This window comes from Salmo trutta, chromosome 14 (genome assembly GCF_901001165.1).
Source record: "Salmo trutta chromosome 14, fSalTru1.1, whole genome shotgun sequence".
Taxonomy (NCBI): domain Eukaryota; kingdom Metazoa; phylum Chordata; class Actinopteri; order Salmoniformes; family Salmonidae; genus Salmo; species Salmo trutta.
The window spans coordinates 35727144-35871322 of NC_042970.1; the positions used below are offsets into that span (position 1 = coordinate 35727144).

General features: G+C 42.7%; 2 protein-coding genes, 1 non-coding gene and 1 pseudogene across 5 annotated transcripts; 2 read left to right on the plus strand and 2 right to left on the minus strand.

The window, feature by feature from the left end:
- Nucleotides 1-14964: 14964 nt before the first annotated feature.
- Nucleotides 14965-75031, plus strand: LOC115207922 (RNA-binding motif, single-stranded-interacting protein 2). 3 transcript variants are annotated; one of them, XM_029775517.1, is made up of 14 exons: nucleotides 14965-15318; nucleotides 42316-42473; nucleotides 52853-52911; nucleotides 53429-53520; nucleotides 59260-59417; nucleotides 65860-65939; nucleotides 66352-66482; nucleotides 66700-66743; nucleotides 67009-67102; nucleotides 68888-68938; nucleotides 69243-69353; nucleotides 69645-69722; nucleotides 70135-70222; nucleotides 70691-75031. In XM_029775517.1, exons 1-13 carry the CDS (start codon nucleotides 15247-15249, stop codon nucleotides 70213-70215), a joined length of 1209 nt encoding a protein of 402 aa, XP_029631377.1. In that variant the 5' UTR covers nucleotides 14965-15246; the 3' UTR covers nucleotides 70216-70222; nucleotides 70691-75031. The 3 variants fall into 3 exon arrangements, with proteins under 3 accessions (XP_029631377.1, XP_029631376.1, XP_029631378.1); XM_029775516.1 differs by having other exon boundaries at nucleotides 14967-15318; nucleotides 42313-42473; XM_029775518.1 differs by having other exon boundaries at nucleotides 14970-15318; nucleotides 42313-42473; nucleotides 66352-66461.
- On the plus strand, nucleotides 50123-50205 carry trnal-cag (transfer RNA leucine (anticodon CAG)). The gene has a single exon. It is a non-coding gene; the product is annotated as a tRNA-Leu (tRNA).
- A 1632-nt stretch (nucleotides 75032-76663) lies between the features above and the next one.
- Nucleotides 76664-86122, minus strand: LOC115207923 (protein lifeguard 2-like; annotated as a pseudogene).
- Nucleotides 86123-94926: 8804 nt separating this feature from the next.
- Nucleotides 94927-105617, minus strand: LOC115207924 (nuclear receptor subfamily 1 group D member 1). Its single transcript, XM_029775519.1, has 6 exons — nucleotides 104835-105617; nucleotides 99199-99504; nucleotides 98872-99105; nucleotides 96995-97542; nucleotides 96513-96909; nucleotides 94927-96413 (listed from the first exon to the last, which is right to left on the minus strand). Exons 1-6 carry the CDS (start codon nucleotides 104848-104850, stop codon nucleotides 96217-96219), a joined length of 1698 nt encoding a protein of 565 aa, XP_029631379.1. The 5' UTR covers nucleotides 104851-105617; the 3' UTR covers nucleotides 94927-96216.
- Between the last annotated feature and the right edge of the window lie 38562 nt (nucleotides 105618-144179).

Genomic DNA, 144179 nt, shown 5'->3' on the forward strand with positions numbered 1-144179 from the left:
ATACATGATGCAGAGAGAAATATAGCATTAAGGAAGATGCAATACTGTAAAGGGTAAGTGCCACACCCTCGTCTATACCGGTTCGTGTTATAAATGATGGCGAGACAGCTCTTTGAGATGATGACCCTATTGGCCTTCAGAGTGTTAGGGTTCGTTTCTTTCGTATCATCATTGGTGAAATTAGCATTATGACAATATATTTAATTAAATCATTCAAAACCCTTTATTAATGCAATTGCAGATAGAAGTTGACAATCAGGAACATAGCACGCATGTTTCCGAGTAAGTTCTGCATCAAACAAAAGGTCTCAAGTTGTTTTATTAAACTGAAGTCCCGCCTTAGTGATGTCACTGACTACGTCATTACCTTTTTACTCCTGAGACCAAAACCCTGCATCCATAGCTATACAAACATAGAGTTTCAGTGTTTATCTAAAAGCTAGGCAATAAATGTCCCCTCCCCAAAGTTGATTTATTGTGGAATGTCTAACTAGTCTCTTATCTCCCACACTCCCCTGCAGAGTTCTGTCTTAGTCACACATTATGAGAGAGAGAGCGAGAGAGAGAGAACAACTGTGGAACAATTCTAAAACTATATAATGAATATATATATATTGTTAATCTATAGTTTAGGACCCTATACATGTAAGGAGGGATGGGAATTATAACCCTTCCCCTTCTATTAATATAACATAAGCATAATCAATTATTCTAATACATCAAACATCTGTACAGCCCCAAATCATGACCGCTAGGTGAATCCTGACAACAGCCTAATGATTTATGGGTCACGATGGGTCACGATAAATAGTATCACCAACCTCGATTTGCATACTTTTATCTGACCGTTTGACTTTGACCTTGGCAGGTCAGGGCTTCCCTGTCAGGGGTTGGCAATGATATGGACAGCATAATCAACCTAGAATACCAAGGGAACAGCGTTTACAAGACACTGTGGGATTGCCGTGGATACCGTCACAAACCTTAGATGGATTGTTTTTTTGCCCTTTTTCTCCCCAATTTTGTGATATCCAATTGGTAGTTACAGTCTTGTCCCATCGTTGCGACTCCCGTACGGACTCAGGAGAGGCGAAGGTCGAGAGCCATGCGTCCTCCAAAACACGACACTGCCGCCTTAACCCGGAAGCCAGCCTCACCAATGTGTCGGAGGAAACACCATCCAACTAGCGACCGTGTCAGCGTGCATGCACCTGGCCCGCCACAGGAGTTGCTAGAGCGCGATGGGACATCCCGGCCGGCCAAACCCTCCCCTAACCCGGACGACGCTGGGCCAATTGTGCGCCGAACCATGGGTCTCCTGGTCACGGCCGGCTGCGACAGAGCCCGGGATCGAACCCGGATGCAATGCCTTAGACTGCTGTGCCACTTGGGAGGCGAGATGGATTAATTGACAGGAAGACAGAGTAAAGAGAGGTTTTTACTTTCAATCTGGTCAACATTCACATTTTAATAAGGCAAAGTGACAGTGTTTTTTCACAAATCTGTGCCCATTGTTTGTTGTAATCAACTTAATTCCGAGTTCCAATTTAAAAGTGTTGTTATTATGTGTTAACATGCAATGGAAGGAGCTAGCTAGAGCATTACAATTATTTACTAAAGTTTGTCTTTGTTTTCTCCCTCCTAAACCTAACAAACAACAAAAAGTAACCATTTTATGTAAAATATCTGTGGCTTTTAACCAACAAACTCTCACTCTGCCAAAGTAGAGTTAGTGATAGCATTAGCATGTAGCAGAGTTTGTTTGTATTCCTCTCTTCTTCAGGGACAGATTGAGAGCTGGCTATGCTGATAACACCTAAGGAATGCCAGGAATGCACAAACAGCCCTTCCTCCATCCGCTCTACTGCATATCCATCCATCCCTCCCGCCCTCCTCTATCCTCCCTTCCCTCAGCCCTCATCCCCATGCCCCCCTCTCCCTTTCCCTCACTTTCTCCCTCTCTCTCTCTCCATCTCCTCAGTCTCAGAAATCTGTTCCACAAATTACTTCCATCTGGAGAGTAGAGTAAATACTCAGCTATGGTGATTCTGGGGTCTAGTAAAGAAAAAAGAGAAAGAAAACAGAATGTCGTAAAAGTCTACAACACTGCTTACAGTGAAGCGCACCCAAATGCTGGCAGATTTTATCCCTTGGACCCGTTAGGAAAAACCCTCTGCTGTCTGGAAGTTGTTTGGCGAGTAGGAGTGTAGACAATCTGAGTTAGATACTGGAACCCTAGAATCACTAGGCTCGACTCTTATCGACAACCACACAGTTTCACTGTGAGAAACCGAAACTAACACCAAGTCCTCAAATACGACTGTCCTTCGAATGCAGAGAGTGAATGTTTAACCAGGCACAAACAATTCAATGAATGATTGTGTAGTGCGCCAGGCCAGTCAATACCCTGACTGTCTTAATCAAATGAGTACAGTGTGTCCAGAATTTTCACACAATGACTTATCTAATTACTTAGTTGAAGGATGAACAAACAAATTAACTCTGGAAGAGCTGGAGCACGGAGCACTACTTGGGTAACACTTACTTGACGTGTCTTTTTATGAAGTGTTGTAGTGCCTTAACAACTATGTTTGACACATTACAGATACAGTCATAATGCATCAACAAATTGTATAACAATTCACTAAGGCATTATCAGCTGTAATGTTATACATTCACAACATATAATGGCCCCTCTCACCTCTCTCACTTTATAAGAAGCTTCTTTGTTATGAAGTGAGTCTGTTTGTTAAATAGTAACTGTTATGAAAAAAATATGTTTTCATCAAAAAACAGATGTTTTAGGCTTAGTTATAGTGAAACACATCAATTCCGGTCTTCATTTTGACCGTATGTTGCAAAAGTGATATTTTGGCAGTGGAGTATATTCATGGATGCCAAGGGAAGCCAGGCTTCCCCCAAAAATGTACCAAGAAAGAACAACAACATATAAAGTAATGTATCTTTCGTCTCTCTGTATTTTAATAATGTTCCTTCAATTCGCAAGAGGCTGAATGTCTCAACGGAGAAAGCATTCTAGCAGGCAAAACAGCGCCCCTCTATCTTTGCATGTGTAGGTCATCTATCTGATGCTGTATGGTCATAAAGAGTATGACATTGTTGCCTCCCATAGCATTAAATGCAAGGGAAGCCAGTGAGCATTTGGTCTCCCTTGATTTAAAAAAGTGTAAAATAATAGCCAATCAGTGTTGAGCTAAACTGGGGCTGGTCCTGGCACACCAAAAAAAAAGTGTCAATGGAAGCCAGTTTGGATTTGGCTTCATTCCTATCACAACACATCAAGACAAATAGCCTATGTTATTGACAGAAACAACTTGAAATGTTGCATCTCATTGTGTTATTGTCCTCAGGTGGCTAGTTTGCTAGCTAAAATTGGCCCTTTCCTAAATTAGCAATGGATGGAGATAGGGATTTGGACTTGTGGTTTTACTTAATTCTCCTTAGCCTACTGGCCAATGATTATAACAGCGACTCTGATCCAACCATAAATTCATACATTGTGCCCCTGGACTGAGAGGATGGAAGTAAAAAAAAAATTTAAGAGTGTACTGTATGACCGAATCATAGACCGTTTCGTCAACATGAAAGAGAGGAGGATGGTATTGGCGTTTACACAAGTAGGGTGAGTCAACACGCTTTTTCTACTTGCACGAACGCGCACACACATAAGAACCATGGACTGCCACATCATATTTAGCTTACATTGATTGGACTAAATAGTTTTTGGTATCTTTTAGGTGTCACTGTATTATACTAAGCATAGCTGTTTTTGATCATTTTGAAATTGAAATGCTGCTGGAATAGTGGAGGCAGTTCCTGTTTTCTTTACAACTTGCTGTAACTCTCTGTGGTTCTAAATCAATAGTTGTTTAGTGGTCTGAAAATGTTGGAAACATATTGCATGTAACTGTTACATGCAACATGCTTTGTGGACTTCACCGGACAGATTTGCTCTCCGGTACTGTGATGAAACAAATGTGTGGTTGAATTTATTCTGCCATCGTGTCTTTTTATTGTCTCGGCCTTAGACCTATATATCTTGGATGCAAGGCATATGAACAATCAGGTTTTAATGCAAACAACGCAATTGTCACAACACATAGTTTGTAGCATGGCTTTTTTATGGCTTCCCCAGTGATTTTACCCACGAACCGCTACTGTATTTTGGTCTTTTATGAGTAAATCTAGCTCATCGTTCCTGTAGCGATTGAAGTCTTCCATTGCAATTGTGATGTAGATGCCCCTTGAGAAGGTGCCCTTAAGTCATCTCAAGGAAGGGGTTCGGTATGAAATATACTCCCTTCTACACAGAAAAACATATAAACACAACATGCAACAATTTTAAATATTTTATTGAGTTACAGTTCATACAAGGAAATCTTTCAATTGAAATGAATTCATTTGGTGCTAATCTATGTATTTCACATGACTGGGGTGATGGCGACGGATGACTGCCACGACAGTGGGACTCAGGATCTCTTCACGGTATCTATGTCCATTCAAATTGCCATTGATAAAATGTAATTATGTTCGTTGTCCGTAGCTTATGCCTGCCAATACCATAACCCCACCGCCACCATGGGGCAGTCTCTTCACAATGTTGTCATCAGCAAACCGCTTGCCCACAGGACTCCATACGGCTGGTCTGCTATCTGCCCGGTACAGTCGATATCAGGATTCATTCATGAAGAGCACACTTCTCCAGCGTGCCAGTGACCATTGAAGGTGGGCATTTGCCCACTAAAGTTGGTTACGACACCGAACTGCAGTCAGGTCAAGACCCTGGTGAGGATGACAAGCATGCAGATGTGCTTCCCTGAGGCGGTTTCTGATAGTTTGTGCAGAAATTCTTTGGTTGTGCAAACTCACAGTTTCATCAGCTGTCCGGTGCCTGGTCTCAGATGATCCTGCAGGTGAAGAAGCCGGATGTGGAGGTCCTGGGCTGGCGTGGTCACACGTGGTCTGCGGTTGTGAGGCCGGTGGGACGTACTGCAAAATTCTGTAAAACAACATTGGAGGCGGCTTATAGTAGAGAAATTAACATTAAATTCTCTGGCAATAGCTCTGGTGGACATTCCTGCAGTCAGCATGCCAATTGCATATTCCCTCAAAAGTTGAGACATCTGTGGCATTGTGTTGTGTGACAAAACTGCCCATTTAAGAGTGGCCTTTTGTCCCCAGCACAAGGTGCACCTGTGTAATGATCATGCGGTTTAATCAGATATGCCACACCTGTCAGGTGGATGGATTATCTTGGCAAAGGAGAAATGCTCACTAAAAGGGATGTAAAAAAAATGTGTACAAAATTTGAGAGAAATAAGCTTTTTGTGCATATTGGCAAATTTTGGGAATCTTTCATTTCAGCTCATGAAACATGGGACCAACCCTTTACATGTTGTGTTTATATTTTTACTATAAAAACCGCTGACTGCGCACTTTATTTAGCAATGGTCTTGTTAAGTGGAGTGTGCCAATATATTTAGCATGATGCTTCCTTGACTAGACTACTGGCATTACACATAATTCAAAAGCAAGTAAGGCACATTTCCGCAAATGATCAAATTCGACGTTTTTGCATACCACTTCATACACATGTGTTTTTACAAATAAAAAAAACATGTAGGCTATGAGAATTATACGTTTATATTCATAGCTACATCCATCGTAACAAAAAAATTTATGATAATGGTGGTCAGGTCAACTCATTCATTTTTTCCTAACTGCAAAGATTGATTCGTGGCTCAGTCTGCTAAGAGTGTGGGTTCATAGTTCAATGGTTGTATGTTTTAATCCCACATGGGGCAGATACGTTTTTTTGTTGATTTACAATATTCATCCCGTGTCCACACACTTCTAATTCTGAAAAGTGAAAGCATGCCTATGAGAGGGGTCACCCTGGTAGTAGTTGTAGGTTTTTATGCAGTACCCAAGACCAATCTGAGTTAATTTGACCATTGTAATAAAGCTACTCCTTAAATACTGTAATGCGGGTTGGATTGAATTGAACATCTAATCTTCATTTTCAAGGTGATGATTGGACTTTTCATCCCAACACAATACCGCAAAAAATGCGAGTCCTCATTTCAAATATATTTTTTTGCATCCCAAGAACTCGACACCTTACTGTAAGCTAACTGTCCTGAGCCTTATTTGCTTGTGATGCACATCATTTTATTATCCGAGCGTGCCAGTTGACTTCTGGTAAGTATGCTTTCGTGAGAAAGTGTTGGGATCAGGCACAACTATGTTTCCCCACCGCCAAAATTGATATTTATGTGCAATTCCCCCCACCCAGAACTTCTCACCTGAATGCATTTTTAAAGGGGTTTGGCAAAGGCTGATATTGGGGTTGTGAGTTACCCTTTAACAACAGTTGGTGGGTAATCTCTAATATTAAGGGAGTCTCGAGGATCTGCTCGCCTGAGTTGGAATACCTCATGATGATCTGTAGATTATACTATTTACCAAAAGTTTTTATCTATATTCTTTGAAGCTGTCTATTAACCACCACAAACCGATGCTGGAACTAAGAACATACTCAACGAGCTGTATAGGGCTACAAACAAACAAGAAAATACTCATCCAGAGGCGGTGCTCCTAGTAGCCAGTGATTTTAATGCAAGAAAACTGAAATCCATTTGACCTAATTTCTACCAGCATGTCACCTGTGCAACTAGAGGCAAAAATACTCTAGATCACCTTTACTCCACAAACAAAAAGCATACGAAGCTCTCCCTTGCCCTCCATTTGGCAAATCTAACCATAACTCTATCCGCCTGATTCCTGCTTACAAGCAAAAACTCAAACAGGAAGTACCAGTGATGCGCTCAAATACTGCATTTGTAAATGATGTCGGAGTGCTGGAGGGTGCCCCTGGCTGATCCTACTACACCGGCTCTGACGCTCGTTGTGGCAGGGCTTGCAAACTATCATGTATTACAAGGGGAAACCCAGCTGCGTGCTTCCCAGTGGTGCGAGCCTACCAGAAGAGCTAAATGTCTTCTATGCTCGCTTTGAGGCAAGCAACACTGAACCATGCATGAGAGCACCAGCTGGACGACAGTGTGATCACGCTCTCTGTAGCAAATGTGAGTAAGACGTTAAACAGGTTAACATTCCGACAGATTACCAAATCAAATCAAATCAAATTTATTTGTCACATACACATGGTTAGCAGGTGTTAATGCAAGTGTAGCAAAATGCTTGTGCTTCTAGTTCCGACCGTGCAGTAATATCTAACAAGTAATCTACCAATTCCACAACAACTACCTTGTACACACAAGTGTAAAGGAATTAATACGAATATGTACATAAAAATATATAAATGAGTGATGGCCGAACGGCATAGGCAAGTTGTAATAGATGGTATGGAGTACAGTATATACATATGAGATGAGTATTGTAGGGTATGAAAACATATAAAGCAGCATTGTTTAAGGTGGCTAGTGATACGTTACATCAGGATGGCAAGATGCAGTAGATGGTATGGCGTACAGTATATACATATGAGATGAATAATGTAGGTTATGTAAACATTATCTAATATAAATAATATAAAGTGGCAAGTGATAAATTGATTACATCAATTTTCCCATTATTAAAGTGGCTTGAGTTGAGTCAGTATGTTGGTAGCAGCCACTCAATGTTAGTGATGGCTGTTTAACAGTCTGATGGCCTTGAGATAGAAGCTGTTTTTCAGTCTCTCGGTTCCAGCTTTGATGCACCTGTACTGACCTCGCCTTCTGGATGTTAGCGGGGTGAACAGGCAGTGGCTCAGGTGGTTGCTGTCCTTGATGATCTTTTTGGCCTTCCTGTGACATCGAGTGGTGTAGGTGTCCTGGAGGGCAGGTAGTTTGCACCCGGTGATGCGTTGTGCAGACCTCACTACCCTCTGGAGAGCCTTCCGGTTATGGGCGGAGCAGCTGCCGTACCAGGCGGTGATACAGCCCGACAGGATGCTCTCGATTGTGCATCTGTAAAAGTTTGTGAGTGTTTTTGGTGACAAGCCAAATTTCTTCAGCCTCCTGAGGTTGACGAGGCGCTGCTGCGTCTTCTTCACCACTCTGTCTGTGTGGGTGGACCATTTCAGTTTGTCCGTGATGTGTACGCCGTGGAACTTAAAACTCTCCACCCTCTCCACTACTGTCCTGTCAATGTAGATAGGGGGCTGCTCCCTCTGCTGTTTCCTGAAGTCCACGATCATCTCTTTTGTTTTGTTGACATTGAGTGCGAGGTTATTTTCCTGACACCACACTCCGAGGGCCCTCACCTCCTCCCTGTAGGCCGTCTCGTCGTTGTTGGCAATCAAGCCTACCACTGTAGTGTCATCTGCAAACTTGATGATTGAGTTGGATGCGCGCATGGCCACGCAGTTGTGGGTGAACAGGGAGTACAGAAGAGGGCTGAGAACGCACCCTTGTGGGGACCCAGTGTTGAGGATCAGCGGGGTGGAGATGTTGTTACCTACCCTCACCACCTGGGGGCGGCCTATCAGGAAGTCCAGGACCCAGTTGCACAGGGCGAGGTCGAGACCCAGGGTCTCAAGCTTAATTCCGAGTTTGGAGGGTACTATGGTGTTAAATGCTGAGCTGTAATCGATGAACAGCATTCTTACATAGGTATTCCTCTTGTCCAGATGGGTTAGGGCAGTGTGCAATGTGATGGCGATTGCGTCGTCTGTGGACCTATTGGGTCGGTAAGCAAATTGGAGTGGGTCTAGGGTGTCAGGTAGGGTGGAGGTGATATGGTCCTTGACTAGTCTCTCAAAGCACTTCATGATGACAGAAGTGAGTGCTACAGGGCGGTAGTCATTTAGCTCAGTTACCTTAGCTTTCTTGGGAACAGGAACAATGGTGGCCCTCTTGAAGCATGTGGGGACAGCAGACTGGGATAAGGATTGATTGAATATGTCCGTAAACACACAAGCCAGCTGGTCTGTGCATGCTCTGAGGACGCGGCCGGGGATGCCATCTGGGCCTGCAGCCTTGCGAGGGTTAACACGTTTAAATGTTTTACTCACGTTGGCTGCAGTGAAAGAGAGCCCGCAGGTTTTGGTAGCGGGCTGTGTTAGCGGCACTGTATTGTCCTCAAAGCGAGCAAAAAACTTGTTTAGTCTGTCTGGGAGCAAGGCATCGTGATCTGCGACGGGGCTGCTTTTTCTTTTGTAGTCCGTGATTGACTGTAGACCCTGCCACATACCTCTCGTGTCTGAGCCGTTGAATTGCGACTCCACTTTGTCTCTGTTTGATTGCCTTGCAGAGGGAATAGCTACACTGTTTATATTCGGTCATGTTTCCGGTCACTTTGCCCTGATTAAAAGCAGTGGTTCGCGTGTTCAGTTTTGTGCGAATGCTTCCATCAATCCACGGTTTCTGGTTGGGGAATGTTTTAATAGACGCTGTTGGTACGACATCACCGATGCACTTGTTAATGAACTCGCACACCGAGTCAGCGTATTCGTCAATGTTGTTGTTTGCAGCAATGCGGAACATATCCCAGTCCAAGTGATCGAAGCAATCTTGAAGCGTGGAATCCGATTGGTCGGACCAGCGTTGAACAGACCTGAGGGCGGGAGCTTCCTGTTTTAGTTTCTGTCTATAGGCTGGGCGCAACAAAATGGAGTCGTGGTCAGCTTTTCCAAAGCTGACAAGTGTCTTCACTGATATTTTCAACCTCTCCCTGACCCAGTCTGTAATACCTATATGTTTCAAGCAGACCACCATAGTCCCTGTGCCCAAGAACGCAAAGGTAACCTGTCTAAATGACTATTGCCCCATAGCATTCATATCAGTAGCATTGAAATGCTTCGAAAGGCTGGTCATGGCTCACATTAACACCATCATCCCAAACACCCTTGACCCACTCCAATTCGCATACTGCCCCAAGAGCTCCACAGATGACACAATCTCTACACTTCCTTTTCCAACTTGGACAAAAGGAACACATATGTGAGAATGCTGTTCATTGATTACAGCTCAGCTTTCAACACCATAGTGCCCTTCAAGCTCATCACTAAGCTAAGGACCCTGGGACTGAACACCTCCCTCTGCAACTGGATCCTGGACTTCCTGATGGGACTCCCCCAGGTGGAGAGGGTAGGCAACAACACATCTGCAAGGCTGACCCTCAACACGGGGCCCCTCAGGGGTGCCTGCATAGTCCCTTCCAGTACTCCCTGTTCACTCACAACTGCTTGGCTGCGCATGACTTCAACACCATCATTAAGTTTGCAGACGACACGATGGTGGTAGGCCTGATCACTGACGATGATTAGACAGCCTATAGGGAGGAGGTCAGAGACCTGGCAGTGTGGTGCCAGGACAACAACCTCTCACTCAACCTCAGCAAGAAAAAGGAGCTGATCGTGAACTACAGGACACAGAGGGCCGAGCACACCCCCATTCACATTGATGAGGCCGTGGTGGAGCAGGTTGAGAGCTTCAAGTTTCTTGGTGTCCACATCACTAAGGGTCTATCATGGTCCACACATACCAACATAGTCGTGAAGTGGGCAAGACAACGCCTCTTCCCCCTCAGGAGGCTAAAAAGATTTGGCATGGGCCCTCATATCCTCAAAGTTCTACACCTGCACCATTGAGAGCATATTGACTGGCTGCATTACTGCTTGGTATGGCAACTGCTTGGAATCCAACTGCAAGGTGCTACAGAGGGTAGTGCGTACGGCCCAGTACATCACTGGCATCCAAGACCTCTGTACCAGACAGTGTCAGAGGAAGGCCCTAAAAACGGTCAAAGGCTCCAGCCATCTAAGTCATAGACTGTTCTCTCTGCTACCGTATGGCAAGCGGTACCGATCCACCAAGTCTGAAACCAACAGCAGCCTCTAGGTACTAGTGATGGCTATTTAACAGTCTGACGGCCTTGAGATAGAAGCTGTTATTCAGTCTCTCGGTCTCAACTTTGATGCACCTGTACCGACCTCGCCTTCTGGATGATAGCGGGGTAAACAGGCAGTGGCTCGGGTGGTTGTTGTCCTTGATAATCTTTTTGGCCTTCCTGTGACATCGGCAGGTAGTTTGCCCTCGGTGATACGTTTGGCAGACCGCACCACCCTCTGGAGAGCCCTGTGGTTGCGGTCGGTGCAGTTGCAGTACCAAGTGGTGATACAGCCCGAAAGGATGCTTTCAATTGTGCATATGTAAAGGTTTGTGAGGGTTTTAGCTACCAAGCAAAATTTCTTCAGCCTCCTGAGGTTGAAGAGGCGTTGTTGACTATGAACCCTTTATAAATGATATGTTAATGTAAAGTGGTACTGAAATATATTATCTGAATGCTATTGTGTCTGGCCGTTTCAAAAACAAATACACCTGCTCAGATGAAAACAACAACATTCCCACTGAGCACAAAAGAGGAGGGTTGGTTAGCTGTATTCACAAAATGTCAGAACAGGCTGCTAGGGGGAATCCAGAGAAGAGAAAGTTACCATGGTGCAGACTGCGACTTTTTGCTATCACACCCTCACTCTTTGCTTACACGTTCCCTTCTTTCATTTGCATTAGCATTTGCAAGACATGAAGAGTGCATTTAGAACACATGAATAGTACATTATTAATCCATGAAGATGAACCATATATAACTGAACAGCTACAGGAACAGTTAATGTCCACAAAGCATTTTAAAAGTTGTAAAACACTACTTGTGTAGCGTCCGCTTCCAACTAACCCTCTCAAACACGTAGATCCCCTGAACGCAGCTCACACTCCAGATCCCAATCACCTGAATTCTGATCATCTGTTCACACACCTGTATGTCATTATCACACACTATTTAGTTCAGTTCTTTGCACCCCATCTTTGTGAGGTATTGTTTTGTGACACACTTCTATTCGGAGCTCTGTTTTTCCCGTAATCTAATCCTCCTGCCTCACTTAACGACGCCTTTTGCCTATTCCCTGCCTATACGGATTTCCTGTTATCAACCTATTGCGTGATCTCCCGGACGAAGTTACTAGCCTTTACCCTGCCTGTACTGCTGCCTTTTTGGACCCCCTGTGTATGACCTTCTGCTTGCCCCTGGACCCAGCTACCTGCCTCCTCCTGTGGTCCTTTACCAATAAACACCTGCTGCACCCTTGTAACGGCTGTCTTCATCGTCAGACGAAACAGAGAAGTCATCATCTGAGAAAGTGGACCAATATGCAGCGGAGTTAGTGTTCATCATGATTTTAATTTAATAAAGAACACTACGCAAAACAAAACAAGAAAACCGACAGCCAAACAGTCATGTCAGGTGCAAAACACTAAACAGAAACAATTACCCACAAAACCCAAAGGAAAAACATGCTCCTTATGTGTGACTCCCAATCAGCAACAACGAACTTCAGCTGTGCCTGATTGGGAGCCACACACGGCCCAAAACAAAGAAATACAAAAACATAGAAAAAGGAACATAGAACGCCCACCCACTGTAACACCCTGGCCTAACCAAAATAAAGAACAAAAAACCCCTCTCTATGGCCAGGGCGTTACAACCCTGCGCTTGAAACCAGCTCTCTGTCTCCTATTGTGTTCATTACAACTTCTGGAAGACTATGGTGTAGATATGTCATCTCTGTTTTCATTCGTCATATAAATCACTATCATGTATTCTGAGAACAACCAGTCCTTTATGTTGCTCTACAACATACCATTGGTGCATTAGCCTAAACGAGCAACAAATTACTGTTCTGTTATTCAGACACTACACACAAACTCAAGTCCCACACACATACACACACAAACACATGCAAACATGCATATAATCAACAATGTCCATATGCACCCACACACACAATGGACATGTTGTTTTTCTTCTGTTGACGACAGATGGGGGCTTGTGCACCAACTACACACCTCCCCTTTAAACCTCTACAAAGCCCCAGACCTCCCCTTTCACACACTATGAAACCCATTCCAGCTCTCAGGAACAGCACTGACTCACTGATGCTGTCTGTGTGTGGTCTCTTTTGGAGACGTTCACTTTGATCTGGAGGATGGAGTCACCAATACACACGTTGTCTCAGTCTATGGAATTCTTTCTATGCATCTGCTCGTCTGTTTACAGTATGTGTGTGGTCTAACTTTACTATGCTTTTGGGTTCCAAAAGTCCTCCCAAGGAGAGTAAAACAAGGAAAATTTGACAAGTGGAGACATTTTGCCAGTCCCCAAAAGGAAAAATGCTATTTTGTCTTAGGGTTTACATTTTTAGGTTTAGAATTAAGGTTAGGACTTGGGGTTAGGTTTAAGGTTAGAGTGTCCTCATTTTAAATGAGAATACATTTTTGGGTCATCACTTGCACAGTAAAACCAACGTATGTCTGTTTATCTAGATGCCATTGTTGCTTAATTAAAATGTGCTCTCTCTCTCCCCCTCTCTGACTGCTTCTCTGCTCTTTCTCCTCCTGCTCTGTGCACATTCTGACCTTGAACCCTACACTGACAGTCTTCAATGACTCAACCCCCTCACTAATTTCCTCACCCAGACACGAATGAACCCCCTGAACTATTTACTACTGCCATTCACATCAATGGGACACACACCATCCCTCCCCTTCCTCCCACTTCCACCCCACTTTGATGTTGGTGCACTGTTTATTCCCACAAAAGTGTTGTTTTGAGCTGGGTGTGTAGATGTATGGGGGATAGGGGGTTCTCCCCATGCAAGGAGGTGGAGAATTGATCAAGTGTCTTCAGAATTAATAAATAACTACCTATTGTAAGTAGGCTGTTGTTGGAGCATCAGATATGGTATTGATTGGATATGTTACTGGTTTGACCCTGTTCAAGACTTAGAAACAACTTCAATGTCCCTGTTCTGACTGGTGAGACCCAGAAGAGTGCTGAGGCTAAACAGTGTTTAGGGGGAGTCACAAAAGAGAAAGGATTACTGCTACATACACACACACAAATGACACACGTTTCTCTCTCCTGTGTGCACACACTTTCGTACGCATATACTATACAAACACACACATGCAATACTTGGGCACCATAGAGGTAATCAGTGGGGATTTAAAAGTCAGAACACTCAGGATGGAAGGGGCTTGGGTTGCTTAGCGACGGGCCTGTTGATGTCCAAACAATGTTAGCGTCATCAGAGCGGGGTTCTGCTGAGTGCAACAATGTCACTTGTGTTATCTGTCCCCCGTCTGCAACTAGTCAGTGGAATGCTCCAACTCAACAGCCGTCGGGCAGACAGACATGAGTTAGCCTACATCTCTGAGACACATTAACAGTGACACACTCTCTCTACAACACACACTAGAGGCTAGGTGTGCACTCAAACAAACACATGCAAGCTCATGCACATCCAGTTGCAGCACACAAGCAATCTCACAGATGATTGTAAAGTATTCAACTAGTAGACAATGTTGTATACACACACAGACAGACACACAGACAGACAGATATCCACCACACACACACACACCACTTAATTCTGGAATAGTTTGAGGATGATCTCTCATAACTGTCTCTCACCTAACACATTTGTGCAAAACTTCATGAAGAGAAACAACATTTCCATGAAGGAAAATGAGGAATCGGATCATGTCCACAAAGCACTGTGCTGCTCCATAGGGGCAAGATGCGTTCTCCAGGGGAAGGGGATTGGGATGCAACATGCTGGAGGATTATGAAAACTCTTGAAGGAATAATTGCTTTTCAGATTAATGAAAAACAAGGTGAAATGTATATTTTGTTTTCTAATGGTAGCTTCTTTGAATATCAATTCCATAATAGGTTACATATCAAAGAGAGATTTAGTGAGACTTTAAAAAAATATATATTCTAATTGCAACACATTGATAATTTAAGTGGATTTCTGCCAGTTTTAGGCCTTAATAAACAAGGACATCATTTGGATCAAATCTCACAAGTATCCATATTTCTGTGGTGCACAATTTCAGTCAAGGATCAAATACTTTGCGCCCTGGGATACTGTTGATTCGTTCCAGGTTTAGATAAGATTTTACAAAGCAGAACTTTGACAACCTATTGCCAATACAGTCTTTATGTTTGGCCATCAGAAACCGTTCCATCGGCACGGTTGGTTTTGGCGCGCTAGGACCCAGACGCGTGAAAGCGCAGCGCTTGGCCGCGGGCAGCAGCACTGGCGGCAGCGGGACTCGGATCGCTTCCCCTGATTCCAAGCTTAACTTCCCGAGCTGCTGACGTCACTTGGCAGCCTGGGCTGTACTCGCCGCTCCATACATAGCGCCGAGAAAAATGCTGCTCTCCGTACCGCCAAGGACAGGAATCAATCCATACAACGGCTATAACAGCAGAAACGGCAAAAAGGTAAAACCTTTTCTGTTTTTTTTGTGCGCTCCCGGTCAACCAGTGGGGCAACACGCTCGTGTCAGTGGCGACAGAAATCTGTGTAGTGCGTGACAGCAATCTGCAGTGTCCTTGAAAAGCGAATCGTATAAAACCAACTTCGTTCTCCGTGGAGAAAATTGCTGCTCACTATTCTGCACCCCCACTGTGGTATGTGTAAAAACTGCTATTCGATGGTCCGGGCATCTATGCAGCCTACATATTTAGTTTTTTTTTCTCCCCGATTTGGGAATTCAACCGTAGAGAGCAATACACGAACCATATACTTCTGTTCAGTCATTAGAAAAAGTCAGTAATGGATACAAACTTTTATGGGCAGCTGTACGGTATTGGGTCAGTGTACGTCTGTGCGTAAATGTGAATCCGAATAGGTGGGGGTGGGGTGCAGAAGAGGGAGACAGGGAATGTGTTATTCAATGTAGCCTTAATTGATTTCAGTCTCCTTTTCGGGATGGTGAACAATGAACAGTGATATCAAGTGTCAAATCAAGTATCCATTGTCTACGCAGCCGCGTAAGTTTGGCAAAGTTTTTTTTTTTTAAGGCAAAGATGCCCCACCCCTTGAAAGAGCCCACCATTGTGACGATACCTACTTTCCCCAAATTATGAATAACAAAATAACAGTTACATTCATAATACTGTAGTGTTGTAGCCAGCAACAATCAATCTGCAACTGAAACGTTACATTTAACGTCGGGGATTGGACATTATGAAACATTGTAATATAACACATCTACAATGTAGCCTACCACTTATGTAACAGTGACAATACATGTTTTTGTGGTTTAAATTGTTTTTATGGCCTTACTATTAACGAGGTATTACAATGTTATTACAACATATATTTTGTTATTATATTGATTAAGAGTATTTTCTATTGCATAAATGTTGAGTTCAAAAGAAACACAATACAAGATCAAAGCCAAAGCTATTGGTATCTATTAATGCAACACCTGATATATTTGATCTGTTATGCTGTAGCCATAATAGTTTTGACACAAAGAGAAATGCAATTGTGTTTTAATAGTTGTTCTGATGAAGTGAGGTTACCATAATTAACAGCATTTCAGTCTCTCTCTGGAATATGAACATTGCCTAGAACTTGATATTTTAATTAAGGTGTTTTACTTAACTGTGATCAACTAAATGACTATATACTAAATGAAGATATATCTCATCGGCCTTTCAAATTTGGCACATTTCAGGGTTTGTTAGGTGGCTCTTGGATGCATTTACACAACAGGAAAAACTCACATTGTTGAAATAATGCTTTTATATGAATATATTTGCAATGTGAAATGTGGCCTGTCTTTTATTATTATGTTGCTTGCTTGCCAAAGAGGCCTTTGAATAGTGTTTGGTATCCCTTCAAAGCCTCTGTCCTGTAGTGCAGGCCTGCCTGTGGCTGCTTGTGTTTACCTTTCCTCTACAAGAGCCTGATGCCATTTGTATTGCTTGAAGGAGGAGGAGGGTGTGGTCCTTTTCTCTGTTGCATCAGAGAGGGAGAGATAGACAGAGAGGGAGAGATAGACAGAGGGGGAGAAAGAGAGAGCGAGAAAGAGAGCGAGAGATGCAGGATAAAAGGAATACCACAGACCTACACCAATCTGTGATGATGCTAATTTTAGAAGTGCATTGTCTTGTTGTGACATATTACTATATCTATCACGTCTAGACAATCATGTCTGCTACATCACTGAATTGCAACTGAAACAACTGACATCTTCAGTTATCATACAATTGGCCTAATGTTATTACTGTATTACTGGGGTAAGATTATTGTGATTTAGGGATTGGGGGAAACTAGGGGAATCAGGTTCCAGGAGTAAAATCATTAGCCGGTTAGAGTTGTAGGATTTTTTTCTATAGGTGATTTCCCAAAGTGACTTTTCGTTCTCAAATTCCTCTTCTTCCAATGGGTGATATCAGTGCACTCTATTTCCTCTGTTTTTCCTTGATGAGATATGTTACAAAATGTATAATGTGACTGGTTGAATCAAAGTAAGAGGATGTTCCTGTTTCACAAGCTTTGGCCTGATTTCCCCTGTATTCTTGACTTTACTGCCATCATTCTGGCATGGTGCCACTCCATGAAACTCAACTTAATCCTTAGGGATAAACATTGAGAATGCTCCATAGAAATGTGCACTTATCCTGAAATGCGCCTAAGAAGAGGACCATCAACCTACACTGAGTGTGCAAAAAAATAAGAACACCTTCCTAATACTATCATACCCTGTTCAAAGTCATTTCAATATTTTCTCTTGCCCGTTCACCCTCTGAATGGCACGCGCATTCCATGTCTCAATTGTGTCAACGCTTGAAATTCATTCTTTAAAACGGTCTCCTCCCCTTCATCTGCACTGATTTTGAAGTGGATTTAACAAATGACATCAATAAGGGATCATAGCTTTCACCTTTATCCACCTGATCAGTCTATGTCATGGAAAGACCAGGTCTTCTTAATGTTTTGTACACTCAGTGTATATGCTATAGTGTTCTAAGTAGCCTGTGCTATACTGTAGGGCTTATGAAGGACATAACAGTCACAGTCCATATGAAACAGTGTATATCAAATATATTATGATTCATTTATTGAGAGCTGAAATGCAATGACGACAACAAGCATAATATTTCTTCACTGACAGTTTGAGTTCTGGTTCATAAGGTTAAGGTTTGATGATTGAGTAGCTTAAGCTACCGCTGTGAACTAATGTTTATTGATGTCGAGAGAGAGAGAGGACGAAAAGGTTTCTTTCCTAAGGATAGACTTTTTGAGTTATAATTTTACATATTCTCAGCACAGACAGATTTAAACAAGTTGCTGTTCCCTCTGTATTTCATTAATACCAAAATGTCTACATTAAAGGGAAGGGAGATAGCCAGCATGTTGGTGCATTGCAGGCAACGGTCAAATATCTACGCTAATCCTGTTTTTGATTATGTTTAGAAATTGGTCTGTGTGGTGGACCTGGAGTCCACTAAGATGTCATATGCACTAAGATGTGTGGAGAGATTCCTCGAATATCTCTCTCCCCTCTCTGTTTCTCTGTCTTTCCCCATCAACTTCTCTCTCTCTCTCTCCCACCCTCCCTCTCCCACCCTCCCTCTCCCACCCTCTCTCTCCCACCCTCTCTGACTCTCTTGCTCGCTCTCTCTTTCTCTCTCCCTCTGTCGGTCTCTCTCCCTCCCTCTCTCTCTCTCTCTCTCCCTCTCTCTCCCACCCTCTCTGTCGCTCTCCCTCCCTCTCCCTCCCTCCCTCTCCCTCTCTCTCTCTCCGTCTCCTCCTGTCTAGCGTTCCCGTATACCTGAGCGGCTGGCAGGAGTAAATAAGAGACAGAACACAAAATATACAGCGTGCTGAGCTGAGGGCTGAAAAAAGAGCCCTTTGTGTGTGGGAGGTGACTAGCAACCAGATGGCACCAGGGGTTTGGTTACTGTGGTGCCTCCAGAGTCACCTGCTCCTCCTCTGCCTGCCCCACTATCTCAGTTTCTCTCCTTTCCTGAATTTCCTGCTAGAAAATATAAAACGAGGAGGCAGGTTAATCCAAACCAAAGACTGAATGTCTCTATACAGTATTGTGCTCTTTTGTATGTGCGCATTTGTGTTTTTTGCACTCAAATTTAGTAATCAATGAATGTGAATGAATGATGATTGAATGGCAGATGTAATTTGCAAGGTTTATTATAGTTTTATTGAGTGTTAATATATGCTGGTGTTTAGTGCTAAAACCCATGATAACATAAATGATACAAAAGGCATGGTGCCTTGTCTTTGTAAGAGGATACCGTTCAATTTATAAAGATGGACAAATTCTTAATGTTATTGAATAGCAGCCTTTCGTTACGGTCTCTCTCTTTAATACTTATGACCAAGTATTAAAATGCAACGTGAAAATAAACTTAAGCGACCACAACAAGTACCTGTTTATGAGGGAAAGATCTGTGAATGTTCCACAAAACGGCTATTCACTGTAAGATCCCCTGAGGAGGCCTGGTGGAAGTGAGGCCCTGCATGCCTTTCCTTTGAGTGAAACCATTTCATACTTTCACTTTCAACCCCCAAAAACCTTTGAAATATCACCAACATTATAGGATGCTAGCCATAATGCAAACCAGGGCACTTACTTTCAGCACTCTTTTGGCTTTCATGTTCCTTTCTTTGGTGCTGAGAGATCTGAGTTGGGTAGATGACAGCTATGGAATTTTTGGAATCTAAAAAAATATGCTCCACACAACAATGGGTGTTTGTTTGTATGTCTGAAATGCTCAGAAGATGTTTGAAATGCTCACCGCGTTGTGTATCTTGTCATGACCAGGCTTGTCTTCATTTATTTTATTTTACTGCATGCACATAGGATTTTATCAAATGTGGCCGCCTAACCAACTTAAGAAAATATATTTAAGCTTAATAAATTCAATTTCTCATGATTAGCAGTATGCAGTATGTCGTTTTTAGAAAAGGTATGAAATTCACATCGAGAAATAACATAACATTTAATGTCTTCTCCATGAAATCGGTCGTCACTTGTTAACACAGCGACAAAGTCATAATTATGTTTTAACCTCGACCATTTCTAAAATGTATCTAAAAATCAGATTTTAAACCTAACCCTAACATTTACCCTAACCTTAACCACAATTCTAACCTAATGCCTAACCTTAAATGAATGCCAAAAAAACTATTTAGTTTTGTACATTTTGACTTTGTGGCTGTGTTATCTAGTGGAAACCCACCTAGAGTCGATTGACGCGCCGGTGCGTCAATCTAAGTAACATAATAACATAATCTACATCAAAATCTGTCACTCTAAACTAGAGATACCTGTGTTTTTGCTTTGGATGCATCTCAATCCACCATATCTGCCTATGTCGCACTTCCGCATCTGCGGTGAAAGGTGACAGAGCTAGAGTGGTATTTGTCAGACCATGAGACATCCCGAAAATTGGTCTTCTAACGAAATGTCTGTAGTGTCCGAATGGTTTAACCTATTATGACCACTCTATGAAATGGGGAGATTCTCACGAACACGATGCTGTTCTCTGTTTTGCTCTACGACGCCCAGAAGTGTCACGGGACTCGTCTGAAGATAATCAGTACCGGTTAAAAAAATAAAATAATTATGAAGGTAGTTTTATGCCCCCCAAAATGGGTTGAATATGTGTAAAAAAAAAGTTTCCTGAGCTTTCATATCCTAGATATAGGACAGACACTTCAAAACCTTGTTTCTTATTATGTACTTTTTAAAATGTTTTTGCCATTTATGAATGTGTTATTCAATGCGTTTCTCTGGGCTATAGTAGTAAAGGCCAAATTCAATATTTTATAAATATATATAGATTTTTTTTTATACCTAAAGGGGTCCTAAAATTCAAAATCAAATAGCTAAAAGATCCATAGTATCCATAGTATGACCATCTTAAAACAATTCCATATTTCAGCGTAGACCCCCCCCCCCCCCCCCCCCCCCCCCCCCTCAACGGCTTAGACTGACAGGGGTTTAATCAAATACTTTTTATTTAAAGATTTAACTTAGGCGGTATTATACTTTTCTGACACATTATCCTTAAGAAAGAAACATTTTCATTCTGTTTTAGCATCTCTCTTTCTCTCTCTCATCTACAGTTGAAGTCAGAAGTTCACATACACCTTAGCCAAATACATTTAATCGCAGTTTTTCACAATTCCTGACCTTTAATCCTAGTAAAAATGACCTGTTTTAGGTCAGTTAGGACCCCCCTTTATTTTAAGAAAGTGAAATGTCAGAATAATAGTAGAGAGAATGATTTATTTCAGCTTTTATTTCTTTCATCACATTCCCAGTGGGTCAGAAGTTTACATACACTCAATTAGTATTTGGTAGCATTGCCTTTAAATTGTTTAACTTGGGTCAAACGTTTCGGGTAGCCTTTCACAAGCTTCCCACAGTAAGTTGGGTGAATTTTGGCCCATTCCTCCTGATAGAGCTGGTGTAAGCGAGTCAGGTTTGAAGGCCTCCTTGATCACACACGCTTTTTAAGTTCTGCCCACAAATTGTCTATAGGATTGACGTCAGGGCTTTGTGATGGCCACTCCCATACCTTGACTTTGCTGTCATTAGGCCATTTTGCCATAACTTTGGAAGTATGCGTGGGGTCATTGTCCATTTGGAAGACCCATTTGCTACCAAGCTTTAACTTCCTGACTGATGTCTTGAGATGTTGCTTCAATATATCCACATAATTTTCTTCCCTCATGATGCCATCTATTTTGTGAAGTGCACCAGTCCCTCCTGCAGCAAAGCATCCCCACAACATGATGCTGCCTCCCCCGTGCTTCACGGTTGGGATGGTGTTCTTCGGCTTGCAAGCCTCCCCCTTTTTCCTCCAAACATAACGATGGTCATTATGACCAAACAGTTCTATTTTTGGTTCATCAGACCAGAGGACATTTCTCATAAAAGTACGATCTTTGTCCCCATGTGCAGTTGCAAACTGGAGTCTGGCTTTTTTTATGGCGGTTTTTGAGCAGTGGCTTCTTCCTTGCTGAGCGGCATTTCAGGTTATGTCAATATAGGACTTGTTTTACTGTGGATATAGATACTTTTGTACCTGTTTCCTCCAGCATCTTCACAAGGTACTTTGCTGTTCTTCGGGGATTGATTTTCACTTTTCGCACCAAAGTACGTTCATCTCTAGGAGACAGAATGCGTCTCCTTCTTGAGCGGTATGACGGCTGCGTGGTCGCATGGTGTTTATACTTGCGTACTATTGTTTGTACAGATGAAAATGGTACCTTCTGGCATTTGGAAATTGCTCCCAAGGATGAACCAGACATGTGGAGGTCTACATACATCCACCGGTACACCTCCAATTGACTCAAATGATGTCAGTTAGCCTATCAGAAGCTGCTAAAGACATGACATACTTTTCTGGAGTTTTCCAAGCTGTTTAAAGACACAGTCAACTTAGTGTATGTAAACTTCTGACCCACTGGAATTGTGATACAGTGAATTATAAGTGAAATAATCTGTCTGTAAACAATTGTTGGAAAAATTACTTGTGTCATGCACAAATAGATGTCCTAACCGACTTGCCAAAACTATAGTTTGTTAACAAGAAATTTGTGGAGTGGTTGAAAAACGAGTTTTAATTACTCCAACCTAAGTTTATGTAAACTTCTGACTTCAACTGTATATTTAGTATCTCTACCAGTAAGTCTTCTGTTGGGTGTCTGTGCTTTGTTACAGACTTGGTATATCTGGCCGTTGTTGTATTGTCTCCTTTGTAGACTATGTCATGGATAATACTCTGTATAAGAGCCAGTTAAAATAAGTCTGGGTATTTTAAGTCCCATATAGAAACATGCACAAACCTTTTGTCCCCCGGGGGAATATCAAAGAGGCCTTCTCAAACATGAACACATTGTTGTTTTCAGCAACATCAACTACCAGGGGGATGTATTATCAGACACTACACATTTATGCATTTTAAACTGGGCTGGTGTAGTGGCTTCATTCCAGACTGACTGCATTGCAGACGCCTGCCCGATGTAACAATGCCTGGATAGGTGTTTATCATATCAGCTAACCGTATCATATGACATACCAATCTGATGCCCAACTGGGCAGTCGATGGGAAGGTACATGTGTTAGTTGATGCAAAGCAACAACTGCAATGTAGTTGGCCTGGAACGTGACCACTGGTGTGGTGGATGGGTGGGATAGGTTCAGTATGTTCTACTGGTGCAGTGGAGGGTTGGGATTGGTGCAGTCAGTGAGTAAGGTTTACTGATGTAGTGGCTTGACACTGGATCAACTTGGCCGGTGAAGTCACCTTTGTCCCGCTGGCCCCGCTCCAGCTGTATGTTTATCTAACTATCTGTCATTGTTTAATGCGTCAGACGTTTGAAAGTGGTCTCTCCCTCCATTGCCAACCACATGAGTAGTACAAGGTGAGCAGGTATACAGAGCGAGAAACAGGGAGAGAGAGAGAAACAGAGGGAGGGAGAGTCCTTGGAGAAAGCACAGCTGTCTGAAATATGATGCCAAGCACTGCAGTGATGCCAGGTACTGACACGAACATTACGCCTGAATGTGAGCAAGAAAGACAAAGAAAAGGATGAAAGAGTTAGAGAGAGAAAAGGGCACGGAAGAGGGATGCAAGAGAGAGAGAAAGAGGAAGGCAAGAACAGTAGGAGAGATTGAGAGAGCGAGAGAGGGTACTAGGGGGAGAAGCGGGGGGGGGGGCAGAAGAGAGAACGACTGGAGCCTGTTGTCCTTTGTCACCTAGTAGGAATGCAGAGCGGCTGTCTTGCTGGCTGATGAAAATGACTGATCAGGAGCAAAAATAAAGGGATGTCCTGTCTGCCTTTGTGTGCTCTATCAGCCTGCCAACTATAACCCACAGCACCGGAACGTTCAGCCTATGTTCAGAGTAACGTTTGCCAGTCACCTGAGGCTAAAATAGGGCCAGGCCAACAATAATGACTTCCTTTTACTGTAAGCAACCAAGCCTGTTGCTTTGTGGTTGTACCGTGTTGGCTGGAGAACAGGATAAGGAAAAGTAAGTCTTTGGTGGATCTGAGAGCACAGTAGTGGAATAGATGGATTTCGTTATCAGATACGTTATACATAGATTCAAATGTAGTTTTAACATCAAATTGACTCATTGGGTTTAACGTTGCAAAAACTTTAAGCATTTTACGACAAGTCTTTAGTCTAAATGTACTCAAATGTGGGCTATTTTATTGGCTCTGAAAGAGTATTTCTAGTTTATCAAATATTTTCTCAACTAACAGAATTACGTATCATAAAGACTATGTAATTTGGACCAACTGGAGGCTGCTTCTCAGACAGTTCACAAATTTGTATGTCACCGTCCTCTCCTTTTGGAGGTGGGAACAAATGTTCCAGCTATAGGATACAGGAAACCAGCTATAAACAGACATGCCCAACAGGAAGAAAGAGATAGAAACAGAGAGCAAGACCGACAGAGTTATATCTAAGGGAGAATGGGTTTGTGCGCTCAGATTTCCTGAAACTATTAAACAACAGAGTGGCCTATAAAATGGTCAGTGAACAGCAGTGTCTTCTATCCCAGGCCATACTTCTGCCCATCATGGAGGAAGTGGGGAATATATTAAAGTTTGTCTGATATATGGACAGGGAAACTGGAAGCATTTCAGTTTAATGCAGATTGGGAAGCCTAGTCTGAGTGGAAATTGTCAGGTTGGTAGCAGAGGGACTGCTGAAGGAAAACGAGTTGAGGTTTTAGTGTTGTCCTGTGTGTGCGTGCGTGCGTACGTGCATGCGTGTGTGTGTGCGTGTGCCCTGGAAACGAGAGTGGTCACAGGATAAGGTTACTATTATGAGTTAGTCTGAGGTGGCTGCATGGTCAGAGAGACAGGTTGGAAACTCAGACCCACTTCCCTAAAGACAAAGATAGCCAAGCTAGACTGTGTGAATGTAACAAGTACCTTTGTGAATTAGTTCATTACAAGCAGAAAGCTACAGGCTATTTAGCCACTAGGTTTGGTATGATGGAATTACAGGCTCTGTAGCCACTAGGTTTGGTATGATGGAATTACAGGCTCTGTAGCCACTAGGGTTGGTGTGACGGAAGCAGCTCCAGTCTACTCAACATCCCACATACTTCGGGTGGTCATAATCCCTCATTTTGGGAAATGGAGAGCAATTAGATTGCTTTGATCTTCCACAGCAACTGTGTGTGTAGCCCTAGTTAAAGGTTACTGTAGAAATCATGTTCCTATAAAGATGTGGGCACACCATTCCTGCAGTTTTTCTATTCTACATAGGACACACACAAATGCACCAACATTCATTTCTAGAGTTACGAATATATAATGATCAGTATTCATGTGTTCATTACAAAAAAAGAGTGAGAAAAGTATTTGCTGGAAAATGATTGCACACCGTTAACACCAAGTGGGTGCACTGGTGTGTGTGGTGTAGTGTACAATGTTCCCTCTAAGCTGCATGCGTGCTGGGGTGCGCAGCTACCCGGGACTGCTGCGCAGAAGAAATATCAGCTTGCGTAGAGAGGCACGAGATTGAACTTCACTCAACTTTCTAGTTTTCCCCTTTCGTTTTCCCCTTTAGTTTCCCTCTACGGTGAGAATTGTGATCGAATCAACGCAATATACTGATTGCAACATATCGAAACAAAACAAACTATGCAAGAGATTTTCTGGTAGGCAGTGTGCATTGGAGTAGGATTCTATTACATTGACAGGCAGGACACATACTCTACCAGACTGGTGCGCCATAACCAATCAGAGCTGCAGTATCCCTATATGCAAATAGACCATTGCCATATATGGATCTGTGTCATTCACTTTGAACTGGACTGTGTTCACAGTATGAGTGGTCGTGAGCAGTGCCTGTTTTGAGATCAAAGCGAGAGCTGCATGTAGCCAGTGTGCACATTTGTTCATATTCTTTGCTATTAAGTGAGTTATTAGCCCAGTTATAGCTAATTTCTAGTCAGCAATGGGGGAGTGGTTTCTACCTCCAAGAGCACAAAACATATGCATTTCTAGCCATCTTTGAAAAACGAGTCAGGTAATGAGCTTTTTTTAAGTCTTAAAGGTAATCTGAGTAGCCATTAGGCAGAGGTTAGCACAATTTGTCTGATTCTCGGTAATAATGTTATGGGAATAATAATGAATTTTATTTTGTAAAGTGGTTTCTTGCATCAAATAACACAACATTTTCGGTCACCTCCTTATCTGAAGGACAAGTGGATAAACAGGTTAATGTCAAGCCATGTATGTTTTTATTTTCAAAAGTCTCATGAAATGTAGGCCTATGTTGAACACTGCACATTGGCTGCTACTGTAGGCTGAATGATAGAATCGCTATTTCCATGTTAAAATGTTATGGGATGTATTTTCTCACATTGTTTTTGATGTTAGTCCACTCTGATAGGTTTACATTATGATCAAATAGCCACAGTAGTCTACTTGGCCACTGTTATAACTGTAATTTAAAGTGGGTACAGCCTCAATTATCACAGTAAATGCGCACCAAAAGTTGCACAGAATTTTCAAATTTGCTCTGTGGTTGTATAGTGTGTGTGTGTTTATATGTGTGTGTGTGTGTGTGTGTGTGTGTGTGTGTGTGTGTGTGTGTGTGTGTGTGTGTGTGTGTGTGTGTGTGTGAGGGAAAGAGAGAGAGAGAGAGGAAGAAAGGGAGAGAGTGAAGGGGAGATTAAAACTCCCCTGTCATGTTGTGTTTTAATTTGACCAGGGCATGCCCTCATGTCATCTAACATGAGCAAATACAGAGAATCTTTTCAGGCTGAATCAGCATTGGAGGCCCTGGAGAAATGAGCCTGAGCCTGGGCTTCAGGAGGGCCCATATGGGGGTATACCTCCTTTTTATTGTTCAGGGGACACAAAGGGGGACACTGTGTCCCTGTGGATGGGGTGTAATTAGCGAGATTCGGCCCCTGCTCTTGACTCGCCCCTCTGTGTCTCGCCCCCCCCCCCCACTGAGGTATTCCTAAACACGGGGAGTCTGATCTGTAAACAAATTCACCCATTGTCCCCCTGGTGCAGTTCGTCCACTGAGCATGGCCTAATTAGAACCCCTTCAGGCGACAAGCAGGGAACAGGAGAGGACCTCTATAGGAGAGCTATACTATAGGCAGAATTCTACAAAACACCTTGGAATAGGCTACTGGAGAAGGGCTGGCAGAGATGAAGAATATTTGTTATTTTTCATTAGTCAAACGACACGTGGCTGTTCGATTGGGAAGGTGAATGGAATGCTTCAGTTGTCATAAGAAATGGCATTAAACACCGCAACAGAACTCAAGGAACTACACTGGACTTTGTGCAAACTGGAAACCGCATATCCTGACTCCGCATTTATTGTAGCTGGGGACTTTAACAAAGCAAATCTGAGAAAAACGCTATTGAAGTTTTATCAACACATCGCCTGCGCTACTCGCTCATCAAGAATTCTTGACCATTGCTACTCCCCCTTCCGGGATGGCTACAATGCCCTCCCCCGCCCTCCCTTCAGCAAATCAGATCATTCCTCCATTCTGGTCCTCCCTTCCTATAGGCAGAAACTTAAACAGGAAGTACCTGTGGTAAATACTGTTCAACTTTGGTCTGACCAATCGGAATCTATGCTTCAAGATTGTTTTGATCATGCGTCTTGGGATATGTTCCAGGTTGCCCCTGAGAATAACATTGGCGTATACACTGGCTCTGTGATTGAGTTCATCAGGAAGTGCATAATGGACGTTGTTCCCACTGTGACGATTAGAACTTATCAGAGGAAAACACAGTGACCACCGCCGCTCACGAGGACTGTGAGCTCCCGTTCTCCGTGGCCGTGGCCAACGTGAGTAAGACATTTAAGCGTGTTAACCCTTGCAAGGCTGCCAGCCCAAACGGAATCCCTAGCCACGTCCTCAGAGTATGTGCCAACCAGCTGGCTGGAGTGATTATGTACATATTTAATCTCTCTCTATCCAGTCTATTGTCCCCACTTGCTTCAAGATGTCCACCATTGTTCCTGTTCCCAAGAAAGCAAGTTAACTGAACTAAATGACTATCGCCCTATAGCACTCACTTCTGTCATCATGAAGTGCTTTGAGTGGCTAGTTAAGGATCATCACCTCCACCTTACCCGACACCCTAGACCCACTATAGTTTGCATATCGCCCCAACAGATCCACGGATGACGCAATCACATTCGCCATTGCACTGCACACTGCCCTATCCCATCTGGACAAGAGGAATACCTATGTAAGAATGCTGTTCATTGACTACAGCTCAGCCTTCAACACCATAGTGCCCTCCAAGCTCATCACTAAGCTCGGGATCCTGGGTCTGAACTAGAGGTCCACCGATTAATCGGCATGGCCGATTAATTAAGGCCGATTTCAAGTTTTCATAACAATCGGTAATCTGCATTTTTGGACGACGATTATGGCCGATTACATTGCACTCCACGAGGAAACTGCGTGGCAGGCAGACCACCTGTTACGCGAGTGCAGCAAGAAGCCAAGGTAAGTTGCTAGCTAGCATTAAACTTATCTTATAAAAAACAATCAATCTTCACATAATCACTAGTTAACTACACATGGTTGATGATATTACTAGGTTAACTAGCTTGTCCTGCATTGCATATAATCAATGTGGTGCCTGTTAATTTATCATCGAATCACAGCCTACTTCATCAAACGGGGGATGATTTAGCAAATGCGCATTCGTGAAAAAAGCGCAATCGTTGCACGAATGTACCTAACCATAAACATCAATGCCTTTCTTAAAATCAACACACAGAAGTATATTTTTTTAAACCTGTATATTTAGTTAAAAGAAATTCATGTTAGCAGGCAATATTAACAAGGGAAATTGTGTCACTTCTCTTGCGTTCATTGCACGCAGAGTCAGGGTATATACAACAGTTTGGGCCGCCTGGCTCATTGTGAGCTAATTTGCCAGAATTTTACATAATTATGACATAACATTGAAGGTTGTGCAATGTAACAGCAATATTTAGACTTAGGGTTGCCACCCGATCGATAAAATACGGAATGGTTCCATATTTCACTGAAAGAATAAACGTTTTGTTTTCGAAATGATCGTTTCCGGATTTGACCATATTAATGACCAAAGGCTCGTATTTCTGTGTTTATTATATTATAATTAAGTCTATGATTTGATATTTGATAGAGCAGTCTGACTGAGCGGTGGTAGGCGGCAGCAGGCTCGTAAGCATTCATTCAAACTTTACTGCGTTTGCCAGCAGCTCTTAGCAATGCTTGAAGCACAGCTCTGTTTATGACTTCAAGACTATCAACTCCTGAGATTAGGCTGGCAATACTAAAGTGCCTATTAGAACATCCAATAGTCAAAGGTATATGAAATACAAATGGTATAGAGAGAAATAGTCAACGTGTAATAACTACAACCTAAAACTTCTTAACTGGGAATAGAACTGGGAATATTGAACCACTAGCTTTCATATGTTCTCATGTTCTGAGCAAGGAACTTAAACGTTAGCTTTTTTTACATGGCACATATTGCACTTTTACTTTCTACTCCAACACTGTGTTTTTGCATTATTTAAACCAAATTGAGCATGTTTCATTTTATTTATGTATTATATTAAGTTAAAATGAAAGTGTTCATTCAGTATTGTTGTAATTGTAATTATTACCAAAAGTTATAAAAATCGGCCAATTAATCGGTATCCGGGGTTTTTGGGCCTCCAATAATCGGTATCCGTATCGGCATTGAAAAATCATAATCGGGCGACCTCTAGTCTGAACCCTGTCTTGTGCAACTGGGTCCTGGACTTCCTGATGGGCCGACCCCAGGTGGTGAAGGTAGGCAAAAACACCTCCACTGTTCACCCATGACTGCATGGCCACACATGTCTCCAACTCAATCATCAAGTTAGCAGACGACACAACAGTGGTAGCCCTGATTACCAACAACCACGACACGGCCTACAGGGTGGAGGTGAGGACCCTGGCGGAGTGGTGCCAGGAAAATAACCTTTCCCTCAACGTCAACAAAATGAAGGAGCTGATCATGGACTTCAGGAAATAGCAGAGGGAGCACTCCTCCATCCGCATCAATAGGGCCGCTGTGGACAGGGTAAAAAGCTTCAAGTTCCTCGGCGTGCACATCACTAACAACCTGAATTGGTCCATCTACACAGACAGTGTGGTGACGTAGGCACAACAGCGCCTCTTCAACCTCAGGAGGCTGAAGGAATTTGGCTTGGCCCCTAAGACCCTCATGAACTTCTACAAATGCCGGAAGGCTCTCCAGAGGGTAGTGAGGTCTGCACAACGCATCACCGGGTGCAAACTACCTGCCCTCCAGGACACCTACACCACCCGATGTCACAGGAAGGCCAAAAAGATCATCAAGGACAGCAACCACCTGAGCCACTGCCTGTTCACCCCGCTAACATCCAGAAGGCGAGGTCAGTACAGGTGCATCAAAGCAGGGACCGAGAGACTGAAAAACAGCTTCTATCTCAAGGCCATCAGACTGTTTAACAGCCATCACTAACATTGAATGGCTGCTGCCAACATACTGACTCAACTCAAGCCACTTTAATAATGGGAAAATTGATGTAATCAATTTATCACTTGCCACTTTATATTATTTATATTAGATAATGTTTACATAACCTACATTATTCACCTCATATGTATATACTGTACGCCATACCATCTACTGCATCTTGCCATCTTGATGTAATTAGATGTATCACTAGCCACTTTAAACAATGCCACTTTATATAATGTTTTCATAACCTACATTACTCATCTCATATGTATATACTGTACTCTATACCATCTACTGCATCTTGCCATCCTGATGTAATGTATCACTAGCCACCTTAAACAATGCTGCTTTATATGTTTTCATACCCTACAATACTCATCTCATATGTATATACTGTACTCCATACCATCTATTACATCTTGCTTATGCCGTTCGGCCATCACTCATTTATATATTTTTATGTACATATTCGTATTCATTCCTTTACAATTGTGTGTACAAGGTAGTTGTTGTGGAATTGGTAGATTACTTGTTAGATATTACTGCATGGTCGGAACTAGAAGCACAAGCATTTCGCTACACTTGCATTAACACCTGCTAACCATGTGTATGTGACAAATACATTTGATTTGATTTGATTTGAAATGCACCATTGAGAGCATCCTGTCAGACTGTATCACCACCTGGTATGGCAACTGTACAGTCCGCAACTGCAGGGCTCTCCAGAGGAAGGTGCGGTCAGCCCAACGCATCCCTGGGGACACACTGCCTGCCCCCCAGGACATCTACTGCAAACGGTGTCACAGGAACGCCAAGAAGATCTTTAAGGACCCCGGGCACCGGAGCCACATCCTGTTCAATCTGATACCATGTAGAAGGCAGAGACAGTACAGGTGCACCAAAGCTGGGACCGAGAGTCTGAAAAACAGCTTCTATCTCCAGGCCATCAGACTTAAATTGTCACCACTAGCCAGCCTCCGCCCAGTACCCTGCCTTGAACTTTAGTCACTGGTAGTCTATCCTGCACCTTAGAGACTGCTTCCCTATGTACATAGTCATTGAACACTGGTCACTTTAATAATGTTTACATACTGTTTTACACACTTCATACAGTTCCTTCAGGAAGTATTCATACCTCTTGACTTATTCAACATTGTGTTGTGTTACAGCCTGAATTCAAAATGGATTAAATATATATTTTTCTCATCCATCTACACACAATACCCCATTATTACAAAGTAAAAACATGTTTTTAGACATTTTTGCAAATGTATTGAACATGAAATGCAGAAATATCAAATTTACATACTGCAAGTATTCACACCCCCGAGTCAATACTTTGTGGAAGCACATTTACATTTACATTTAAGTCATTTAGCAGACGCTCTTATCCAGAGCGACTTACAAATTGGTGCATTCACCTATAATATCCAGACCTTTGTCAGTGATTACAGCTGTGAGTCTTTCTGGGTAAGTCTCTAGGAGCTTTCCACACCTGGGTTGTGCAACAATTGTCAATTAGTCTTTTTAAAAATTCTTTAAGCTTGTCACGCGCTCTATCTTCAAATTCCCTGTCATATATGAGCCAAGGCGCAGTGTGCCGGTAATTCCACATCTTTAGTGAAGAAAACCGAACCAAAACAATAAACAGGTAAACAGCAAGAAACGTAACGCAACTGTGGCGTACACACACAGAAATAATAATAACCCACAAACACAGGTGGGGAAAAGGTTGCCTAAGTATGATTCCCAATCAGAGACAACGAATGACAGCTGCCTCTGATTGGAAACCATACTCGGCAAATAAAGAAAAAACAACATAGACATACAACACATAGAATGCCCACCCCATGTCACACCCTGACCTAACCAAACAGAGAAAAATGACTCTCCCAGGTCAGGGCGTGACAATACCCCCCCCCCCCCCCCCCAAAGGTGCGGACTCCCGGCCGCAAACCTGAACCTATAGGGGAGGGTCCGGGTGGGCATCTACTCATGGTGGCGGCTCTGGTTCGGGGCGTAGCCCCCACACCGCCCGCTAATCCCCCCGCTTCTGTGTCGCCGGAGGAACCAGACCATGGATCAGCGCCGGAGGCTCTGAACTGCCGACCGGCGCTGAAGACTCTGGGCTGCAGGCCACCGCTGAAGACTCTGGGCTGCAGACCGTCGCTGAAGACTCGGGGCTGCAGACCGTCGCTGAAGGCTCCGGGCTGAGGAGCGTCGCTGGAGGCTCTGGGCTGAGGAGCGTCGCTGGAGGCTCCGGGCTGAGGATCATCGTTGGAGGCTCCGGGCTGGGGAGCGTCGCTGGAGTCTCCGGACTGGGGAGCGTCGCTGGAGTCTCCGGGCTGGGGAGCGTCGCTGGAGGCTCCGGACTGGAGAGCGTCGCTGGAGGCTCCGGACTGGAGAGCGTCTCTGTAGGTTCCGGACTGGGGACCTTCACTGCAGGCTCCGTGCCATGGATCATCACTGGAGGCTTTGTGCCATGGATCATCACTGGAGGCTCCAGGCCATGGATTATCACTGGAGGCTTCGTGTCATGGATCATCCCTACAGGCTCCGGGCCATGGATCATCACTGGAGGCTTCGTGCCATGGATTATCACTACAGGCTCCGGGCCATGGATCATCACTGGAGGCTTCGTGCCATGGATTATCACTGGAGGCTTCGGACCATTGATCATCATTGGAGGCTTCCTACGGGGAGCTGGAACTGGTCTCACCAGACTGGGAAGACGCACAGGAGACCGGAGGTCTGGAGCTCAGGGCTGGCACACCCTGTCCTGGCTGGATGGTCACTGTAGCCCAGCAAGGGCAGGGCGTTGGTACAGTACAAACAGGTTTGTGCTGATGAATGGGGGGGTACCGTGCGTAGAGCTGGCGCAGGATAATCTGGGCCGAAGAGACGCACTGGAGACCAGGAACGCTGAGCCGGCACACTTCTTCCTGGCTCACGGCCAACTCTAGCACGGCAACTGTGAGGAGCTTGCACCGAGCGCACCGGGCTGTGAGTGCGCACTGTCACCGCATAATACGGTGCTTGCTCGGTCACTTGCTCCCCACGGTAAGCACGGGGAGTTGGCTCAGGTCTCAACCCCGACTTTGCCAATCTCCCCGTGTGCCCCCCCCCCAAAAAAAAATAATTTGCTGCTGCCTCTCGGGCTTCTGTTGTTGATTCTCCCCGGTCCAGCTCGTCTTCCCAGTCAGCGCACGCTGCTTGGCCTACTTGTGGTGGGTTATTCTGTCACGCTCTCTATCTTCAAATTCCCTGTCATATATGAGTCAAGGCGCAGCGTGCCGGTAATTCCACATCTTTATTGAAGAAAACCTAACCAAAACAATAAACAGATAAACAGCAAGAAACGTAACGCAACTGTGGCGTACACACACAGAAATAATAATAACCCACAAACACAGGTGGGGAAAAGGCTGCCTAAGTATGATTCCCAATCAGAGACAACGAATGGCAGCTGCCTCTGATTGGAAACCATACTTGGCCAATAAAGAAAAAAACAACATAGACATACAACACATAGAATCCCCACCCCATGTCACACCCTGACCTAACCAAACAGAGAAAGACGACTCTCCCAGGTCAGGGCGTGACAAAGCTCTGTCAAACTGGTTGTTGATCATTGCTAAACAACGATTTTTAGGTCTTGCCATATATTTTCTAGTAGATTTAAGTCAAAACTGTAACTCAGCCTCTCAGGAACATTCACTATCTTCTTGGTAAGCAACTCCAGTGTAGATTTGGCCTTGTATTTTAGGTTATTTATCTGCTGAAAGGTGAATTAATCTCCCAGTGTCTGGTAAAAAGCATATTGAATCAGGTTTTCCTCTAGGATTTTGCCTGTGCATAGCTCCATTCCATACATTTTTTATCCTGAAAAACTCCCCAGTCCTTGACGATTACAAACATACCCATAACAAGATGCAGCCACCACTATGCTTGAAAATATGGAGAGTGGTACGCAGTAATGTGTTTTATTGGCTTTGCCTTAAACATAACACTTTGTATTCAGGACAAAAAGTGAATTGCTTTGCCACATTTTTTGCATAATTACTTTAGTGCCTTGTTGCAAACAGGATGCATGTTTTAGAATATTTGTATTCTGTACAAGCTTCCTTCTTTTCTCTCTGTCAGTTAGGTTAGTATTGTGGAGTAACTACAATGTTGTTGATCCATCCTTAGTTTTCTCCTATCACAGCCATTAAACTGTTTTAAAGTCACCATTGGCCTCATGATGAAATCCCTGAGTGGTTTCCTTCCTTTCCGGCAACTGGAAGGACCCCTGTATCTTTGTATTGATACACCACCCAAAGTGTAATTAATAACTTAACCATGCTAAAAGAGATATTCTATATCTGCAAATTCAAATTCACTGCACGACTGAGGGACTTTAAAGATAATTGTATGTGTGGGGGTACAGAGATGAAGAAGTTCATCAAAAATCATGTTAAACACTATTATTATTGAGTCCATACAACTTATTATGTGACTTGTAAAGCAAAACTTTACTCCTGAACTTATTAGGCTTGCCATAAAAAAAAGGGTTGAATACTTATTGACTCAAAATATTTCAGATGTTCATTTTTTATGAATTAGCAACAATTTCTAAAAACATAATTCCACTTTGACATTATGGGGTCTTTTGTGTAGGCCAGTGACAGAAAACATCTAAATTTGATCCATTTTAAATGCAGGCTGAATACTTTCTGAAAGCACTGTATGTACAGTATATACTGTATTCTAGTCAAGTCTCATCCTATATAACTACTGCTGTACCCACATTTTGTATTCATATACTGTGATTATACACTACCGGTCAAAAGTTTTAAAACACCGACTCATTCAAGGGTTTGTCTTTATTTTTACTATTTTCTACATTGTAGAATAATAGTGAAGACATCAAAACTATGAAATAACACATATGGAATCATGTAGTAACTAAAAAAGTGTTAAACAAATAAAAGTATATTTTACATTTGAGATTCTTCAAGTAGTCACAATTTGCCTTGATGACAGCTTTGCACCCTCTTGGCATTCTCTCAACCAGCTTCATGAGGGAGTCACTTGGAATGCATTTCAATTAACAGGTGTGCCTTCTTAAAAGTTGATTTGTGGAATTTCTTTCCTTCTTAACACGTTTGAGCCAATCAGTTGTATCGTGACAAGGTAGCGGGGGTAGACAGAAGATAGCCTTATTTGGTGAAAGACCAAGTCCATATTATGGCAAGAACAGCTCAAATGTGCTAAGAGAAACGACAGTCCATCATTACTTTAAGACATGAAGGTCAGTCAATACAGAACATTTCAAGAACTTTGAACGTTTCTTCAAGTGTAGTCGCAAAAACCATCAAGCGCTATGATGAAACTGGCTCTCATGAGGACCGCCACAGGAAAGGAAGACCCAGAGTTACCTCTGCTGCAGAGGATAAGTTCATTAGAGTTACCAGCCTTAGAAATTGCAGCCCCATTACATGCTTCACAGAGTTCAAGTAACAGACACATCTCAACATCAACTGTTCAGAGGAGACTTTGTGAATCAGGCCTTCATGGTCGAATTGCTGCAAAGAAACCACTACTAAAGGACACCAATAATAAGAAGAGACTTGCTTAGGCCAAGAAACACAAGCAATGGACATTAGACTGGTGGAATTTTGTCCTTTGGTCTGGAGTCCAAATTGGAGATTCTTGGTTCCAACTGCATGGAGGAGGAGGTGTTATGGTGTGGGGGTGCTTTGCTGTGACACTGGCTGTGATTCATTTATAATTCAAGGCACACTTAACCAGCATGACTACCACAGCATTCAACTGCGATACACCATCCCATCTTGTTTGGGCTTTGTTTTTCAACAGGACAATGACCCAACACACCTACAGGCTGGGCTATTTTACTAAGAAGGAGAGTGATGGAGTGCTGCATCAGATGACCTGGCCTCCACAATCCCCCGACCTCAACCCAATTGAGATGGTTTGGGATGAGTCGGACCGCAGAGTGAAGGAAAAGCAGCCAACAAGTGCTCAGCATATGTGGGAACTCCTTCAAGACTGTTGGAAAAGCATTCCAGGTGAAGCTGGTTGAGAGAATGCCAAGAGTGTGCTAAGCTGTCATCAAGGCAAAGGGTGGCTTTTTGAAGTATCTTGTTTAACCTCTCTAGGGTATGTGGGACGAAATCGTCCCACCTACTCAACAGCCAGTGAAATCCTGTGGCGCGATATTCAAATACCTTAGAAATGCTATTACTTCAATTTCTCAAACATATGACTATTTTACACCATTTTAAAGACAAGACTCTCGTTAATCTAACCACACTGTCCAATTTCAAAAAGGCTTTACAACGAAAGCAAAACATTAGATTATGAAAGCAGAGTACCCAGCCAGAAATAATCAGATACCCATTTTTCAAGCTAGCATATAATGTCACATAAACCCAAACCACAGCTAAATGCAGCACTAACCTTTGATGATCTTCATCAGATGACACTCCTAGGACATTATGTTATACAGTACATGCATGTTTTGTTCAATCAAGTTCATATTTATATCAAAAAACAGCTTTTTACATTAGCATGTGACGTTCAGAACTAGCATACCCACCGCAAACTTCCGGTGAATTTACTAAATTACTCACGATAAACGTTCACAAAAAACATAACAATTAATTTAAGAATTATAGATACAGAACTCCTTTATGCAATCGCTATGTCCGATTTTAAAATAGCTTTTCGGCAAAAGCACATTTTGCAATATTCTGAGTAGATAGCTCGCCATCACGGGCTAGCTATTTTGACACCCACCAAGTTTGGCACTCACCAAACTCAGATTTACTATAAGAAAAATTGCATTACCTTTGCTGTTCTTCGTCAGAATGCACTCCCAGGACTTCTACTTCAATAACAAATGTTGGTTTGGTTCAAAATAATCCATAGTTATGTTCAAATATCCTCCGTTTTGTTCGTGCGTTCAAGACACTATACGAAGGGTAACGAAGGGTGACGCGCCCGGCGCGTATCGTGACAAAAAATTTCTACATATTCCATTACCGTACTTCAAAGCATGTCAACCGCTGTTTAACCTCTTATGGCTAGGGGGCAGTATTTTCACGGCTGGATAAAAAACGTACCCGATTTAATCTGATTATTAGTCCTGCCCAGAAACTAGAATATGCATATAATTATTAGCTTTTGAGAGAAAACACTCCAAAGTTTCTAAAACTGTTTGAATGGTGTCTGTGAGTATAACAGAACTCCTATGGCAGGCAAAAACCTGAGATGGTTCTGTTCAGGAAGTACCCTCTCTGACCATTTATTTTCTTTCTTTGACATCTCTTCCAAAAACTAAGGATCTCTGCTGTTACGTGACAATACCCACGTCTCCAATGGGGTCTCAGAGCCCGGGAAAAACAGGAATGATGTAATTCAAAGCCCTGGCTGAAACAAAGGAGAGCAAAAGCTAAGTGGTCTCTCAGTGGAGTAAGTCTTACGCTCGCGACCCGCCCCGCCCCCGGCTTTCGGTTTTTCCCTCAGTTTACAGGCATGCACCTTCCCGGTCGGAATATTATCGCTTTTCTACGAGATAAATTGCATAAAAATTGGTTTTAAACAGCGGTTGACATGCTTCGAAGTACGGTAATGGAATATTTAGAAATTTTTTGTCACATTCTGCGCCATGCTCGTGACCGAGATTTAGCGTTGGGATAGTGTCTAGAACGCACGAACAAAACGTTGTTGATGGAACATAACGATGGATTATTTGGGACCAAACCTACATTTGTTATTGAAGTAGAAGTCTTGGGACTGCATTCTGATGAAGAACAGGAAAGGTAAGAACATTTTTCTTATAGGAAATGTGATTTTGGTGAAGGCTAAACTGTGTGGGTGTCTAAATAGCTAGCCCTGTGATGCCGGGCTATGTACTTAGATTATTGCAAAATGTGCTTCATCCGAGAAGCTATTTTAAAATCGGACATATCGAGTGCATAGAGGAGTTCTGTATCTATAATTCTTAAAATAATTGTTATGCTTTTTGTGAACGTTTATCGTGAGTAATTTAGTAAAATCACCGGAAGTGTTCGGTGGGAATGCTAGTTCTGAACATCACATGCTAATGTAAAAAGCTGGTTTTTGATATAAATATGAACTTGATTGAACAGACATGCATGTATTGTATAACATAATGTCCTAGGTGTGTCATCTGATGAAGATCATAAAAGGTTAGTGCTGCATTTAGCTGTGGTTTGGGTTTATGTGACATTATATGCTAGCTTGAAAAATGGGTGTCTGATTAGTTCTGGCTGGGTACTCTGCTGACATAATCTAATGTTTTGCTTTCGCTGTAAAGCCTTTTTGAAATCGGACAGTGTGGTTAGATAAAGGAGAGTCTTGTCTTTAAATAGCTGTAAAATAGTCATATGTTTGAAAAGTTGAAGTTTTCGGATTTTAGAAGAGTTTGTATTTCGCGCCCCGCCTATCATTGGATATTGGAGCAGACGTATGTAAGAGGTTAAAATCAATTTTTATGCGATTTTTCTCGTAAAAAAGTGATAATATTACGACCGGGAAACCCTGTTTTCGTTCAAAGACTAAAAATCTAAAATGGACTCTTCACGTGAACACGCGCGCCACAGTCTCATTGTTCTCTGATCGACCACTTACCAAATGCGCTACTGTTTTTCAGCCATGGCCTGCAAAGTCATCATTCAACGTTCTGGCGCCCTCTGAGAGCCTATGGGAGCCGTAGGAAGTGTCACGTTACAGCAGAGATCCTCAGTTTTCAATAAAGAGAGTGTAGAAGGCCAAGAAATGGTCAGAGACGGCACTTCCTGTTTGGAATCTTCTCAGGTTTTTGCCTGCCATATGAGTTCTGTTATACTCACAGAAACCATTCAAACAGTTTTAGAAACTTTAGGGTGTTTTCTATCCAAATCAAACAATTATATTCATATTCTGGGCAGTAGTAATAACCAGATTAAATCGGGTACGTTTTTTATCCGGCCGTGCAAATACTGCCCCCTACCCTAGAGAGGTTAACACCTTTTTGGTTACTTCATGATTCCATATGTGTTATTTCATAGTTTTGATGTCTTCACTATTATTCTACAATGTAGAAAATAGTAAAAATAAAGAAAAACCCTTGAATGAGTTGGTGTTCTAAGACTTTTGACCAGTAGTGTATAGGAGACTAATGTCTATAGACACACCATCATGTACATACATATTTACTGACATTGCTCGTTGTAATATTTCAATAATTCTTAATTATTTTATTTTTTGGAATTTGTGTGAATTGTTTTGTATTATTAGGTAGTTGGAGCTAGGGACATATGCATTTTGCTACACCCATGATAACATCTGCAAAATATGTGTATGTGACCAATAAAATGTGATTTTTAAAACATGAGTTGATACATACACATACACAAATGTACACACACACACTCATTCATTAAATCTTTCACAATAACAAACGATCACAGCCTCTAGCCACTGGTGTTTATGTACTGTTGAAGGAATGTTTATTTGAGATTGTTAAAAGCATCGTGTAACGTTGTTGTGCTAAAATGGTGTTATTGCGTCAATATACTTGTTTTGGAAATGGCTCTCTTTCCTGGGAAGCAACTTCAATAAATCTCCAACTTATTGAAAGAACACAACGGTACTCAAACCATTATTACTGCCATAAGAAAACGATTTCACTTAACCGTTGTGAAATAAAAAATAGTGGATTCAAGTGAAGCTAAAACGTTTACTCTTGAAGCCAACTATTCCAGACTCATTCATGGGAAACAGTGATGTTTTGCCCATTGGGCAAGCGCTCTTCAAATCAAATCAAATTGTATTTGTCACATACACATGTTTAGCAGATGTTATTGTGGGTGTAGCTTCAACATTTGTGTGTAGTGACTCAGTGTGTTAAATAACTGATCCTCCGCATAGGCTATTTTAGCAGCACTCTGTATGCTGCTAAAGTGCTGTAGGGAGAGTTGTTTATAGGCTGAAATAGAGCTGCTATGAATGCATTAAGCAGCTTGTTATAAACAGTTATAGCGGGTCAGAGCGCCAGGCTCAGCTGACGGAGAACTCTTCCCAAAAGAGTGTTTTGTTAATCATTGCTGGGAGCTCTCCTGTCTCCTCGTTTCCCCTCTGCTGTGACATATGTAACCACGGTGCTCATGAATGTATCAGACCTTGGACCTATTTTGGACTGAGCTGACCTCACAGTTTTAATTGTTTACTATTTTGGCACCTTTTTAGGGAGTCGAGCAAAGGTTAGCTATGCTGTATTGTTGAGGACACAATTGACTTAGGGGAAGAGGGAAATGTCTAAACAACTGAGTTGAACCTGTGGGTGTTGTGGAGTTGTGGAATAGGCCCGACCGGATGTTTGTGTTGTGTTTTGAAGCATTCCCTTTATACACAGAGTGTGGTATGGGAGAAAAGACAGCTCATGACTTCTCACAAAGAACAAAAGGGAAAAAGTGTTTACACACGTCAGAGAATTCAGCGCCATCAAACTAACCAAATATTGGTGTATGTTGTTCTTTGAATCATTGGGTTTCGCTATGCAAAGCCAAGGAATTTTCCGCGGTTTAGAAATTGATAGAGAAAAAAGGAGCAGTTGCCCAATATGGAGTAAGCAGAAAGAGGCCTGTTTTTCCCAATATGCCCTAGGCAGCAAAGAGGCCCCACGTTCACTTCAGAATGCAGTATTGGTGAATTTTGACATGAAGGCTGTGTGCTATCGTTTTACGCTGCTCTCACACAATTGCCTTTCTCTTGACCCACCATTTGTGTTTGCTAAAAATCGGGGTTTGAGTTTTAGTTCTTTTGAATGGTAACAGCTATAACAATTAAAAGCATGCTATGAATAATTTATGAAAATGTAAAGTAGCTGAACTGGTCTCCCGTGTGGCGCGGTGGTCTAAGGCACTGCATCGCAGTGCTAGCTGTGCCACTAGAGATTCTGGGTTCGAATCCAGGCTCTGTCACAGCCGTCCGCAACCCGGGAGACCCATGGGGCGGCATACAATTGGCCCAGCTTCGTCCGGTTTAGTAGAGGGTTTGGCCAGCAGGGATGTCCTTGTCCCATCGCGCACTAGCGTCTCCTGTGGTGGGCCGGACGCAGTGCACGCTGACACGGTCGCCAGGTGCACTGTGTTTCCTCCAACCTTTGGTGCTGCTGGCTTCCGGGTTTAGTGGGTGTTGTGACAAGAAGCAGTGCGGCTTGGTTGGGTTGTGTTTCGGAGGACGCACGGTTCTCGATGTTCGCCTCTCCCGAGTCAGTACGGGAGTTGCAGCGATGAGACAAGACTGTAACTACCAATTGGATACCATGAAATTGGGGAGGAAAAGGGGTAAAAGTAACCTAAAATGAAATAAAAAGGTACCTGAACTGAATACACACCCACACATATTCCTAACCACCTAGAAAGAGAGGAATCTACCAACTCCCGCTCCAAACCTTTTATTACATTCTCCAATTCCAAAATCAGAACTTTAAATCGTTTATCATCTTTGTGGTCCAGCAGAAGACCTGAGGAGCGTTAGTGCCTTCATGAAATAGATATATGATATATAACAAGCATATTCAAATCAGGACCTCAAAGCCAGTTCCATTGGTGATTTTCATTCTTCCCCTCTAATTAAGGAATGATTTAGACCTGGGACACCAGGTGAGTGCAATTATCAGGTAGAACAGAAAACCAGTAGTACGTCTGACCTCCAGGCTCGGATTTGAATACCCCTGACTTGTAACTGTCTCTCTCTCCCTCTTGCTCTCTCTTATGTTTTCAGCATACATATGTGTCCTATATAACCGTCTCCCTCTCTCTCTCTCCATCTCTCTCTCTCTCCGTGTTCTCAGCATGCATATGTGTCCTATGTAATTGTCTCTCTGTTTCCAGCAGGCCTATGTGTCCTCCGGCCACCAGATGGCACCCCCCAGTCCCAACACCAACAGCAACAACAGTGGCGGGGGAGGGGAACAACTGAGTAAAACTAACCTGTACATCCGCGGTCTTCACCCCGGGACCACAGACCAGGACCTGGTCAAGCTATGCCAGCCGTAAGTCTTCTTCTCCTCCTCATTGTCTGCCTTCGTTTACACGGGTAGGGTGAAGTTTCCCCTAGACCACATTTGTCAGACCCATTCCACAGAGAGCTGAGTGTCTGCGGGGTTTCACGCCTTCCTTGCACGTGATAGATGAATTATGGTCACTTATTAGTAAGGAACTCCTCTCACCTGGTTGTCTAGGTCTTAATTGAAAGGAAAAACCAAAAACCAGCAGGCACCAGGCCCTCCGTATAATTAGTTTGACACCCCTGCCCTAGACGCTGATGTAGAAGAAGAGTACTTTATTAATCCTTACAAAATGGAAAAAGTGTCTTCTGCTGTACCTAACCCCCTGATATACACACACACAAACACAGATTTAGGTTAGGAGTATGGTGAAATAGCCCCTTAGACACATTATCTAAGATAATTTTTGTATTTTCATCCTGGTGGTTAGGGTTAGGATGGGAGCAGGAAGCTGATCCTAGATCTGTGTCCACGGGTGACTTCTACCTGGAGCTTTTCAACAGGTGCTGCTTTGCCACAAAGTGGCTACAGTTATTACCATATGCAGTAAGCCTACCCTCAGCTCAGAACTTGTTGACTTTGCTGCATTATGGTTGGCAATACAACCTACACGTGTTGCGACAAGGATTGTGGCTGGATATTGCTTACTCTCAGGGCTGCCATGTCACATTTGGCGAAAGTTGCCCCTGACGCATGCACTGACCAAGGCCGTCAATTGTTTCAGGCACAAAGCACATTACAGACTCACAATATAAGTGCTGAAAGTAAAAGGCTAGTGTCAGCAGCAGTGCTACAGTTTGGGTGGTGCTGTTCAGCCTTGGGCAGAGTTGGAAGGGCATGGATGTTAACTTCATAACAAGCTATTCTTTATAATCACGTCATTTACATGTATACACTATGAACGTCGAATGTAATCAAGTGGGTGTTTCATAGAATTGATACCTAGGTTACTTTCTAAATGTAATCAGTTACTAGTTACCTATGAAATTGTAATCAGTAACGTAACTTTTGGATTACCCAAACTCAGTAACGTAATCTGATTACAGTTACTTTTGGATTACTTTCCCCTTAAGCGGCATTAAAAGAAGACAAAAAGGATCCATCAAATGCATTTTTGTGTAATTGTAGTAGTCTCTGACTTGTGGTCAGACTCACTCAAGTGGAACAAACTTAAACTTGTGCCTTTTTTCAATGATTTGTTGAATGTCATTGAGAAAACAGAAAGGTGTCAATGTACATCCTTTCTGAATTTAAAAGTAATTCAAGAAGTAATTATATAGTTTTTTCAAAAGTACCAAATCTGATTACAATATATTTGCTGGTAACGTAACTGATTAGTTCGTTTTTTTGTAATCAGATTACTTCATTGATTACATGTAATCAGTTTCTCCCCAACCCTGCCCCCGGGAAACAACTGTATTCACCCCAGTCCAAATGAAGAATTTGAATCAGTTTTTAGCAAGTATGTATCTGTCCATTTGAAATGTGTGTGAAGAAAAAAAACAGGGGATTAAACACAGATAGAAACAGAGAAGAAAATAAATAGAGGTTGGAGGGAGGGAGGGAGGGAAGAGGAAAATCAAAACCCACACACCCAACAAGTCAACGCCTACAAACAACACACACTTATAATTCTCTCTCTCTCACTCAAACATATACTTAAGCTCCTGTGGAGTGGGAGAGAGGTTAGAGGAGGACTCTATGATCATCTTGGCCATCAAAATACCTAGGATGTGTCCCAAATGACATCATATTTGCTATATCAGGCCTTTAATTTCCCAGCAGAATGTACTACCTTGACCGTCACTACCCCCTGGCCGTAATGCCCCCTAAAAAAATCCATGCCTTGCGGCCAAAGTGTCCGTTGTGCCCTTCGGCTGATTATAATAATTAAAATTCTCTCTCACTCACATGGCTCTCTCAGATACCTCAATTCTTATTAGCCAATGCCCGTTACGTAATTGGGTCATTCTCACGGGTATCGCAGCCCTGAAGTAGGCTACTAGTGAAAACAGACCCATCGGGGATGCAATGGCGTGCGTCCTTCTTATCGAATTCCAAGGCGCATTTTGAAGATGTTAGAATAACTGTCCACGTTTACCTTTCGTCAGCCAACAAGACGAGTAACAAACAGCAAAGGGAGCTAGCTTTAGTCAATCTACTATCCCCCATAGTACAAATGTTGACCTATTCTATTGGTCAGCTTGTCATTCTGTCCGAGGAATAAATATTCCAAACAGACACTGGGACAATAGATCCCAAATTAATACATCCACTGTACATAAAATAAAAATGTTTAAAAGCAATGAGACTGATGTAACAGATCAGAACGTTTAGCTTAAAATGTTGATAAAGTATTAGGCTATTTCTTCACTTTATACGTGCAGCAATACGCACATGGCAGTATGCCGTAAGTTTGTCTAGCTTTGTCCAGTCCAGGTGGTGCTTGTACAGGCAGACCATCTATGGGAGGAAGGATGTCAGCGTTGCGCAGCAGCTGAAACCTGGTCCCAACTGAGTCCGAAGGCTACTTGGCGACAACAATACCAGGCTCCAGAGAATTGAAGCTGTAAAACAGGAAATAACACAAAAAATGTAGAAGACATTACAACCCTGCACAACATCAATTATCCTCCCAAGTGTAGATAAGAAGAATAACCTCATCCAATGCAATGAAAATTATATTCACCTGAAGTGCTGGTACTGCTTGAACTGTGTCAGCGGCCTGAAGTACGGAGTCAGGTGTTGTTGCCAGCCATAGCTTTCCACCAGCACCGTACCATCCTCCAGTCCAACCAGCTGTGGGATGTTGACCCCTGTCACAGTGTTGTCCTTCACAACACCAGCGATCTCAGACAAAGTGTTCACTCTGGTCTTTCTGAAGCGCTGTTTGATGAGGCCGAAGCACCAGTCGGGGGCAAACTTGATGTGGCCTGTGATCAGGAAGTGAAGGTCCAGACTGTGGTGGAGCAGCACAATCTTGTTCTGGTCACTGCAGTTATCACAATTCAGGTCCCCACATGTTTCCCCAACTCCGTAGTTGGTGAAGAAATGGTGCATGTAGTTGACTGTGCTGCTGCCTTTGCTGGATGACATGCCTTCATCAATCAAGCAGTTGATTTGTTGTGGTATTCCTTCACAGCAGACACCAAACAAGCCACACCTGCAATGAGTTAAAAACTAGATGGGACCTGGCTGCATAGGGTCAGAAGGATAGTGCATCTGCAAACAACAACAAAAGAACATTAAGATAAATTACCATTTGCGCTTGAGATGTGGAGCAGCAATTTTCTCCACAGATTCCTGAAGGAAGACAGCACTACACGTACCTTCGAAAAATAAATAAATAATGTGAGATCAATAAAAGTAGTGCCAATCATGTTGGAGGTCAATTAAATAATCAAAACGTGTTGTTTATGCTTTACATACCAAGTGGTGTCATCGATTCCTTGTAGAGATTCCACATTGCTGCTTTTGTCACATGAGATGGCAGCAGCTTTCCACCAAAGTTTTTGTGTCCTTCGTGGCGTCCTGGTAATACTATTGCAATATTCTCTGCGTAGTTTTGATGAAGTTCACAACTCGCTGCAAGTCCTCATGCTTCAGGTGCAACCTGTGCTTGCTTGGGCCAGCTCTCTTTTTGATGGGAGGCATTAGACCATTCTCCATGTATGACTGGTGGAGGAGAGTCAGGTGTGTTCTACTGATGCTGAAAGACAAATTCCAGATACAAATATTTTAACATTTTTATACAGTAGATAGCCGTAATCACAGTCAGACGCACCTGGCTAACTTGATGGGTCATGTATAATCAAGCGAAGTGGAGTCTTTGTTGAGCTATATAACTAAAGATTAACCATAATCCTAATCCATAGAGTTCTAGCAATACAAACCGATTGTCATAGCTAGCTAAAGTTAACCAAAATTGGTTCAATGTTAGCTAGCTTTAGCTTGTAATGAAAACAACTTTCTGCTAAAATTAGTAAAGTATTATATCTGAAACTCTAGCTAGACTCTTATCCGTATACATGGATGAACGCTTCACGGCCTATTGCAACCCCTTTCATTAAATAAGACGTCCTGTGTCGTTTCCATTTTGTTTGTACAGCTTGCCTTGGCCTGTTGTGTCAAGTCACTCTGGTTCATACTGACCGTGTGCAATGCCATAAGAATCCGATCTTTCTCCCTCTCGTCACAGATGCCACCGTTGCCCGGGGAAAAAATGCAGTAGAAAGGATTATCTACACATAACGAGCAGCTCATTTTATAGACAGAAGATGCTACACGGCAGACCAATCCGAAGCTCATCTCTCGGCATGTCCAATCTATTCATTATCTCAGCCAATCATGGCTAGCAGGAAGGTTCCTGTCTTTTTTTGTGGCTAAACCAACTAGGCTTGTAATTTAACAACTTTATTGGTATTTACAGTTGGCGTACAAGTTTCTTATTAAGGCACATGAAAGTTCAAATGTTCCAAAAGGCATTTCTGCCAAACAAACGCTTTTTTTTTAAATAAAAAAATGCCTCTCCTGTGAAGTTGTGACTTGCGACATACGCCTAGTTTCCTGAAACTAGTCACATATATGTATGTGTGTGTAATTAAAAGTCGCATTAAAGTTTGGCTACATTTTCTGGTGCCTCCCTCCCGTCAGCATTGGTCTGGATAAGACAGATTGTAGCCAATCATAGACTTTGACATGTAGGCTAATTATTTATCCACATTTACATAGACTTGTGTTTTTCTTAACATAATAGCTAGTGTTTTTCATTTTTTCAAATCAATTTAATTGGCTGTTTTGGTTAATGGCCTTGGTGCCCTAGCAGGTGGCCTTGGCAGATTGGGCACCTCTTGAAGGCCAAATGGCCTTGCCCCTAAAATCACGTAATGCCAGGCCTGCCCTATATAGTGCTATAAGGGCACAAGGCGAGACCCAAATGCAGACACAGGAGGCAGATGGTTGAGCTCCGATATTTATTACACCAAAAGGGGTAGGCAAAAGGCAGGTCGGGGACAGGCGAGAGTTCATAAACCAGGTCAGAGTCCAAACAGTACCAGACGATAGGCAGGCTTGAGGTCAGGACAGGCAGGGGTTCAGTGATCAGTTCCGAGTCCAAACAGTACAAGGGGATAGGCAGGCTCGAGGTCAGATCAGGCAGAGTGGTCAGGCAGGCGGATTCGGCATCAGAACAGGCAAGGGTCAAAACCAGAAGGGCTAGGAAAAAACAGAGACTGGGAAAAAATAGCACACTAGCGACTCCTGTGGCGGGCCAGGTGCAGTGCACGCTGACACGGTCGCCAGGTGCATGGTGTTTCCTCCGACGCATTGGTGCTGCTGGCTTCCGGGTTAAGTGGGTATTGTGACAAGAAGCAGTGCGGCTTGGTTGGGTTGTGTTTTGGAGGACGCACGGCTCTCAATCTTCTCCTCTCCCGAGTCTGTACGGGAGTTGCAGCGATGAGACAAGACTGTAACTACCAATTGGGGAGAAAAAGGGGTAAAAAAAATGATCGTTTTTTTAAAAGATTGTTACCATTCAGCAAGCCTGGAGATGAATGTGTTGTAGTGTTGAATGAACAATCAGGAAAGATGGATACATTAGGAACCATGGCCAGAAGCATCAAGGGCATGCATAATGGGCACACACACACCATAACATCCAGCCCAGGCACCAGCAAACCACTCCATTCTACTATTACCCCATACCTTCTGAGGAAGTAGTGGGGGCTAATGGACTGGGGTTTACAGGAGGTAGGGGGTCAGGCACGGGAGACTGGGACACAGAAACAACAATGTGGACACACACTGGGTGCATCCCAATTATTTATATTTAATCTTAAAAGCGTTGTATTGGTGGAGGCATGGGCTAGTGAGAGTTTCCACCATATTTCCTTTCAAATTATTGAAGGGAAGTATACAAGTGCACACTTTGGAAAGAAGAGATCATTTGGACGCAGACACATCCTCTGTTAGTAGGGACCAGTTTGGATGCATCCTGATCTCATTGTTTGGATGAGTGACCTAGAAATGATGAAGACTTTTTTACGGCTATTTAAAACAGAACCAGGGACTTAACAGGGAAAAGACTGGAGATTGACATCAAGTTGGAGAGGGATGGGTGAATTTGTGTAATATGGGTTGGGGAAGGGGATGTTGGGGGTGGGGTGGGGGGGGTGGGGGGGGGATTGACTGAGAAGAAGGCCAACCAGTGAGGGGAAACTTAATTGACTTGGAAAAGAATACCATGGCATGCTGGGAAAAGAATGCCACAGGCTTGTAAGTGGGTCAGAGTTGACGGCTAAGACTTTCTTCCCCCCTATCGTCCCCTCCCTACCAACTACTCACACCCTTTACAACAACTGTTGATGAAGTAGAGGTAGGAGGAAGGTCAGAGAGTTACCACCTCACAACCTTTCAACTGTTCGACAGAATGCCTGACTTTGTCAACAACAACACAAGCCATTTCTCTCTCTCTCTCTCACACACACAGTCTCTTTATGTAACACTCTTGTAATGCTCTAATTCAAATGCCAGTTATGTTTGTTTTACAGTTTGATACGTGGTTATTGCAGCAGTGTATGGGATGAGGCACTCCAAGTCCATTCGTGTAATATGAGGATATCAAAGGAGGAATGGAAATCTGGCTTTATGTGTATTAATGTATCCCCCAAAAATCAGAGCCTTTAACCATGCAATATAATTAATAGTAATATGATTTTCTTTACTTGCAGTATTGGCTATGTGTGGGTGTGCATCATTTACTATCTGTTTGATCAACATATAGCTTTCCTATCAACAGCTGAGCCATGCTGCCTGTCCCGTACAGTATACAGTAGGGTTTAAAAAGATAAATATATATAATATTTATTTAACCTTTATTTAACTAGGCAAGTCTTATTTTACAATGACGGCCTACCCCGGCCAAATTCTCCCCTAACCCAGAAGACGCTGGGCCAATTGAGTGCCCCCCTATGGAAATAGGATCTGGAAATAATAGCATATTGCACACCTTGAACAGTCTTCCACTGGCTTATCCACACTCATATGGCGGAGAGCCTACAGATGTAGGATCTTAATTTAATCACCCTGTTGCAGGTTAACCTTCCTGCGATGCAGGACATTTAAAACTTGTAGTGTACTTGATTTTTCCTTACGAAAAATATATCAACCCCTACAAAAATGTCCATTGCTGCTGCAGGATTGCTGTAACAAACTGGCTCAAATTAAGATCCTACAGCTGTCTGTTCACCAAGAAGTCGGTATTGAGTGTTTTTGTATGGTGGTGGACATATGGCTAAAGGTAAAAATGGCTCCCTATTCACAGATCTACGATCAGATTACCCCAACTCCTAATCCTTACCTTAACCAACAGAGGAATGAAAGCAAATCTGCCTCTGTGTCAGTGCTTAGGGCTAACAATCTTACTCCATGTGGGGATGTTAATGCTAACAGCCAGGCTTTAGTGGAGCAGGGGAGAGTGAGAAGAGAGAAGCGAGAGAGAGAGAGAGAGATCAGGTTACAGTGTACACTCAGCCCCGGTGCTCTGTCAGGGTCAGCCAATAGAACACCAGCCCCCCTTGTTGACTGCATTACACAGAGACAGTGGCGGGCATGGCCTCTCTCTCTCCCTAGCAGAAGTCAGGATGGCCGAGCAGTCTAAGGCACTGCGTTCAGGTCGCAGTCTCCCCTGGAGGCGTGGGTTCCAATCCCACTTCTGACATTCATTTTATTTCTTATACCGTGTATACCATTGTGCTTGAAAGTTACTCCGCATACTACAACTCTACTAAGCTGTACTAAGCAGTACTTTAACTGTCCTATTCTAGACTAGATTGCTCAACACTGTTTTATATGTTATTATGTGAGCTTTGTTTATATTATTTTGTTCCAGTAGACATTTATGTTCTAATTTAAACTGTTTACTAAACATCAAATGTTGGCTGCATGGTACATATATATCATGTTAATTTTCTCATGAAACCACACAAATTATTCATTTTAGACAACAATATACTTTTGCTCATGAGTGTGGGGCAACGACCAATATACTTTTGCTCATTGATTTGGGAAAGTGTGCCCCTTTATGGACAATATTTCTGTCCATTTCGGGGACCCTTCCTGGCACAAGAGCACCACCAGAAACAAAGGTTTTGTTATAGCCTATTTAACAGTTGTAAGAATCTATACTATCAGATACAGGACAGATGGTGTGTAATTATATATATATTCCATTTTGCAGACACTTTCATCCAAAGTGACTTACAGTCATGCATGCATGCATGCATTTTTACATATAGGTGGTCCTGGGAATCGAACCCACTATCCTGGCATTACAAGCCCCATATGCTACCTACTGAGCTAAGGAGAACCATGCATTCAGGCCTCTAAATTGCTCAAATGTAAGTTGCGTAAGGCTATGCTTGTTAATATTTAGTAGCCCCAGTGCACTTAGAAAAATACTCACCCAGATAATACATTGAATGGTCAAATTCTAGTTGTTCCTATGGGTTTGGTAGCAAAGTTGCTACATTTGTATCTTTGTTTCGTGTCCGTGGCAAAGTCTTTGTGTCATTTCACCTCACTTGTGAAATTGAAGAGGAAATTTAGCAACTCTTGGAGAACAGTGGAAGTTGATAAATGTTTTTCTATATTGTTAAAGGTAAAACCAACTTGTTAATCTTCGTCTGGATTTTACAAATGAAAAATGACCGAAGCTTTTATACATTTTAAAATGACATACAGGTTGGCTATTGGTCACATTTTTTGCAAGTCATTTACCAATTAAATCATGTTTTGACTTGTATTTCCATTCTGATTGGTTCCTGAACAAATCAAATCAAATTTTATTTGTCACATTCTCCGAACACGAGGTGTAGACCTTACCGTGAAATGCTTACTTACAAACCCTTAACCAACAATGCAGTTTTAAGAAAATAGTGTTAAGAAAATATTTACTAAATAAACTAAGGTAAAAAAAAAAGAACAAAAAGTTACATCATAAAATAACAATAATGAGGCTACCGGTACCAAGTCAATGTGCAGGGGTACAGGTTAGTTGAGGTAATTTGTACATGTAGGTAGGGGTAAAGTGACTATGCATAGATAATAAACAGAGAGTAGCAGCAGTGTAAAAACAAAGAGTCCGAGTGGTCATTTGATGAATTGTTCAGCAGTCTTATGGCTTCGGGGTAGAAGCTGTTAAGGATGTGGGCATTTTGAAATATATAAAAGCCTTTTTCATTTTGCTGTCTGCAATTTTAAAACCAGATAAAGCATGGGCTAGTTTTTATTTTTTAACAATAGGCTAAAGAACCCCATTTATCAGCTTCCACTACCCTCCAAGAGTTTCTGAATTTCCTCTTCACTTCAGTTTGCTCCTCAATTCATGCACCTTATTGCTCATAGCAGAGCGAGGTAGCGCCAGTGTCCACTTCCCTTTTCACCTCACATGTGAGAACCATGAACACCATGAACACACGCAAGTCTGATAAGGCTGGTTAACTACTCAAAATAAAAGTCCTGCACATGCGCCATATGTGAACAAAAAAATGTAGAACTTCTGGGGGTCATTTATTTTGACATGAGGTAAGCAGAAAGGAAGTGGGTCTGTTTAATTAATAATATGATCCTTTAGATATTCTGTCTCGAATTCCCCCTGTCACTCCTTGACAAGAGTCACTAGAGACTCAAAGACAGAAGAGGGTAGAACACATGTCATACTTTGCTTGTTAGGCAGTGTAATAAAGGTTAAAAAAAAAAGGACCAACCGTCCTGCCCAGCTCCACAGTAAATTGAAATGGAATTGTACTTAACTTCTGGCTTCCCACTGACTGTTTTTGTGCAACCCAATACACTTGAAAGCAACTGCTTTGCTAAAAGCACCTGTGTGTGTGTATTTTGAGGAATCAGAGCGAACAGGCAGGGATAAAGACAAGCCCAGAACAAATTGTTTTTGGCCCTGGGGCTCTTTCTCCTGCCAGCTGAAAACAACACCAGGGAACACAGTTACTGTACACCCCCTCCATCACCACTCCACCTCTCAACCCCACAGACAAAGAGGAGGAGGGGTGAGAGAACAGACAAGTGTGTTTCTGCACCAGTAGAGATCACACTAAACAAGCACAATTGAGTCGAAGAGCGTGTATGGTTCAGGTTTACACCTTAACCACAGCCTTGGGAATGGGTGTGTGCATGGGTGTGTGTGTGTGTGTGTGCGCGTGTGTGTGTGTGCGTGCGTGCGTGCGTGTGTAATTACTCAGCCGAAGGAAGTGTTTGTGTCTAAATGTAAGAGAGCTTCCAGGAAATGTCCGATAGTCACCTCCTCCGCACATGGTCTGATGTCATGTTTTTGTGTTTTGGTTTTGAAGATATGGGAAGATTGTGTCCACGAAGGCAATCCTGGACAAAACCACCAACAAGTGCAAAGGTGAGAGTTCAGAGTTCAACAAGTTGTTTGGTTCATGACACAGATGCCACTGACATTTAACCTGGAAAGATCATAGTGTTGTGTTGTCTCCTTAAACAAGATCATGGACTTATGGACTTCAAAACTTGATCACAGCTGCATTGTACAATATTAGACTGTATTAGGCTATATGAAATCATTTTTTAGTGTTAGTCTGGTTACAGGTCTATTGCTACACTGTATTCATGAAGTTCATGAAGCCACATCCACAGAGTGGCATTGGTTAAACATGCTGTGGAAGCACACAGTCAGTAGGACAAAAAACAACAGCCGTAGAAGGCCATAAATATGTCGTACTGGGACTGGTGGGCTTTTGTGGCATGCACTAAGCTCTTGTAATTTCACGGAATGTCTTTAGACTTCACACACCTGTAATTTATCTAACAACCGTTTTGAATGCCAAATTCACTCATCAATCATGAAAACGATGTACACATTCATGACTGTAAGGAAACGTGTGTGTATATGTGTTGTGTAGGCTATGGCTTCGTGGACTTCGACAGTCCGGCAGCGGCCCAGAAAGCGGTGAGCGCCCTGAAGTCCAGTGGGGTCCAGGCTCAGATGGCCAAGGTAAGACACTCCTTTAAATCAACTCCACACACTCTTCATATTCACAGTAACACATGATCTATTATTATATTATTTTGTATTATGAGTTCAATCACATCTACTTGAATGGGACTCTTTACAATTCTGCTAGACTCCTTCCTGCCTCACTTTCTTTATTTTATTGCCAAAATGTTCCCAGAAACTCGACTTTCAAAGAATTTCTCTCAGATTGGATGATGGATCTCCTTTGATTTGATGGTGAATTGACAGCTAGTCCTGCCAAGTTGGTGTCTATATTGAACCACAAAAAGCATAGACATTCCTATAACGCAGTGTACGTGCAAACACACTCCCTCCCACATTCTCAGTGGTATCAAATGTGAGCTCTTTTACTGTATGTTGTTATGGCCTGATTGGCAGTAAGTGCCCTCTTGGCACTGTCTCAAGACAAACTGCCATAGGCTATGGAGAGGTGTGTTCACCTTCGTTAGCTGGCAGTTGACTGGCAGGCAGAGAGGGAGGGTGAAGAGGTCACAGGATTAGACCGGCAGTCAGTCAGATGACATGGGACTGGTCGTCTCTCCTCCTCTTCCCTCTCTTCCTCTTCTCTCCTCTTCACCTCTATTCTCCCATCTCACTCTGCCCCTTTTCATCTCCCATACCCTTCCTCTCCCCTCCCTCCCTCTCTCTCACCTATCCCTCTCCCTCCTTCTCTCTCCCCTTCCTTCTTTTAGTATGTCAACCTCCTTTTCCTCAACCTCTTCACTACCCCGCCCATCTATCCCTCTCTCCCTACTCCTCTCTCTTCCTCCTTTACCTGCCCCACCCACCCATCCCTTTCTCTCCCTCCTCCTCTGTCTGGCTGGCTGTATGTGTGTCCTGCTAAGCGGCCCCTGCTGTGGGCCTTGTTATGAGCTCTTTGTGTGGGTGTCTGCAGTCAAAGAGGCTGTTGTGGGCCCATTAAGCTGATCCCTCTGTGCCTCTCAGGCCCCCCATTGAGAGGGCCCTGGGGAGTGTGCCACCGCACCCGCCGTCAATGGGCCGGGGACAATGAGCTGCCCTGTGCCTGCATGGGTTAGTGTCTGGGCACGGGGCATTCGCTATAGGGCTTCATTCACTCTGCTCCAGCCCTGCTCTCAGTCCACACCCAAACAACAGGGCCCAAGTCACCTCACTACTACAGATGGAATGAATTCACTCACTTCAGAATTAAGACAGCCATTGCAACTGAACATCAGGGTCCACCAAATCACTCCTGCTACCCAGATATTGTATCCAAATACTCACTGTATTAGAACACAAGGGCCTAACTTACCCAAACAGTATAACTGAGGAGTTGGTAGTGGACAAAACAGAGGAGAGTGCCCTGTTAAAAGACTATTTGTACCTGTGAGCTATGGTGAGCTTTTCTGCATCATGGCCTGGCCTTCTGATCTGGGCTTAGGTCATCAGGTTATCCAGGTATAACTCTCTGGCACTGGCGACAACAGGATTTGTGCATTCCTGATTTAAAACTGTGTTTTTTTAAATCAGAAACTGAAATCAAATACTATGGCATTAGGTTAGGTTATTTCCTTCTCCTTCCACTGAATGTGGGTCATGTTGTCATGTTTCCATTGTGTTGGTTCTTTAAAAGTGTGGGCCATGCTGAGCGTTATCATAACTCCCAGCCAGTCAGTCGTCTCTACAGAGGAGTGTCTATGGCTATAGGCTGGCTGGCTACGGACAGGGAAACAATGGAAAGGGATAGAAATAGACTGCTCTTTACTTCCGTCAGCCTCACGCACCACCTGCCTGGTACATAGACACACTCGCGCACACACACAAGAACAACAGCTCGGCAGACTGGCTTGACCAGGACATGCACTGTAAAACATTTATTGTAAAATGTACAGTAACTTACTGGTAGTAATTTGCCAGTAAGTTACTGTAATTTATTTTACAGTACAGATACTCTAATCCTTTTTGCAGTTCCAAAAATGTTACCGTAATCTAAATACCAGTATCAAGTCAGTTAGTGTAATCTAACGTACAGTACCAATTACAATTACAGCATATTACTGTAATTACCCAGTGACATATTACCCAGTGTTCTTATTTTTACATTTTACATTTTGGTCATTTAGCTGGCACTCTTGTCCTTAGCAACTTACAGTCAGTGCATTCAACCAAGGTTGATAAAAAAAAACACATCACAGTCATAGCAGGTTAAACGCTTCTGTAACCGTTGCTGAAAATGTTGTTGTAGTTATGGCCTTACTTTTTTTTTAAATTAGAACAAAATATCTTATGATATATCTCTGACTATCTCTGGGTAGTGCCAATACATTACTGAGATATTCAAGGGTTGTGTGTTACCAGGGGAGAGAGCGAAAGAGAGAGCATGAGGGGGAAAGGGGGAGAAATAGAGAGAGAGCAATGAAGAGATTCAATTTAATTTGTGGTTGGGTGTGGTCCCAACATCATTTGAGTATCTGCGTCAGAGGATCCTTTTAAGAAATGTTGGCCCCGCATGCAGAACAGGATTAGATGGACAAATTGAGTTATAAACAAAGGGTCAAACGAAGCCTTGTTCAGTTCTGATCCTTTATCACAGAAGGTTGCCTCAATCAGTCATATCTATACGACTGCTCACAGTGCCACTAAGTTGCATAACAAGGAAGTATCTCCTTAACCACCCATGTGGTTTAAATCCCAGAAATTGGCCTTTCCCTCTTGACACGTTGAATCCTGGTTAAGGAGCTAAATCACGTGGGAGGCCAGGCTAATCAGAGTGGCAATGAGACATGTTTCAGGCTGCTGTGTATTCCCAGACGAAGGGGAAAAAAATTACATTCCAATATGTTTAACGTCACGTAAAAAGTTTTTAAAATACATGTACATACATTTACATCTTTCCTCAAAAGCATGTAATGCCTTAAAATGTGTACGGACTGTCAAAATTCTGAATTTTGCCACTTTAGCAAGCCTATGTGTAAAAACAGATTTATTGAAAATTAGATTTATTGAATTATCCATGTGTTCTATATTAAAGGATACATAATTAAAACAAAAATTATTTGACCTTTATTTAACCAGGTAAGCTAGTTGAGAAGTTCTCATTTACAACCGCGACCTGGCCAAGATAAAGCAAAGCAGTGCGACACAAACAACAACACGGAGTTACACATGGAATAAACAAGCATACAGTCAATAACACAATAGAAAAAAAGAAAGTCTATATACAGTGTGTGCAAATGGTGTGAGGAGGTAGACAATAAATAGGCCATAGTAGCGAAGTAATTACAATTTAGCAGATTAACACTGGAGTGATAAATGAGCAGTTGATGATATGCAAGCAGAGATACTGGTGTGCAAAAGAGCAGAAAAGTAAATAAAAGCAGTATGGGGATGAGGTAGGTAGATTGGATGGGCTATTTACAGATGGACTATGTACAGCTGCAGCGATCGGTTAGCTGCTCTTGAGTTTCTTCAAAGTAGCCAACCTTTGCCTTGATGACAGCTTTGCACTCGCTTGGCATTCTCTCAACCAGCTTCATGAGGTAGTCATCTGGAATGCATTTCAATTAACAGGTGTTCCTTGTTTTCTTTCCTTAATGCGTCTGAGCCAATCAGTTGTGTTGTGACAAGGTAGGGGTGGTATACAGAAGACAGCCCTATTTGGTAAATGACCAATTCCATATTATGGCAAGAACAGCTCAAATAAGCAAAGAGAAACGACAGTCCATCATTACTTTAAGACATGAAGGCCAGTCAATATTGAACATTTCAAGAACTTTGAAAGTTTCTTCAAGTGCAGTCGCAAAAACCATCAAGCGCTATGATGAAACTGGCTCTCATGAGGACCGCCACAGGAAAGGAAGACCCAGAGTTACCTCTGCTGCAGAGGATAAGTTCATTAGTTACCAGCCTCAGAAATTGCAGCCCAAATAAATGCTTCACAGAGTTCAAGTAACAGACACATCTCAACATCAGCTGTTCAGAGGAGACAGCGTGAATCAAGCTTTCATGGTCGAATTGCTGCAACAACAACTACTAAAGGACGCCAATAATAAGAAGAGACTTGCTTGGGCAAGAAATTCAAGCAATGGACATTAGACCGGTCGAAATCTGTCTTTTGGTCTGGATCTCTTTTGCCTTTTGCCTTTTGGTAGGCCGATTTCTTTTGCCTTTTTCCTTTTGGTAGGCCGTCATTGTAAATAAGAATTTGTTCTTAACTGACTTGCCTAGTTAAATAAAGGTGATTTTTTATTTTTTTTTATTTATCAAAACTATTTTGATTTGTTTAACACTTTTGGCTACTACATGATTCCATATGTGTTCTTTCATAGTTTTGATGTCTTCACTATTATTTTACAATGTAGAAAATAGTACATATATAGGAAATCCCTTGAAAGAGTAGGTGTGTCCAAACTTTTGACTGGTACTGTATTTAAAATGTATTTTTTTCCCGTATGGCTTGACACGGTTCAGTGCCATAAATCCACCCAGGAATTCCTTATTGTCAGATCAACAGAGTGACATCGTCACCTAGCTCAACTCCTGCTCAACCCCCTGTGCAAACTTAGTGTTTGTCCCAAATAGCACCCTATTCCCTATATAGTGCCAGGGCCCTGGTCAAAAGTAGTGCACTATATAGGGAATAGGGTGCCATTTGGGACGCAAATTGAAGCTCCAGTAGGCAGCTCCCTGTGTCCTACCACTCTCCTGTCTGACTTGGTATCAAGCTGACTCGTTGCTTATGGTTCAACAGAGATAAGTGTGGAATTACAGGTCTGTTGCTTGAACCTGTATATTTGGAGGGAGATGGAGTGAACAGTGCGATGTAGTGTAGTCATATAGTTAGGTGTCACTGGTGTGGGTGGTGTTTTTGACTGGTGATGACGATGTGTGCGTGAAACTGGAATTTAGACTTGACTTGACTGAAATGCTAGCTTTGAACACTATATCTAAAAATAAGCCCATATCCTTTCTATTACTCCCTGCCTGGGGCATGGACCTGGTAACTTGTTGTTCTTCCCTTGTGGTCTCTCAAACGTTGCATCAAAACGATTTGTGATAGAGAAAGAGACTGTGGGATAGACTGTATCAGGAGAGAGAGAGACTAGTGAATGAGATGGAGAAAAAAGGGAGGACTCCCATGGGAGGGAGTTCAACCCGTGATGGAAGCACAACTCCTATGAACAAACACACTTCTCTTCCCCATCATCCACTCCTCCCCCTTTGTCTTTCCTTCCTCCTGAGTGCTCCTTCCCTTTCTCCTCTCCCCTATGTTTGTTGAAGCTCCCTCTTCCGCCCCCCTCCTCCCTCTGTTTGGCCCAGCCCCTACTTGCCTGGTTGCCAAGCTCCTGTTGCTGTGCGAACTCTTAACTTCACGCCTGGTTTCCTGCCTGTTTCTACACAGTCACACAAGGTTTCACTTTTGAGCCCTGGAATCAGAATTGTCTCGCATTCCTCTTCCTTTTATTCATTCTTCTGCTTTGGGCTGTTTTTCAGTCATTCCACATTTCCACATACTTTTCCTCCATTATAACGCATACATTTTCCAGCAGTTGTATGTGTTTTTAAGAGGTGAAAAGCACTCACAACCCACATTCAGTCAGAAAACCATTGGCAATGCATACTGTATGAACTTGTTATATCTTATATCTTTCATAACCATTACATCACAAAAATGTCAACTGGATTATAAACAGTGAACGTAAACCCTCTTTGTTTGTGATTACACGAGTCTGATTTCTGTGTGTTTCTCTTATGCAGCAACAGGAGCAGGACCCCACCAACCTGTACATCTCCAACCTGCCTGTGTCCATGGATGAGCAGGAGCTGGAGAGCATGCTCAAGTCCTTTGGCCAAGTCATCTCCACACGCATCCTCCGCGACGCCATGGGGACCAGCCGTGGCGTGGGTTTCGCCAGGTACTTTATAGCAATAGCATGCTACACACTACTGGCCCTATTCCCATTTAGGAAATGACGCCTTTTTTTTTACTCACGCCTTTCCTATGCACTTCTCAGTAGTTGGTATTCAGACTTCCCTTATGAAGGTGCGTAACGGGCTTTGCAGGTGTGGTTCCCTTGCGCACGCTGAATAAATTTAATTAATGTAATTCAACTGCTGAAAACCCTACAACTTGGTGGCCAACAAATTTTCTTGTGAAGTTTTCATTCAGTAGGGTTAGGGTTAGGGTTAGTACATTAGGGTTAGGGTTTTCAGTACATGTATCTTATATTCTATCAACCTTTTCTCTTGATAGAATATATCAAGAGAAAAGGTTCAGAATATTAGGGATTCATGAAAGAAAGCCATATAAATATATGCATATTCGACTTTGTTTCAGATCCCTTTGGTAGATAATAAAACCTTGTAGATTATGTAGGGTTAGGAAAGTATTTATGAATCATGAAAAAACGGTTGGAGAGCCTTTACGCACGAAAGAAAACATTGGTTTGATTCATTCTGAAAATTACCATGTTCAGTTCTTTAACCCATGGTAATGTTGGAAGATCAGTGTATATAGAATTATAATAGGGAGAATAGTGTACAATAGTACAATAGTAGGCTATTCCCTAATCTATTTCCTGCACTAACCATTGAACTGTGTGACACAGCCAAGTATTGCGCCATGTGTCGGGTTCAAACTGTTATGGCTTGGTCTGCGCTCTGCTCCATAACGATTGAATTAGCCTACATGTCTTTTTTTATATTATCAACTGTTACTTATGATCATCCGCAACTAGGGCTTTGGCGGTCACGAAATATCGTCAGCTGGTGATTGTCAAGCAAATAACTGTCGGTCTCACTGTAATTCACCGTTAATTAACATAAACACATTTAGCATCTCCTTGCTTCCACCCATGCAGAGTGGGTGGAAGCAAGTTTGTTTTCTAGTAATCTCTCCTCCTTCAGCTTCTTCTTCTTCTTTGGACTTTATATGGAGGTTGGCAACTAACTTTAAGGTGCATTACCACTACCAACTGGACTGTGGACCTCAGTTCATCTTTCAATCACCCATGTGGGTATATGCTCCTAAAAACAAATGAGGAGATGAACCAAGTTCTATTTTAGCGCCTGACTACGCAGATGCTCGTTGATGTGCGCGATTTTGCAACGCTCGCGCACACGACCCGAGCTATAGTCAGCATGTAAGCTGAATAAAATAGAAAGGATATTTTCTCCAAAAGAATTTGAGGGAGTGTGCACATGCGGTTATTCTATGTTGAGCAGTTAACAAAGAAATAGGTATTCCTATATGCTTAATTTAGAGTTATTAATGTAACTATAGTTATTCTACAAACGTTGAGCTGTATGTTTTGATTTTTAATATATTGTAAGGCTGCATGATGTGACTCTAATGATGATTTGAAAAAAGTCACTTGAAAGGCATGAGCTCCGCTTAGTTTTTTTCACAGGCTGTACACACTACATCAGTCACTCATTCACAATTTCACAAGCACTTGATAATTTCACGGCAACATTCACTTTTTTGTGGCCGTAATGCACCCTAAAAAAAATCCATGCCTTTTGCGGCCAGTGGCCGTTGCTCACTTCTCCCTGTGTGCTGCGTGCTCCATCACGTGATCAGGTCTTTTACACAGGATACAAGTAAAGACAGACACATCTGGTACGCAACTGTGCGCATCCTTATCCAATTCCAAGGTGCATATTGAAGATATTGGAAGTACTTTTCGTCAGCCAACAATATGAGTAGGCTTAACAAACAGCAAAAGCACTAGCCTATGTCAGTCTACTATCCCCCATAGTACAAAGGTCAACCTATTCTATTCTGTGCAATAAATAAATATTCCAAACAGTCTGGGACAGTTGTGGGATGCGATAGATCCCAAATTAATACAACCACTAGCATAAAAAAAACTTTTTTGCGCAATGAGCCTGACGCAACAGATCAAAACGTTTCGCTTAAAATGTAGGATAAACTATTAGGCTATTTCTTCACATTATAAGCGCAGCAATGTACACATGGTAGTAGGCTATAAGCGCAAATGTTCTATCAGCGGAAAACACCATTATCAAAGTGACCGCAAATGCAATTATGCATGTAATGTTTTTATTATAAAGGTGCATTGTTATGGTAAAAATGATCTTCCCCAAACTTGAAACTCAAGAGCTGCTTTTATATGCCAGTTAGGCTCCACAACCCTTGTAAAGCGGATTCATGTGCTTAATTTTAGGAAGTTATTTAGCCACTTTAGTTGTGATACTAACCTTATTAAAACATATAGGCCTATGGGCTAGGCTACATGAGGTGTGTGACTATGATTAGAAAAGTCATAAAAAAAGGCATTGTTTCTTATGCTTGGCATCATTCACAAGTGATTATATATAACTCACAAGTGATAGGCTAATGTTGTCACCCATCAGACTATTCTTGATTTAATCTTGTCTTTACGTATTCTATTTAATATATGTATGAAATTTGTTTTGATTTAGAATTGACCATTATCATGCACCTGTCTCGAAACAGGGGCTGGGGAAAAAATACATGTCATCTATGCACTTAAATAGTGAATGGAGGACGTATTTTACCGTGGTTCATTTACATGCCAGCCAGGTAGGCTATACTCCTGTTGTAAAGACAAGCAATGTGCTTAATATTAGGAAAGTTGAGAAATAAATATAGTAGGCCTAGCCTATAGAAAGCTGATGGGATCCTCTTTTTAATAGAGGCCATCACCCTCTTTTCTCCACAATTCCATAGCCTATTGAAATGTTGCGCAACATGAGCTCATGGGCTCTCATTAAGTGTTTGATTAGATTTTCGATTACATTTGCATTGATGTCAGAGTGATTAGAGAGACAATAGAGTGCTGAGTACCAGGCAGTTAGCAAGTTTGGTAGGCTACTGACAGCAGCATCAGAGCTTGGAGAAGCCTAATTACCGTGACTAAACGGTAACGTGGAATTTGACTGCCTTCATGACGCATGACTGCCAGTACTGCGACAGCCCTATCCGCAACCACATGGCCGTGACTGCGTTTACAGAGCAAGCAAAGGAAGGTAAACGAATCAATGGAATTAAATTGAATGATAATCTAGGCTATACCAACTGAAGGGAACTAGCAGTAAATTGGCAGTTGAATATGTGTTGTTATTAGGCCTACTGACGATACTGATAGTGGCTAATATTTAACATGATAGAAATAGGAAACAGAGGGACTCGGGGAGCCTTTAATAATAAGACCTTCGAGACTGCCCATCCCTGCAATTAAAACGCTATACAATTTAAATTCTGCATAATCACAAAGCATTTCATATAGTTTACCTTGCGAAAGATGATCTGTTGAAATGCTTCAGTTTAGAGGGATGTGGGTCATGACATATCATTGCGGAGCGTTCTTCATTTTTCATGCTGCAGGTGGGAGCGGGTGGTTGACAGATGACTTTGGGATGCTTTGCTGTCCCCCAGATTATTTGAAAAAGGTAGTCTTTCTGCTTTGTATGCGTTAGCCTAGGCCTACCTATTGTATTAAAAGCACAACTTTGTCGCATTATTCACATTCCGAATTCGCTGCTTCAACTTCAGTAGCTTTCCTCTCCTGGTTGGGGCGTGTGAGATCAAGTGCGCCTAGTATACAGTATTTGTGGTCTCATTGAAATAGAGTATGTTGCCTATGCATGGGCGGAGAATCACTGGCAGTTATCTTTACAAGGAAATGTACATCCTAAATATGATTAGGCTATAGTTTACTACATTGCCTAGAAATAAATATTGATCATCGTTATTTGTCTCCGTCTGAAAATCATCCCACTCCTTAAAGGTAGGTTATAAAAATATCTCAAGAGAAAGTGCAAGTTTCCAACTCTGCTCTCTTCAAACTTCGCCTAGCATATTGGTTGATATAGTCCAGTAATACCGATAGCTTAATATAATGAGCCAGGTGAGAATCTCTGGTAATTTACCCTAAACTATTTGGGCGGGTGTGGTATGAAAAGCAGCTGGAGCGGGGTGAAGAAATCTGTCCCGTGCAGACATATCCATGGTTTCCTGGCACGTAAAGTTGATGGAATTATTAGGGAATTAAGAATTAAGGTCAGAATACGACGTATTTGTAGACACACCTCCGTCACACCTTCATTTCTTCAATCTCCACCCAAAACGAATAGCAAGTGAATAGCACGCAACCCCATTTGTTATGGCAAGCCTAAATAAGTTCAGTAGTAATAATTTGATTAACAAGTCCCATAATAAGTTGCATGGACTCACTCTGTGTGGGATAATAGTGTTTAACATTATTTTTGAATGACTACCTCATCTCTGTACTCCACACATACAATTATCTGTAAAGACCCTCAGTCCAGCAGTGAATTCCAAACACAGATTCAACCACAAAGACCAGGGAGGTTTTCCAATGCCTCGCAAAGAAGGGCACATATTGGTAGATGGGTAAAAAAAAAACAACAGACATTGAATATCCCTTTGAGCATGGTGAAGTCATTAATTACACTTTGGATGATATAGCAATACACCAGGTCACTACAAAGATACAGGTTTCCTTCCTAACTCAGTTGCCGGAGAGGAAGGAAACCGCTTGGGGAATTCAACATGAGGCCAATGATGACTTTAAACAGCTACAGACAGTGATAGGAGAAAACTGAGGATGGATCAACAACATTGTAGTTACTCCACAATACCAACCTAAATGAGAGAAAAGAAGGAAGCCTGTACAGAATAAAAATATTCCAAAACATGCATCCTGTTTGCAATAAGGCACTATGGTAAAACTGCAACAACAAAAAAACATTTGCAAGAAATGAACTTTATGTCCTGAATCCAAAGCGCTATGTTTGAGGTAAATCCAACACAACACATCACTGAGTACCACTCTTCATATTTTTAAGCGTGGTGGTAGCTGCATCACTTTATGGGTATGCTTGTCATCGGCAAGGACTAGTGAGGTTTTTTTTAGGATAAAAAGAAAAGGAATAGAGCTAAGCACAGGCAAAATTCCAGAAGAAAAACTGGTTCAGTCTACTTTCCAACAGACACTGGGAGACAAATTCATCTTTCAGCAGGAAAATAATCTAAAACCCAAGGTCAAATATACACTGGATTTTAATGTTCCTGAGTGGCCTAATTACAGTTTTGACTTAAATCGTCTTGAAAATCTATGGCAAGACTTGAAAATGGCTGTCTGGTAATGATCAATTACCAACTTGACAGAGATAAAAAAAAAAACATTGGAATAATGTGCAAATATTGTACAATCCAGGTGTGCAAAGCTCTTAAAGACTTACCCAGAAAAACTTACAGCTGTAATTGCTGCCAAAGGTGATTTTAACATATATTGACTCAGGGGGTTGAATACTCTAATCAAGAGATATTAGTGTTTTTTTGTAGTTCGTTGACAATTAAATCCCTTTGAATCCCTCTTTGTTACCCAACAAAATGTGGAAAAAGTTGAGGGGTGCGCATACTTTCTGAAGGCACTGTACACGTAGCGAGAAAAGTGCATAAAAAGGAAATTACGTTTGATTTATGCATGCTTAACTCGTGTCGGAAATGGGCCCTACATGCTACACCAGCAGCAGCTTTAGCAACATGCTACATGCTACACCAATAGCTACATGCTACACCAGCATCTATAATAAAGCTACATGCTACAGCTACATGCTACATTAGGGTCGTTCAATGAAATGAGTACACAAATATAGCGTTTTAAAAACCTGTTAAATGAAGTGCCCTTTCGTATAGACAACATGGAACATTTTATAAATACAATTTTTTTTGAATATAAAAAAAGACTTGCTAGTGCTAATGACCCTCGGTGACTTCTAGGAAGATTTAAGCCCATTTAACCCCAACATTCCTCCAAGTTCACCATAATTGTAAAGCCCTAGTTATGTTGTTGCTTTTACAAAGTCATTTCTGAAGATTATTATTTATTTAATGTTATTAGTGATTCATTTTAAGGTAAAAAAAAAACGGTCCCTCAATTTGTCAACCCTGTTTTGTGAACTTACCTCTCATTTTAATATGGTGAAACTGTTCCTTTTTAAATAATTTCTTCAAAAGAAACATTGAACATATAATAGTCAAATTATAGTGTAAAAGCGGGTTAGCTGGTTCTTCTCTTTTTGGCCATGTTGTGGTGGAAAACTACCCTTTTACTTTATTTGGCACTTCCTAGAGCATTTTTATTTTCATTTAACCTCTTGATATGGCAGAATGTTAAAATTGGGTGAAATAAAATACAAAATGATCCAAGTTACACTACTCAAAAGGCACCTAATTGGTGGAATGATCCATTAGCGGCCATAGGTACATGCTATATCAACAGCAACAGGGGTCACACCAGGGTCTCTCTGATTAATGGGCTTGAATGATTCACTGTGTTTCAGGATGGAGTCCACAGAAAAGTGCGAAGCCATTATTCAACATTTTAATGGGAAATTTATTAAGACTCCACCAGGAGTTCCAGGTGAGCAGATCTCTCTATGTGTTCTCCACCATGCCCAGATGTTATGACACCACATGATCCTCAGTTATTTACTTCAGACAGCAGATCGAGAGCTGTATCTAGAAACAATCGCTATCCCCTACCCCTAAAAACTTTCAGAGATCTGAGCGGATTGGACAGGTATAAGCAATATGGAAAAAACTTCCATCTGTCAGAGGGCAATGTGGAGATAACACCATATTGCTTAAACCTATTGAAACCCCTCAGGTCTCCACAAGTATCTAGAGGTTAGGGGCTAGGGGTTTTGTCTGAACAGGGCCTTAGTCTCTGATCCCAGGCTCCTGGTTTCCCCCCTCAACTCTTCCAGTGGATTGTTATTCCTTGCCTCCTACAGAATTCACCCTCTGATTCCATCAGTTTCTCTCTCCCACAGTGCCCCCGGAACCATTATTGTGCAAGTTTGCAGACGGGGGACAGAAAAAGAGGCAGAATCAGGGGAAGTACCTTCAGAATGGCAGGCCCTGGGCAAGGGATGGAGAGACGGTGAGAGGCTTGATTACACAGGTGGCGTTCATTAATTGCCTTTTTGGAATTAGAGACTGCATGTTCCAAATAAGGTCATTGTCAAAGCAAGAGAGAGCTGGAATCTGATCTCACAGAGATATGATTGTGTGTCTAACCCTAAACATTCTTAACCTAACTAAACATTCTATTTGTACATATCTGTGATTATGTGACCTTCATGGCTTTTTATTCTGAGTTCTTTGTGTTGTTGTCCCAGGGAGGGATGACGTTAGCATATGACCCTACAGCCTTACAGAATGGGTGAGTACAGAGAGACAAAAACAGAAAGTCAGCCCACCCCAAAAAAACATCAGTCAGGAGTTCTGTCCCTGTTAAACAGAGACACCTGGTGGATGCAGGAGGCATTACACCACTGGTTTATTTTATCTGAAAGTTCAAGCATTTTATAATAACCTTCATGCACAAGCCATTATACATTCTTATTATTTATGCTTGTTCATTTTAGAGTAAATCCTTTGTAAGGATTTTTCTGACATGCATGTCTTGATGTGTGTATGTTATGCAGGTTCTATTCGTCACCCTACAGTCTGACCCCAAACCGGATGATCGCCCAAACGTCCCTCTCTCCCTACATGCATTCACCAGTCTCATCTTACCAGGTCAGACACAGAACACACACACACCACCATCACCAAACTGCCATTCACAAACACATGAAGGAGGAAATCTCTGTAGCCATAGGAGCTACAGTGAGGGAAAAAAGTATTTGATCCCCTGCTGATTTTGTACGTTTGCCCACTGACACAGAAATGATCAGTCTATAATTTTAATGGTAGGTTTATTTGAACAGTGAGAAAAGTTTAACACAAAAAAATCCAGAAAAACGCATGTCAAAAATGTTATAAAATTATTTGCATTTTAATGATGGAAATAAGTATTTGACCCCTCAGCAAAACATGACTTAGTACTTGGTGGCAAAACCCTTGTTGGCAATCAGAGGTCAGACATTTCTTGTAGTTGGCCACCAGGTTTGCACACATCTCAGGAGGGATTTTGTCCCACTCCTCTTTGCAGATCTTCTTAAGGTTTCGAGGCTGAAGTTTGGCAACTTGAACCTTCAGCTCCCTCCACAGATTTTCTATGGGATTAAGGTCTGGAGACTGGCTAGGCCACTCCAGGACCTAATGTGCTTCTTCTTGAGCCACTCCTTTGTTGCCTTGGCTGTGTGTTTTGGGTCATTGTCATGCTGGAATACCCATCCACGACCCATTTTCAATGCCCTGGCTGAGGGAAGGAGGTTCTCTCCCCAGATTTGATGGTACATGGCCCCGTCCATCGTCCCTTTGATGCGTTGAAGTTGTCCTGTCCCCTTACCAGAAAAACACCCCCAAAGCATAATGTTTCCACCTCCATGTTTGACGGTGGGGATGGTGTTCTTGGGGTCATAGGCAGCATTCCTCCTCCTCCAAACACGGCGAGTTGAGTTGATGCCAAAGAGCTCCATTTTGGTCTCATCTGACCACAACACTTTCACCCAGTTGTCCTCTGAATCATTCAGATGTTCATTGGCAATCTTCAGACGGGCATGTATATGTGCTTTCTTGAGCAGGGGGACCTTGCGGGCGCTGCAGGATTTCAGTCCTTCACGGCGTAGTGTGTTACCAATTGTTTTCTTGGTGACTATGGTCCCAGCTGCCTTGAGATCATTGACAAGATCCTCCCGTGTAGTTCTGGGCTGATTCCTCACCGTTCTCATGATCATTGCAACTCCACGAGGTGAGATCTTGCATGGAGCCCCAGGCCGAGGGAGATTGACAGTTCTTTTGTGTTTCTTCCATTTGCGAATAATCGCACCAACTGTTGTCACCTTCTCACCAAGCTGCTTGGCGATGGTCTTGTAGCCCATTCCAGCCTTGTGTAGGTCTACAATCTTGTCCCTGACATCCTTGGAGAGCTCTTTGGTCTTGGCCATGGTGGAGAGTTTGGAATCTGATTGATTGATTGCTTCTGTGGACAGGTGTCTTTTATACAGGTAATCAGCTGTGGTTAGGAGCACTCCCTTTAAGAGTGTGCTCCTAATCTCAGCTCGTTACCTGTATAAAAGACACCTGGGAGCCAGAAATCTTTCTGAGAGGGGGTCAAATACTTATTTCCCTAATTAAAATGCAAATCAATTTATAACATTTTTGACATGCGTTTTTCTGGATTTATTTTGTTGTTATTCTGTCTCTCACTGTTGAAATAAACCTACCATTAAAATTATAGACTGATCTTTTCTTTGTCAGTGGGCAAACGTACAAAATCAGCAGGGGATCAAATACTTTTTTCCCTCAATCTATGTTATTGTTATTTGTAATTCCTGTCCGGATTCAGATTGCATCTCTACTCATTCCCCTGTGTGTTTCTGTGTAAAGATCCTGTGTTTTCCTCTTCTCTCGCTACAGCTACATAGTCCCTCCTGGATGCACCACCAGTCGTACCTCATGCAGCCTGCAGTGAGTAGTAAATAGTATTCTCTGCCTCTGCTGCTATAGTTTCCTCCTTACTATTCCCTCCACATCTGGTTAGCTTCAAGTTCTGCTCATCTATCTCTCTCGCTCTTATTCTCTTTGTCATTCTGTCTCTATTTATATTCCTCTGTATCTTCTCTTCCCCTCTCTCCCTCTATCTCTCTGTCACTCTCTATAATCATGTCTCTGATTTATTGGCTTACTGTCCTTCTCTTTTCTCTCTTCCTCTCTCCACATATCTCTCTCTCCACTCACCCTCTTTCTGTCCCTCCCTTTCACTCTCTCGCAGGGCACAGTCCTGACTCCAACCATGGACCATGCCATGTCTATCCAGCCCACCTCCATGATGGGCCCCATGACCCAGCAGCTCAGCCACCTATCCCTGGGCAGCACAGGCACGGTTAGTACCCTACAGATACCCACTCCGTCTCCCCCTCCACTCCCTTCAACACCCCACAGATACCCACTCTACCCCCTCTCCTTTGGTCCCTTAGTCTCATCTCAAGACTAAAATACATTGAACAAACCTGAATGGAGCTGAGGTGAATGGAGTTGTACTGAATTGCAGTTGAAAGTGAAAATAAATGCAGCTGCCTATGTCTCAGTTGCATGATGTTGTGAGGCCTGTTGACGTTGGATCTCTACACAGTAATAATGACTGATGGTTTCTTCTCTTCTCGTCCTGTCACAGTATATGCCTGCCAACACTATGCAGGGGACATACATCCCCCAGTACCAACCAGTGCCTCCCTCCAGTGTCCCTGTAGAGGTAAGACCCGAACCAACACCATAAGCATTAACTATGCAGAACTAATTAATGTGATACTTCAACATTTTGGCAATCTACTTTATCTACTTCCCCAGAGTCAGATGAACTTGTGGATACCATTTTTATGTCTCAGCGTGCAGTTAGCATTAGAGAAATTGCCAACTAGAGTTAGCACAATGACTGGAAGTCTATGGTAACTGATAGCATGCTAGTTGATATCATAGACTTCCATTCATTGCGCTAATGCTAGTTAGCATTGGCTCGCGAAACTAAACTACCTCTAACTTCCTTCATTCAGAAATCCTGAAGTATTCCTTTAAGGGGATGACAATAGGGTGTTTCTTTTACAAAAAGTTTTCAACTCAGGGACCTATTAATACTGTTCCACTCCATTTCCTTCCTTTTCTTGAAGGAGAACGGAGGACAACAGCAACAGGTTGCTATGGAGACACCTGCAGAACACACAAACTACTCCTACCAGCACACCAAGTGAAGCTAAGGTAGGATTATGTCAAACATCAACTCTATAAATAAAGTAGTCAAAAGTTTACTATTTGTTCCCATTTTTTTGGCGTACAATATAGCTCAGTATTTTAATTATTTACTTTATACAGTCGTTATTGATCATCTTTATCAAGGGTGTTAATATTTTCGTACCACACTGTATTTGCTAACTTAGTATCGGGGTACATTACTACTTATTTCTTGTTCCTACTAGCTCCATGTCAGAACATTGCATGTAGGAGCCAATTTGTTAGTTCACAAAAAAAACTAAAGCTTGTCAGATAATGACCACCTTAAAGAAAATAAAAACAATTCTGAGTAAATTTATTGATCATCATTCTGGAAATATACTGATTTACACAGATAAATAATGATACGGAAAGTATGTAGACTTATGAAATATTGTATGTTACATCTATTATGTAAAAGGTGTCGTGTGACAGAGGTAAGTGTGTGTGTTGCAGCTCGGGGTCAGGAGGCCATCTTGCTGACTGAACCACAGAGGGTTGGTTCTCTACAAGAAGATAACAGAGCTCAGTTAGCACCAGACTTGAACACCGTTGACAAAAGGAATACGTGTGTGCTTTGAAAAAGAAGTTGACATGCTTATTTTGTCTGGACTTTTCCTCTCTCTTCTTCAAGAGTCAATCAGCCAAAGGTGGGAGCCTTCTGCAATGGAAGCTTTGATCTCTTTTGATAATTGAAAAAATAAACAAAGTTGAACAAAGAAACAAATTTGGAAAGAGGGAAATGACACAGAACGTTATTTTTGTGCACATAAAATAACAAATTCTTATTTTAAAAAGCATTCTGGAGTTTCAGAGTGGTAAAAGGAAAATAATTACAACACAATGTGTCTTTTATTTTTTGGTAAAATATGCAAACTTTAATTTTTATTTTTTTTTATGTTATTTTTTGACATTCTATTCACAGCAGTTTGACAATATTTTGTACATAAAAAAATATACTAATACACATTTAGTTGGTTTAATGTTTTAGTGTAGGATACTTTTAAGTACGGAAAATGCTAAATAAACCGTTTAAAGCTACTTCTCCCTAAAACTAATCCAGTAAGGCAAAGTTCAGTTAACTCACTGGCAGATGGTAACAATTATTTATAGATGATTTAAAATGAAGTCAAACTTAAACCTTATAAAGCATTCACTCATAAACACTCAGAATTTGTTATGAGCAGAGGACAATCATGATCATTCTTATTTATATGTACATCATAGTTCTATTTTTAGATATTTAGTAATATTCAAACATGTCACTTGCTTTTGTGTAAATTTTATTTAATAAAATTCTTTATTTAACAAATCTGGTAAATGCCAAACACTGGCAATAAACATGATACCACTTAGAAAATAATTAATACGTGTTAAATAGGAGCTAAATTATTTAAAAAAGTAAGCACATTTGATATTGCTGTAAAACTTTCTTATGAGAAGAAAATTAACAATTGTTTTTTTTTAGGGTATCATGTAATATGATGCATCCAAATGTCACCTTCTGTCTCAAAAAACTTGAGACAAAATGAATAGTTATAATATTATTCAACATTTAATAAATGAATTACTATACTATACAATCTTATAAGGTAAAGTAATACCGTGCATAAAATGCAAACTCTTTTGACATTATTACTCACATTTATTCACTGACATTTTTATTGGATTCATAGATCGTATAATAAATATTGTACAAAATAATTATTTTACAAAATACTTGACTTGGTTTGTGCTTGAGTCCATGTCACACCAGTGTCCATAAGAAGTGGTTTTAAGCGGTTTTGTTCTGGTAGTTGTTCAGATGTCTATAGGGAATTTCACCTTCTGTACAAAGTAGACAGACAAATAAGTGGACATGCCTTAGTTTTGAGCAGTTGGGTTACTATGAAATATGTGTGCAAAATAGCTCAAACAAATCAATTAAAAAGCAAAGCAATGAGGGGAGAAGTAGGACTAAGAGTCCTTAAGAGTCCTTTGTTGTTGAGAAAGGGAGCTGCAAGTCTTTCTCAATGCTGCTGTTGTCTCCTGAGTTTTAATTCCTGACTGTCAATGAATTTGATAAAACAATTTGTAGAAAGAAGTAAAGTATGTTTTCTCTTTTTGGGCGTTCACGTGAACCCTTCTGAGCTGTCATGCCTTTTGGTTTCTTTCTTGTTGATTTTGTTGTTATAAAACGTGTTTTTGATGTATTTTATTTTCAAAAGAATTTAGATTTTAGCAGTAGGGAAAAAGTTTAGATTTTAGATTTTTTTTTATTTTATAAGAGATTCATAGGATTTTTTTATCGTGTTGAGTTTGTGCGTTTGCACATGGTCCATGCAAACTAAGAGATGATTTTATGTTTTTTATGTTTCTTCACGTTCATTTCCGTTCCAGAGCACTGTGTTGTTCAGTATGATATTGTTTCTCAGGCCTGTGTGAAATAGGCTTTAACTGAAACAGGTCCACGTCTATCCTAGAGACACTCAATGAAACTCAATGGCAACCTGGCCCTCCAGCTCAGATCAGTCCAGTGAAGATGTACATCTAGTCTAGTGGAAACACATTCTATTGTATCTATCAGAGAAAATGAGGCTGTGTTCCAGAAAACACCTAACATAATATGAAAGTGCTGGTAAAAAAGTGTCCTATAACAAACTGTTCCACAGAAGTTAACTAAACCTTGGATGAATTGTTTCTTGTTTCATCAAAGACAAAAATGCGTAAACTTGGCGGATTTCGTTAGAAATTCCGACCAAAGTATGTCTAAACCTTAACTGTAACCGGGCAGATTAGCCCTATTTAAGAAGGGGAAGCCTCTCTCCTCATTGAAGGCTATTCAGTTTCAGTTACAGTTGAGGGTATGGCAAAGAAAATACCATACAGATGCAATCAATATCAGATGTTATATTGACGTAATATTAAAAAGGGCTGAGTTTAACCATGCCTTGTTAAAATCTAGTGTTACCCTAGTAAACATTCTCCCATCTTGGGCTTTTGCCATTTTTCAGTATTAATGACATCATATATACTGTTTCATCTTCTTTGTCTATCTCTATACCTCGGTCCTCGCCCTACAAAACGTTGTTAATTATTATTTATGTCTGCAACACCAAAGATGATGAAGCCATCCACCTGTCAGCAAAGCTGTCTGTCAGAGTATCTGTCTTGGAGAACATGCCTCTCTCATCCATATTGGCATACAAAGCTAAAGTCATGCTATTGTAACATCTTGGCAAAGTGGCAGTTCCCTGGTAAGTGGTGAACAAGCAATATGTTTCCTTTAGGTTCTGAATGAATGTATTGCTGAATAGAGATCCATAGATGTGTGCTTCATTTATCGACATATGCTTGTTTCGGTTTGGTACATCCAGCTGAAGACCAGTATGTGGTACTGTATCTTTAACACAGAGAACAGGGCAATGTGTCTACTTAGCTTTTTAAGTGTTGATGATGAGAGCTCAGCATTTATCTATCTTTCTGTAAATATTAGGACTATTTTCTGCTCTTTTTTTTTTGGTTGAACTCAAGTCAAGACCATTGTTTGTTCCTGTTTCCACCTTTTGTTGATGTGAGTGTTTTGTTGATGTCTTGTGATCTGTCCAGATAATACAAAAGTGAATACTTACACGTTTTCAGATCCAGTGCACCTCATGAAGGAAAATGTCATGGTTTTATTTTCTATTGTAATAAACTGATAGTCCATGTATCAGCCATCACTTTAAATACAAAAAAATTTGGTTTTGAAACTATGAAATGACCAGTTGTTACACTGCAGTCTTGTTCATTGAATCAGATTTTCAGATTTGACAACTTGCTTATTGCTGTTTTTTGGGGGGGGGGGGAGCAAATCATTATATGACACTCAATTCCTTGTGAGAATGTAGTATTAGTCAGGTAATCCATTGTGTTATGATGAATGGTGTTAAAGGGATCCAAAATCTATTGTTTGTCAGTCGTCTTCAGACCTCAAAAGCGGAATAATGTCCATCTGTTCTGTGGATCTCAATTTCAATTTTGGAGTGAACTGTCACTTTAAGTTACAACTAACTACAAGTACCTGTAAATGATTGTCTGAGGGAGCACATTTGAGGCTATTGTATGTTTCCCTGGTGCGTACCTTTGACAGGTATCTTATAATACCAAGGAAAATGAGCAAAAACAAGATGCGAAGCAGAGGTTTCACTTGCACTTATTTTCAAACCATGCTTATGTAAAGTAAAACCCTAATACCTAGCATTATCCTGTCCTCGCTTGTTGTCCAGATCATGTAGCTTCAATGGCTTATTTCATAGTTTCAAAATGTTTTGCTGCTAAAACGGGATGTCCGAGCAGTGGACAGATGAGAACCACACTGGTTGTTTAAAAATGTCTTACTTTAACCTAGAATATCAATAGTAGATCAGATTAAAGTATAGTTAACATTCACAAATTATAAAATTACATTTGAGACACATTTTGTGAAAGTAGTACTCTTTCAGTCATTTTGTAATCTCTTGGGTAATTCGGCAAAAATCGGACATTTTGAACATACAACTGTCTCATCTCTCTCACTGCTTGTAAAACATTTCCTTATTTATACAAGAACTCATTTTGTACAGTTTATTAGAGGAGAGAGGTTTTGATATTTGGTTAGTTTGTTAGTTAGCTGGCTAGCCACTCGGTTACTTTCGTCTTCCTGTGCCAGAGTTGCTCAAGTCTCTGTAACCCTTGTTTTTTATTCCTAAAAAAATATAAAATGATTTCTTTGTTTTACTCTTAGAATTTTAATATGTCAATGTTCTTTTTTAATTAAAAAAAATGTTTTTTAATGGGTGTATCTGTGTTCCAAAAAGTTATTACCTAAATTCTTAGAATACAATTGAAAGAAAGACAAGTCAATTACATAACTTCTAAGTTTATTTGTGTTGAGCGAATCGTATTATGTTTGTTCAATATACATTTTTCAATGTGGCAACCAAAGTGATTGATATCCATCGAAAAGGTGTAAGCTCCTTTCTCTTTGGCTGATCATAGTAACTTCCAAACACAACTTTATTGACCAAGCCTTGACATTGTAATAATGATACTGCATTCAAAAGGCATTAACCTTACAGAGGAGTCACAATAGAACTTGCAACTGATAAACCAATTGTAGGATCTAACATGATCGTTCATTAAACTCCTTCCCTTTTGATTTGAAGTAATTCTGTATGTGTCTGAGTATCTAAATAGCTAAATGTGCATAAAAGCAATCCGTACAAGATACAGAGCCTTCATGCCCATATAGAAACTTCTCTAATCACATTGTAGTTTGGAAAATATTATCTTTCCATACCTGGAAGTTCCAGTATGTAGTTACAAGCTGGAACCTTAGCAATGTATTTGATCCAGATCAGAATCTGTAAAAATTTACAAAATAACTGACAAAATGAAATCTAGGAAACACATCTGAAGATACTCTATCATATCAAAACTATAGTTAAGACAATTAAACTCAACCCTGCTGAGTTCCAAAGATTTCCTGAATCAATATGATTGTTTAAGAAAACAGGAAAGAGGTATATTTACAGAAAGATAGCATGCTTTAAAGATACAGTATCAATGGTTACTTGTTTTTTTTCTTCTTTGAGCTGAGTTGATGACAGACAAGAGCCAGAAATCAGTTTCCCTGAAGACTAGAAAGAACAATAAGTTCAAGTATTATACTGTTTTAGTATTAGATCAGTGTCACCAACATTCTGGGACTCAAAATGTTAATGCTATTTATCGTTATGTACTTTTGTAACCATCATTTCCTAACACAGAGCAGAAGACAAACACACTACTTACTTACTGTAAGTGCCCTTTTAAGTAATGGCCAGGTTTGTTGTTTCCCAAAGCTGACCTACTCTCCAGCTGTTCTCCATAAATAAGGTGAGGTATGCAATCTCGGCACCCAGAACCAAATCTTGTGTGTTCGCTGGCCAGCTGCTCAATTTAAAGGTAAACAGCCTGTCAGGACAAGCGACTATGGTACTTGAGAAATATCCTATTTTTATCCTATCACAGAAGAGCCAGGGTTGTTTGAGAGGAAGACAGAAATGAAAGAAGCTCTTAAAGACGTCCTCCAGTTATTTTTTTACTTTAACTGTTGAAAAGCGATATCCCAAGTATAAATACAGTAAAGTACACACAATAAAGGGTAAAAAATATATATGTTTTGAGAAAAATAGTGTTTTTTAGACATAACTACACATTAAGGAGTAGGACATAACTGGACAACCTATTGAGATGTGCCTTTTGTTCAGTAAATCGGGTGTTAAATGAGGTGAAAAGGAGACTGGAGTGCCACTTTAAGTTCTAAGGTTGAGGGAGATTGGGCTGAGGGAGTGTAGCGAGCCAAAACACCCATGTGGTCCAAATGAGAAATAGACATCTAGTTTGATAGATGTTTTTGTTTCCCAACAGATTGAGAGACAGACGGGTAGACAGATTTATCAGTCGCGGCCCCCTCCAAAACACGACAGTAGGAAGCTGAACAGGTTTACTATGTCCAGGTAGAGGTTCAGGGTGGCAAAGACGTACTCCTCTGGACTCATAGTGTAGCACTTGTTGCCTATCAGCAGCTGGGTGTCAAACGCCAGGAACTAAGAGAGAAAGAGAGAGTGGAGGGGGGGGAGTTGAGTTCAAACCATTTCGCTACAGACTGTGACCCAATGATTAGGGCCAGGAATTTGTCTTGACCATGTGACCTTGACCATGAAAAAGTCTGGGCCTTCCCAATGATGAATGCGTGTTGAATATCTGCCACTCACCAGAGTGAAGAGGATGGCTCCTATCACAGCGTAGATGGCTTGTAACCAGGGCACCTGTGTCGGACAGTAAGAATTTTATCAAACAGTCCTAAGGACGATAGGCCACCAATTTAGGAAAGACACTGGCTTATAATCATCTCACAAGATTAAAGGGATACTTTGGGATTTTGGTAATGAAGCCCTTTATCTACTTCCCCAGAGTCAGATGAACTCATGAATACCATTTTATGTCTCTGTGTCCAGTATGCAGGAAGCTCACAAAATTACCTCTAACTTCCTGCATAATGGACGCAGAGACGTAAATATTATATCCATGAGTTTACCTGACTCTGGGAAATAACATAAAGGGATTATTTGTCAAAATCTCGAACTATCCCTTTAAAGGAATACCCAGGACTGATCATTATTGTACATGTTAGTCTCTACCCACCCAAATAGGGCAAGTGAGGGCCAAAAGCCTTACCGTCACTCTATATATAAACGCACTCAGTCCCTCACAACTATTCTTATCGCCTTCTGGAAAGGTATACATGCTCATTACACTATCATGTGACCTAATTGTCCTTATTTACAGTGTCAGTGGTTAATGGAAGCTAAGCAGGCAGACGTGCTACTTACATATCCGAAGGGGATGACGATGGAGAGTATGATGCAACAGAACAGCATGACCATGGTCAGGACAAACAGGACTCCCTGGTAGGAGGTGAAGTCAATCTACAGCAGGAAACAAGGGAGAGAGAATAGGGGTGTGCTGTTAAAATGCACACATGATCTATCTGATTGCAGCATATTCATTTTATCAAAAGAAAACAATTTAACATAAGTTTGCACTGATACATAGGGTTAGGAGTTTTTCCTGGTCAGGTCATGTGGTAAAGTAAAACTCCTGGCCCTAGTGATACATACTCATTTCATTCATGACTATTTATGTTATCGGTATGTTTTTGTTTCAATGAGTAGGAAGCTTGTGTGGTGATTGGGGTCATTTTTCTCACCTTGGTCTGGAAGCTGAAGATGGTGACAGACATACACACCAGAGCAGTGATGCCTAGACACAGGACCACTGACTTGGTGTTGTAGAAGCTGGAGAAACAGAGTTGGTTAATCCATCAACCATTCATCCTACCCATCCTGTGTAGATGTTGATAGATGTGTTAATTCATTCTTATCTTCATAAATAATTGATGTCAACATTTGAGCCCCCAACTAACTCGGTTGAATGCATTCAGTTGTGCAACTGACTGGGTATCAGTTTCCCTTTTCCTTTCCCCCCCACACACAATTAACACAAGTCATTTACCTGGACACAAAGCCCATCATGCAGGCCAGGCTGAGAGTCTGAGAGCAGACAGAACACAGACAGGTAGGGAGAGTATTGAGCACATGCTATTCTCTCTATTTGTTTAATATTTGTTACTCATCATACTCACAAAGAGAGCCAGCAGAACAAGGTTCCAGGGAAACTGTCTCCTATTATAGAGATACAGACAATTCAGGTTGGTGAATTCACTCTATAGTATTGCAAGTTATCATTTACAATGGACGATCACAACCATTATCTAGGAATAATGTTATAAATACCTTACTGTGTCATACACCTGCTTAATGTGTAATAAGTGTTGGTGTTCATGTGTATTAAAACTACATTCACTTTTTGATTTAGTGAATATTACATCTGTTTTTTGATATGACTGTCAAGATTTGATGTAAGTGCTGTGTACTACCCAGATTGTAATTTTCATAGGAGGGAAACTCTTACCTGATTTGTTCACCACAGCAGTTCAATGCGATGTAGGTGGCCAAGAACATCATGCTGTTGAAAAGCAAAAAGAAACCAGTTCATTATTAACACAATTACATAGCTAATCACCCCCTTCCCCATCGGCCCACCATTTGCGTGTTCATGCGCGCAGCCGGCATATGCACAAGTCTCCTAAACCTGAGAGGGTGTAAAAATGATGGAGGGTGTAGGGGCTAATTAGTAGTCTGGCCAACACCTAATTCGAAGTCCTCCTAACTTCAGAGGCTGGAAAGGCTGTTTTGATGTTGTTGCCGTGATGCGTCGATAACGAAGGGTGCTGTGCTTTTACTGGTTGGTGCTCCTCTGTGTCTGTCTCACTAAAATACCCACAGGCACTAGTGATGCTCGGGTTGACTCATAACAGGCAAGAAGCAGAGACGAAATAGGAAAGACAAAGCGAACTTTACCAGTGTCAACTAGACTGGAGAATTCAATCTATCGATTCATTACATTATTCTGGTGAGAAAGGGTTTCAACAAGTAATGCCAGAAGAGATCTATCTAATTATAGACACGTGGACTAACAAATAGCCTACCATATGTCAGAAATGATAAGCAGAAACATAGGCCTATCTAAAAAAGGCCTGTCAAAAAATAGTTCCGCATCTGACTGTACTGCGCATTTTTCTATATTTGCAGGTTAGGGTCAGGCCTCAGATTTTCACTTTATCACATATAGTCAGGCAGTTGCGGATGGGTTATTAGCAATTGCCGGCGGGTGTGGGTGAACAAACAGCTGACCTGCACATCACTAATATGCACAGCCACATAGCCCCAGCGCACTGCCCCCTTCCATTACAATGGCTGGATTTTCAAATCCAAACAACCAGAGGTCTCAACACCCGAGGAAAAATGTATATGTATTATATATTTGAGAGAACAAATCAATGTGCCGGCTCAATTTCTGAGCGAATACTGCATTTACGTAGGCCTCCTGTCCAGACCAGTGTGTGAGCTCTCCGGGTGCTATGAGTCACGTCAGCCAGGCTAATAGACCCTCAGATAGCACTTCAACCGACTTAGCTACACTAAAGATTGTCTATTATATTAACAAGATATTTGAGTGACCGCGCTAACAATGGAAATACATGTCCTCAAAGAAGGAATGCAGGCGGGACTCCGATATAAAGTAATTTTTGGGTAAGATCCGGAAATACCACGTGCGTCCACTTATATCAGTGCATTCTTAATAACCTAACCATTATGAAACTTATATTAGATCAAATAAGCCTCACGTAGCAAATTAGCAATTACATTTTTTGTTGACCAAATTCGGCACTCTCATTGACCTCCATAGAAAAACTCCTCACTTCGTGGGCTTATTTTCATGAACGGATTTTGGGTCGAGTAAAATGTCTCGCTTTGCCTCTTCCTATCTGGCTACGCTGAGCGAAGTGGTATCCCATAACGCAGCAATTTGTTTTTGAGTTTGCGCAATTTCACACAAAATAATGGAGGCTTGTATTTCTTTGTGTCTGATTTAGAATAATATGAAATACATCCTTAATTAAATACTGTTACTGAGGTTTATATCTTGTAACAGGAGGAATTTTCTAATTTGAAAGTCCTGCTAATTTTATTATTGATATGTCGAACATGAATTCCATCATTCAAGTCACGAGTGTGTCCCAAAGTTGATGGGTTTATTTGATCCCCTCACCAATCTTGAAGTCAACCTCAGAGTTTCGTCAGCAACACGTGACAACGGAGGGCCCTGCAAGCAAGTTGGTAGGGGTGAGGCGCTGGTCTGGGATTCACTGTCTAGGTGAGGAAAAGTCAGGACAATCAAGATGTTAGTTGTCACTTACTATGAACACATGTACAGGTGGGGGTGTGTCTGAATGTAGAACCTCACTGGTGCACTGTGGAGAAATGAGAGAGTGTTACACTATGTAGAGTGCACACACACTCATCTTCATCAAATGTATTGGATATTTATGTTTTGGATATATTTGCAATGTATTGAATATGATACATACCAGAATGTGAAGAGCGCAACAATGGCCACAGTCACTAAGAGTTGGATCATCAGGATGGCATAGACCTATAAGGATACAGAGAGGTGGAATTAGAGGGGACGGCCCAGATACACCCTCAAATACTATACTACATGCTAGATCATGCATGTAGCTCAGTTACATTAATATCATTATCTGGATCATATTCATTTGGCTTCACCGTGGCAAAACATTTTGCAACGGAAGACGAAAACAAGTGTTTCTTATTGGACGAGTGGTTCTTGTAAGTTCAGGTTGTCCCTCGCTGTTTTAGTACCTTTCTGATGAAGATCCTCCTGATGGCCTGGTCATCCCAAGAGAACTGGGTTTGCATCTCCTCATAATCTGACAGGGAGAGAAGACAGAGAGTTAAACATCTTGTTAAAACAGCAGATGTGTAAAGATTCAACACTGACATTTACATGTTACGTCATTTAGCAGACGCTCTTATCCAGAACGACTTACAGGAGCAATTACGGTTAAGTGCCTTGCTCAAGGGCACATTGACAGATTTTTCAACTAGTCAGCTCGAGGGTTCAAGCCAGCAATCTTTCGGTTACTGTCCCAATGCTCTTAACCGCTTGGCTACCTGCCACTCTGGTTACATCACACGCTAAAATGTTGGCGGCAGGTAGCCTGGCGGGTAGGAGCATTTGGCCAGTAAACGAAAGGTTGCTGGATCGAATCCCCAAGCTGACAAGTAAAAAAATCTGTAGTTTTTCCCCTGAGCAAGGCAATTAACCCACTGTTCCCCGGGCGCCAATGACATGGATATTGATTATGGCAGCCCCCCGCACCTCTCTGATTCAGAGGGGTTGGGTTAAATGCAGAAGACACATTTCAGTTGAATGCATTCAGTTGTACAACTGACTAGGTATCCCCCTTTGCTGCCCATTTGTATTTGTTCTATAGTAAGGTGGTTGGTGTGCGTCGGCTGAAGAAGACCACTGCATACTGTAGCCAGAAAGGTGTCCATTGATAGAAGGGGATATCCTGTGTAACTGACTAGTTGAGATACAAAGACGTTTTGTTATTACCTGCAGTAGCCTCTTCATAGCTGGGTGGGTGTTCTTTGCCTGTCCTTGGAGCCAGCTGTGGATATGGTGAGATACACAAATGGTCAGAGATACCAGTCTTTATACAGTGAGCCCAAAAGTATTGTGACAAGGACAATGTTGCTGTTGTTTTGGCTCTGTACTCCAGCACTTTGGATTCGAAATGATATGCACAAATATAATACCCCACAAAAAATGCTAGCCTCCCCTGTTATTGCAAGGGTGAGAGGTCAGCATGTCTTGGGGGTATGATATTTGTGCATCTGTAACTTTGTCACTCATCATTATTCAAGATTCATTCAGGATTATCTGTAATCATGTTGGCATCCACATTCATGTAGAAGTGTTTAGAAACATATTCTATTATTATTTACAATAAAAGTGACTCCACAAGCTTGATGTAATCATTGCGTACTATGAATATGGGACCAAATACTTAACTTTTTACTACTTTAATACACATATAAGTGAATTTGTCCCAATACTTTTGGTCCCCTAAAATGGGGGACTATATACAAGAAGTGCTGTAATTTCTAAATGGTTCATCTGGTATGGATGAAAATACCCTCAAATTAAAGCTCATAGTCATTGTATCATTTAAAGTACAGAGCCAAAAGAACAACAACATTTACCCTGTCCCAATACTTTTGGAGCTCACTGTATGTAGAATCAAACTGAAATACACTTTTAATAAACACTTCACTCGTACAGGGCCGGCTCGCCCTGTTCACGGATCACGCGTCACGTGTAGGGCCCCTGACTTAATAAAATAATATATAATAATTATGGAAGACACTCTTAGGCTATGGATGGATGAAAGTCTGAATAGTAGAATACACAAATCAAAAATTCTATAATTGGTAGTGCATATGCAGTTTTCCTCTTGTTATGTCAGTCACTGCGTGACAACTGTCAGGTTTTCATTGACCCAGGTTTACTTGACAAAAGCAATGTCGCAAAAGAAAATCTAATATAAGAGACATTTTCTAAAGATCGACAACATTTTTATCTATTCACAGGAGGGGATTTTTATTTTGTCTGACTTTCTTTATTGCGACAAATGATGATGGAAACTGTTTTTTTTTAAATAAATGATGGTTGCTGAATAATTTTGAAGGTACGCAGGGCATGTGATGTCATCGCGTCACAATAAAGCTCCGCTCCATAATTCATTCTAATTGCCTACTGCTCACATAATATTTTTTTTCAACTACAACAATTAAGTTTCTTTGCAGGACAAGGATTGTCCAGACTTTCAAGAACGCCTGAATTGCTTTGCCTTGCTTTTCTGATTGCTTTCTCAACATACCTGAGACATGTAATAGATAGGTGGGAGGGCATACAAGCTGTCACCAATTTATTTATGCACAATTTACTTAAATGGGTAATGGAAACACTGTAGGTTTTTGCAAAAACTAATTTTTTTTATGTGTGACGTCATTACAATCGTGGCCAAAAGTATTGAGACTGACACAAATATTAATTTCCAAAAAGTTTGCTGCTTCAGTGTCTTTAGATATTTTTGCCAGATGTTACTGTGGAATACTGAAGTATAATTACAAGCATTTCATAAGTGTCAAAGGCTTTTATTGACAATTACATGAAGTTAATGTAAAGAGTCAATATTTGCAGTGTTGACCCTTCTTTTTCAAAACCTCTGCAATCCGCCCTGGCATGCTGTCAATTAACTTCTGGGCCACATCCTGACTGATGGCAGCCCATTCTTGCATAATCAATGCTTGGAGTTTGTCAGAATTTGTGGGTTTTTGTTTGTCCACCTGCCTCTTGAGGATTGACCACAAGTTCTCAATGGGATTAAGGTCTGGGGAGTTTTCTGGCCATGGACCCAAAATATTGATGTTTTGTTCCCCGAGCCACTTAGTTATCACTTTTGCCTTATGGCAAGGTGCTCCATCATGCTGGAAAAGGCCTTGTTTGTCACCAAACTGTTCCTGGATGGTTGGGAGAAGTTGCTCTCGGATGATGTGTTGGTACCATTCTTTATTCATGGTTGTGTTCTTAGGCAAAATTGTGAGTGAGCCCACTCCCTTGGCTGAGAAGCAACCCCACAAATGAATGGTCTCAGGATGCTTTACTATTGGCATGACACAGGACTGATGGTAGTGCTCACCTTGTCTTCTCCGGACAAGCTTTTTTCTGGATGCCCCAAACAATCGGAAAAGGAGAGAAAATGACTTTACCCCAGTCCTCAGCAGTCCAATCCCTGTACCTTTTGCAGAATATCAGTCTGTCCCTGATGTTTTTCCTGGAGAGAAGTGGCTTCTTTGCTGCCCTTCTTGACACCAGGCCATCCTCCAAAAGTCTTCGCCTCACTGTGCGTGCAGATGCACTCACACCTGCCTGCTGCCATTCCTGAGCAAGCTCTGTACTGGTGGTGCCCTGATACCGCAGCTGAATCAACTTTAGGAGACGGACCTGGCGCTTGCTGGACTTTCTTGGGCGCCCTGAAGCCTTCTTCACAACAACTGAACTGCTCTCCTTGAAGTTCTTGATGATCCGATAAATGGTTGATTTAGGTGCAATCTTACTGGCAGCAATATCCTTGCCTGTGAAGCCTTTTTTTGTGCAAAGCAATGATGACGGCACGTGTTTCCAAGCACCACCCTCCTTTTGAAGGTTATTCAAACTCAATCAGCATGACAGAGTGATCTCCAGCCTTGTCCTCGTCAACACTCACACCTGTGTTAACGAGAGAATCACTGACATGATGTCAGCTGGTCCTTTTGTGGCAGGGCTGAAATGCAGTGGAAATGTTTTTTGGTGATTCAGTTCATTTGCATGGCAAAAAGGGACTTTGCAATTAATTGCAATTCATCTGATCACTCTTCACAACATTCTGGAGTATATGCAAATTGCCATCATACAAACTGAGGTAGCAGACTTTGTGAAAATTTATATTTGTGTCATTCTCAAAACTTTTGGCCAGGACTGAACATCCAGCCGTTTTTATTGACACGAGATAGTTAAATGGAAACGCACCGTAGCAGGCAATTGTTACATCAATTTTCTATGCAAACTTTCTAAACATTGACAAAAAATCTCGGGACAAGTTCATGGAAACATACGTAGCTATAGCCATGAAGCATGGCTTGAAACTAACTAATGTTCTATCGACTCATGTTTAAGGTCGTGAGGTGGGAGGGGCCCCCAACCAAATCTCGCTAGGGGCCCCCAAAAGGCTAGAGCCGGCTCTGCTCTCTTATAACATAAAACTTACTTCATCCAACTCAACTTCTTTCAACTCAACTTCCTTTTGCTGCTATAAGACAAAATGGGCAAGTGAAGGATAACATGTGAAGGATAAACAATTTATAAACTTGCTATAATGTATTCTATACATGATTCTATTCATGCATTCAACTCCTTGCGATCCACTGATAATCCAGATAGGCTACATGTAGAGGCCTGTATCAGTGTAAACAAGCCTCCATGTTTCATCAGTGTTTAGGATAGGATAAGGATTAGGATACTTTCAGTAGGCAGCCATCTTAGTTTGGCCGACATATAGGGCGCGTTCCTCTGCCCAGGCGTTGTTGACGCATGCCAGATCTTACAACGCCTGGATAGGTATTTTACATATCAGCTAACCACATCATAGGTTATAGCAATCTTGTGCCCGACGGCACAGTCGATGACGTGGCACGCAACTATTGGTTGATGCATGCAACGTCTGAGCAGGGGAACACGACCAGAGACTTGTTTACAGTGAATGAGCGTAGCATTTGAGAAATAGAGAAATATTTGTCTGTCTCTCTTTCTCTCGTTTTTAGACTATAGTCTATGATGATATTCTATAGTATATCAGAGAGAAAACCACATATAATGTCTGGAATTGGAAATTCAGAACAACAACCAATTTCTGTTCACATCAGCTTTGAAATAGTAATTTGATAAGAGAGAGAAATCTTTACCTTTCCCTTAGTCATATTTGTGTCTTTTTGGCACCCTGTAGTGTTGAATTTCTGCTGTTTATGGTGTTGTTATCCTTGTTCTTATGGTGTTAATGGCTTGTCAACCTCAGTAGTAGATTTCCTTCTATATTATAAAGCTTATTGTCTCTTCTTTTTATTTTTGTATCCCTTATGTCTTTTCTCTGTCCTTTTCTTTCAGCCGTGGTACAGTAGAAGAGAGATTGAACTTGTTCTTACAGTGGCTGTGCTGAATCTGTGGTCACTGTGCGGATTACACCATCAAAGCTCTATATAGAGCACCATTAGGAGGTTAATCCCTCTCCAACCCTGATCCCATTTACCCCCCTATCTCTGCTGTAATGAGGCCGTTCTCGCAACATCCAGGTAAGGCTTCAGCATTGGGACATGCAGGAATGTACCACTGCCTCAACCAAAGAAGGGGTGGTTGATCTGTTTGTAGTAACACTGACATACACGTTTCCCGAAGGGCTTCGGAGCAATTAGGAGGCCCAAACCAATACACTGAATGATCAGCTGATGATCCAGGCAGGGGGAACTGGGTTGCATATCTGAATTACATGTCCTTTACAGTATATAACATACTGACCCCCATAGTAGAATTACAGTAGTAGGAAATGGAGCTCTGCCAGTCAAAACACATCATCCAAATCTATTTTCATAATACATTTTATAAACCTTTTATAATATAATCAATAATATCCACCTCTCTCTGTCTCTCTCTGTCTGACTCTCCCTCTCCCCATACCTCCCTCCCTCTATCAAGACCAGCAGTCCACCACCAATTTCACGATTCCGTGAATAGAGCTGAACATTCTAAACATAATTTCTTAGAACTTCTTTTACAATCAAGCATGTATTTTTTTTATATACAGTGCCTTCGGAAAGTATTCAGACCCCTTGACTTTTTCCACATTTTGTTACGTTACAGCCTTATTCTAAAATGGATTAAAAAAAACCATTTAAATCCTCAGAAATCTATAAGTATTCAGACCCTAAACTCAAGCGCATCCTGTTTCCATTGATCATCCTTGAGATGTTTCTACAACTTGATTGGAGTCCACTTCTGGTAAATTCAATTGATTGGGCATGATCTGTAAAGGCACAGACCTGTCTATATGAGATCCCACAGTTGACAGTGCATGTCAGAGCAAATACCAAGCCATGATGTAGAAGGAATTGTCTGTAGCGCGCCGAGACAGGATTGTGTTGAGGCACAGATCTGGGGAAGGGTACCAAAATATTTCTGCAGCATTGAAGGTACCTAAGAACACAGTGGCCTCCATCATTCTTCAATGGAAGAAGTTTGGAACCACCAAGACTTTTCCTAGAGCTGGCCGCTCGGCCAAACGCAATCGGGGGAGAAGGGCCTTGGTCAGGGAGGTGACCAAGAACCCAATGGTCACTCTGACAGAGCTCTGGAGTTCCTCTGTGGTGATGGGAGAATCTTCCAGAAGGAAAACCATCTCTGCAACACTCCACCAATCAGGCCTTTATGGTAGAGTGGCCAGACAGAAGCCACTCCTCAGTAAAAGGAACATGACAGCCCTCTTGGAGTTTGCCAAAAGGCATCTAAAGACTCTCAGACCATGAGAAATAAGATTCTCTGGTCTGACGAAACCAAGATTGAACTCTTTGGCCTGAATGCCAAGCGTCACGTCTGGAGGAAACCTGGCACCATCCCTACGATGAAGCATGGTGGTGGAATCATCATGCTGTAGGGTTGTTTTTCAGCGGCAGGGACTGGGAGACTAGTCAGGATTGAGGCAAAGATAAACGGAGATCCTTGATGAAAACCAGTTCACGTGCGCTCAGGACCTCAGACTGGGGCGAAGGTTCACCTTCCAACATGACAACAACCCTAAGCACACAGCCAAGACAATGCAAGAGTAGCTTCAGGACAAGTCTCTGAATGTCCTTGAGTGACCCAGCCAGAGCCCGGACTTGAACCTGATCGAACATCTCTGGAAAGACCTGAACAGTGCTGTGCTGCAACGCTCCCCATGCAACCTGACAGAGCTTGAGAGGATCTGCAGAGAAGAATGGGAGAAACTCCCCAAATACATGTGTGCCAAGCTAGTAGGGTCATACCAAGAAGATTCAAGGCTGTAATTGCTGCCAACGGTGCTTCAACAAAGTACTGAGTAAAGGGTCTGAATACTTATGTAAATGTGATATTTCTATTTTTTTAAGTTTTATAAATGAGTAAACATTTCTAAAAACCTGTTTTTGCTTTTTCATTATGGGGTATTGTGTGTAGATTGATGAGGGAAAAAAAATATTTAATCAATTTTAGAATAAGGCTGTAACCTAAAAAATATGGGAAAAATCAAGGGGTCTGAATACTTTCCGAAGGCACTGTATATATAACCCGTTAAATGGATAACAAAAACACAGCTCGTGAAACAGTGACATCATGCCTTTGTGTAAGACTAGTTTAGTAACAGCCAGGTGGATTAATAAAATAAAGGTTAGGTACATTATGGACCTGAGATGACCCACACATAAAATCAGAATGGGATCCCCCTACAACAACCTTTGATCTGGTGCTGGAACATTAATTTCTACAGAATTTTAAAACCACTTATCTAACCTCTGGTGTCTCTATTCCAATTCCATCGTACAGTGTCGAGATGGAAAACATCAACCAACAATAATATGGTTGTTGTGAATAATCCCACTCTGCTCTCCTGGTTTCTCTGAATGCTAGTTGCTCCGGTATGACATAGCTTGACTGAAACTAGGAAAGCAGACAAGGTTTTCCCTTTCTCACAGTTATGTCTGTGTCTGGTTGTCTTTCCTAGTCTTTGGTTGCCATCACTGTGCTTTATTACTTTGGCAATCATAAGATCTATTTAACTAGCCTCTAGAAACCCCTTCCACTCCCCTCCTACTAAGTGTTTTGGGCACCGCCTAGAGTTTTTAGACAGTACACTTCCAATGCCTAGAGGGCAGCAGAAACTAGGTTGTGTTCTGAGAGTGTCGGTAGCCGGCTTGATATGATCCCTGATTGGTCACAGTTGTGCGTGTCGGCAGGGGATTGCAGAGTGAGAGGTGGCCTCTGAGCCTTCCCACATTTGTTTGATATCTTGTAATGGCATGTCTGTTTAAAAAAAAATGTATATGATTGTTTTGGTCACCAACAATTGAACATCTATGAACTGCTTGGGCTGGTTGACTAGAGTCAGGAGACCAGATTTTTGGTATTCTTTACTGGACGTTACAGGTTTGCCTATACGAAACGTTGCCCTAGATTTTTCAACTAACCTGGTATTGGTGATACTATCTTCGTTCTGTATTCGGCCAAACATGTATCTTCAAAAATGTCCGTGTCCAGTTGCAGGTGTTTTATTTGATGATTTTTTATAATGCTTCCTTATTAAAATAAAGAAATATTTTGCTCCATGAAGTAGTCAAACAATGAGCACGCCACCGATCTGGTCTATTTCAAATGTTCTCTTCTTCGCTCATAATGGTGTTCACACTAATTTAATGTACATGACTCCACCTACTGTACAGGTAATGAACTTGAGAAAAATACAAAAGCCATTTCGGAAAGGGGAAATAAAACAACATCATACAAAAATAAATAATTAATCCCACTCCTTCAGTCATAGTCCAATCCAAATCACATCCCTACACAGGCTCAGGGTCCTGGTAGGGGGGAGATCATCTTCAGTCAGTATTCCCTGCAATGTTATAGCTGTTTATTCCTGAATACCCAAAAACGTTGCATCCACCTTCACTATCAATGTATGTGTATCCTTCAACTGCCTCCCTTCACACTTTCTTTAATATCATCTATGGACAGTGGGACCCCAGACATGACTCGCTTTAACTTAGCATAAGCTCCAGGGACATGGCTTTTGATCTACTTCCCTTACTGAGCACGGCTAGCACAGAATATTAACAGTCTACCATTTCCAATGAACCGGGCTAGTTTTACTTAACCTATCTCTTTCTTTACGGCATTGTTTAATCAAACATCATCACAACTTTCCACTCTGACACATCATTACTCTTGTTCCCTACCTTCACTCTCTTCACACTCTCTTCGCTAAAAGCTAAACTGCTTTCAGTAGCATGGTCTCTCTTTTTCCTAACACTTTCCACTACAGACCATTCAGGTCCTTGACCCTCGTCCTTCCGACCCATATCATGAAAACTATCATCCATATTCATCGCATTCCAGCACAGCTGTTGCTTCTCCAACCCTCTCTCCATATCCTCCATCACCACATGCTTCCTTGGCACACTCCCCATCCCATCTCAGGTCAGTGTCATTATGTCATGCAGCACTTTGGGGTGGACCCACCTGTCTCAATCAATGAGAGAAGATTTGAAATAGACAAGATGGTGGCGTACACATCGTTGGATTACCTCATGTAGAACATGTTTTGATTTGTATTAATAACGGAGCATTTTCTAAATTCAAACAAACCACCTGCAACTGGACGAGGAGATTTTAGAAGATACGTTTGGCCGAAAAATCGAGAGCGAAGATAGTATCGCCAATACCAGATTAGTTTGGCAAATCTGTCCATAACTCTATCCTCCTGATTCCTGCTTACAAGCAAAAACTCAAACAGGAAGTACCAGTGACAAGCTCAATGTGGAAGTGATCAGATGAAGCGGATGACAAACTGTGGGACTCTTTTGCTAGCACAGACTGGAATATGTTCCGGGACTCATCCGATGACGTTGAGGAGTGTACCACATCAGTCACCGACTTCATTGATAAGTACATCGACGACGTCGTCCCCACAGTGACCGTAAATACATATCCCAACCAAAAGCCAAGGATTACAGACAACATCCACACTGAGCTAAAGGCTAGAGCTGCCGCTTTCATTGAGCGGGACACTAACCCGGACGCTTATAAGAAATCCCGCTACGCTTTCTGACGAACCATCAAACAGGCAAAGCATCAATACAGGACTAAGATCGAATCCTACTACGCCGGCTCTGATGCTCGTCGGATGTGGCAGGACTTGCAAATGATCATGGATTACAAAGGGACTGTCATTAAGTTTGCCGACGACTCGACGGTGGTAGGGCTGATCACTGACAACAATGAGACAGCATATAGTGAGAAGGTCAGAGACATGGCAGTGTGGTGCCAGAAAAACAACCTCTCCCTCAACGTCAGCATGACAAAGGAGCTGATCGTGGACTACAGGAAACAGAGGGCTGAGCACGCCCCCATTCACATTGAAGGGGCTCTGGTGAAACAGGTCAAGAACTTCAAGTTTCTCGATGTCCACATCACTAAGTATCTATCATGGTCCAAACACACCAACACACTTGGTATGGGCCCTCAAATCCTCAACAGGTTCTACAGCTGCACCATTGAGATTATCTTGACTGGCTGCATCGCCGCTTGGTATGGCAACTGCTTGGCATCCAACCACAAGGCGCTACAGAGGGTAGTGTGTATGGTGCAGTATATCACTGGGGCTGAGATCCCTGCCATCCGGGACCTCTATACAAGGCTGTGTCAGAGGAAGGCCCTAAAAATTGTCAAAGACTCAAGCCACCCAAGTCATAGACTGCTCTCTCTGCTACCACACAGCAAGCGCCATGTCTGGAACAAACAGGACCCTGAGCAGCTTCACCCCCAAGCCATAAGACTGCTAAATAGTTCATTAAATAGTTAACCAAATAGCTGCCTGGGCTACCTGAACTGACACTTTTTGTACACATTTTTGACTCATCACATACACTGCTGCTACCTCAATTACCTCGTACCTCTACACATCGACTCGGTACTGGCACCCATTGTATACAGCCAAGTTATCGTCACTCATTGTGTGTCTATTATTACTTTTATTACATGTTTCTCTTTTCTATTATTACAACAACAAAATATCTCTGTATTGTTGGGAAGGGAACACCTGTTGTTTACAAAGCATGTGATGAATAAAATGTTATTTGATTTTAATCTATGGCAAGGTTCCCCAACTGGCGGCCCGCTGGCCTTTAAACATCAGCTACCTGAGCTGCTAACCGATCGCTGCAGCTGTACATAAGTCCATCTGTAAATTGCCCACCCAATCTACCTACCTCATCCCCATACTGTTTTTAATTTATTTACTTTTCTGCTCTTTTGCACACCAGTATTTCTACTTACACATCATCATATGCTCATTTATCACACCAGTGTTAATCTGCTAAATTGTAATTATTTGCTCCTATGACCTATTTATTGCCTACCTACTCATGCCTTTTGCACACACTGTATATAGACTTTATTCTTTTTCTACTGTGTCATTGACTTGTTTATTGTGTTATTGGCTTGTTTATTGTTTACTCCATGTGTAACTCTGTGTTTTTGTCTGTGTCACACTGCTTTGCTTTATCTTGGCCAGGTCGCAGTTGTAAATGAGAACCTGTTCTCAACTAGCCTACCTGGTTAAATAAAGGTGAAATTAAATTAAATTAAAAATTGCCCCCCCCCCCAAGTTTTCTGAGCAAAATTGTTTTATTGTTGGACACAACAGCCTGTAAAAACACCAGCAACTCAGCTCTAAGTTTGTTACATTTTGGAAATATGTTCCAAAGTAATCCCACGCATAATATAGATATATGTGATCATACACAAATGAAAGCAAGGTTAGAAAATACTGTTTTAGTCAAATATTATAGCTGTTTCTTGCTGTCAATTTGCAGTCTACAAATGATTTGTAATTCTGTTCCGGCCCCCTGATCATCTGGCTCAAGTAAAAATCATCCTGCAGCTGAATCTAATTACAAAAAAGTACAAAAAAATGCATGAAATGAAATGTCTGCATTCACTACTGTAAGTCGCTCTGGATAAGAGCGTCTGCTAAATGACTAAAATGTAAAATGTAATGTAATGTAATTGATGATCCCTGATCTATGACGACGTTTTGCATAGGCAACCTGTAACGCCCAGTAATGGATACCAAAAACACTTTGGGTATATTACTTTATGTGATGTACAGTCTGTAGCTGCTGGTAAGTAAGCTATCTTTCTAGGCACATGCAGCCAACACCCTGATCACTTATGTTTACTTACTTTCAGGTTATATGCACACATTCAGACAGGTTATAGCACAGTTAGTCAAGCCTAAAACACCTAGACATAGCAAGAACAGGCTTATCCTTGTGCTAGATGGCTAGTTGGTTTCGTAACAATCCTGCTTCAATAAATAAAGACTGATAAACTAATTTCAACAGTGTAAAGCTTGTCAACTGTAAAACTAAATGTTTAGTCTTGACAGTTTAGTTTCAGCTTATCGAATCAAGAGTCCAGAACCATTATATAGAGATGTTGCTTAAATTGTACTTAGCACCGATCTAGGACCAGCTTACCTTCCTTAAGGTCTACCCTTAATCATTAGGGGGGAAAACACAAAACTGACCTTATATCAGCACCCAGTGGTAATCATACTCCATACGAGTCAAAACTTTCTGTGTCATGCTCGTTATGAACACTAGATGGTGATAGTGTACTATCTGTAAAGTTATGGTGTCCTACTCTGCTGTATGGTTCTTTATCCACACGGAAAAATAGCACTGTAAATCCGCGTTCACGTACTAGTCGGAAGAAGGAAACTGAAATGTCCGATTTACTAATTCGTTGAAGGCGGGCACGCGTATAACTACAACCAGTCAACCGTTAACAATTCGGACATTTGGTTCATAATTTACAGACGATAGACTCCACAAGTTTATCGAGTCTCATTTTTCTGACTTTATAAACGTATGTTCTTAATGACATTATTTTCTTTCTTTTTTTCTTCTCATGTTATATATAGTCTGTGACGCACTTGTTAACGCTTTAGCTGTAACTGAACTGTAGGTGGCGCATGAAGATCTGTTTTAGTGGGCCTACTGTGTGTTCCAGACTGAGCAGTGTTCTACACAAATGTACCCTTCATTATGTTCCCAATGTTCCCAAAGGTTGGTGCTATTTATACCTTCCAAATCTGCTCTCATAGCTGAAAAAAACTTGGGAGGTTTTTACTCCCTTGACAAACTACAGTATTTGAGGGTAAAATCAGGTAAAGATGCCGTCAATCTGGGGGCAAAGTGAATATTTAGCTTCACTCGCAGCTGGCCAGTAAACATTTTCAAACATAAAACTGCTATAAAGTACTTTAATTCACATCTGTCTGATGTGAATGCCCTAATTTAGGGGACAGGGCACGGATATAAAACTCCTACACATGTGACTGGTTACCTTTATTATTTCCTACCTAGGCAGAGAGGAAGAGTTGAAGCGAGAGGATTTATTCTGCCCAAAATCTGTCCACGAAAATAAGACGACGAAGTGAGGATTTTTTTGTATGGAGTTCAATGAGAGAGAACTTAAAATGGAATTGCTAATTTGCTACGTGAGGCTTATTTGATGAAATAGAAGTTTCGCAATGGTTAGGTTGTTATGAATGCACTGATATAAGTGGACACAGGTAGCACTTTAGCAACTTTATATCTTGAACCAATGACAAATGTATTTAAACGGCAGTGGCCATGCTGACAGCGTTACCAACCCCTCCCAGTTTTTCAACTGTTCAGTACAGCACCGTTTCCCTTCAATTGAATGTTCCAAAACGTAAAACACGTATCTAGCTCTGCGACAAGTAGTGTTCAGACAATCAATCAATCAAATGTATTTATGAAGCCCTTTTTACATCAGCAGATGTCACAAAGTGCTATACAGAAACACAGCTTAAAACTACAAAAAGTAAGCAATGTAGATGGAGAAACGCACACTTGACACATTTACCCACGTTATTTTCTATCAAATATATTTGACACAGTTCGCATCCTAATCATTCTGTCCCTGCATGGTTCTTTGTTATATCTGCTCTGCGAGGATGAGTTCGTGTTAACCTGTGAGCTGTGTGCTTATAGACACACACTGATACAAATGCCCTTAACAGCCTGTAACAAGGCACTTCATTGATCTAATGATGCCCATTATCGTTAATTTGGTATAATGGATGACAAAAGCTGGAACATCATTGCTAAAAGTTACCTTACGTTGCTAGGTTACTGCTCTGTCTCTGTTGTGCAGCGTGGTATATTGGGTATGGTTAATAGTGTTGGTGGCTTTTATATAAGTCGATAACACACGGAAACGAGTGAAGAGGCATACACAAGAAGTACGGTATATCATCTCATTTAATATTGGTTCTCTATGGAAGAAGTTTAACCATGAAACATTTACAAAATATACACAAGGTAATGCATCAATCAATCAACAATAGTTATATTTCAATAATGTAGGTTCAAATCAAACACTTCTTTTACACGGTTTGTGCACTGGTTCCATCAGTTCCATCGGTGAGGATGAGTGTTGGGGGTCGTAAGGATCAGTTCATGACAGGAAGACCACTGGCCCTATACAGTAGATGCATACCTTGCACCCCCCCCCCCCCCCCCACACACACACACACAATCGTGCACCGCTCAAACATAGCACCCCCGCTTTGTGTCTTCAATAGTGCTAACATCATACAGCAATCAACTCAAATGTAGTAGGAACCAATCACAAATATTATGTACAATATGTTCAACAATAGAATACCTTAATACATATAACCCGACAAATTAGGTCTAAAATGACCAAATGTCTCCCTGATTACAGTATTCAAATATAATGCTTCATACTCTCAATTCTTACAAATGTAAATAATACATTTTCTCATCAAATCCCAAATATTGGATTTCCAAAAAGATTCATGATGTGGTTTTGAAAATATCTTAGGCTGTTTTAACAGTGCATACACAGTCAGTTAGGGATCTAATAGTGTGTTATACATTGCTATTGCTCTGTCATATGGGCTTGTTGATGTATGGAAAGTGCTGTGTTTGAATGTGTAGAAAGAAAATGGCCCTTTCTCTTGTGAAAAGGGTGTGCTTCCTTCTTGCTGGTTTTCTGTCTGTCTGTGGCAGGACAGGAGGACATAGTGATGCGCGAAATGAGAGAGGAGGAATGGAACTGTCTTTTGGTCTTCAGTCACTGTCACTATCACTGGGAAATATGGGTAATGGAGGATTTGTAGACTCTCGTCCTTCAACTATGGGAGTTAAGTTGGACTAAGATGAGGATTTGCTGTCTAACTCCCAGCACACCAACTTGTTAGGCAGACTATAAGTCTATGAGAGATTCTACCAGCTGTGAGTATTGTTCATGAGGTCATAGTTCAAGAGACTCCCTCTTATTATCCTCCATCTTTCTCTGAGATGCCTCTCAGTCCCCTCATTCACCCTGTCCAACCCTGCTTCTGCCCCAGTCCTAGCTCCAGCACACACAGCCCATTGAAGAGAGCCTGAGGATGACCGGCTGGTGGCTTATGGCTGGAGTCATGAGGGTGTTCACCAAGAGGACTGCCCCTTTCGGGGGTCCGGTAGTCAGTGGGTGCCCCTGCGGGCTGTGGTTCCATCAGGCCCTTAGGGGTCGATGCTAAAGGCCAGCAGCTTGTCGGAGTGCATGTTGTTGAGGGTGCGCAGGTCGGGCAGGCGCAGCAGCAGCTTGGGGAAGAGGGCGCTGTCGTCGGGGCAACGGCGGGTGATAAGCGAGCGCAGGGCTTTGATCAGACTCTCCTGAAGCTGCTCCACTGCAACTACATCAGCCACACCTGAACAGTCTGAGAGAAGAGAGAATGTTATATACATGGTGAAAAATCTAAACATCTGTGATTTTTAAAGAGATTTAGAGAAGTGTGTGTTTCTTATGAGTCTCTTACCGGCAGACACTAGCACCACAGCCATGAAGAGGGCCATCTCGTCGGGCTCCAGGCCCAGAGCTCCCAGCTTCTCACTGAACTCAAACATGGCGTCCAGCAGAGAGCCCATACCCAGCGCCCGCAGGGATGTCAGGGGGTATGTCTGGCCGTTCAGGAAGGTCACCGTCTTCTCCTTAGGGTCGAACAGTGAGCAGAACCTGACCATCAGCACCTGGAAGGTGCCGGCCTTAAGCAGCATGACCTGGTCATGCTGGCTGAGACTCTGGAACCCGGGGATGCTCTTGGCAAACTCCACCACCTCCTTGACGGCCGGGGTGAAGCACTGTGAAAAGGCGTCCCAGATCTGCTGGCTGGAACGGTCACGGGGGGCCACGGGACATGCGTTCAGAGGACATGCCTGAGAGAGAGGGAGAGGGTTAGAATGGCTCTATGACACATGCATTGTACATATAGTACATATACTGAGATCTAATGAGACTCACCAGAACTTTGGCGCCTCCACTCAACTTCCAGGGGCATGTTGTCTGGTTTAGAGACTCGCCGGCTGGAAAGTTGTTGTGATTGGCTTGGAAGGTCTGAGTGGACTGGCTGCCATTGGACACTGGGCATTGACTCTGATTGGATGATGGTTGGTATGTATACTGGGCGTTGTCAACATTGTTGTTGCGTGGGTAGCGAGGGGGGGTCTGGTAGCTTTGTGTGGGATGTGACTGGTACCCCTGAGAGGGGTTGGAATGGGAGTGGGTTTGGGGTGTGGGGTGAGCGTAGCCAGAATCATGTGCTGGATTGTTGCGGATGTTGTTGTTGTTGACAACCATCTTGATTACTGGCTTCACATCCTCTTGGGCAAAGATGTTGCGGTAGGCAGTGGAAATGGACTCGCCAGGTTCTGGGCTGGCCGGGGCCTCAGAGGAAGAAGGGGAGGAATCAATCTCCATGGATGCTGATTCGTGGAGGCTGTTCATGTAGCTCTGCATCTCGTCCAATAGCCTCTGCTTCTCACGCTTTGGGATACGCCCAAAACGCACAGCTGAGGAGAAGGAGGACATGGGGAAAATACATTAGCCAATGAATCGATAATACAGATGGCAGTGTCTGGAGCTGGTATAGCAGTGGCCTGTTACTTATCAGTCTAATTCAACCTTTACTCCCTGACACTGATTGGGAATGCAATCACTGTGTTGTATTATTACTGACTAATCCTACAGGGTAAAGAAAGCTGGGGGAGCGTTTCTCCTCTCTCTATAACCAGTCTGTTTCAATCGACCAGGAAAATACATGGTTTACCACCCCACCACCCCTTCCTCTCCTCTTCCCCCCTTCATCTCTCCAGTCCTTCCATCCCCCTCTCCATAGCACATGTCCTCTGGCAAACCTATTTATAGTCTGCTACTGTATGCTACACCCCTTCCCCCAATCTCTTGCTCCCTCTGATCTCTCTCTTCCTCTTTCTACCTCGCCCCTCGCTGACTCTTGCTCTCTCGCTCCTCTGTGTTCCTGTTAAGCAACACAAAGTAGGTTCTTGGGTCAGCTAGAGTAAACGTTGTCATTGTGAGTAACAGAGTGAGGGAGGAGTGGTCAAAGTAGAGGAGAGGAAAGAGTGAGAGGGTAATAGAGTATGAGTAAAGGGGTGAAGTGGTAATGAAAGGGTGAAAGAGAGTATCATGGGAGAGGGGGAATGTGAAAGGGTGAGGGAATTAGAGGATGATTGAATGAGAGTGAAGGGTAAAAAGATGGAAAGGGGAAAAGGGTGACATCAAATGTAGTTTTAAATAAATGCCTTGCATTCCTAAAATAAATCTTCAAATAACAGAAGTATTAAAATAACAAATAGAGCGAAAAGGCCAAACCTATGCTTTGAGCTTTGTTGGGTAATTGGTGCAATGGTGGATCATTTTCCTCCTCTCTAGCATTTTCCTTTTATAGGTCACCTCAAAAGGTTTGCTCCAGAAAAGCAGATGATTTATTATCACCTAGTTTATAGATACCTCTGGAGGGTATGGTGGCCTGTAGAGAAATGATGCCATACAGGAGAGGGATGGAGCTGAGCCTCTAACTGTACCAACTGTACTATCCTCCAATAACATTCTAATAGTTTACCATTCGAACATGACCTATTAAATGCCTGTATGTTATAGACTTTGTGGTAATACTTCTAATAGATGTGCAAACACATTCAACCTAACACGGAGGGTAATGAAGCGGCCTGTGGCCTAATTTCCAGAAATAAACCGTATTTGCCACAGTTTCCCCCATGACTGATGACTACTGGGACTCCCCAACTGCTTCTGTCATCAATCAGAAACTATGGGCCAAGAGGAGAGAAAAAGAGGGAGAGGAAGATAGAATGTTCTCTTACCGTCTCTGGACATGCCCACGTAGAGACACTTCTTGAAGCGGCAGTGCTGGCAGCGGTTGCGGTTCATGCGCATGATCAGGCAGCTCTCATTCTTCACACACATCTTGTAGTGGATGTTCTGCTGGATGCTGCGGCGGAAGAAACCCTTGCAGCCTTCACAGGCGTGAACGCCGTAATGGAAGCCAGATGCGATGTCCCCGCAGACCTTACACAGGAGCACCATGCCTCCTGTCTCTGTGAGGTACACATAAATAGGAATGATTGGTTAGACATTACAATAGAAAAATATAAGAAGAAAGAAAGAAAGCCAGTAGAAGTGGTACTTACTGGTGAAGGTGCCAGTGAAGCTGCAGGGCCTCTTGGCCACCATAGGGTGGGCGTAGGTATTTCCAGAGGATGTAGCGGCTGTAGTGGCATTGGCTTCGGGGAACTGGAAGACTAGTTTGGGCGAGGGTCCACCCCTGTTCTCCCCTCTTTCTCTCTTCAGAGCGCCGATCTCGGGGAACGAGACAGGCTCAGGAGATGAGGGTTGGGAGTGGGAGGACCGGGGGGACTGGGTCTGGTACCCGCTGGAGGGGCTGCCAGGGCTGGGGCTGGCACTACCAGATGATCCAGCATACAGTATCACACCACCTGGAGCGCAAAGATGAGAGGAGAGAGAGGGAGGGCAGTTAGTGTTACCATGTCACAAGGAAGCAGACGTTAGGCTATGCTGTCAGCAAACTATCTGTGCAAAGATATCTAGATTCATATCTGTGTCGAAGGTAGGTAGGTCAACTAACAGATGAGTGTTGAGCAATAGGCACTTGGCTGGGTTACCAAACATGAACCCACCTCCTGCCTGAGGTCGACATTTAAACCAAAACCAGTCTCAGAAAAGCTGGTAAAGGGTAATAGAAGGTCAGAATGTGTCGGAAGAATGAGGTCAAATCTAGCCTCGGGGCCAACCAGATCTTTGTCAATAGTCTTTTTCCAAAATGTGGATTTATAAGATTTCAAAAAAGCATTATCATTTTAGCTTTGACTAATTCTGTGTTTGATGTGGGACCTTGAATGTATACAAAAACAAAATAATGTAAAAAGTATGTAAAGAATTGTCCGATTTTGTAAGAAAAAAATCTAGCCTATATAAATTGTACCGCGCCCACTCAAAAGTTCCAGAACGTTCCAAAGCAAGTTCGGTACGTAAACTCGGAAATGGCTCATAACTCCCTCCCTCTCCCCATCTCTCTCTACCCCTCCCTCCCTGTAAAGATTGTGCTCTGTGTACGAGAAGAGCGACAGCCCCTCACGTGTACGCTCAGCCAGCCAGCTGCCTCCTCGCGCTAACAGCAAGCCTCGCTTTCCCCCGTTGATGCGCCCGGAGCTTGCTCAAACTGCCTGCCCCCGACCGCCGACTCACATGGACTCCTGACACACAAGGCGCTTTCCGCAGTCCCGTGTAGACAACAGTCGCAGTACAATAACAGGCAGCTGAGAGCTCACGGTTGAAAGAGAGGGTTTACGTTTGAAAGAGAGAGGACAGGCTACTGTGCGTGTATGGCATTCCACTGAGTCACCGGAAACCGGAGGGGGGGGGTAGCTTGTCTGGATGATGAAAAAGCGGTTTTAATATCATTTCTGTCAGCCTTACATGCTTTCAATACAGGTCAAACCCATCATTGTGCTATCTGAAACAATGACTCCAATATTTTGACTCAGTCTTTTTCATGTTTCTCCCTTTATTCAAGGTCCTATGAATGTTTCCCCCTTTATTCAAGATCCTATGAATTCTCTATGAAACATTATGTTGATCTGCCTCATGCCCCCGTGTTTTTCTCTCTGCTGGAGGAGACAAGTGCTGCTGGCTGGGAATTTCTGTTTAGCTTAAAGTGAGCGTGCCTGAGTATAATTCCTCTGCCAGCATGTGCCAACACTGACTGTGATAACTGCTGGAGCTTCACTGTTTGCGTGTGGCAGAGCTTCCCCTGTACCTGAAATGTCGGACTTTAAATCCACCCCCACCCCCTCCATTGACACACACTCATATAGTCCTGAGCTGTTGGTTTCGTTTCCATTGTCAAGTGGCAGCCCAGTGAGGGGGGACCTGACCCCTGGCCTTCTCTATGGCAGAGACAGCATAATTCACCAGAAACCTGAGCCTGGCCAGGTGGCTTGAGGAAAAGCCCCTCCCTGGAGCACTAGGCTATGACACAGGAGGGGTAGGGCTGTATGACTCAGAGCTAGGATAAACATAGCCGACTGTAACTAACCCCTCCTTATTCCCTCCCCCTCTCATGGAGGTCCCACCCACGCTTAGGGCATAGAAAAGAAGGGAGACAGAGCCTGGAGACAGCCAGGTGACCTGTGTGTATAGTTGGCCGCGAGTCTTGAGACAGGTGGGAAAACACTCAGCTTGGACTGAAATGCATATCAATCAAGACCAAATAGCTCATCAATAATATTGTAATCCTGTAATTTCTGACATGTCAATATAGTGACTATTGGTTTAGCTTATTGAAAGGCAAGCCCACATCTCTTACCATCTGACAATCAGGCTTCTGAATTCTCACCTTCACCCCGGTACTATAGTCACACAGTTATAATGGTAATATAACCACCGCTGTGCTCTTGTCACTAAGGCTGAGTTCAGCTTTAACTGCACTGCTTCGTTGGAAGTCAGATAAACGTCCATGGCTCAGGTCGGGTGAGGAGACTCGTGGTGAGCTAATCTGATAGTGGGTTGGCTGGAGGGAGTGCTGAGGAACGTGAGTCCTCCTCTCCCCCCAGTCAAATCCTCTTGGTGACCCTTACTCACTCCCTCCCTTCTTCTTTCCCTCCAGACATCCCAGACACTGCCTCCTTGTCTAATCTATCATCTCATTGGCCTAATCTATCATCTCAACCTCGCCGTTTCTAAGTGTTTGGTGGGTTACATTGACATGATAAATCTATAAATAAATGACAGTGAATAAGACGTATATTCTAAGAGGTGAACCACTGGTTATACACACAATTACATTGAATACCAGTAGATTAATAATGCTAAATCCAGGCTGAATCACAACTATCTGTGATTGGGAGTCCCATAAGGCGGCACACGATTGGCCCAGCGTCGTCTGGGTTTGGCCGGTGTAGGCCGTCATTGTAAATAAGAATTTGTTCTTAACTGACTTGCCTAGTTAAATAAAGGTTAAATATGAAGAAAAAATATATATATATTGTCCAGTTACTCATATTAACTTCCCATCAGGCTCTGATGATTGACAGAATAGCAGTCTATGCATTTATTGGCAGAAGAAGTAGGGCAATATAACAATTAGTGTATCTTGGAGTAGAAGCCTATAGATACTTTATGACATAGGAAACAGTGGAATTTGATCCACCATATAAACTATATTATAAATATAGGCCAGCCTACCATCCAACCTGAAATTCGAGAATTTGCTACTTGTCAGGGTAATTTGTGATATCGGTGAGTGACTCATCGCTAAAATGTATTCTCGTGACATTTTGTGTTTTGCTACAATGTATTACAAAAGTATCACAATATCCACTATATTGAATATACTGTATATCAAACTATTCAGTTGTCTTTCTGAATTAAAATATATCGGTGTAAAGAAATCAACATTAAACTAGTGAATAGGGTACTAAAACGTTCTGACCCACTGACCAAATTCTGGCAGCAGCATAACAGAGTTCCCGGAAAGGCTGTGAGTGAGCGAGGGGAGCGCGCAAGGGAGATTAAAAATATGAAGGCGAGGGTGGGAATCACGCGCTGCACGTGGATGCGGAGGTTTACGCACGTGAAGTCGGCTCTAGACAGGCAAGGTGGGAACTCGGTAAATCAGGCGCATGATGCCGACCATTATCAGACTGTTGCCATGCAAATAATAGCTAAGATACTTATTAGACTTGAGAACATGGCTGTAAATAGGGGACTAGGTCATTCAATATCAATGCCACTGTCACATTCCCTGCTGTCTTCGTGAAAATATACTTGGCAATTGAGTTATTTCAGCCTCAAATGTGTAATAACATTACCATGATGGTAATTACCTCATATTATTAATGGAACCTGACTCAAAAGGCAATTATCTATTGAATTAACGTAATTTGAATATCTTTCACTTTAGAATATTGAGTGGTAAATTGTGTCACCTAGTAGACTTACAGGGTTTGCCTTTATAAAGGAACCACTCCCATATTGTGACCTGCCATGGAGATTCATTCACTGCTATGAATTCATGTCCTATCCAACTTGGTCAACATATCAGTTGAAATAAAGGTTGAACACTCCCCATTACTGAGAGTTGGCTAGTGGTCATCATTCCACCATTCCAATGACCCACTAGCTGATAGGATATGTTTGGCACCCAAACATATGCATATATTCAAATGAATTTTGGGTAATTCATATCTGAATGACTACTTTTTGTATTCCATATCTTGTATATCTTGTTATATTGTACATTTTATATTGGTAAAAATGTTTTAGACTGTAGCTCTGCTGGTGCCTGCAGTAGATCAGGGAAGACAATATTTCATAATAAAACAGTTTTTATGACCAATTCACCACCTACTCAATTTGGACCTGGCTTGAATAGCTGTTAACTGTTCAAATTTGGCCTTCATGTCAGGACCAGCTCTTTTAAAAATGGTTTTGTCTCACATGTCTATGGAATGGGCGTGATAGGTCCTTGACACACCATTGAGAGATAAAAAAAGTTATGATGCCAGGCAGCACTGAACAAGCTTGGGGAGACACCAGTCAGGTAGCTTGAGCAGTTCTTTAAATGCCTTTCTGGAGTAGTGCTGATGAAAGGATTTGGAACGGTTTCGTTGTCCCCTTGTAATCCGGTTTGATTCAATTACGCCAACAATTCTCAACTCTCCAAGCCAAGGCAATCCATAAAGTTGCTCCAAATTATGTAAAAGAAGCTAACACTAAATCAATAATGGAATAGTCACATGAAGTGCAGACCAGCACGTGCAGGCACCAGGAGCGTGTAAAGTGGAACCGGTACTGAACGTCAATGTGTTATTTACATGCAGGGAATCGGGAAGTAGCGGTCAGCTCAGTCGCCGCAAAATAGCAAAGATTGTGGCATGCCATACGACAACCCACTCCCTCCAAACCATAAGCATCACTCACACTAGCCTTCATCCAAAAACACACTTGGCATTAAAATGTAAGATTTAGCCAATCTATCTTTGACAAAATAGCAGCAAAATGATACAAACGCCAGTATTAAGATATAGTTAACAAAATCGTGTTAATTGCAGGCACCGAGCATGATCAGTGCTCATGTAAAATTGTGCCATATGGGATAGGAATCGCAATTCCAGATAGTTTCTATTTTATTATCTCCAATGTATACTACTATATAAACATTTAAAAAAAATAGGTAACCAAAAACATTACTTATTTCATGATAGAAAGTAAATACGCGAAATAGTATTTGTCCAATACCTCACCGAAGTAGCATTACACTTAAAATGGAGGGATGTATTGCAAAAGGAAATAGCAAAAATTGTATTAGAAAAAGATGGGTTAATCTGTGGACATGGATGGTTGGAGTTAAAAAACAGAATGAATGGTGGATTGGCCGCTGCGGGTAAAAATCCATCCCTTGCAGAAAAAGTAAATTACGAATGTATGTATAATTAGTTAACTACATATACTGTTTATGTGAGCGAAAATAGCTATTAGTAGCAGTAGAAGACATATTGTCTGCCAACGTAGGGTTGGGGGAATACAAAAAAGCCTCGGGCAATACATGATCATGACATTATCAATGAACTCATTACCATTACGCACGGTACGTGCACCAAACACAGTGAAGGAATATACCCAAACAGTACACAATACATTTACTCAGTAGTGTTAATTTACAAGTTGTGTATTCGCAAATACATTGATGTTTTAGCCTACAACTGACAATAGCATTGATTGGTTATAACTTGGCAATGAAACTCACCAGGGCTGTTGTCCATGTTTTCCGGTATTTGGTTGATTCTTAACGGTATTGGAATTATTCAATGTTGGTTTGTCTCTTTGCGTCAATGAGGAGTTTCGTTGATATAGGTGAAATAGTAATGAACCGCCAAGAAAGCATAGAGCGGGTATCCCAATAAGAGCAATGAGACTGTACGCAGGTCATTGGGGGTCAATCAAACCCGTCAAGTATGGAAAAAAATCGAAACTGATTTAAAGATCAGCAAAACCTAAACAGGTACCGTTTGACGAAATGTTTGCAAATCGTCTCCAAGGTATCTAATTCAGTGCCTTGCTGCCTCTAGCCAGCTTCGCTTGGTGTTCGTAGGTCGTGTGGTGTACAGTAAACTATCACTGTAACACAACAAGCATTATTTGAAAAGAAATCCCAAGCATTCGGCTTTAGTGCCAGTCAGTCACCATGAACATCTCCAAAGTCAAAAGTGTGAAAGTAGTTTAGGCACACCCACTCATTAATAGGCAATACACCGCGCCCACACTACACCAGCACGTTTTCAGGTGTCTGAGAAATGTGACCATTTTTTTTTGTCCCTTCAACCTCTGTTTTGTATGCCAAGGATTACACTCACACTCTCTCTTTCTCTGACTGCATCTGTCACGCTCTAATAGAGTATCTCATCCACCTCTTTTACACCCCCACCCTCCTTCTGGCCCTTTATTCGTTCGCACGTTTTCATTGGTGGAGAGCTAGAGTGGAGGCGAAACGGTTGGACTCGACGTTCGGAAGGCTAGTAAAGCTCGGTTGCATGTGCGCGCGGCATGTGAGCCGCCGAGCCTTGTGTCCTACTGACATACATTCTATGCAAATATACGAGGCCTTGCGATAAGAAGGGTGGACGGAGAGGGGGCTAGCCAGGGCTAGCACATGGGAAGTAGGCGGAGCTCACCGTGCTACCGCTCCCTCCAGCTCTCTATCAAGTTCTGCCTTCGGAAGCGATTCGTTTTTTCCTAGAATCTCAGCATCGGAAATTGGCATAAATCGTGGTGTGAATGTGGGTCAACACCAATTACTTGAGAGAACACATATCAAACAGCAAAGCTTTCTCAAATACAACAACGTGGTGCCCTATGTAAAGGCACCTCATAGGAATCCTGAGTGCCCATGTTTTCGGTGGATGGACACGGATTTGAATGTAGGTCATTGGGCTCTGCTGGAGGGGCTTAGTACGTGCGCCTCATGTTTTATTATCATATATGCTAATAAAGAAGTCATGAAGAGTGACGCAGATGCTCTAGCCTACAGCTAGGTTATAACACATTATTATACAATTGGGGCAAATGGGGCTGTGTGTGTTATATGTTCTCTGTGGCAGCTGGTTAGATATGGTCAATGCTGATAGGCTACTAGACGCCGTCACTTTTAAACCTTGTGAACCCAGCATGGGTAGCCAATGACACGACAGCCAGAGCGTCAGAGCATGTCCTCACGTGTTTCTCGTAATGAAGCATCGCCACTCCGTTGTGGAGTTCACAGCGCTGTAGCTCACTCCTGCTGGCCAACCTTTATGATATACCAGGGCAGTAGGTGAATTATATATGCGTCATATTGCACAAGTTTAAGACCACGTTGTTTCCGTTTCAAGAAACGTGTATAGCCATACGTCATTGTCATGTTTTAGACATTGGTCATATATGCCGCGTTCAAGTACTAGTCGGAACTAGGAAACTAGGACATTTCCGACTTGTTAACTGGTTGTAGTTATACGCGTGCCGCTTTCAACCAGTAAGCAAGTCGGACATTTCCGAGTTTCCTAGTTACGACTAGTACTTGAACGCGGCATTAACCACACATGGAACTGCGCCCTTTGGGCATTAACATGCAGTTATGCACAGAATGACACGACATTTCTGGAGTTTACAGTCATTTAGTAACTATTTATGTTAACTGATTCAGAGTCGGTAAATTACACATTCATAAGCATAGCATAAGGGTATAACATTCATTTTAATGGAACATCATAGAAGTTTGACGGATTTTGAATAAAAGCGTCATGATGTGACAAAGTTACTTGGTTATGACACACTTGACCAAAGCAGAATGGTATCCATGTTGTTATATATGACCTGTCTTTATGATATTGAATATAAGCAATACAGATAGTGGCTACATTGTCTGTTAATCAAACACCACCATTAAAAACTGTAATTCATTCATATTTTATCATTTGAAATGTAGCGGTTATGTACTGTGCCTATAGATGTGTAATTCATTATGAATATGAGAGTTCATTTGAATCAAGACATATTTCAGTAGTTAAATAAATTGCAGTTAGGCAAATCACATTTAATCAGTTAATCATTGCAGTTAACCACAATGACTTACAAGAATGGCACAATATTAATGACTCATTTAATGTTAGTCATTGTTTTCATAGCTCAGTGTGTAGGACTACTAAATATACACTGAACAAAAATATAAACGCAACATGCAACAATTTCAAAGATTTTACTGAATTACAGGTCAGACCAGTTGGCTCGTGTGTTTACGGACATATTCAATCTGCTGTCCCCACATGCTTCAAGATGGCCACCATTGTTCCTGTACCCAAGAAGGCAAAGGTAACTGAACTAAATGTCTGTCGCCCCGTAGCACTCACTTATGTCATCATGAAGTGCTTTGAGAGACTAGTCAAGGATCATATCACCTCCACCTTACCTGTCACCCTAGACCCACTTTAATTTGCTTACCGACCAATATGTCCACAGACAATGCAATCGTCATCACACTGCACACTGCCCTATCCCATCTGGACAAGAGGAATACCTATGTAAGAATGCTGTTCATTGACTACAGCTCAGCATTCAACACCATAGTACCCTCCAAGCTCATCATTAAGCTTGAGGCCCTGGGTTTCAGCCCCGCCCTGTGCAATTGGGTCCTGGACTTCCAGACAGGCCACCCCCAGGTGGTGAAAGTAGGAAACAACATCTCCACTTCCCTGATCCTCAACACTGGGGCCCCACAAGGGTGCGTGCTCAGCCTCCTCCTGTACTCTCTGTTCACCCATGACTGCATGGCCATGCACGCCTCCAACACAATCATCAAGTTTGCAGATGACACAACAGTAGTAGGCTTGATGACCAACAATGACGAGACAGCCTACAGAGAGGAGGTGAGGGCAAAACAACCTCTCACTCAAAGTCAACAAAACAAAGGAGATGACCGTGGACTTCAGGAAACAGCAGGGAGCACCCCCCTATCCACATCTACCGGACAGCAGTGGAGAAGGTGGAAAGTTTTAAGTTCCTCGGCGTACACATCATGGACAAATTGAAGTGGTCAACCCACACAGACAGTGTGGTGAAGAACCCTAACCCTCTTCAACCTCAGGAGGCTGAATAAATTTGGCTTGTCACCTAAAACCCACAAACTTTTACAGATGCACAATTAAGAGAATCCTGTCGGACTGTACTGTACAGGCAACTGCACTGCCCACAACCGCAAGGCTCTCCAGAGGGTGGTGCGGTCTGCACAACGCATCACCGGGGGAAAACTACCTGCTCTCCAGGACACCTTGAGCACCCGATGTCACAGGAAGGCCAAAAAGATCATCAAGGACAACAACCACCCGAGCCACTGCCTGTTTATCCCACTACCATCCAGAAGGCGAGGTCAGTAGACTGAAAAACTGTCACAGACAAAGGAGGAGACCAAAGTGCAGCGTGTGCGTCGTTCCACATTTTTATTTATACTGTGAAACTATGCAATATATAAATACACTGAATGAAAAAAACAACAAACCGTGACGCAGAGATGAACACCAACACAACTCAAAAGTAATCACCCACAAAACCCAGGTGGAAAAACCCCTACTTAAGTTTGATCTCCAATTAGAGACAATGAGAACCAGCTGCCTCTAATTGGGGATCATCTCAAATGAAACCCCAATATAGAAATACAAAACTAGAACCAAAACTTATAAAACATAGAACCCCCCCCCCCCGTCACGCCCTGACCTACTCTACCATAGAAAATAACATCTTTCTATGGTCAGGACGTGACAGTACCCCCACCCAAAGGTGCGGACTCCGACCGCACCTAGACAAAACAACATACTCGTCGCCAGTGGGTTTGGCGACGAGTATGAAGCGAGGGCCAGCCAACGAGAGCGTACAGATCGCAGTGGTGGGTAGTATATGGGGCTTTGGTGACAAAATGGATGGCACTGTGATAGACTGCATCCAGTTTATTGAGTAGGGTATTGGAGGCTATTTTGTAAATGACATCGCTGATGTCGAGGATCGGTAGGATGGTTAGTTTTACAAGGGTAGGTTTGGCAGCATGAGTGAAGGATGCTTTGTTGCGAAATAGGAAGCCAATTCTAGATTTAATTTTGGATTGGAGATGCTTAGTGTGAGTCTGGAAGGAGAGCTTACAGTCTAACCAGACACCTAGGTATTTGTAGTTGTCCACATATTCTAAGTCAGAACCGTCCAGAGTAGTGATGCTGGACGAGCGGGCAGGTGCAGGCAGCGATCGGTTGAAGAGCATGCATTTAGTTTTACTTGTATTTAAGAGCAGTTGGAGGCCACGGAAGGAGAGTTGTATGGCATTGAAGCTCGTCTGGAGGGTTGTTAACACAGTGTCCAAAGAAGGGCCAGAAGTACACAGAATGGTGTCGTCTGCGTAGAGGTGGATCAGAGACTCACCAGCAGCAAGAGCGACATCATTGATGTATACAGAGAAAATATGTATATACTAAAAAAATTAAATATATATATACTGTTTTTTATACCATCTATTGCATCTTGCCTATGCTGCTCTGTCATTGCTCATCCATATATTTATGTGTATATATTCTTATTCCATTCCTTTACTTAGATTTGTGTGTATTAGGTAGTTGTTGTGGAAATGTTAGATTACTTGTTAGATATTGCTGCACTGTCGGAACTAGAAGCACAAGCATTTCGCTACACGTGCAATAACATCTGCTAAACATGTGTATGTGACCAATAAAATTTGATTTGATTATAAGGAAATCAGTAAATTGAAATTAATTCATTAGGCCCTAATCTATGGATTTCACATGACTGGGAATACAGATATGCATCTGTTGGTCACAGATACCTTAAAAAAAAATTGGGGGCGTGGTTCAGAAAATCACTCGGTATCTGATGTGACCACAATTTGCCTCATGCAGCAAACATCTCCTTCGCATAGAGTTGATCAGGCTGTTGATTGTGGCCTATGGAATGTTGTCCCACTCCTCTTCAATGGCTGTGTTGGATATTGGCGGGAACTGGAACACGCTGTCGTACACGTCAATCCAGAGCATCCCAAACATGCTCAACGGGCGACGTCTGGTGAGTAAGCAGGCCATGGAAGAACTGGGACATTTTCAGCTCCCAGGAATTGTGTACAGATCCTTGCATGATCATGCTGAAACATGAGGTGATGGTGGCGTATGAATGGCACTACAATGGGACTCAGGATCTCGTCATGGTATCTCTGTGCATTCAAATTGCCATCGATAAAATGCTATTGTGTTCATTGTCCTCAGCTTATGTCTGCCCATACCATAACCCCACCATGGGGCACTCTGTTTACAACGTGACGGGTGAAGAAGACGGATGTGGAGGTCCTGGGCTGGCGTGGTTACACGTGGTCTGCAGTTGTGAGGCCAGTTGGACGTACTGCCAAATTCTCTAAAACGGCTTATGGTAAAGAAATTAACATTCAATAACTCTGGTGGACATTCCTGCAGTCAGCATGCCGATTGCACTCTCCCTTAAAACTTGAGACATCTTTGGCATTGTGTTGTGTGACAAAACGGCACATTTTAGAGTGGCCTTTTATTGTCCCCCGCACAAGGTGCACCTGTGTAATGATCATGCTGTTGAATCAGCTTCTTGATATGCCACACCTGTCAGGTGGATGGATTATCGTGGCAAAGGAGAAATGCTCACTATCGTAAACAAATTTGTGCACAAAATTTGAGAGAAATTTGAGAGAAATAAAAATGTTATGCATATGGAACATTTTGAGGATCTTTTATTTCAGCTCATGGCACCAACACTTTACATGTTGCGTTTATATTTTTGTTCAATATACATACTGTTTCACAAAATGTAGCCTATAGTTGTGAGGGATTACTTACTGGGCTGTATTTGTAAGGTCATCAAATGTTTTCCTGACCATGCCCAGTGACTACTTTGGTCTAGTTATAGGCTGGGGTATGAGATATACATGGACACATGTTGCTCTCTCATTCTCTCTAGTGGACTGACTCTCTACCCATACTCCCTGAAGTGTGCAATACTTGTCCCCTTCATGGATATAAAGCATGGATTTAAAGCATTGGATTGGTGTAGGGATTATCTGTAGTTGCCATGTTAAATGGAAACAATTACGTGTGTTATAAATATATTTCTTACTAAGGTTCCTTCCTTTTCAATCCACGAGGGGGAATGAATCAGTGCACATTTCAGGGAAGGGTATAAACGGACCCTAGCCATTCACTTCATTGGGAACCAAGTTGGAATTCCTACAGCATTGGGCAGTTTATCTTTTTGTTTCTAGGTAGCTGTTGACAAATTAAAACAGAAAAGAAGTATTTTTGTGAATGATTGTGTGTTGGGTAATGGTATGTCGAGGCTGCAGGTAGCCTAGTGGTTAGCGTGTTGGCCAGTAACCAAAGCCGGACTGAATCCCCAAGCTGACTAGGTGAAAATATGTCTTTCTGCCCCTGAACAACCCACTGTTCCTTGGTAGGCTGTCATTGTTTGTTCTTAACTGACTTGCCTTGTTAAATAAAGGTTTTAAAATTTTTAAAAAAGTGTGTTGTGTCCATCACTTTGTTTTCATTCTTTTTGTTATGGTGTCTTATTTATTCTATTGTCAGTCTGTTGCCTTGGTAAAAACACTAATCCACACAAAGTCAAGGAACTCAAAGCCAGACTCTCCAAAGAAGAAACTGTTTTCCAAATGTTTCTACGCGTTCACTGATGTATTTGTGCTTTTGAAGATGTTGGTATGTGTTTTTGTGTGTGTGAGTTATCAGTATGTGGATTGATTAGTAGCCTCAGTGTTGTGTCTGAGGGTGTATTTTTATACGTTCTGATTTTGAATAAAGATGTCATAAGTGACGCAGATGCTTTACACCTAGGTTATAATACATTATCATACAATTGGTCTTAATGGGTTAATTTGTGTTAAGTGTTCTCTGTGGCAGCTTGTTAGAGCCCAGCACGTGTAGACAATGTCATGACAACCAGAGCACCAGAGCATGTCCTCACGTGTTATTCGTAATGAAGCAGCGCCACTCCGTGGTGGAACTTTATCTTTTAACCGTACATGAAACTGCGCTCTTTGGGTAATTACCCACATAATGTCACGAAATTCCGACAGTTTACAGTAATTTAGAAACTATATCTACTCATATTCAGAATTGGCAAATTACACATTCATAAGCACAACATACAGGTGACAAAACATACATTTTAATGGAACATCATAGAAGTTTGACGGATTTTGAAATAAGAGGTCATGATGTGACTTAGTTTATGACACACTTGACCAATGGAATGGTATCCATAATGTTATATAAGACCTCTCTTTGTGACAATATTGAATATTGCACAAGCAATAAAGTTATAGGCTACACAAACACAGCCTTTAAACATTTAATTCATAAAAGTTCATAAAAGTTTTAATTTATAATTTTCTATGTAGCAGTTATGTACTGTGCCTATAGTTGTGTAATTCATTAAGAATATGAGAGTTCATTTGAATCAAGTCATTTTTCAGAAGTTAAATAATAAATTGCAGTTTACTACATTTAATCAGTTAACCATTGCAGTTTACTACATTTAATCAGTTAACCATTGCAGTTTACTACATTTAATCAGTTAACCATTGCAGTTAATCACCGTTAATCACAATGATTTACAAGAATGGCGCAAAAATAATTGTTAAATCAATTTGAGCAATTGATTTCATAGCTCTGTGTGTGGACTATATTGTAAACACACACACACATATATATATATATATATATATATATATATATATATATATATATATATATATTCACCAACTGTAGCCTATAGTCACGAGGGATTACTTACTGGGCTGTATTACTGGGCTGTTTTCCTGACCATTCCCAGAGACTGCTTTGGTCTAGATATAGGCTGGGCTATGAGATATGCTTGACCTAGTTACCTGACCAGGAACAACTAGGCTATTTGCCCTAGTTGGCATGATACTCTCTAGTGGGAATTCTTCTGATGCATTTTCACAACATTTTGTAATTCACTTGATACTTTCTGATTAAGTGGATGATAATTACTGGAAAGTGTAAATGTCAATTCAGTATGTAGAAATGTAAATGTGTATATTGTCTTACATGGACAGATGATGTTTACTCCCCTTCATGGATTTAAAGCATTGGATTGGTGTAGGGCTAGATGGAATTTAATTCATCACATGTTTCGTAAGCAATAGGTGTAGACTAACAGTGAAATGCTTACTTGTGGGCCCTTCCCAACAATGCAGAGAGAAAGAAAATATAGAAATAATAGAAAAGTAAAACAGTAATAATGGCCTCCCGAGTGTCGCAGCGGCACTACAGAACCGGGTTCGATCCGGCCACGACCGGGAGACCTTTGATGCGCCGCACAATTGGCCCAGCGTCATCCGGGCTAGGGGAGGGTTTGGCAGGCCGGGATCTCCTTGTCCCATCGCGCTCTAGCGACTGCTATGGTGGGCCGGGCGCATACATGCTGACATGGTAGCCAGGTGTACGGTGTTTCCTCCGACACATGGTGCGGCTGGCTTCCGGGTTAAGCGAGCAGTGTGTCAAGAAGCAGTGTGGCTTGGCAGGGTCATGCGGGAGTTGTAGCGATGGGACAAAACTGTAACTACCAATTGGATAACATGAAATAATAGGAATTGGTGTAGGGTAGAGGTAGTCATCAATGAATAAGCTGACTCAGTCACCGGATTCATACAAAAATGCATAGATGATATGATACCGATTGTGTCTTTCAAAACGCTTCTGAATCAAAAACCGTGGATTGATGGCAGGCTTGTCGGAAACTGAACTGCCTATGCAACTGGGTCCTGGACTTCCTGACGGCCCCCCCCCCCCAGGTGGTGATGGTAGGCAACATTACATCCACACTGATCCTCAACACGTGGGCCCCACAAGGGTGCATCTTCGACTGCGTGCATCCACGACTGTGTATACTCACGACTGCGTGGTCTCACACAGTTCCAACTCCATCATCAAGTTCACTGACAACTTGACAGTAGGAGGCCTGATTACCAACAACGACGAGATGGCCTATAGGGCACTCTGACGGCATGGTGCCAGGCAAACAACATCAGCAAAACAAAGGAGCTGATTGTGGACTTCAGGTGGAACCAGGTTGGGCACGCACAAATCCTCATCAATGGGGCCGCGTGGAGATGGTAAGAAATGCCAAGTTCCTTGGCATAAACATCTCAGCGGAACTGAAATGGTCAAACCACAGAGACACCATGGTGAAGAAGGCACAACAGTGACTCTTCCAACCTCAGGACGGTGAAGAAATTCGGTCCACACTCCAATGGACATTTATTTATATTTATCATTGTCACAGTAATAAACATGTATATATTTTTATTTGTATTTTTGTTGTTGTTTTATTCACATCTGCACTGTTGGAATTCGGTGCTTAAGAATTTTCTTGCCACACTGCAACTACATCTGCGACCCTGTGCATGTGACAAAATTAAAATCAAGTAATTTCTTTTTCAATGGAAAAAATGATATGTGTAATATGTATATTTATTAAACCAGTCCATTCCTTTTTAATCCACAAGGGGGAGTGAATGATTGCACACTTCAGGGAGAATGGTAGAAACGGACCCAACTGGCTGCCCAACTGGGAAGCCAGTTGGGCAGTTCATCTTTCTCCTACTAGAGGGCGCTGTTGCCAAATAAAAAGAAGAACTATACAGCAATTTATTTATTTAACCAGGCAAGTTAATTAAGAACAAATTCTTATTTACAATGACGGCCTATCCCAGCCAAACCCTAACAACACTGGGCCAATTGTGCACCACCCTATGGGACTCCCAATCACAACCAGTTGTAATACACCCTGGAATTGAACCAGGGTCTGTAGTGACACCTCTAGCACTGAGACGCAGTGCCTTATACTGCTGCGCCACTCAGGAGCCCAACAAGCAATAAGCCCTTCTGGAGTATCCACAAAGAAAATAGTGTAGTGGCGTTTTATATGTTTTTGTCAGTGAGTCTGGATTGTGTTAAGGGTGATGGTATGTGTTATGTCTATTGTGGCCTTTACTTAGATGTTCTTCTTATTTTATAGTGAACTGTAATCCATTGCCTAAGTTTCTTCTTTGGAGAGTCTGGGTGTATCAAGGCACAAGGCGAGACCCAGATGCAGACACAGGAGGCAGATGGTTGGAGTCTTACAATGTTTAATAATCCAAAGGGGTAGGCAAGAGAATGGTCGTGGACAGGCAAAAAGGTCAAAACCAAATCAGTCCAGGAGGTACAGAGTGGCAGACAGGCTCGTGGTCAAGGCAGTCAGAATGGTCAGGCAGGTGGGTACAGAGACCAGAAACAGGCAAGGGTCAAAACCGGGAGGACTAGAAAAAGGAGAATAGCAAAAGGAGTACGGGAAAAACACGCTGGTTGACTTGACTAAACATACAAGACGAACTGGCACAGAGAGACAGGAAACACAAGGATAAATGCACTGGGGAACATAAGCGACACTTGGAGGGGGGGGAGAAAATCACAGGAGCAGGTGAAACAGATCAGAGCATGAAAGGGTGTGTGTTCCTTGACTGTGTGTTTGTGTGGATTAGTGTTTTTACAGTTTTCCATATGTTTCTATGCATTGACTGATGTGTTTTTGCTTTTGAACATATGTGACCGTGCCTGTGTGTGTGCGTGCGCGCGTGCTCGCGTGCACCTTCTCTGTGTGTGCATATATGCGTGAATAAGTGTGTTTGTGATATGGAGACACTCTGGGTATGAGTTTTGTCAAAACATGCTGTGACAGGGCATGCTGATAATTACAGAGGGCTTTATAACTCAACAGAAACTGCTGCCAACACACACACCTGGAAAACACTCTGTGCCTCCAGCTCTACCGCCTTGCCATCGCAGCCTCCATCATCGCTCTCACACAAGCACCGACACACACATGATGTACCCACCCATACATTATATAGACACACACTCAGGCATGCCCTTCACATATGCAGACATGGAAAAGACAGCCATGCAAACACAAAATATAAACAGACAGGAAATGTAGAAACACACATTTAAAGAGACTCACGCAAATGCAGGTATGCTCAAAAACGATTTTATTCAGCACTTTTACTATTTCTCTTGCTCTCTCACTATTTATCTTGCTCTCTCTCTCTCTTTCTCGCTTTCGCTCTTTCACTCTCTCTCACACAGAAAAACATTTAAAGTAAGTTGTTCTAGAGTCAATGGGTGTTTAATGGTGTTGCCTTCCCCTCAATAGAGACAGACAGACACAGAGAGACATACAATGCATTCAGAAAGTATTCAGACCTTTTCCACATTTTGTTATGTTACAGCCTTATTCTAAAATTGATCAAATAAAAACAAAATCCTCATCAATATGAATACAATACCCTGCATTTTAAAACCATTTTTTTTTAGCAAATGTATTACAAATAAAAACAGAAATAACTTATTTACATAAGTATTCAGACCCTTTGCTATGAGACTTGAAATTGAGCTCAGGTGCATCCTATTTCCATTGATCATCCTTGGGATGTTTCTACAACTTGATTGGATTCCACTTGTGGTAAATTTTATTGATTGGACATGATTTGGAAAGGCACACACCTGTCTATATAAGGTCCCACAGTTGACAGTGCATGTCAGAGCAAAAACCAAGCCATGAGGTCAAAGGAATTGTCCGTAGAGCTCTGAGACAGGATTGTGTTGAGGCACAGATCTGGGGAAGGGTACCAAAAAATGTCTGTAGCATTGAAGGTCCCCAAGAACACAGTGGCCTCCATCATTCTTAAATGGAAGAAGTTTTGAACCACCAAGACTCTTCCTAGAGCTCACACAGATCTGCTTAATTAAACAATCATTTCAACATGTGGATCAAACTGCTTATCAACCGTTCAACCTCTTACTCCCCCTCTCTTCCTCCCTCCCACCTCTTTCTCATTTTTCCTCCCTGTTTTTCTCAATCCCTTATTTTCCCTTTCTTACACTCACTATCCTCCTCATGCCCCCTTTCTACCAGCCTCTCTCTCTCTCGCTCATGTCTGATTGAATTACCATAAGTGTAGCTCATTGCCAAAATATGCCAGGTTCTTCTGATTAAGAGTGACTTTTTTGTAAGACCAGAACATTCCAAATGATTGCAAGGAGTTACAGAGAGAGAGAGAGAGAGAGAAAGAAAGAGGGATGTGTAAGGAATGGATCAGGTGGGTGAATGTTGTAAAAAAAATAGTTTTAGAGAGATTTTAAAAAATGGAGCTAGGGACATGTAGAGGAACCAGAAAGTGAGAGTGAAAGAAAAGGGAGAGTAAGGAAAGGGGACAGAGTAAAGTGAGCGATGTAACGAGAGAGGGGCAGTGAGGAAGAAGTCAATTTCTTTACATGTGAAATAGCTGTTTTCACATGTTTATCTTAAATCTCACAGGTTAAACCATATTTACACATGTATTACATTTACAGTAACATGAATTGCAGTTTCACAAGTGAAAGTTACGATTTCACATGTTAAAAACTTTCAAGTGAAAATTTGATATGTAAAACATTCACATGAAAATCTCACTTTCACATGTTAAATTCAATCATATGTGAAAAGAACATTTGCAGGTTCACATGTAAGAAAACACCACATCTCACTTTCACTTGTGGAATTGCAGATTCACATGTGGGGTTGAAATAATGTTATTCTCCTCACATCTGAAAAGATGTTGTTAACATGTTGAAGTAGCAATGTTTCTACCAGTGGAGGTAGGGCGACCACATCTAAGAGGCCCAAATTTAAGACAAGGGAGCGATTTTGTTGGACATTTGTGGAACAGTGGACAAAATACGTTTTTGGTGGGCACATTAATGGATCACATTCAAACGTCGACATAATTCTGCTGTATGAAGGTCACTGCATGTTAAAGGGGCAATCCTTAGTTGCTACATCCATTTTTGGACATATAAAAATGAATGATAGGTACTCATTGATTCTTGAAAAATATAACGTATAAATCATGAGCTTACTTCAACTGTCGTACCCTTTCAGAACCCAAAATATAAGCTTGTTTTACTCCAATGTTTGTAAACAAAGTAAACAACCAGCCTAAAACATGGTTAAAACTATAATTTTGATATCATGGATGGTCAGCCCTTGCATCCATGGCAAAGTCTATGGATTTGAGAGTGGTTGCATTTCTCCAGCCCCATCCCTCAGCTTTTTACTGAAACTCTGGCGGGGAAAACATTTTGTTGATGTTTCAATTAAGGACTGCCGCTTTAAACACCTTTAATAGAATAATAGTGTTATTATATGGTGCAACCCTCTAGTGAGTGACATACTTTTGTGCCAATCATATCAAGAAAAACTTCTGAAGTTGAGAACAAAATTCTTAGTATTGCAAACAAAAATAATGATTTAAACATAAACCCAAAAGTATTGATAGCAAAACAAATTATTGCAAGGAAATAATAAAAAAATGCGAGAACAAATGAATTGTATATGGATGTGTCACGTCCTGACCACTGTAAGAGGTCATTTGCCATAGTGGAGTGGTCAGGGTGGGACAGGTGGTTGTTTTGGGTGGTTTTGAGGTTTTCTGTTTCTAGGTGGGATCGTGCTAGAATTATATTTCTATGTTTCGTTTTCCATGTTTTGGCCAGGTATGGTTTCCAATCAGAGGCAGGTGTCTTTCGTTGTCTCTGATTGGAAGCCATACTTAGGCAGCCTGTTTTCCTTTGGGGTTTGTGGGTAGTTGTTTCCGTGTACCTGACGGGACTGTTGTTGGTCGTTTGTTGTTTTGTTGTTAAAGTGTGTTCATTAAAGACAGAGAATGAGCACTATGGACGCTGCGCCTTGGTCTCCATTCAATGACAGCTATGACAGGATGCAGAAAAAAATTGTTTCAGTGATTTTTTTAAATGATAATGCAATTATATAAATCAAATTACTTAAATTTTCCCGATCTTTGATTATGTTACCCTGGCCTTTGCTTTTGCTAGCTTTTTTCCAGTTGCAGGTTTTGGCACATTCATTCCAGCAACATATCACCCTGCTGGTTTGCCTTTGAAGCGAAGCAGGTTCGGTCTTGGTCGGTCCCTGGATGGGACCCCAGATGTAGCTGGATGTGGTGAAAAATAAATATGTGAAATAAAAATGTGTAAAAAAAAAAGTCAACATTTGGCTGTGTAGGCTATTTGGCGCGCGTATACAGTTAAGCCCTAAAGTTTAGTTGATTTTTTTCATGTGTTTGTTTGTCTAACGGGAGAGCAGGCAATGCAGAGAAGGAAAATGGGGAATAAGACAGTCATGGTTGTTGACAGAGGTGGGTTCAGCGCAGGTTCACTGTGACAGCATGGCTGATTTCTGAGGAGAATTTATATAGGAAAACTATTCACCTCTCATTGGACACACTTGTAGAGGAATATGCACTCCCTCCTCACACACACACACACACACACACACACACACACACACACACACACACACACACACACACACACACACATGTACTACACACACATACATATGTACTACACACACATACACAAACATTTTAAACACCCTGGCAGCCCACTGCTTCATACTGGATGTAAAACCACAAAGTAATGTACAGTGCTGTTTGAAAGTATGTGAACCCCTTGTGCAATTACATGTATTTATTTTTCCCATGAAATCTTCATTTAATTAGAACCAGTCTTTTTGATCTGACATAACAGGTTTAAAATTACCAATACCATATGTTGATGTAGAGGAAATCATGTGTGTAGTAGAAAAAAAAGGAATTAGTGCAGGTGCAAAAATAAGTGAAACCTTTGTTGCATTGGTTAAATCAAGTAGGTAAGTAGATTCAGGTGGGTAAATAATTGGGTACCAAATGAACCAATCAAAAGAGAGATCATTAGGAAAGAGTTTGGGCGGGACAGAAACCCAGAGATAAGAAACCTGGTCAGTTTGGTGTAACCATCCAAGTGAATGCAAAGCACACCAAGTCGAGAGGAAAGGAGATCTCAAAGGACATCAGGACAAGGGTAGTGACAGCACATCAGTCTATACGATCATCTCAAAAAGATTTGCGCTCCATCAGTCCACTGTGAGGCAAATAATTTACAAATGGAGAGCATTTAACATGACAGCAACTCTGCCTAGAAGTGGACACCCTTCCGAAATATCCCCAAGAGCTTCAAGAACAATAGTAAATGTCACGACTTCCACCGAATGTGGCTCCTCTCCCTGTTCTGGTGGTGCTCGGCGGTCGTCGTTGCCGGCCTACTAGCTGCCACCGATCCATTTTTCCTTTTCGTTTGTGTCTGTCTGTTTTGTCACACCTGTGTTTCATTTGGTTGATTTCGGTGGGTTTATTTACCTCCGCTGCCTGCTAGTCTTTGTGCGGGATTGTTTGTATGTGTACTATGTTAGGGGTGCGTGTCTGCACCACAGTGTTTTCTTTTCATTCGGTAGTGTTACCGTTTAGATATTTTTTTAGGAGTAGAGGTTTCTCCTCCGTGTGTTGCGTTACTTTCCCTGTGTGTGGCGACTTCGTTTGAGCGCGTTTCCCCCCATGTTGCTCTTGAGTTGGGACTCCTTTAATAAATGTTTGTGCCACTGGGACTTCCTTGCTCTCCTGCTGCTGATTCCTGCTCCTCCCTCCTACTAGGAGGCTCGTAAAAGAATCCTGCACCAAGACTAATGGAGTCAGCAGGAGCTGACGCGCTCTCCACTTCCATGGAGGAGCGCGTGCAACACCACACCACCGTTCTCCACCGTCTCGGGACCGCCATGGATCAAGGGATGGCGACGATGGAGAGATGGGAGAGGGGTGGCCCGCCTACCCCTGCACCAGCCACACTCCAACCTGCACCCCCACCTTCTCTGGCGCCATCCAGCCCCAGCGGTATTCGGCTCGCGCTCCCGAAGGAGTACGATGGGACGGCTACCGGGTGCAAGGGTTTTCTGCTCCAGCTAGAGCTTTACCTGGCAACCGTTCAACCTTCGGGAAGTCAGAGCGTGAACACCCTCGTCTCCTGCCTGTCAGGCAAAGCTCAGGAGTGGGCCAACGCGGTCTGGGATGGACCAGACTCGGCGAGGGACCACTACCCAGAGTTAACCTGCCACTTCCGGGCCGTGTTCGACCATCCCCCTGAGGGGCGAGCGGTGGGTTAGCGTCTGTTCCATCTACGGCAGGAGACGAGGAGCGCCCAAGACTTCGCTCTGGAGTTCAGGACCTTGGCCGCGGGTGCAGGGTGGAATGACAGGGCCCTGATTGACCACTATAGGTGCAGCTTACGTGAGGACGTCCGCAGGGAGCTAGCTTGCAGAGACGCTACCCTCACCCTGGACCAGATAGTGGACATGTCCATAAGGTTGGACAACTTGCTGGCTACGCGCGGGCGTCCGGATCGGGTCCTGTTGGTTCCACCCCCCAGCGCCTCCGCTCCAACCCTCATGGTTGGAGGGTGCTGCAGTGAGGGCGATCGGAGGAGGAGCCTCCTCCTGCACTGGATGTGGTCGGAGAGGGCACACTACCGGTGCTGGAGGAGCTCGTCTGGGAGTCGAGACGGCAGGCCGAGCACTGTTCGGACACCCCAGGTGAGTCAGCACCAGGCTCACCCAGAGCTCCCTGTTGGTCACATGTATGTGTTTATTTCTTTCCCTGAGTTTTCCCCCCATTCCCAGCATAAGGCGCTAGTAGATTCAGGTGCAGCGGGGAATTTCATGGACCGCGGTTTTGCTCATAGGTTAGGGATTCCCCTGGTTCAGATGGACAAACCCTTCCATGCGCACTCCCTAGATAGTCGACCATTAAGACCACTGCTCCACTGGACATGGTTACGCAGGGGGGTCATGAGGAGAGAATTAGTCTCTTCCTCATTGATTCTCCTGCGTTTCCGGTGGTGCTGGGGATTCCCTGGTTGGCTTTTCACAACCCCACTATTTCGTGGCAACAGAGGGCTCTAAAGGGGTGGTCAGAGGAGTACTCAGGTAGGTGTGTGGGAGTTTCCATCGGTGCAACGACGGTGGAGATTCCAGACCAAGTCTCCACCGTGTGCATTCCCCCCGAATATGCCGATTTGGCTATCGCCTTCTGTAAAAAGAGGGCGACCCAATTACCACCTCATCGACGAGGGGATTGTGCGATAAACCTCCAGGTAAACGCCGCACTTCCCAGGAGTCACCTGTATCCCTTGTCACAGGAGGAGACGTTGGCTATGTCTCTGAATCTCTGAGGCAGGGGTACATTCGGCCCTCCACCTCACCCGCCTCCTCGAGTTTCTCTTTTGTGAAGAAGAAGGAGGGAGGTCTGCGTCCGTGCATTGACTATAGAGGTCTAAATTCTATTACGGTGGGGTACAGTTACCCGCTACCTCTCATCGCTACGGCGACAGAGTCATTTCACGGAGCACGCTTCTTCACAAAACTGGATCTCAGGAGCGCGTATAACTTGGTGCGTATTCGGGAGGGAGATGAGTGGAAGACAGCGTTTAGTACCACATCCGGCCATTATGAGTGCCTTGTCATGCCGTATGGGTTGAAGAATGCTCCAGCCGTCTTCCAATCCTTTGTAGACGAGATTCTCAGGGACCTGCACGGGCAGGGTGTGGTGGCTTATATCGATGACATTCTGATCTATTCCGCCACACGCGCCGCGCATGTGTCTCTGGTGCGCAGAGTACTTGGGTGACTGTTGGAGCATGACTTATACGTCAAGGCTGAGAAATGCGTGTTCTTCCAACAGTCCATCTCCTTCCTGGGGTATCACATTTCCACATCAGGGTTGGTTATGGAGTGTGATTGCATTGCAGCCGTGCGTAATTGGCCGACTCCCACCACGGTAAAGGATGTGCAGCGGTTTTTAGGGTTTGCCAATTACTACCGGAGGTTTATCCGAGGTTTTGGGCAGGTGGCTGGTCCCATTACCTCACTGCTGAAGGGGGGGCCGGTGCGTCTGCAGTGGTCGGCTGAGGCGGACAGAGCATTTTGTCGATTGAGGAATCTGTTTACCGAGGCTCCCGTGTTGGCTCATCCAAATCCCTATTTGGCATTCATAGTGGAGGTGGATGCATCCGAGGCTAGGATTGGAGCCGTGCTCTCACAGCGTTCGGGCGCGCCACTGAAGCTCCGCCCCTGCGCTTTCTTTTCGAGGAAGCTCAGCCCGGCGGAGCGAAACTATGATGTGGGGGACCGGGAGTTGCTGGCTGTCGTAAAGGCTCTGAAAGTGTGGAGATATATGCTTGAGGGGGCTCAACACCCTTTCCTCATCTGGACTGACCACCGTAATCTGGAATACATCTGGGCGGCAAGGAGACTGAACCCTCGCCAGCCAAGGTGGGCCATGTTTTTCAGCCGATTCAGATTTATGAGATCGTATAGACCAGGTTCCCAGAATGCTAAGGCAGACGCACTGTCCCGTCTGTATGATACAGAGGAGCGGTCCATTGATCCCACCCCCATACTTCCGGCCTCTTGTCTGGTGGCGCCGGTGGTGCGGGAGGTGGACGCGGACATCGAGCGGGCATCTCGGTTGGAGCCTACTCCGCCTCAGTGTCCAGCTGGACGTAAGTACGGCCTGCTTGGTGTCCGTGATAGATTGATTCGGTGGGCGCACACGTTACCCTCCTCTGGTCATCCGGGTATCGATAGGACGGTGCGAAGCCTTAGGGTGAAGTACTGGTGGCCCACTTTAGCTAAGGACGTGAGGGTTTACGTCTCCTCCTGTTCGGTGTGCGCTCAGTGCAAGGCTCCTAGACACCTGCCCAGAGGGAAGTTACAACCCCTCCCCGTTCCACAGCGGCCTTGGTCACACCTATCGGTAGACTTCCTGACCGATCTTCCTCCGTCCCAGGGTAACACCACGATCCTTGTTGTTGTGGATCGGTTTTCTAAGTCCTGTCGTCTCCTCTCTTTGCCCGGTCTCCCTACGGCCATACAGACTGCGGAGGTCCTGTTTACACACGTCTTCTGGCACTACGGGGTGCCTGAGGACATAGTTTCTGATCGGGGTCCCCAGTTCACGTCCCGGGTTTGGAGGGCGTTCATTGAGCGTTGGGGGTCTCGGTCAGCATGACCTCTGGTTTTCACCCCGAGAGTAATGGGCAGGTGGAGGGAGTAAACCAGGATGTTGGTAGGTTTCTGCGGTCGTATTGCCAGGACCGGCCAGGGGAGTGGGCGAGGTACGTTCCATGGGCGGAGATGGCCCAGAACTCGCTTCACCACTCCTCAACGAACCTTTCGCCCTTTCAGTGCGTGTTGGGGTATCAGCCGGTCCTGATACCATGGCATCCGAGCCAGACCGAGGCTCCTGTGGTGGATGATTGGGTGAAGCGCTCAAGGGAAACCTGGGAGGCTGTCCACGGGCACTTGAAACGGGCCAAAGGGCGGCAGAAAGCGAGCGCTGACCGCCAACTCCGTGAGGCCCCGGTGTTCGCTCCAGGGGCTCGGGGCTGGCTCTCGACCCAAAACCTGCCCCTCCGCCTGCCCTGCCGGAAGCTGGTTCCGCGGTGTGTGGGGCCATTTAAATTCCTGAGGAGAATAAACAAGGTGTGTTATACGTTACAGTTCCCCCCTTACTACCGATTTAACCCCTCATTTCATGTGTCTCTCCTCAGGCCGGTGGTAGCTGGTCCGCTTCAAGAAGCTGAGGTGCGGGAGGTCCCTCCGCCCCCCCTGGACATCGAGGGGCCCCGGCGTACGCAGATCGATCCATACTTCCGATGATCCATGGTCCGAAGCCTCTAGTGATGATCCATGGCACGAAGCCTCCAGTGATGATCCATGGCCCGGAGCCTCCAGTGATGATCCATGGCACGAAGCCTCCAGTGATGATCCATGGCACGAAGCCTCCAGTGATGATCCATGGCACGAAGCCTCCAGTGATAATCCATGGCACGAAGCCTCCAGTGATGATCCATGGCGCGGAGCCTGTAGTGATGATCCATGGCACGGAACCTGCAGCAACGGCCCCGGTCTGGAGTCGCCAGCGGCGGTCGGCAGTCCGGAGTCTCCAGCGGCGGTCGGCAGTCCGGAGTCTCCAGTGGCGGTCGGCAGTTCAGAACCTCCAGCGACGATCGGCAGTTCAGAGCCTCCAGCGGGGGTTCCCAGTTCAGAGCCTGCGGCGACTATCTACGGTCCGGTCCCTCCGGCGACAATCCATGGTCCGGGTCCTCCGGCGACGATCCACGGTCTGGAGCTTTCGGCGACGACCCCCGAAAGAGAGTCGCCACCGAGGATGGTGGATCCGTGAGCAGAGCGGGGTCTACGTCCCGCACCGGAGCCACCACCGAGTCTAGATGCCCACCTGGACCCTCCCCTATTGAGTCAGGTTTTGCGGCCGGAGTCCGCACCTTTGGAGGGGGGGGGGTACTGTCACACCCTGACCGTAGAGAGCCTTGTTATTTCTCTATTTGGTTAGGTCAGGGTGTGATTTGGGTGGGCATTCTAGATTATGTATATCTATGTTTGTATTTCTATGTTGGCCTGATATAGTTCCTAATCAGAGGCAGCTGTCTTTCGTTGTCTCTGATTGGGGATCATATTTAGGCAGCCTTTTCCCACCGCGTTCTTGTGGGATCTTGTTTTTGTATAGTTGCCTTGTGCACTGCATTACTGCACGTTTGTTATTCTTTATTGTTTTGGTTGTAAGTTTCACTATTAAAGAGAATGTGGAACTCTACGCACGCTGCGCCTTGGTCTCCTTCATACGACGAACGTGACACATTCTCTCTGTCACCCCTTTCTCTGCTGTTTATATTGCACTGCATCTTGGCTGCAGCTAAATTTGTGTTTGTGTGTGTGCGCACATGCGTGCGTGTGTGTGCATGTTTTACTATACTTGTGAGTACCAGACGTCCTCACAAGAGTAGTAAACCAGCTAAGATTCAGAGAAGTGAGGACATTTTGCCAGTCCTCACGCGTAAAAAGGGTATTTTAGGCTTAGGGGTTAGATTTAGTGTTAGGGCTAGAATTAAGGTTAAGGTTAGAATTAGGGTTAGTGGCTACGGTTAGGAGTTAAGGTTAGGGTTAGGTTTAGGGGTTTGGGAAAATAAGATTTTGAACGGGAATCAATTGTTGGTCCCCAAAAAGTCCTCTCAAGTGTGGTAAGACATAGCTGTGTGTGTGTGTGTGTGTGTGTGTGTGTGTTAGTGGTGCACGGGTCAGCTGTTTGTTCACCTGCACCCGCTCCCAATTGCTAATAAGACCATCCACAACCGCCTGACTTTATGTGATTAAGTGAAAATCTGAGACCCGCACCCAACCCTAACACACAAATATAGAACATGCGCTATAGGCTACAGTCAAAGACGGCAGAACGATTTTTTGGACAGAATTAGATATGTTTCTGCTTATAATTTCCGCTATTTGTTAGTCAACATGTCTATAATTAGATACATGTAGCTTCTCTTTTGTCATCATACTGTATGTTGCCTTAGACTAAATAAACCCTTGCTCAACAGAACAATGTCATCGATCGATAGAATCGAAAGAACTAGTTGACATCGGTAAAGTTGTTTCTGTCATCTTTTGCGGAGCAAATACATTTAGAGACTGGGGAGAAAACACAATAATAATACAATTAAAAACGGGAACGATTTTCTGTGAAAAAATAACGGAATACCCCGGCCAAACCCTCCCCTAACCTGGACGATGCTGGGCCAATTGTGTGCCATCCTATGGGACTCCCGATTACGGCCGGTGATGATACAGCCCGGGATCGAACCAGGGTCTGTAGTGACACCTCTAGAACTGAGATGCAGTGCCTTAGACCGCTGCACCACTCAGGAATTGAACTAAGCTCATGAGGCGTTATATTGTTATATTGTTGAAGAATCAGTAACAGTCAAAAGTTTGGACACACCTACTCATTCAAAAGTTTTTCTTTATTTTTTACAATTTTCTACATTGTAGAATAATAAAGACATCAAAACTATGAAATAACACATGAAATCATGTAGTAACCAAAAAAGTGTTAAACAAATCAAAATATATTTTATATTTGAGATTCTTCAAAGTAGCCACCCTTTGCCTTGATGACAGCTTTGCACACTCTTGGCATGCTCTCAACCAGCTTCCTGAGGTAGTCACCTGGAATGCATTTCAATTAACAGGTGTGCCTTGTTAAAAGTTAATTTGTGGAATTTCTTTCCTTCTTAAAAAACTTCTTTGGGATCGGTGTCCCGTCCATGGGACGGTTGAGCTAATGTAGGCTAATGCGATTAGCATGAGGTTGTAAGTAACAAGAAAACTTCCCAGGACATAGACATGTCTGATATTGTCAGAAAGCTTAAATTCTTGTTAATCTAACTGGACTGTCCGATTTACAGTAGCTATTACAGTGAAATAATACCAGGCTATTGTTTGAGGAGAGTGCACAGTTTTGAACATAACAAGTTATTAATAAACAAATTAGGCACATTTGGGCAATCTTGATTCAACATTTTGAACAGAAATGAAATGATTCATTGGATCAGTCTAAACTTTGCACATACACTGCTGCTATCTAGAGGCCAAAATCTAAATTGTATCTGGGCTGGACTAATACATTATGGACTTTCTCTCGCATTTCAAAGATGGTACAAAAAAAAATACTAAAGAACGGTTGCTTTTTTCTTTGTATTATCTTTTATCTATTGTGTTATATTCTCTTACATTCCTTTCACATTTCCATAAACTTAAAAGTGTTTCCTTTCAAATGGTACCAAAAATATGCATATCCTTGCTTCAGGGCCTGAGTTACAGGCAGTTAGATTTGGGTATGTCATTTTAGGCGAAGATTGAAAAAAATGGGCAGATCCTTAAGATGTTGTGTGAGTTTGAGCATGTGTCCATTAGGCCTATGGATTTTTTTTATCAGCATGAATTAGATTGAGCAATAAAAAACCCACTTTTATTTCATAGGCTGCAAGAGTGTATTTTTCACTGTCTTTCCACTGGTTTCAGAAACAATGATTGATAGGCAGCTTAAACATCTTGAATTCAAGCCTTATTGGGTTCAAATACACATTTAGATGTGTGAACAGTTGTCCACAACAACCACAATCTGTAAGACACAAATAGATAAATGAGAGAGCATCAGTGTGATTCACATCAATGCGTTATGTAGATATCAATAATAAATTATGACTGTATAGCCGTGGACTACACCACTGCTGTCATCCTTACCGCCAACCGTTTATTCAAGTTGAATAATCTTTGGATGCCAACTGAAGTCGCACCATTGGAAGACAAAGTTTGGACTGTAGCCTACAAAAGCCTATTCCTGCTCTTTTTAAGCGATCCATCAAACCCATTTGGTGTGTCATTGTAGTGGTCTCTGACTTGTGGTCATACTCACTCAAGTGGAAAAAAATTAAATTTGCGCATTTTTTCAATGCTGATTTGAATGTCATTGAGAAAACATTTAAAATGTAAAAGTAATCCTCGAAATAATAATCTAGTTGTTCAAAAGTATCTGTAATCTGATTGCAATATTTTTGCTGGTAAAGTATTACAGTATTACAGTTGCATGTAATCCGTTACTCCCTAACACTGTGTATCATTTTACTGCAATAAATAATTAATTCTGCAGGAGTTATTATTAAGGCTATGTGAGAGGTTATAGACATACAGTCAGGGTCCAGATTTCATTTTCCATTTAACCCATCTAAACAGTAGGCTACAGTTCCCTTGACATGTCATAGGCCTATTTGTATAGCGTCTCACAATCGTCACACATAACATAGCCGGCATTGCCATCATCCCACCATTGCGACCTGTATGCTCTCGTTGGTTGGCCCTCGCTTCATACTCGTTGCCAAACCCACTGGCTACAGGTTATCTACAAGTCTCTGCTAGGTAAAGCCCCGCCTTATCTCAGCTCACTGGTCACCATAGCAGCACCCACTCGTAGCATGCGCTCCAGCAGGTATATCTCACTGGTCGCCCCCAAAGCCAATTCCTCCTTTGGTCATCTTTCCTTCCAGTTCTCTGCTGCCAATGACTGGAACGAACTGCAAAAATCTCTGAAGCTGGAGACTCATATCTCCCTCACTAGCTTTAAACCTCTCTGGTATCAGTGGGACGGTAGCGTCCCACCTCGACAACAGCCAGTGAAATTGCAGGGCTCCAAATTAAAAACAACAGAAATCCCATAATTAAAATTCCTCAAGCATACAAGTATTATACACCATTTTAAAGATAAACTTCTTGTTAATCCAACCACAGTGTCCGATTTCAAAAAGGCTTTACGGCGAAAGCACACCAAGTGATTATGTTAGGTCAGTGCCTAGCCACAGAAAGCCATACAGCCATTTTCCAACCAAGGAGAGGTGTCACAAAAGTCAGAAATAGAGTTAAAATTAATCACTTACCTTTGATGATCTTCATCTGGTGGCACTCCCAGGTCACCATGTTACACAATAAACATTCGTTTTGTTCGATAATGTCCCTCTTTATGTCCATAAACCTCCATTTTGTTGGTGCGTTTAGTTCAGTAATCCAAAGGCACAAAGCGCACTCTCAACATCCAGACGAAAAGTAAAAAAATACAATAAAAGTTCGTAGAAACATGTCAAACGATGTTTAAAATCAATCCTCAGGTTGTTTTTGTCATAAATAATCAATCATATTTCAACCGGACAAAAGCTTTGTCAATCGAAAAGGAGAAACAAGAAAGGCACGCTCCCGATCACACGCTGGACTCATGTCTAGAAATTTCCGCTGTCCACTCCTTGAAAGTGCTGTATCTCCATCATTTTTCAGAGTAAAAGCCTGAAACAATGCCTAAAGACTGGCCACATGTAGAAGAAGCCATAGAGATCATGAACTGGGTCCTAAGTCTTTGTATGGTGGATAGGCTTTCAATGGAAAAACAGCCTTTCAAAATAATAGTACTTCCTGGATGGATTTTCCTCAGGTTTTTGCCTGCCATATCCGTTCTGTTATACTCACCGACATTATTTTAACAGTTTTGGAAACTTTAGAGTGTTTTCTATGAAAAATCTACCAATTATATGCATATCCTAGCTTCTGGGCCTGAGTAGCAGGCAGTTTAATTTGGGCACGCTTCACATCCAAAATTCTGAATGCTGCCCCCTACCTTAGTGAAGTTAAGCACCAGCTGTCAGAGCAGCTTACAGATCACTGCACCTGTACATAGCCCATCTGTAAACAGCCCATCTATCTACCTACCTCATCCTCATACTGTATTTATTTATTTATCTTGCTCCTTTGCACCCCAGTATCTCTACTTGCACATTCATCTTCTGCACATCTACCATTCCAGTGTTTAATTGCTATATTGTAATTACTTCGCCACCATGGCCTATTTATTGCCTTAACTTACCTCATTTGCACTCACTGTATATAGACTTTTTGTTTTCTTTTGTTCTACTGTATTATTGACTGTATATTTTGTTTATTCCATGTGTAACTCTGTGTTGTTGTATGTGTCGAATTGCTATGCTTTCTCTTGGCCAGGTCGCAGTTGCAAATGAGAACTTGCTCTCAACTAGCCTACCTGGTTAAATAAAGGTGAAATAAAATAAATAAAATCCTCTTTTACCACTTATGAGTCAACCTGCACATCACTAGTGAGTGTGTGTGTGTGTGTGCGTGCGTGCGTGCGTGTGTGCAACCCAATCTCCAAATAAACACCAACCCATGGCACAACTGCAGTAACAGGATTACACCGTGGCTTGACGTTTTAATTACGCCACGTGGTGCTGTAGTTTAGCTGTCAAATCTGAAACTTAAACGTAAGTTTAGGCATTCATTCTGAATGGTTAAGGTTAAGGTTAAGGTTAAGGTTAAGGTTTGGGAAAGGCTTAAAACAAAAAATAAGTGTCGACCGCTGGGAATGAACACGTGACCTTCAAAGCAATAAATTCTGAATGGTTAATCTTCTGCCTCTCATTATGGTGTTGTGTATGCATTTCTTGATTTATTATATTACACCTTGTTGACCGCATTTATTCTATGGTACATCTTCTGTGGTGCTGTGCCTGTAAACAGGACATAGGAAGCATTGGGATCAGTTGACCAAATTTCGGCACAGTAATATGTTGCCATCCTTGTTGTTTCTGCCTTCAAAAAGCATTGCCTTTTTACACCGGTACATCAATCATGAAGTCCCGAAGCTTTGGAGAAAGCCTAATCCTGACACTTGACATGGTTTTTGAGTGGAGTTTGGCTGGCTGTCTAATTTTGGTTACACACACTCAAAGGAGGACAGTACAGTAAAAAGGCAGGTGACCAGCTGGCACAACAACTTCTACGGCAGTGGAGCCCGCGCCAGGGCAGAGGAAGCATGCACCCATGCATCATTCGTGGACAGAGAGGCATGGATTGAAGTACAAAAAACTAAATTTAAAGCTGAGTTAGACACGTTAAGTCTTCAAAGAGAGGCAGCCGCAACACTGGCTCAGGCTGAGATCTGGGAGGCAGCAGTAAAACTAGAGGATGAGGTTTTCCACAATAAAATGAGCCATCCACTAACACAAAATGACACACATACATCAGGAAGCAAGCTAAGCTACATACTAGTCATACTTCCATGCTTAGACTTGAACCAGCATACGACAACATTAGGTCACCTTCGCCACCCCATCTCAACGACACCCTAGTCACAGGGTGTGTCAGACACGTGTCAGCAACCTATTCACTCTAACCAAAGAGCAGCACAACTTTAAGTCAACTGGGAAACATGCAGCATGCTCCAAGCCTCACACCTCACTTCCAAACCAGACAGGAGCCCCCGCTGCAAGAGCCCCATAGACTAAAAGAGAACCAGGCCAGTCATGGAACCACCTAACACAGCCCTACACCACGCAACACTACACAGCTTTGGGAAACCAGTCCGAAGCCAACATGATAGACTTTACTAAGTACCAAGCACGTCAAGAGCTAGTGCACACAGGACTCGCACAGTTAGATGACAAGCCTGAGAGCTTCAGGGCATGGCAGCTATTATTCAAAAACGCTACCAAGGGCCTGGACCTCACTGCTAGTGAGGTGCTGGATCTGGGCAAAGAGTCCTCGGAACACGTAAAGAGGATACCGTCGGTACACATCAAAGACCCAAGCGCAGCACTAAGAAAGGCATGTATCAGACTAAAGCAGCATTACACACCGGAAATCATTGAAAGCTTACTCTTCAAGAGGTTAGACAGCTTCCCCAGAATCTCCAGCGGAGACTCTCAAGCTAAGCAAGCTCAGCGAGCTCAAAATGGAAGTTCAGTCAACAAAAGTAAATGGATACCTGCTTGGTCAACGCAGGAAAGCAAAGGCTAGCTTTTTCAAACAGAAATTTGCATCCTGTAGCACAAACTCCAAAAAGTTCTGGGACACTGTAAAGTCCATGGAGAACAAGAGCTGCCCACTGCACTAAGGCTAAGAAACGCTGTCACCACCAATAAATAATCGAGAATTTCAATAAGCATTTTTCTACGGCTAGCAATGCTTTACACCTGGCTACCCCTACCCCGGTCAACAGCTCTGCAACCCCCACAGCAACTTGGCCAAGCCTCCCCCATTTCTCCTTCACCCAAATCCAGATTGCAGTTTGAAAGAACTGCAAAATCTGGACCCCTACAAATCAGCTGGGCTAGATAATCTGGACCTTCTCTTTCTTAAATTATCTGCCGCAATTGTTGCAAACCCTATTACTAGCCTGATTCAACCTCTCTTTCGTATCGTCTGAGATCCCCAAAGATTGGAAAGCTGCAGCGGTCATCCCCCTCTTCAAAGGGGGAGACACTCTAACCCCAAACTGTGACAGACCTATATCTATCCTACCCTGCCTTTCTAAAGTCTTTGAAATCCAAGTTAACAAACAGATAACCGACCATTTTGAATCCCACCGTACCTTCTCCGCTATGCAATCTGGTTTCCGAGCTGGTCATGGGTGCACCTCAGTCACGCTCAAGGTCCTAAACGATATCATAACCGCCATCGATAAAAGACAATACTGTGCAGCCGTCTTCATTTGACCTGGCCAAGGCTTTCGACTCTGTCAATCACCGCATTCTTATCGGCAGACTCGACAGCCTTGGATTCTTAAATGACTGCCTCGCCTGGTTCACCAACAACTTCTCAGATAGAGTTCAGTGTGTCAAATCGGAAGGCCTGTTGTCCTGACCTCTGGCAGTCTCTATGGGGGTGCCACAGGGTTCATTTCTCGGGCCGACTCTTTTCTCTGTTTACATCAATGATGTCACTCTTGCTGCTGGTGATTCTCTGATCCACCTCTACGCAGATGACACCATTCTGTATACTTCCAGCCCTTCTTTGAACACTGTGTTAACAAACCTCCTAATGAGGTTCAATGCCATACAGCACTCCTTCCGTGGCCTGCAACTGCTCTTAAATGCAAGTAAAACTAAATGCATGCTCTTCAACCGATTGCTGCCCTCACCTGCCCACCCGTCTAGCATCACTACTCTGGATGGTCCTGACTTAGAATATGTGGACAACTACAAATACCTAGGTTGTCTGGTTAAACTGTAAACTCTCCTTCCAGACTCACATTAAGCATCTCCAATCCAAAATGAAATCTAGAATCGGCTTCCTATTTCGCAACAAAGCATCCTTCACTCATGCTGCCAAACATACCCTCGTAAAACTGACTATCCTACCGATCCTTGACTTCGGCGATGTCAATTTACAAAATAGCCTCCAACACTCTACTCAGGATATTGGATGTAGTCTATCACAGTGCCATCCGTTTTGTCACCAAAGCCCCATATACTACCCACCACTGTGACCTGTATGCTCTCGTTGGCTGGCCCTCGCTTCATATTCGTCCCCAAACCCACTGGCTCCAGGTCATCTATAAGTCTTTGCTAGGTAAAGCCCCGCCTAATCTCAGCTCACTGGTCACCATAGCAACACCCACCTGTAGCTCGCGCTCCAGCAGGTATATTTCACTAGTCATCCCCAAAGCCAACTCCTCCTTTTGCCGCCTTTCCTTCCTGTTCTCTGCTGAAAATGACTGGAATGAATTGCAAAAATCCCTGAAGCTGGAGTCTTATATCTCCCTCACTAACTTTAAGCATCAGCTGTCAGAGCAGCTTACCGATCATTGCACCTGTACACAGCCCATCTGTAAATAGCCCACCAAACTACCTCATCCCCATATTGTTATTTATTTTTCGCTCCTTTGCACCCCAGTATCTTTACTTGCACATTCATCTTCTGCACATCTATCACTCCTGTGTTTAATTGCTACATTGTAATTATTTCGCCACTATGGCCTATTTATTGCCTTACCTCCCTAATCTTACTACATTTGCACACACTGTATATAGACTTTTCTATTGTGTTATTGACTGTACATTTCTTTATCCCATGTGTAACTCTGTGTTGTTTGTGTTGCACTGCTTTGCTTTATCTTGGCAAGGTCGTAGTTGTAAATGAGAACTTGTTCTCAACTGGCCTACCTGGTTAAATAAAGGTGAAATAAAATAATAAAAATAAAGAATTTGCGTGCTCTTGTGCGGTTTCCTTGTTTCTGTTAAGACTCTAAGTAAAAGTTTTGGATTTATCCTTAACTCTGCTTGCTGTGTTCCTCTGCGCCTGGGTTTGAGTTCGTACTAGCATTATTGTTACATTGCTGTATTTTAGGTATTATATGGTTTCATGATAATGGCCCTGGAGGAGATGGCTGCCAGAGGCGGCACTCCTAGTGGCTGGGGACTTTAATGCAGGGAAACTTAAATCAGTTTTACATAATTTCTACCAGCATGTTAAATGTGCAACCAGAGGGAAAAAACTATATACCACTTTTACTCCACACACAGAGATGCGTACAAAGCTCTCGCTCGCACTCCATTTGACAAATCTGACCGTAATTCTATCCTCCTGATTCCTGCTTACAAGCAAAAACTTAAGCAGGAAGCACCAGTGACTCGGTCAATAAAAAAAGTGGTCAGATGCTAAGCTACAGGACTGTTTCGCTAGCACAGACTGGAATATGTTCCGGGATTCTGCCGATGGCATTGAGGAGTACCCCACATCAGTCACTGACTTCATCAATAAGTGCATTGATGAAGTTGTCTCTACAGTGACCATACAAACATACAACTAACCAGAAGCCATGGATTACAGGCAACATCCGCACTGAGCTAAAGGGTGGAGCTGCTGCTTTCAAGGAGCATGACTCTAACCCGGAAGCTTATAAGAAATCCTGCTATGCCCTCCGACAAACCATCAAACAGGCAAGGCATCAATACAGGACTAAGATTGAATCGTACTACGCCGGCTCCGACGCTCGTCGGATGTGGCAGGGCTTGTAAACTATTACAGAATACAAAGGGAAGCACAGCCCAGAGCTGCCCAGTGACACAAGCCTGCCAGACAAGCTAAATAACTTCTATGCTCGCTTCAAGGCAAGTAACATGACACATGCATGAAAGCATCAGCTGTTCCGGACGACTGTGTGATCCTGTTCTCCGTAGCCAATGTGAGTAAGACCTTTAAACAGGTCAACATTCACAAGGATGCTGGGCCAGACAGATTACCAGGACGTGCACTCCGAGCATGCGCTGTCCAACTGGCAAGTGTCTTCACTGACATTTTGAAACTGTCCCTGACTGAGTCTGTAGTCCAGAGGAAAAAGAAACACACACCTATTTAGGCAAGGTGCTGGCTAGCGGAGTGGAAAACTTGAAAATAAAGGAGAGCCGCAAACCTTCAGAGCTCAGATGCAAAAATGTAATGTCCAACATTTCGAAACGTTGGACATAACATTTTTGCATCTGAGCTCTTAGAGTGTGCGGCTCTCCTTTATTTTTGAGTCTGTAATCCCAACATGTTTAAAGCAAACCATCCTAGTCCCTGTGCCAAAGAACACTAAGGTAACCTGCTTAAATGACTACCGACCCTTAGCACTCACGTCAGTAGCCATGAAGTGCTTTGAAAGGCTGGTCATGGTTCACATCAACACCATTATCCCAGAAACCCTCCACTCCAATTTGCATACCGCCCCAACAGATCCACATGTGATGCAATCTCTATTGCGCTCAACACTGCCCTTTCCCACCTGGAGAAAAGGAACACCTATGTGAGAATACTATTCATTGGCTACAGCTCAGCGTTCAACACAAAGTGCCCTCAAAGCTCATCACTAAGCTAAGGACCCTGGGACTAAACACCTCCTTCTGCAACTGGATCCTGGACTTCCTGACAGGCTGCCCCCAGGTGGTAAGGGTTGGTAACAATACATCCACCACCCTGATCCTCAACACTGCCTGGTATGGCAACTGCTCGGCCTCCGATTGCAAGGCACTACAGAGGGTAGTGCATACGTCCCAGCACATCACTGGGCTCAAGCTCCCGGCCATCCAGGACCTCTATACCAGGCGGTTTCAGAAGAAGGCCCTAAAAATTGTCAAAGACTCCAGCCACCCTGCCCAGTCATGTGAAATCCATAGATTAGGGCCTAATAAAAAAAAATCTATTGACAAATTTACTTATATGAACTGTAACTCAGTAAAATCTTTAAAATTGTTGCATGTAGCATTTATATTATTGTACAGTATACAGTATATATACACACACACACACAGAAACACCGCTGACACACACACACCAGGACCGTGCACAGACCTCTGGAGGAGCACCCCCCCCCCCCCCCCAAGAAAACTTGACAAAAATGTCTTACATTCATAGTTAATGCTCTTGTAGTCAAACTTCAATATATATATTTTTAACATAGACCATTATTTTCTGCAAAATCCCACTCATCCCACTGTAAGCAAGCTTCTGGCTTACTGCTAAAAGCAGAGAGGGGTTCAGTATATTTTTGTTCAGTATATAAGGGCTCCATGGTACGACTATATCGGCTATTGATGATTTGAGAAAGTTGGGAAAAAAAGCTTGCACTCTGTTCCTTGCCCCAGGCTACACAGCTGTTCTCTCATCAAGTGATCATCACATTTTCACCCATCAGACTATTCTCAATTGAATCTTGTCTTTCGATTTAGAATGGCTCATTATCAAATGGGCAGGAACAGGGGCAGGGGAAAAAAGACATGTCATTTGTATGCACTCGAATAGTGAATGAATGGAGGCCGTGTGCTTTGCGGCCGGTCCGTTTTGTAGGCTACTTCGGTTTTATAGCGGAGCATGTGCTCATTATGAGTAGCTGAGAAATAAATAAAAGAACAGTTATTTCACTCCACATATCAACCACTGTTTGAGTAGCTGCCCAACAGGTGATATTCTACCCAAACTCTGTATGTAATGGGCTCTCTAACCGTGTTCCTGCAGCTAACCAGTGGCGTTTATTCATGGGTGCCAAGGGAAGCCAGGGTTACACAAAAACATTTTCCAACATACATTTTCTTCAATTTGCAAGAGGCTGAATGTATCTCACAGGAGAAAGCATCCGAGTGAGCGAAACAGCGCCCCTCTATCTCTCTATGTGTAGGCCATCTATCTGATGCTGTCTGGTCCAAACGAGTATGACATTGCTGCCGCCCGTAACATTCAAGGCAAGGGAAGCCAGCGAGCATCTGGTCTCCCTTGACAAAAAAGTATAACAAATTAGCCAATCAGCGTTGAGCTAAACTGAGCGAGCTCAACTGTGAATGGTCCTGGTGCACCAAAAAAAGTGTCAAGGGAAGCCAGCTTGGATTTGGTTTCACTCCTATCAAATCCCATTGAGAGCATACGCAATTGACAGAAAAACTTGAATTGTTGCATCTCGTTGTGTTGTTGTCAAAAGGTGGCTAGCTAGCCAGCTAGCTAAAATTGGCCCTTTCCTAAATTAGCCATGGAATTGGACTTGTGGTTTTACTTCTCCGTACTGGCCAATGATTTTAACGTCGATTCTGATCCAACCATTAATTAATACATTGTTGTGCCCCTGGCCTGAGAGGATGGAAGTTCAATATGCAGCTAGATGTAAAAGGCTAATGTTAACTGGATAACATTGCCCATGAATGGAAGTTAAACTAGCGAGCCAGCATTTTAGCCAGGTAGCCTAAGACAACAAAAAATAAAAGTGTGTACTGTATGACAGAGTGATAGACCGTTTCGCCAACATGAAAGAGAGGAGGATGACATTGGCGTTTCTCTACAATTAGGGTGAGTCAACATGCTTTTCTACTTGCACGAATGAGCACACACACACACACACACACACACACACACACACACACACACACACACACACACACAGAGAAATCAGAACCATGGACAGCCACATCATATTTAGCTTACGTTGATTGGACTAAATTGTTTTTGGTATCTTTTAATTGTCACTGTATTAGCAGAGGTGATTTGATGATGTTGAAATGTTGAAGTTGAAATTGTTCTGGAATAAGTGAGGCGGCTCTTGTTTCCTTCACCACCCCTCCCCCCTCCCCTGTGGCGGTCAGTGCAATTTATGATGAAGGAGGAGGATTTTTTTTTTTCATGAGCATGGCCTTATTTCTATTACAGCATGTTGGATGACTGTCATTCATACTCCCTTCACCCAGGTCAATGTAACAGTGATAGGTTTAGGCTACTACATAATACTCACATTTTCCCTCTACCCATCATGAGGTTGCTATAACCTAGCCTATGAATTTTACAATGTAGGTGCACACAGGTTGAGATAAAAATTTGAGATGACAGACAGTGACACATGGACAGACAGTGACACATTCAATACCGTCTTGCACACTCCTGCCTGCATCTAGCTCATCTAGGGTGTAATCATTAGTTCAACAGTTACAAACGAGAGTTTTTTTTTGACAAATTCTGGTATTTTTATTCCCGTTACATTTGCTTCCGTTTAAGAAACGTTTTTCAACAGAATCGGCGGAATGAATACACCCTTGATCACGTATAAACACAGATCACTTTCAAAGCAGCAACATTGTATTCCCTCTCAGCTTTTCCTTTCGTTTGTGGACTTCAATGAACAACACATCAGCTGTATGTGACCAGGCAAAAAAAACTTTCCAAGTCATAACCGCTACACACACTCCATATTGTTTTTCCCTTATTAGCTAAAGTAACGTCCTAGTCAACATAGCTAATAGAACTAATGTATTAGTAAACCCGCTACAATAATGCAGTAGTGTTACAGTGTATAGTCAGTAAGCAGTTACACAGGCGGTCCCCGGTGGCAATATATAATAAAACCAAAAGCTTACCTTGGAAGAGATTTAGTGTTGTGTTGGATAGTTGTAGCCAGCTAGCTAAAATAGCATCCCTCTGTTTGAGCCAGGTGTTTGAGTAACTAAACTAGCCAGCTGCATTTACATGCAAAGTAAGTGAAACTTTCTCTCTCTTGCTTCTCCTTCATTGTTGAAGAAATTAATTTGTTGAAAACTGTTCAACTATTGTCTTTCCCTCTCTTTGAGTCAACTACTCATCACATTTTATGCACTGCAGTGCTAGCTCGCTGTAGACTATGCTTTCAGTACAAGATTCATTCTCTGATCCTTTGATTGGGTGGACAACATGTCAGTTCATGCTGCAAGAGCTCTGATAGGTTGAAGGATGTCCTCCGGAGGTTGTCATAGTCACTGTGTAAGTCTATGGAATGGGGTGAAAACCAAGAGCCTCCTAGGTTTTGTATTGAAGTCAAAGTACCAAGAGGAGGACAGAAGTTAGCTGTCCTCCGGCTACAACATGGTGCTACCCTACAGTGCTGTTGAGGATGCTGTAGACCTTCATTGCAAAACAGTGTGTTTTAATCAACTATTTGGTGACGTGAATATATTTAGTATAGTTTTATCTAAAAAGGATACGTTTTTCAATGTTTTCATGAAAAAAAATGAAATTCACTGAGGAGGTTGGTTCTCCCCTTCCTCCTCTGAGGAGCCTTCACTGCTCTGCCCCCATGCGAGCGCGCACTGCAGTTGTCCTGCAAACGCACTGCAGTTGTCCTGCTAGAGACTAGGGGATCATAAATTGTCTCCCCAAACTCCCAGTGACCTCTGCTACCAGGCAGAGGTCACTGGGTTGTTAGGGGGCAGGACACCTGACAGTTCTGCCTGTTCAGGTCAGAGTCTCTTCAGTCTCTCTCCAAGTGGACAAGAGTGATGGGGTGCGTGGACAGACGTGAGTGATGTTGTTATTGAAACGTGCATTTACTGTTGGTTGTTACTATTGCTAGTTGTTAATAGTAGTTGATGCTATGTGTTATACAGTCCTTTCCTTAAGTCACTATCTCCTTATACAGTCAATATTATTATTACTCATTCATTCTCATGCTATGTTTATTAGTATATTAATTTCTTTATCTTTCTCTGTACAGAACCACATCCATCTCACATGTCCTCTGGAAATAAAGTTATTTAGTGTGTGTAACTCTCTGTGAGGTTGCCTTATTTCTTTGACCGGTAAAGGTGTCAGTAAATCAGCCCAATTTGAGAGCCATTCTCTTTCATGGTCCTTTAACTCGGCGGATTTGGGACTTGCTGGCACCACTATGGCAGCTTACAGAGAATTCACAGGAGACTAACCATCCAGACCTCTGCCCTCAGATTACACCCCCTTTTCTTCATCAGCATGTGGTGTAAAGGCAGCTTGGAGTTTGACCTATTGCTCTCCAGGATTTTATAAATCCCTTCTGCCTGTTTAGGCAGCGACAGCGTGGACTTAAAGCCTCATCCCGTTGGGGGAACCCATTCCTCACAGCTAAGAGGGTGGCAGGACAGGTGACTTGGGGAGCCTGAGCAGGGATGTACCACCTCCTCGGCCCCAGCAACACTACAGGGGATGTCTGTGATGGGGACTGGGCCAAAGCCTACTGGACTAGTGGTGTCAGCCTTCAGAAGTCATGCAGCATCCCCTCATCACCCCCTGCAAACCTCTACTCTGCACCAACAGTCCACTCTGTTGGCCCAGCCAGCTGTACCCAAAGCCTGGTCCTCAGTCTGCGAGAACTGAGTTCCAACCTCCAGCATGAGCAGCATTTCTCCAGGCACAACATCGTCAAGCCATGCATCAGCCATTAGCCCATGCACCGGTCCAGGTAGGAGCCCTGCCCCCACCACTCCAGTCTGCGGTGCTCGAGTGGATGCTGCGGCCTTCATCACTGCCTACTACTCAAGGGCCTCAGGCGCACCAACTGTGCCAACGCCAGCACTCCACACGTCAGACTCATCTTCTGGGTGTGAAGCCTGTGATGGAGAATCCTCCAGACCCAGGAGTGGACCACCATCCTGCCCTGGTAGGAGAGCCTCCGCCATGCCCACCCTCCTTCTCTGGCTCCATCCTTGGGACACTATTGGGCTCTGTTGGAGAACCTACCATGACACCCTACTGGACACAGCGAACTAGCCCTGATTTAGGGTGCCTAGACACAGTTGTCTGTCCCCTGGCCTCTCCTAACGTGCCACTGAGGGTGAGTGACAGGGGGTGACAGGGGGTGGCGGAACATAGCTGGTGGAGCAGGGCTCCCATCAGACTTTCTGTAAATATGCTACCCATATTTAGGTGTGGCTGTTTTGGATTTCCCTGCCTGTGAGTTTTATAACTTCATGTAGCTCAGTGAGTCACAGACCAGTCAAATAGGAGGGTATTCCCTCACATGTGAATTGGAAGCACTCTTGGCCTAAGGTGGATCAAACCCTTTCAAACTACGACAATCCATGTTATTATTCATTCTGAATATTATATCAAAAGAGCCAGAGACACCAAAACTTCAATGGACAACATACTCTGTAGTTTAGAGAACTACTATAGCAGCGCTGAGCACCATGCAAAGAATGGTTACAGTGTCTTTAAATATTAATTTCACTTTATACACACACACACACACACACACACACACACAATGTTAAGCAGTGGACTTTGAACATTTGTTCATACATGCAGGATTACTGTCTTACCTCAATTAGCCACGGAGTCCCTAGTTTGAAAGTGACTGTTTTCTTGAAGCTGTATTACGTCATTTTCCTTACATTTCGCCCCAAGTGGGCCGGCTGGTGGGAACACCACATACCACAGTCATAGTACAGTCCATTCGAAAAGTATTCACACCCCTTCACTTTTTTCCACATTTTGTTACGTTGCAGCCTTATTATAAAAAAAATGTATCATCAATCTACATACATTATCCCATAATGACAGAGCGAAAATAGTGTTTTTTAGAAATGTTTGCAAATGTATTACAAATAAAAAACAGAAATACCTTATTTACATAAGTATTCAGACCCTTTGCTATGAGACTTGAAAATGAGTTCAGGTGCATCCTGTTTCCTTTGCTTATCCTTGAGATGTTTCTACAACTTGATTGGAGTCCACCTGTGGTAAATTCAATTGATTGGACATTATTTGGAAAGGCACACACCTGTCTATATAAGGTCCCACAGTTGACAGTGCATGTCAGAGCAAATACCAAGCAATGAGGCCGAAGGAATTGTCCGTAGGGCTCCGAGTCAGGATTGTGTCGAGGCACACATCTGGGGAAAGGTACCAAAACATTTCTGCATCATTGAAGGTCCCCAAGAACACAATGGCCTCCATCATTCTTAAATGGAAGAAGTTTGAACCCATCCACATTCTTCCTAGAGCTGGCCGCCTGGCCAAACTGATCAATCGGGGGAGAAGGGCCTTGGTCAGGGAGGTGACTAAGAACCCAATGGTCACTCTGATAGAGTTCCAGATTTCCTCTGTGCAGATGGGAGAACATTCCAGAAGGACAACCATCTCTGCAGCACTCCACCAATCAGGCTTTTATGGTAGAGTAGCCAGACGGAAGCCACTCCTCAGTAAAAGGCACAGGCCCACTTGGAGTTTGCCAAAAGGCACCTAAAGGACTCTCAGACCATGATAAACAAGATGATCTGGTCTGATGAAACCAAGATTGAACTCTTTGGCCTGAATTCCAAGTGTCACGTCTGGAGGAAACCAGAAACCACTCATCACCTGACCAAGACCATCCCTACAGAGAAGCATGGTGGTGGCAGCATCATGCTGTGGGATGTTTTTCAGCGGCAGGGACTGACAGTCTAGTCAGGATCAAGGGAAAGATGAACGAAGCAAAGTACAGAGATGAAAACCTGCTCCAGAGCACTCAGGACCTGAGACTGGGGAGAAGGTTCACCTTCCAAAAGGACAATGACCCTGAGCACATAGCCAAGACTATGCAGGAGTGGCTTCAGGACAAGTCTCTGAATGTCCTTGAGTGGCCCAGCCAGAGCCTGGACTTGAACCCAATCGAACATCTCTCGAGAGACCTGAAAATAGCTGTGGGATTATTTAAGATATGGATTGAAGAGGTAGAGTTTCAGGTGTTTTCAGAAGATGGACAGGGACTTTGATGTCCTAGCTTCAGTGGGATTCTGGTTCCACCATTGGGGTGCCAGGACAGAGAAGAGCTTGGACTGGGCTGAGTGGGAGCGGGAGTCCAAGACTGATGCCATGGCTGCCTGTCTCTGTACTTGTGAAAAGTTATGGTGGTGCTGGAATCCATCAATTCTCTCTTTCTGCATTAGCCATCCATCTGTTATGGTTGGACAAATGTGTTAATATTGTCTGTGTAGACAGATCTGTGGTGGAATTGAATTTTTTTTTACTTTTAAGACTGAAACTTGTGCCCCAAACATTTGTGAGTAATCACCAGCAGTTGAAATAAAACAATACACCAACGAACATTACTGGACTAACAAACTGGTTGGCTAACATTTTTTAGGAACTTCAGTATCCATTGGTCTTGGGTAGCAGCAGCAGATCGTTTCATCTTCTTTATCCTGTGCCAAACACATTTATTCAGTGAGTCTAAATTGTTAATTTAGCGGCTGGCAGCATGATTGTATCAACCTAGCTAGCTAATGTTAGGAAGCTCTCTAGCTAGGCTACTTTAAAGCTAAAGTTGGTAGATTTGTTAGCTAGATATACAGTTGAAGTCGGAAGTTTACATACACTTAGGTTGGAGTCATTAAAACTCGTTTTTCAACCACTCCACAAATTTCTTGATAACAAACTATAGTTTTGGCAAGTCGGTTAGGACATTACTTTGTGCATGACAAGTAATTTTTCCAACAATTGTTTATAGACAGATTATTTCACTTATAATTCACTGTATCACAATTCCAGTGGGTCAGAGCCTTTAAACTGTGCCTTTAAACAGCTTGGAAAATTGCAGAAAATGATGTCATGGCTTTAGAAGCTTCTGATA

Bases quoted from the DNA above. Each gene is read 5' to 3' on its own strand.
- LOC115207922 (XM_029775516.1), top strand. From the start codon at position 15,247: ATGCTGCTCTCCGTACCGCCAAGGACAGGAATCAATCCATACAACGGC. The intron at 59,418-65,859 runs GTACTTTATAGC...ACTGTGTTTCAG, and splicing joins CGTGGCGTGGGTTTCGCCAG to GATGGAGTCCACAGAAAAGT. The intron at 69,354-69,644 runs GTTAGTACCCTA...GTCCTGTCACAG, and splicing joins CCCTGGGCAGCACAGGCACG to TATATGCCTGCCAACACTAT.
- LOC115207924 (XM_029775519.1), bottom strand. The intron at 96,910-96,994 runs GTGAGTCTCATT...CCTCTCTCTCAG, and splicing joins GTGGAGGCGCCAAAGTTCTG to GCATGTCCTCTGAACGCATG. The intron at 96,414-96,512 runs GTAAGAGACTCA...CTCTTCTCTCAG, and splicing joins TGTGGTGCTAGTGTCTGCCG to ACTGTTCAGGTGTGGCTGAT.